The sequence below is a fragment of the Pogona vitticeps genome, chromosome 4 (assembly GCF_051106095.1).
Source record: "Pogona vitticeps strain Pit_001003342236 chromosome 4, PviZW2.1, whole genome shotgun sequence".
Classification (NCBI taxonomy): Eukaryota; Metazoa; Chordata; class Lepidosauria; order Squamata; family Agamidae; genus Pogona; species Pogona vitticeps.
The window spans coordinates 65,415,114-65,537,009 of NC_135786.1; the positions used below are offsets into that span (position 1 = coordinate 65,415,114).

The following is a 121,896-nucleotide window of genomic DNA, read 5'->3' on the forward strand; positions in this document are numbered from 1 at the left end:
AGCCACAGATTTCAAGAAGAACAAAGCAGGCATCAGACCCAGGATTTTGGCTCAACTAGTGTAGGAACAGATGATGTATCAGAGATGAAATGAGCTAAAATCTGTATATTTCATTTTAGATTAATTATATTCACATTGAAGCAAAGGCCAAAAAAGAGATGTTCTATTTTTGCCTACTAATTGCCAATCCAGATCAGCAAGCAATGCATATAATGTATTACAATGGAGCTGTATTAATGATTTGTCATCATTTCCATTTTAAGCCTCTTCTTTTTTTCCTCTACACATACAAACACAGTCATAAAAACTCTTGCTAGGCTAAAACCTGGCAGTTTAGTGTTTGGGTCAATGGACTTGAAATTTACAAGATCAACGTCAATAGTTTAAATGGATTAGTCTCTCCTGTCATTATAGGTAAGGGTAAAGGTTCGCTTTAACATTTAGTCCAGTCATGTCCAACTCTCGGGGGTGGTGCTAATCCCTGTTTCCAAGCCATAGAGCCAGTGTTTGTCCATACACAGTATCCGTGGTCACATGGCCAGCGCGACTAGACACAGAATGCTGTTACCTTCCCACCATGGTGGTACCTATTTATCTACTTGCATTTTTACATGCTTTCAAACTGCAGGAGCTGGGACAAGCGATGGGAGCTCACTCCGTTGCATGGATTTGATCTTACGATTGCTGGTCTTCCGACCTTGCAGTACAGAGGCTTCTGCCATTTAACTTGCAGTGCCATTATAGCAACATCTTATTTTGTATATTTTTTGCACATGTCAATGGCTTTATATAAAACATGTAGTACTGTGAAGGAAATAATAGTTTACAAATAGAGCATCTAGGATTGAAAAAACACAAAAGTTTCCAAAAGCAAGAAAATGCCAAAAGTCTGATCATTCAGGTAACTCTAGCCTCTTATGATTTAGCTTTCAGGTCTGTTTGCAGCACAGAGGAAGGAAAATAGCAGAGATGCATGAACTAGAGTCAATAGACCACATGCAGCTCAGTAGTGGTTGACTAGCCATCCAGACTGTGGTCAGGGAAGGGAAGGGGTCATTTTCAGAGATTAGGCCATTTAAAGGCATGTAAACTTTAAATACCTTGTTATTCAAAAGCATTTAAATTTCAAACATAAGATAAGGGTATTTAAATTTTAAACATAAGATAAGGGTATTTAAACTGGTCACACATGGAGAAAATATGGACTTCAGACATGCTCATTTTAACACAGTGTTTGAAAAATATCACTACCATGTATGGCTGGCTTCTGAATAGACTGGCTTAAAGCTGAGCTGTGCTCTGTATATCTGAAAGGTGTTGCACTGAGTCAGTACACAGAGGGGGGGAAATCCAGTCATCTGGTTGCTTGATGGTCAAAGGTCCACAATGGTAACAAGTATGTGTTTGTATGTGTGTGTGCATGCACATCTGTATATACATACATATTTTACCTTGTGGTTACCCACAGTTAAGAATACAGCATCTCAGAGTCCTCTGTGGTTTGCCTCTAAATTGTAGCGATCCAGCAGAATTCTCTGTAAGCCACTGTGAGGCTCCACCCCACAGACCCAAAGGAGCCCAGGAGAAGGAGAGTCTCCCAGGCCCCTGGCAGGCAGGGAGACATCACCACAGTCGGAGGAAGTAGAAGAGCCTTGACGCAGGGCAGCTAGAGAGGGAAGCTGCAGCAGGGATAAAGGGACTGCAATGGGAAGATTTGGGGAGGCTGTTCTCATCAGAAGACAAGGAGGCCCAGGGGAAAGCAGTTGAAGAGTGGGGGCCCATCTCCTGCATCACCACAGTGGTCCAAGAGGACATTTGGAGTCACCTCCTCCTGCCTAGCCCATTTGGCCATGGAAGGGATCAGAATCCTAAGGACCCTACCTCATCACCCACTGCCAGTCCTGTGCCACCTCAGCCTCAACATCCTCATCACCCCAACTCCAGTGTTGGCAGCACAAAGATCAATGGGACCAGCAAGGGAGGCTCCAGGAGGAACAACACAGCATACATTGGTCCCTCTCACCTGGCCCTATAAGTTCTTCTTAAAAGGACAGCAGCCAGGACAAGGTCTCATTCTCCCCTCCTGCTTTGCTGGACTTGGGCTATCAGGGGCCCCATTGAAGTCATGTGGAGCCCCACTTAGAAAGACTACATATGAGCAGTTAGTGTCTTAACTCCCAAAGGATGTGGGAGAGGGGATAGTTGGCAGAGGTGCTGTTCGGCTAATAAAAGCCACTATGATTTAAAAAAACCCAATCTGAAACCTATGGACTTACTTTCGGGGGTCTCCTTGACTGCTGGACACTACGTTCTATTACAGGCATTGATGTACAGAACAAAATTATGTAAGGTTTCAGTGGCTGTTTCTGAAACTGGCAATTTGACATACGATTGCATTTAGCTTTACAAATACATTGTTATGCAATTGGCATGGTGTTGTACATTATAAAATTACCATCTTAATGTAGATTTATGGCATTTTCAGGGCAGGTAGCTGTGTTGGTCTATCACAGCAAAAACAATAGAGGCTTCTTGTGGCCCCTTCAGGTTTGATTGGTATAAACTTACATGGACTATGTGAGAAGAATTGTGCTGAACTCATTTGTTGACCAATTTATCTATCATTATTACTCAGGAGTACAGATATTTTACAGAAAAATAGATGTTTTTTTTTTTTTTTTTACAACACCAAATTTGTTTCAGAGGCCAATGCAATTGTCAGAGCCCAACACCTACTATTTTCCATTTGAATGAACATTACTGCAGCTTTTGACAAAGGATAAGCATTGCCCAACACCGGTACTTGCCATTTGTGAACCTGAGCTGAATCATATTGAAAGTAAAAATAAAAAAGTTCACACATTCCTTTGAATTAGCAAAGGGTTGGGGACTGAGCATCAAGGTATACAGGGTAGCTTGCCCCTAAGCTCATAAAAGGACACAAAAGAAATTCCTAAGGTTGAAACAGGAATGTCTCTGGTTTGCCAAGAAATTTGTATTTATCCTAGAATATTTTTTTTAAAAAATGCGGCTTAGTCTGAGTTCTATGAATATCTGAAAAAGAAATATATGGAGCAGTGGCAGAAGGAAAGCTAAGTAGAACCATCTATGAGTGCTGTTTCAAGCTTACTAAGAAAATTAAATATTGAAGATAGATTTGAAGGAGAAATATGCCCATGGCAGAGATCAGAGAACTACTCCTAGACATTATTCATTGTATAGCCTTTTATGATGATCTGTGGTTCAGTGGTTAAAGTGCAGTACGGCAGTCAAGCCTCTGCTCAAGATTTGAGTTTAATCCCAACAGGGTCAGGTAGACAGCTCAAAGCTGATTTTACTTACTCTTTTTAATATAATACTTGTTTAATTTTTAAAAATTATTTGTATGCTTACTGTTTTGAGCTTTTAAATATTTTCTTTTTTTAATGATGTAAGCCTCCCTGGGTTTCTTTAAAGAGAAAGTTGGGATAAAATATGATAAATAAATAAATAAATAAATAAATAAATAAATAAATAAATAAATAAATAAATAAAGAAAGAAAGAAAGAAAGAAAGAAAGAAAGAAAGACTGACTGACTGACTCAGCCTTGCATCTTTCCAAGGTCAGTAAAATGAGTACCCAACTCACTGGGAGGGGGGAAATAGTTGTTTGCATAGTTATGTTGTAAACTGCCCAGAGAGTGCTCTAGAGCTATAGAGCGGTATATAAATTGAAGCAGCATCAACAGCAACATGACCTCCTGCCACCACAGTAATTTATTAATGTTGCTGTTACCTTGCATTTATTTGCCTCACTGATTTTAGTGGGACATTCATTCAACTGATTTAATCTGGAAGATGCAACTGACAAGGTCAATTTGTAGGATTCTGAATCTTTTTCCCTTTTTCTCTTCTTCTTCAGGTGGAGCAGGAAAGAGAGACAACCAAAATATTTATGCAGAGATAACCTTAACACTGGGAATTATATGACTGCCTTTACAGAAGAGTTTCTACATGCTGTAAAACATTTTCAAAAACACTGTAAAACACCAATTCCACATAGCTGGTTTTTTTTTTAAAAAATGACTACTGCTCTGCATCCCAGAGGTGATATATAGGCACTATGTGGCATAGGTGTAAGTACTGTTTTTACACTGATTTCTGTAGTAAATAATCACGTAAAAGGTTGAACGAACAGTTCAGTCTGGAGTTACTTTGAAGTTGTTTCCACATGGCTTGTTGTGGCACCTTCCCTTGTGTTCAGTGTAATTCTACTTCACTGAAAAATAAAAAGGCAGAAAACAGTCTCTCCCCTCCCCCCTTTAACATGGCACTCCAGTGGTCGTGTGGTGAAACTAAATTCCACATAAACGGGTAGAAGAGTATATTCAATTCATGACATGTTGACATGTTTTATAATTCAGTTCTGTTTCTGCATCAATTTGTAACATAAAACAAATCAATAACCCTGTTTTAAGTGAAAATTCTAATACATATTTAAACGTGCATTTTCTTCCAAAATAGTGCAAAACCACCACATGAACTCATACATTTAAATTGCCCCAAACTGTCATTGCTTTGGGAAAAGATTAAAACGTGGCAGATAGCTAAGTTCTGAGCAGCCCATTGATCTGAGATTTCTGGACCATGCCATTCTGAATGGAAATTCACAAGGCTATAGTAATTATTCATTCCACCTCTACAACTGGAGCTAAATGCACTCTTAAACAATATAATTCAATAGTTCTGCCGCCACCTACAGGATTATTGAGCAGCCAGAGCTCTTTTGTCAGTGTGTCAAGTTTCCTAGTTTACTGAAGTACAATGAAGTGGAAATAGCAATGCATTTTATGGTGGGGCATTTAAATCATTCCTATCCCATCTCACCTCGGTCCAGCTAAAAGGACATTATGAACTGTAGGGATAGCATGATGTGAAGTTCACCTAGTCCTCAGTCCAGTATGACAGCCTATAGTCAACCAGTGCATCTCAGAACTGCTGGATAGCTTGGTGACTTAGGTACATCTGGCTGCTGAGCTGTGGACTGGCAGTTCAATTTCCCTGTGCCTCCTTGACAGGGACTGGACTCAATGATTCATAGGATCCCATCCAGCTCTATAGTTCTAAGATTATTATGCAAAAATACCAGATACGGTCAATCAAAATGATAAAAACATTGACTAACGTTATGTAACAGATCCCCTTCACAGATTGCTGCCTTGTCGTGGCGAAGGAGCTTGAGTTGATATTTCTTCCGGCAATCTTAATTTTGGCTTGGGATTCCTCCAGTCCTCCAGCTATGCCATGCAGGGACACCCAAGACGGACAGGTCATAGTGGAGAGTTCCAACTAAACGCAATCCACCTGGAGGAGGAACTGGCAATGCCACTCCAGTATCTTTGCCAAGCATACCCCATGATCAGAAACAAAAGGCTAAAAGATATGATGCTGGAAGATGGGCCCCTCGGGTCAGAAGGCGTCCAACATGTTACTGAGGAATTGTGGAAGACAAGTACAAGTAGCTCCAGAGCTAATGAAGTGGTTGGGCCAAAGCCGAAAGGACGCTCAGCTGTGGACGTGCCTGGAAGGGAAGGGAAAGTCCGATGCTGCAAAGAAAAATGCTGCATAGGAACCTGGAATGTAAGATCTATGAACCTTGGTAAGCTGGATGTGGTCAAACAGGAGATGGCAAGAATAAACATTGACATCCTGGGCATCAGTGGACAGGAATTGGCGAATTCAGTTCAGATGATTATCAGATCTAATATTGTGGGCAAGAATCCCGCAGAAGGAATGGAGTAGCCCTCATATCAACAAAAGAGTGGGAAAAACTGTAATGGGATATAATCTCAAAAATGATAGAATGATGTCAATACGAATCCAAGGCAGACCTTTCAACATCACAGTAATCCAAGTTTATGCACCAACCTCCATTGCTGAGGAGACTGAAATTTACCAATTTTATGAAGATTTACAACACCTTCTAGAACTGACACCAAAGAAAGATCTTCTTCTCATTCTAGGGGATTGGAATGCTAAGGTAGGGAGTCAAGAGATAAAAGGAACAACAGGGAAGTTTGGCCTTGGAGTTCAAAATGAAGCAGGGCAAAGGCTAATAGAATTTTGTCAAGAGAACAAGCTGGTCATCACAAACACTCTTTTCCAACAACACAAGAGGCGACTCTACACATGGAAATCACCAGATGGGCAATACCAAAATCAGATTGATTATATCCTCTGCAGCCAAAGATGGAGAAGCTCAATACACTCCGCAAAAAACAAGACCTGGAGCTGACTGTGGCTCTGATCATCAGCTTCTCATTGCAAAATTCAAGCTTAAACTGAAGAGAGTAAGAAAAAACACAGGGCTAGTCAGGTATAATCTAAACCAGTGGAAGTGAAGAACAGATTTAAGGAACTAGATTTGGTGGACAGAGTGCCTGAAGAACTTTGGATAGAGGCTCGTAACATTGTACAGGAGGCAGCAACAAAAACCATCCCAAAGAAAAGGAAATGCAAGAAAGCAAAGTGGCTGTCCAACAAGGCCTTAGAAATAGCAGAGAGAAGGGAAACCAAATGCAAGGGAGATATGGAAAGTTACAGAAAACTGAATGCAGACTTCCAAAGAATAGCAAGGAGAGAAAAGAGGGCCTTCTTAAATGAACAATGTAAAGAAATAGAGAAAAATAATAGAAAAGGAAAAACCTGAGATCTGTTCAGGAAAATTGGAGATATTAGAGGAACATTTTGTGCAAAGATGGACGTGATAAAGGACAAAAATGGGAGGGACCTAACAGAAGCAGAAGAAATCAAGAAGAGGTGTCAAGAATTATACCAGAAAGATTTGGATATCCCGGACAACCCAGATAATATGGCTGCTCACCTTGAGCCAGACATCCTGGAGAGTGAAGTCAAGTGGGCCTTAGAAAGCCTGGCTAACAGCAAGGCCAGTGGAGGTGATGGCATTCCAGTTGAACTATTTAAAATCTTAAAAGATGACGCGGTTAAGGTGCTACATTCAATATGCCAGCAGGTTTGGAAAACTCAACAGTGGTCAGAGGACTGGAAAAGATCAGCCTACATCTCAATCCCAAAGAAGGGCAGTGCCAAAGAATGCTCGAACTACCGTACAATTGCACTCATTTCACATGCTAGCAAGGTTATGCTCAAAATCCTCCAAGGTAGGCTTTAGCAGTATGTGGACCGAGAACTCCCAGAAGTACAAGCTGGATTCCGAAGAGGCAGAGGACCTAGAGACCAAATTGCTAACCTGCGCTGGATTATGGAGAAAGCCAGAGAGTTCCAGAAAAACATCTACTTCTGCTTCATTGACTATGCAAAACCTTTGACTGTGTGGACCACAGCAAACTATGGCAAGTTCTTAAAGAAATGGGAGTGCCTCACCACCTTATTTATCTCCTGAGAAACCTATATGTGGGACAGGAAGCAACAGATAGAACTGGATATGGAACAACTGATTGGTTCAACATTGGGAAAGGAGTACGACAAGGCTGTATATTGTCTCCCTGCTTATTTAACTTATATGCAGAATACATCATGCGGAAGGCTGGAGTGAAGGAATCCCAAGCCAGAATTAAGATTGCCAGAAGAAATATCAACAACCTCTGATATGCAGATGATACCACTCTGACGGCAGAAAGTGAGGAGGAATTAAAGAACCTTGTAATGAGGGTGAAAGAGAAGAATGCAAAAAACGGTCTGAAACTCAACATCAAAAAAACTAAGATCAGGGCCACTGGTCCCATCACCTCCTGGGAAATAGAAGGGGAAGATATGGAGGCAGTGTCAGATTTTATCTTCCTGGGTTCCATGATCACTGCAGATGGAGACAGCAGCCCTGAAATTAAAAGACGCCTGCTTTTTGGGAGGAAAGCGATGACAAATCTTGACAGCATCTTAAAAAGCAGAGACATCACCTTGCCAACGAAAGTCCAAATAGTCAAAGCTATGGTTTTCCCTTTAGCGATGTATGGAAGTGAGAGCTGGACCATAAAGAAAGCAGACCGCCAAAGAATTGATGCTTTTGAATTGTGGTGCTGGAGGAGACTCTTGAGAGTCCCATGGACTGCAAGGAGAACAAACCTATCAATTCTAAAGGAAATCAACCCTGAGTGCTCACTGGAAGGACAGATCGTGAAGCCGAGGCTCCAGTACTTTGGCCATCTCATGAGAAGAGAAGACTCCTTGGAAAAGACCTTGATGTTAGGAAAGTGCAATGGCAAGAGGAGAAGGGGACGACCAAGGATGAGATGGCTGGACAGTGTCTGCGAAGCAACCAACATGAATTTGACACAACTCCAGGAGGCAGTGGAAGACAGGAGGGCCTGGCGTGCTCTGGTCCATGGGGTCATGAAGAGTCGGACATGACTAAACGACTAAACAAATGAAGCAGATAGGGTGATGACGGTGATCAGCGTGTTTTTGTTGTGGATGTATTGTTTTGATAAGGGGGGAGAGATTATCTGTCACTGTGATTGACGGGTGTCTTTAACTGGTGTTTTGTGTGCAATGATCTCTGGTCCTTGTGGCTGGGTAGAATTCGTTGACCTTTTGCAGGCTGTATTTTCCAGTACTGGGAGCCAGGGCTTATTAAGTTTTAGACTTTCCTCTTTTTTGTTGAAGCAGGCCCATAAAGGGAATTGGTCCTTGAGATAATTTGGACCTAAGCCATCTAGGATGTTATAGATTAGAATCAGCACTTTGAATTGTGTCCAGAAATGGATCGACGGCCAGCAAAGCTGATGTAACAGGAGAGTTATGTGATCCCTGTGACTAGCCCCAGTTAGCAATCTGGCTGCCATGTTTTTGACCCACTTTAGTTTCCTGACATTTTCCATAGGGAGCATGTTACAGTAATAGTCCTTCCCATGACAATGGCTGGAGAAGGACTGCAGAAGTGGGATTATCCCTCACCACCACCCCGTCCTTTGTCCATCTAACAAGCTTATTCAGAACAGGAGGCAGTGAAACCAACGTAGAGGATATTTTTTTATTTATTTTATTTATTTAGCTTATATGCCACCCACTCTATCCAAAGGTCTCTGGGCGGCTTACAACAATTAAAATACAATAAAAAGATGAAACAATTAAAATACAATTAAAATATATACTCCAAAAATTGCCATCAGGATATATCAGGGATCTCCTACCAACTCTCCTCAGACTGAAGAACCTACTTGGATAAGTAGCAAAACATTTCAACCTAATAGGAAAGAAGTCCAGTTGCCATGACTCAACTACAGTGGTGCCCCACATAGCGTGATAAATCCATTTCAGATTAATCGTCGCTATCCAGAAACATCGTGAAACGAAATGGAAAACCCCATAGGAACGCATTAAACTCTGTTTTGGCACTTAAAACATCGCAATGCGATCGCATTAGCGATCCCAAAAAATGGATTGCTATGCGGATTCATCGTTAAACGGTGCACTCGTTATGCAAGGCACCACTGTACTCAACTTCCAGACATCTTGGGTGGTTCTCACCATCATCAGATCTTTAGAAAAGAGCCCAAGTCTGGGTTCTGTCAGCAATCCTACTCATGTACTAGTGTATCAGTGATGATAGTTCCCATTTCCATTTAATACAATGGTGTTGAGCGCTGGCATTTTGGGTTATCTTGCATGCCTACAGGATAGAGGGCTGCTATACTTGATTTACCATTCATCTTATTAAGATTGCTTGCAGGCAGTGGAAGTCTCACTACTTTCAGTAAGTGCACACAGAGAATGTCTTCAAGACGTCCTGAAGAGAAACTCTCCTGAGTCATGGAAAGGTGACGCTGATGTGCTGAGAAGATTTTGAAGTAATGAGAATGTTTAGGTGAACAGAAATAAATAAATAAATAGATAGATAGATAGATAGATAGATAGATAGATAGATAGATAGATAGATAGATAGATAGATAGATAGATAGATAGATAGATAGATAGATAGATAGATAGATAGATAGATAGATAGATAGATAGATAGATAGATAGATAGATATGTGCAAATTTAATTCATATACACAGATTGAAAAAAATAAGCTATATACACATATTTATTTTGACAAAATGCATAAGTTTTATATTGGCAAGAATGCATACACAGGGGATACTCCCTTGCAATTCAAAGGGATTATTTTTAAACCATCATTATTAAGTGTAACTGATATGGAACAATAAACCTGTATTTTTTTTTCCTTAGCAATAAAAAAGTCAGCCTTTATCAACCCTTCGAGGATATAGTAGAGCGCAGATACCAATGAACACGTAATAAATAAACCACTGTGCTTTCCCCACAAAGACAGAGTAAAAGATGGGTTTTTAAATTCCACCGTCTGCAGTTTTCAGCTGCTCAAATGAAAAACAGATATGACATTCTGATGGGGACTGCCTGCAACACTCACTGCAGTATAACATTTAGACAGGTATACAGCTGTCCAAATTGGTGTCTTCCCAGCATGCTTTGGTGCAGCCTTCTCCAGGCCCAAGTCCCATTACTCCAGCCAGCATAACCACCACTGGTTGTACAGCCAGAGGATGGTGGGTGTTTTAGCCCAATACATGTGAACAGTGCCAAGCTGGGAAACCCTGCCTAATACATTGTGATGGTGGCCTTGGGAAAACGAGATCAGCAGAAATACTTTGTAGTGAGATATGATTGAGGAGTTTGAACTGGAAAATCAGAGTCTGCAGGGAGCTATCGGGAGGAAGGACATTGAGGACTAGAAATAAGAGAGCAGCCCTGCAGAACAAAATAGCATCCCTGCTATATAACACATAAGACATAAGACATAAGAAATTTATTTGTCATTGCGCTCACAAGTGGGTGCAACGAAATGCGGTGTTCTTCCCCACGGTAAAACTGGACAACACTACAAAAAAAAAAGTTAAAATATACACAACTTTCACCATCCAAATATAGATACCCCGTTTTCTCTCAGCAATTAAAATTCCACCAAAAACCTATGGCCCCGCATTTAAATTCAATACTGCACTTGGGTAAAAACTGTTCTTGAATCTGCTTGTCCTTGCTTTCAATACCCTGAATCTCCTTCTCGATGGTAATAGTTTAAAGAGCTGATATCCCGGATGAGAGGAGTCTTTCAGTATGTTAGATATCTTCCTCTTACATCTGTTCTTATACAATTCTTCCAAAGAGAGGAGTGAACAGCCAATGATGTTTTGGGCCATCTTAATCACCCTTTGAATTGCCTTTTTCTCTCCCACTGTGCAGCTCGTGAACCATACACATACCATACATATGGGGCATGCATTGAATATTTCCTGGAAGTAACAAAAATAAAGAGAAACAGAACAAGTAGAAATAAGTAATATTGTGTTTTATGATGTGGGTTGTAACCCATGAAATCTCATGTGAAAATTAATCTGCCAGGGCTCTTCTAGAAGTATTGTTCCCCTCCAGCCATTTTGCTGTGTTGTGCTGGAGGAGCATAAAGAGTTATTAAGATTTACACCTAAACAAAGCCATTTCTTTCTTTTTTTAGGGACACTCTTCTCTATGAGAGATCTCAACAGATACTTTTTTGTTATTGTTGTTTAGTCATGTTGTCATGTCTGACTCTTTGTGACCCCATGGACCAGAGCACGCCAGGCCCTCCTGTCTTCCACTGCCTCCTGGAGTTGGGTCAAATTCCTGTTGGTAGCTTCGATGACACTGTCCAGCCATCTCATCCTCTGTCGTTCAATTCTCCTCTTGCCATCACACTTTCCCAATATCAGGATCTTTTCCAGGGAGTTTTCTCTTCTCATCAGATGGCCAAAGTATTGGAGCCTCAGCTTCAAGATCTGTCCTTCCAGTGAGCACTCAGGGTTGATTTCCTCTAGAATGGATAGGTTTGTTCTCCTGGCAGTCCAGGGGACTCTCAAGAGTCTCCTCCAGCACCACAGTTCAAAAGCATCAATTCTTCAGCGGTCAGCCTTCTTTATGGTCCAGCTCTCACTTCCATACATCGCTAAAGGGAAAACCATAGCTTTGACTATGCGGACCTTTGTCAGCAAGGTGATGTCTCTGCTTTTTAAGATGCTGTCTAGCTTTGCATTCATGTTCCTCCCAAGAAGCAGGCGTATTTTAATTTCATGGCTACTGTCAACATCTGTAGTGATCATGGAACCCAAGAAAGTAAAATATGTCACTGGCTCCATATCTTCTCCTTCTAGTTCCCAGGAGGTGATGGGACTGTGACAAACCCAGACCTACTGGGATATGTCACACAGTTACTAAGCTGCCACCAACCATTCCCTTTAAGAAGTCACACAGACCAGGGATGGATTTTTCAAACAATAAAAAGAATAAGGTTTATTTAAATACACACAGGGAACATAAAACAATCAGGTGTATAAAATAAAGTAACGTGGCTTATTCTCACTCATACAAGCATACAGTTTGGTTCACCCAGAACCCTTAACTTGAAGCACAGACCCTGAACCTATCAGTTCTGGCTAACCAACAGACACCTGAACCTATCAGGTTGGTACTCTGACACACAGTAGTACCCTGTCTGACACACAGACTCCCACAACAGCTTCTTCTTCCCAGCTGCTGCTTCGTCACAACCCAGTGTCTCCCAGCATCTCATAGTATGTGTCTCAGCATCCCCTAAACTCTCCACACACGCTTCACATATTTATACAGTACAGCCCCTCCTCCTGATGTCCCGCCTTCCACTCTCCATAGGATGGAACTTTCCCTCCAAACCCATGACAGACAGGTAACATCAGTGCTGTATGTAACACCTCCCCTCTTTATAAGTTGTTTTGTAGGGGGAAAGCTAAGGTGCTTTTCACCAAAAAACAACCTGGGTAAAACATACAAAAACATTTATACATACCATATTATACTTACTCATACTTACACTCTAAGTTAACCATAGCAAATAGGTATTTAAACATTTACCATCTACATTACATCAATTTACCTTTATTCATACAAACCAAATTCAAAACCAGGTACATTTAACTTTTTGTCATCATTATATACACATAGTCCATGTTTCTTTCGCCGTCTTCATTCTTCAGGTCTTCTTGATAAGGCGTCAGCAACACAGTTCACTGACCCTCTGACCACTTTCACTTCAAAGTCATAGTCCTGTAGGTTTAAAGCCCACCTCATGAGTTTGCTATTGTGGGTTTTCATTGTCTTTAACCATTGCAATGGTGAATGGTCAGTACACAGAACAAAATGTCTTCCCCAGATGTAAGGCTTGGCCTTCTGGATCGCGTAGACTATGGCCAAACACTCCTTCTCCACGGTTGCCAAATGTCTCTCACCTTTTTGAAGTTTCCTACTCAGGTAGGACACTGGATGCTGGTCACCATTCTCATCCTCCTGGCACAGAACTGCTCCTACCCCGCTGTTAGACGCATCGGTGTAGATGATGAACTCCCTGTCGAAGTCTGGAGCCCGCAGGACAGGATAGTTGATTAACGCCTCCTTCAACCTCTGGAACGCCGCCTCACAGTCGCTGGTCCACGGGATGCGGTCATCAGCCGTCTTCCTCGTCAGATCGGTCAGCGGAGCCGCAATCTCGCTAAACCTCGGGATGAACTTTCTGTAGTAGCCCACCAACCCAAGAAATGATTTGACTTTTTTCTTGGTGTTGGGTCGAGGCCAATCACGAACAGCTTCTATTTTGGCCTCCAGGGGTTTTATCACTCCTCCCCCTACCATGTGACCCAAATATTTTGTTTCTGGGCTACCCAGCTGACACTTGCTGGCCTTTACTGTTAGCCCTGCTGCACTTAACCTCTGCAGCACTAACTCCAGGTGTATCAGGTGATCTTCCCAGGTATTACTGAAGATCCCTATGTCGTCAATGTAGGCCACTGTAAAGTCACTGAGCCCTGCCAAGGTCTGGTCCATCAGCCTTTGGAATGTGGCTGGTGCATTTCTGAGACCAAAGCTCAGGACTCGAAACTCATAGAGACCAAAAGGGCTGCAAAAGGCAGTCTTTTCTTGATCCCTGGGATCAATTCTTAATTGCCAATATCCCTTTACCAGGTCCAATGATGAGATGAACCGACAACCCCCTATGGTTTCAATCAGGTTGTCTAGCCTGGGCATTGGGTAGGCATCAGGAGTGGTTACACGGTTTAATTTCCTGTAATCGACACAAAACCTAATGCTCCCATCAGGCTTGTCCACAAGGACTATCGGAGAGGACCAAGGACTAGAAGAGGGGACGATTATGTTCTCCCTCAGCATCTCGTCCAGCTCCTTCCGCACCTTGTCCCTATAGGGTCCCGTTACTCGGTATGGGGATACTGCCTGCGGGGGTGCATCCCCTGTGTGGATCCGATGCATCACTCCCTTCACTATCCCCGGCTTGTTGGAAAACACCTGTTGATATTTACTAAGCAGCATTTTTAGTTCTTGCTGCTGGTCTTGGGTGAGTGCAGGACTGATCTTTACTTCCTCTGGGTTGTATTTTACTTCCCCTCTACCCTCCCAGAAGGGTAATTCAGCTTCCTCACTCTCAGCTGCTTTTATCGCGAATAAAACCCTCTGTTCCCCTCTGTAGTAGGGTTTTAGGGCATTCACATGAACCACCCTCCTTGCTTGGTTCTCCTCCTGCTCTATAAGGTAGTTCAGGTCTGACATCTTGGAAATGACCCTATATGGTCCTGCCCATTTGAGCTGCAGTTTGTTCTCTCTGCAGGGCCTAAGCCAAAGCACTTCCTCCCCTGGGTCAAAGTGCCTCTCTCTAGCTTTGTGGTCATACCATGTTTTCTGTCTGACCTTCTGAGCTTGCAGGTTTTCTGCTGCCAGCTCTAGATTTCTCCTTAGGTCATTCATCAAGGTGTCTATGTAAGTCACAACGTCTTGTGGGTCATCCTGGGTGATCTGCTCCCAATTATGTTTGATCAAATCAAGGGGCCCTTTCACCCCTAAGTGTGCAGCAGACATGTCAGAGTGACCCCTTTGTAAGATCATGGGGCAATACTTTTCAGGTACCACCAGCTGACTTCTGATCCCATCTCCCCCTTTTGAGATATTCCTCAGGGTCTCTCTATATAAAATCCCCTTTTTCTCCAGAAATCTCACTGGGGTTTCAGGTGTTAGCTGGGCGTCAGTCACCTGTTCAAAGCACTTTTGGAGAGTGGCGTCTGCCTTTTGCTCCTGTCCAAATCTGCTGTCTGTGGTTAAGGTTTCCACCACAGCTTCTGAACTCCCCTCTGCTTCCGTCTCTGGCTCATCATTACCCCCCTGAACTGTCCCTGTGGTGGCTTGTGAGCGTGTAATCACTAGCACCCGTTTCACATGTTCAGCCAGGTCATTTCCCACGAGCACGGCTGCTGGCAGAGTCGATGAAATTGCTAGCCGCCAAACCCCCCTCCAGCCTTGAAAGTTGACAGGTACCTCTGCTACTGGCAGAGAGATTACCTGCCCCTCAATCCCTGCCACCTTCATGCTCTCATTTGGGATTATAAACTCCCTGGGAATAATATCTGGATGGCACAGGGTTACCTGGGAACAAGTGTCCCGCAGCCCCCTATACTGACGGTCAAGTATTCCTACGTCCACCCCTGCTGTCTCAAACAACTGAGAATCTGTTTTCACCAGCAAGCAGCGCTTTACCTCTATAAGAGGACCATTTTCCTCAGCCTGATCAGCAGAGGTAGCTGTTCCAGACTGAGTAGTCATGGCAACAGGCTCCCTCAGTGACACTGAGCCTTGCTCTTTCTGGACACAGAACACAGCTTTTGGCTTGGTCCCACCCGACTCCTGAGGCACCATTCCTTTTAGCTGCTTTAATTTCTCACAATCTGAGATTAGATGATCCTTTCCCTGACAGAAATAACATTTTCTGGTGTATTTTGATTCTCTCTCATCTTGTTTTGGTTTTCCCTCCAAAATCTGAGGTCTTAGTTTCATGTCTGAGGGCTTCCCTTCACCATGGGCCCCTCCCCCTTGCTGGCTTTTCCCTGGTCCCTGAGAGTACTTGCTGTAGGTTTCTTTGGGTTTACCTACAGATTTCCCCTCACCCAAGGGCTTTCTTATTTGGGAAATAAAATCTGCGATCTCTGCGGCTGCTGCCACAGACTTCGGTTTCCTTTCCCTCACCTGGAATTTCAATTCCCCATGCAGGACTGAATAGAACTGTTCCAGTGCTATCAAGTCTTTAAGCTGCTCATAGGTCTCTGTTCCCTCCTGCGATAGCCATTTCTCAAGCAGCCTCACCAATTGGGCCCCCACTTGGGTAAAAGTCTGTTCTGGTTTCTTGGTGAGGGACCTGAATCTTTGTCTCAGCTGCTCCGCATTTATCCCATGTCTGGCAAACACCAGTTTTTTAAACTCTGCAAAATCTTTCATCAGTTCCTCAGGCATCTCGGCATAAACCTCAGCCAGGCTACCACTGATTAAAGATCGCATGATGGTCATCTTCTCAGTTTCCCTCACTGAGAAGTCCACAAACGCTCTTTCCACTAGGGAAAAGAACACCTCAGGACAATCTCCCTTGTGGTACACAGGGAATTTCTTCAGGTCAGCTTTAGACAGTTGGCCTCCCTCAGAATCCCTATTGTTATTATTGTTCTGGTTCATCAGTTCCAGTTTTCTTAATTCAAACGCCATTCTTTCTTTTTCCATTCTTTCTTCTCTCTCCATTCTCGCTCTCTCTAACCTTTCCTCCATTTCAAATTGCCTCATCCTCAGTTCATGCTGTTGGGCTATGAGCAATTTTCTAAGTTCTGGGTTCTGCTCTCCTGTGCTGTCACCCTGCACTGAGCCAAATTCATCCTCAGAACCTTGGTCAATCTGGGGGTCTTTCACTTCACTCATGTCTGCTACTTGGCTTCGAGTCAAGGGCATAATCCCCCCCCCAGAACAGGCTACTTTAAAAGTCAAGCCTCAAAATAAAACGACCACTTTTTTCCTTTTTGCCTCAGAACCAGCTCTCCCTAGAGATTGCTGCTGTTCTTCAGCACTAACTCGCAACAGTATCGAGTCAGAGCCTACCCCCCTCTGCTGGGCCTCTCAGCTGGCAAGCTAGATCACTGTTACTACGCAGTTTTGCCTCAGCTTTTTCCCGCCAAAACTAGGCTGCCTCAGAGCACCTTAATCTAAGTCTCCCCAGTTGGCACGTTCTTCTACTAGTGCACCTCCCCGTGAGGTACACCTAGAAGATTACCTACGCGCCTCAGACTGTCCCTGACTAGACCCCCCTTGCTCTGGGCACACTTGCCAAGGCTTTGCTGGACCACTGGACAACTGGACCAGTCGTATCCCACACGCTGGACACCAATCAATGTGACAAACCCAGACCTACTGGGATATGTCACACAGTTACTAAGCTGCCACCAACCATTCCCTTTAAGAAGTCACACAGACCAGGGATGGATTTTTCAAACAATAAAAAGAATAAGGTTTATTTAAATACACACAGGGAACATAAAACAATCAGGTGTATAAAATAAAGTAACGTGGCTTATTCTCACTCATACAAGCATACAGTTTGGTTCACCCAGAACCCTTAACTTGAAGCACAGACCCTGAACCTATCAGTTCTGGCTAACCAACAGACACCTGAACCTATCAGGTTGGTACTCTGACACACAGTAGTACCCTGTCTGACACACAGACTCCCACAACAGCTTCTTCTTCCCAGCTGCTGCTTCGTCACAACCCAGTGTCTCCCAGCATCTCATAGTATGTGTCTCAGCATCCCCTAAACTCTCCACACACGCTTCACATATTTATACAGTACAGCCCCTCCTCCTGATGTCCCGCCTTCCACTCTCCATAGGATGGAACTTTCCCTCCAAACCCATGACAGACAGGTAACATCAGTGCTGTATGTAACAGGGACCAATGGCCATGATCTTATTTTTTTTTTTTTGATGTTGAGCTTCAGACCATTATTTTCGCTCTCCTCTTTCACCCTCATTAAGAGGTTCGTTAATTCATCCTCACTTTCAGACATCATAGTAGTATCATCTGCATATTTGAGGTTGTTGATATTTCTTCTGGCAATCTTAATTCTGGCTTCGGATTCCTCCAGTCCTGCCTTTCGCATGATGTATTCTGCATATAAGTTAAATAAGCAGGGAGACAATATGCAGCCTTGTCGTACTTCTTTCCCAATTTTGAACCAATCAGTTGTTCCATATCCATCTCTAACTGTTGCTTCCTGCCCCACATATAGATTTCTCAGGAGATAATTAAGGTGGTGAGGCACTCTCATTTCTTTAAGGACTTGCCATAGTTTGCTGTGGCCCACACAGTCAAAGGCTTTTACATAGTCAATGAAGCAGAAGTAGATGTTTTTCTGGAACTCTCTGGCTTTCTCCATGATCCAGTGCATGTTAACAATTTGGTCTCTAGTTCTTCTGCCCCTTCAAGATCCAGCTTGTACTTCTGAGAGTTCTCATTCCACATACTCCTGAGACCTGCCTTGTAGGATTTTGAGCATAACCTTGCTAGCGTGTGAAATAAGTGCAATTGTACGACAGTTGGAGCATTCTTTGGCACTGCCTTGCTTGGGGATTGGGATGTAAACTGAGCTTTTCCAATCCTCTGGCCACTGCTGAGTTTTCCAAACTTACTGGCATATTGAGTGTAGCCCCGTAACAGCATCTTCTTTTAAGATTTCAAATAATTCAACTGGAATGCCATCACCTCCACCGGCCTTGTTGTTAGCCATGCTTTCTAAGGCTCACTTGACTTCGTTCTCCAGGATGTCTGTTCTTCACTTCCACTGTGTATTCACAAGGAATTTGGTTTAGGTTATACCTGACTAGCCCAGTGGTTTTTCCTACTTTCTTCAGTTTAAGCTTGAGTCTTGCTATAAGAAGCTGATGATCAGAGCCACAATCAGCTCCAGGTCTTGTTTTTGCTGACTGTATAGAGCTTCTCCATCTTTGGCTGCAGAGAACATTATTGTAAATTGTCGTTGTTGTAAGCCGCCTAGAGTGGTCCTATGTGATTCAGATAGGCGGGATATAAATTAAATAAATAAATAAAATAAATAAACCAATCTGATTTCAGTATTGCCCATCTGGTGATGTCCACATCTAGAGTCCCCTCTCGTGTTGTTGATAAAGAGTCTTTCTGATGACCAGCTTGTTCTCTTGACAAAACTCTATTACAGCCGCCCTGAGTAGACACTGTCTAGAGGGGCAAGGTAGAAATTGAATACATAAATAAATAAATAAATATTGGCCTTTGCCAAGGCCAAATTTACTAAGCTTGGATTACTGTGATGTTGAAAGGTCTGCCTTGGATTTGTATTGAAATCATTCTATCATTTTTGAGAGTGTATCTCAGTACTGTACAGCTTTTCCCACACTTTTGTTGACTAGGACATTTCTTCTATAGGATTCTTGCACACAATATTAGATATGATAATCGTCCAAATTGAATTCGCTAATTCCTGTCCATTTTAGTTCACTGATGCCCAATGTTTATTTTTATTCTTGCCATCTCCTGTTTGACCACATCCAGCTTACCAAGGTTCATAGATCTTACATTCCAGGTTCCTATGCAGTATTTTTCTTTGCAGCATCAGACTCTCCTTTCACTTCCAGGCGGGTCCACAGCTGAATGTCCTTTCAGCTTTGGCCCAGCCACTTCATTAGCTCTGGAGCTACTTGTACTTGTCCACTGCTCTTCCTCAGTAGCATGTTGGACGCCTTCCGGCCTGAGGGGCTCATCTTCCAGCGTCACATCTTTTAGCCTTTTGTTTCTGTTCATGGGGTTTTCTTGGCAATGGTACTGGAGTGGCTTGCCAGTTCCTGCTCCAGGTGGATCGCACTTAGTCAGAACTCTCCTCTATGACCTGTCCGTCTTGGGTGTCCATGCATGGCATAGCCCATAGCTTCTCTTTATTACTCAAGCCCCTTCACCATAACAAGGCAGCAATACGTGAAGGATTGCTGCCTTGTCAAAGTTTTTTCAGTAGAGAGAACCAATTTCCCTTCTGTAGTTTCACCACTGGAACTGTATTTTTATTACTTTTGAGTGGTGGTCATGAGCCTCTGTTTAGGAAGTTCTCACAGCAGACAGGAACCTCAAAGAGTGTCGATGTGTCAAACTCCAGACCTAGGACAATGTTAGAATAAAATAAATCTAGCTTTTTTTGTGGAGGAGGGGAAAACACACTCAAAATCCTCCCCACAAGTCCTGGGAAAAGCCACTGGGTGAATCAAGACAAACCAAAAAGTACTGGTAACATTAGTGGGAAAATCTCCTACATGAAGCAGATCAAGCATTCCATATAGAAAATCCTTCCATCTTAAAAGTGCCACAAGTCTCTTTTCTTCTTCTTCTTTTCTCTTGTCATGATGAAACAGAAGAAGCAGAGTGAGAGATATTTTCAGCTTAGGTTCCAGTGCCACAGACTTCAGTTTGTCCTTATTTGACTCCATGTGCCTTGAAGAAGTGAATTGTGATCCATGACTGCTCACAGTGAAACAAATCATTCATTTGATGTATTCTCAAAGGCTTTGATGGCCTGGATCTGATGGTTGTTGTGGGTTTTACTGGCTCTTTGGCCGTGTTCTTCAGAACACAGCCAAAGAGCCCCAAAGAACCCACAACAACCAAATCATTCATTTATTTATTTAACAAGGCTATTAGGACTTGTTTTATTTCTTTTTGTTATAATCTCAAACAAACCCTATTTACAACTGACTATGTACTGAACTGAACCTTCACCACAAGAAATCGTCCTTCCCTCCAAGAAGTCAGATTAGTTAAGCCCAGGCGGTCATGTAGAGTAGCAAAACAGTATTGGAAAAGAGTACATGCCGTGTTGCAACAAATATTGCTTTGTAAGGTGCCATTAACCCCAGAACTGTTTTTATTGAGTATGATACCTGATAACATAGATAAGGCAAAGGAACACATAGTTATATACATAGTTACTGCAGCCAGAATTCTCTATGCCAAAAATTGGAAAAGTCCGATGGTACCGAAACAAGAAGATCTTATAGAGAAGACACGGGAAACAGCGGAAATGGACATTTTATCAGAAGTGATGAAGGACTGTCCTTTACAAAAGGCAACAGAATGATTTATTTATTTTATTTATATCCCACCTATCTAGTCGTTTGAGTCCACTCTAGGCGGCTAACAACATAAAAGATGGGACTTATTCTACAAATGGACTGAGTCAACAGGCAGCGTATGAAGAGCATATATTGAAATGAGAACAAAATTTTGGAAGGCACAAAATAGTATAAAGAGTAATTTGGAATTTTGATATGGCAATATATATAGAATGGACGTTAGCACGCTATTTTTTCTCCTCTTCCCATTTAACCTCAATTCCCCTTTTCCCCTTTTGTCACCCCTTGTTAAATAATAATAAAAAAAGATTAGTTAAGCCCAGGAAACTTCTGATTGGATAAAAGCAGTGTTGACTGATACATGACTCATGTATGGGATACTTAGGGCCTCATGTCATAACTCCATCTCCATCTCTTTGAAATAATAATAATGCCTCCACCAAGTCAATTCTGACTTATGGTGACCCTTTTCAGGGTTTTCCCAGTAGAGAGTAATCAGGAGTGGTTTACCATTCCCTTCTTCTGGGGGCATCCTGGCCCAAGGGCACACAGGCTCGCTCGACTCACAGGATACACCATGGGGGATCGAACTACTAACATCTGGCTCCACAGCTAGATACCTAAACCACTGGGTTATCCAGGCAGCATCCATTTAAAACCCTAATAACAACAAACAAACAACACCTTTATTGGCATAGAAAACAGGAGGACATAATCAAAATAGTTTAAGAACCCATATTTACAGAATACAAAAAAAAACACAAAAAGGCAGGAAGCATTCAATAAGGAGCACAACATCACCTCCTAACAACTGATCCAAAAAAATCTGCAACTCTTTCCATTATGCCAACCATCTCCACTGATAACATAAAACAAACTTAGTCCAGATCAAATTTCCCCTCCAACTTTATAAAGCCATATTACAATGGTGCATCTATGGAGTCTCTGAAACTTGACACTGCTTAGGTGTCAGTCCTGGATGAAAATGGCCCATCAAGCCCTAGAATTATTTATTCCTATTGAATAAAAGAAGAGTCGCGAAGAGTCGGATACAACTTAATGACTAAACAACAACAAATTGAATAAAAAATTCTAGGTCCAACAGTTCACTCAAGTGACAATTCATGAAATCTTTGCGATGGGCTCAGCACCTAGGCCTCAGGGTAGCACTGCAAATCACAGGGATCAGGAAGAGAGGGGGGAAATGGAATTCAGTGTTACTAATCACAAAGTAGTCCACATGCCCACCCACCCCCTGCATGTATACCTGCCCACCCACATGCACCCCTGCCTGCCCACCCATGCACAGGCTGAAGGAAATGTGATGGATAAAATGGCAAGGTGGGCTGGATGTGGCTTGTGTACCACAGTTTGGAGACCCTTGGCTTAGAGAAATGCCAGGGACTCATGAAGGTGAATTTGTTCATCCAGGAGATGACCAATGCACACACCAGCATCCTGAGGGAAACCCTTTCTAGGTAGGGGCAGAGTTGGGAGATATGTCTAAACTACTTAAAGGCAGATCTGGACATGGCTGCAATCTGAGAGTCCCAAGGAAGAGCAGAGCCCAGAAGAATGCCCAGATTATGAACTTGATCCCTAAGCGGGAGGGCAGTGCTATCATGCCTAGGGATAATTTCCCCCAGCCTTTTGGTGGGGCCCCCTAAGTGCAGGATCTTTATCTTATCTGGGTTCAGTTTCACCCTTTTAGCTCCGGTCCATTCTAGTACCAAAGCCAGGCATTGCTCAAGTATCTAGATGCCATCCACTGCAAAGGTAGTAGAAAAAGAGAAAGAGTTGTATACCATCAGAGAGAGGTTGGGAGTTCAATTCCCAACTTTGCCTTCCTTGACAAGGGCTGGATTTAATAATCCATAGGGTCCCTTCCAATTCTGCAGTTCAAAGATTATTATTATATCATTATTATCAGCATACTGAGGACACCTTTCTCCTACTCTCCTGATGATTTTTCCCAGCACCTTTACATAGATGTTAAACAGTATATTGACAACCCCTGGAGCACCCCACAGTTGATGGTCCAGGTGGCCATCAACTCATCATTAAGCTGAACTCTCTCAACATGGCCCATGAGGAATGACTAGAGCCAGCTCAATTCTAGACCCCCCCCCAATGCCAATCTCTGAGAGCCTATTCAGGGGGATGCCGTGGTTGATGGTACTAAAAGGTGCTGAGAGATCAAGGAGAACCAGTAAGATAGCTCCTCCTCTGTCAATGTCACTTAAAAGGTCATTGTGCAGCATGAGCAGTGCTGTCTGAATACCCTGCCATGGCCTGGATGCAGATTGGAAGGGGTCAGGGCAGTCCTCCTCCTTCAGGTTTGTCTAGAGCTACTTAACCCCCCCCTGCTTAATCACCTTGCCAATAAATGGTATGTTGGCAGCCAGTTGAAAGTTGCTAAGACTGTCTGTCACCAACTGTGGATGTTTAATAATGGTTGGAAGATGGATTCCTTTCCATGTAAGAGAATTTGTACTTTTTTTTTTTTACAAATGTCCAAATAAATTACACAATACATGGAGTCTATCATCATCATCATCATTACAATCACCACCACCACTGCCACTGGTGCCACAAAGAACTGCCTGGTAATTGATATTGCTATTGCTTCTGCTTTAGCAATTTATGATATTATCTATTTATGATATTGCTATTATTAGTATTATTATCCTTCTAACCCTCATCAAGCTTCATCTAAAGGAGAGGTAACAAATATGGACATTCATGACTAGGATTAACAGCAAGCTGCAATAGAGAGCAAAGGGCCAAAGGCTGAACTGAACTGAATGTAACTCTAAACCTTCACAGCTGTTTTCATTTTCCTCCCTTCAACACAGCCCCTGTGTGGCACTTCTGGGAGAATTATGAAAGTGGTGTGTAATACAGAGAAGAAATCTCCTCCTCAAATCTCCACACACCCCACCCCCACCCGATGCTGCCTTTTCCTGAAACACTGAAAATTGCTGTGATAGATCATTTTCTGTTCAAGGGAAGTTATCAGGTAGTATTAAATATGTATTTGATACAGAGCTTTCTGTCATTTCTAGCTCCTTACTTTATGGATCTGTTAAACCTCCTTCCTCTTCCTTCCTCTCGTAGATCATCCATCCATTCACATATGCAACCTTTTGTGCTTGTTGTTCATGAATGGAAGTAGCACAGTTTATAGCAGCAATGCATCTCACGTCTCCTCGCACTGAGTTACTGGATTTAAGTTCAGACCAGTGCTTCATAAATATATGAAATGGATGGACTGAAATGAATGTGATATTTAATATCCACAGGTCACATCCTGTACAGCTTTCACCACCACCACTACCACCACCACCATTTGCATTAATGACAGCAGATGTAGACCAACACTGCAAATGAGACACAAAAATAATTCTGTTGTTGCAACATGCACAGCCACTATTTTGAGCACAAGGGGACCATGCTTTTCTGAAGTGTGAAGTAAATTATGTTTCTCTGGTAGAGCTTGGCGAGGCTAATTTTTGGGACATCGACTGCCAGAATTACCCTTCTTGTATGGCTGGCAATATCCATATTGGTTGGGGGAATCTGGGAGTTGTAGTCTAGAAAACTACAACTACAACTAAAACTACATCAAGGTCTCCTCCATGCTGGATGAAGTCCAATAATATGTACGATTTAATAATAATGAGTAGCTGAACAGCTATATGGCTGTGGAGACAGAGGTTGGAAGTTTGATCCTGCACCGTCTCTTTTGCAAGCAGAGTCAGCCTCTGTGGCTTTGGGCAAGCTGCATAGTCTCAGGACATCCTCACAAGAAGAGAATGGTAAACCACTTCTGAGTATTCTCTACCTGGAAAACCCTGAAAAAAGTCACCATAAGTGAATTGACCTGTGATGGCACATTATCATCATCATAATCATTTCAATGCTCAAATCACACAAGATGAAAGCAGTGCACATCAGCTACATGAAATGCCCACATTAAGATCAACCTGTTTAAAATGTCTGTTTGCTGTTCAATGTGCTGGTAATTAAATAGGAACATGCTGGCACAAAAAGACATAGGATGTGATTCATCTCCTTCTGCACATGAACATACAGCAGAAAGTGGAAAGTGAATTTCTTAACTTAGCAGTTTCCACATGTGTTGGATTACAAGTCCCACAATCCCTGCACAAACATATTGATAGGTAGAGGGTGGGGATGGGCATGAACTGAACAGTTTGTAGCTGATAGGCATGCACAGAGACAGTCATCCTGGCTCCTGGAAGGGCAGATGGGCTGCACTCTCTAAAGATGATGGCAGAGGAGGGCAAAGAGGAGGAGAAGGCAGGCCCAGGTAGGGGGGGTGATGGGGGGCAGTGGGTGGGAAAGGGTGGGTTGGTGGCAGAGAGGGTGGGGGCATTAGGTTCTCCTCTCCCAGGCATGAACTTGGAGGGGGGGAAGAACCATGAACGGGTTCGTTTTTCCATGGGGTTGCGGTGGTTCATGGGTAGCCATGAACCACAAACCACCCTGATTCATCATTTTTCCAATTCATGCCCATTGTTAGTGGAGGGGAATGTTCAGCTATTGTTCAATGTACTGCATATGGAGGCACAACCCGTCCTTTTTCTATCCTGTACCATAAGATTCCTAGTTAAGTCGTTCTTGCTAATTAACAAATCAGGAGCGTAGTCTGAGAAAGGAGAGAAGATTGAAAAGGGTCTTTGTAAAATCACGCCTATTTTATATTTCTTGTGGAAATGGCTACAGAATACTCATTCAGTGCATGAGTATTCATGCCATCTCTTCATGATGTGGTTATTCTGAAATATCCCAGTCAACACCTACATGTGTATTGAACCACATCAGTTTCACTTTATCTTTAAGAATGTCAACATTTTTGTGGGGGTGGGGTGGTGGGCAGACATTGTTATTACAATCCTGGAGCTTGCCTTCTAGAGCATTTAGTCATAGACCCAGGTGATGATGAATAGCAGCACAAATACTTTAGATGGAGTCCTCTGTTTATTTTTAAAGGAGCTGACAAATGAGATAAGAAAAATGAAAACCTCTAAGAGTAACAAACAAGAAGGCTGTTTGATTAAGAACACAGAGTAAATTAATGCTGATGTTTGACTTTGATGAAGATGCCATTCCAGCCACTATGAATTATTAATAAATAAAATGGCAGCCTCTGGGCAGTTTATTGGCAATTGTGGTACCTTGAGATACCAGTTTTTTTTTTTTAAATCCATATAGATCCTACCTACAAGAAAAGATTATTGCTACTCACCAAAAGCAGTGTGCCCATGCATCTCACCATACAGATAACTGCCCATAAGGTGGAGAACTGCCCCATTTGATTTAAAGATAAAAAGCCAGGTTAAGAGGGTCAGCTGTCTAATTTCCTCTATTTTGCACCAATGTGTACAAAATTGTACTGATACACATACAGTTTAGCACATGCAAATTTTGTACATATTGGTGTTGCATGCACTTTGGGTCTTGAATGGATACTCCTCAGTCTACTTCCAGGCACCACTATCATTGCTATTGATATTATTATTCAAGAGGGTACCAAAATCCTGCCACACCACAGAAAGCCCTACAAACTAACACGACAGAACCTTCTTCTTCTCTTCTTGATATGGAAGGCTCGGAACAACTTCTGTACAACATAGTTTTCTTGAGTGCACAAAATGTGTGCTGGGGAGGGGAAAAGCAGAGGTCATAGAAATGAGCAGGGAAACATGTTGCCTGTACTGACATAAAGCATAAAAGTGGAGGATTTTTTAAAAAATGACACAATTCCTTTCAAGACTTCAAAGTAACATATGCTGTAAGCAGGTACAGGATCCATTGCTAAAAGATACAGCTTTGAAGCCAATGAAGAATCACGAAGTATGATGGGATTAACCATCAGAAAACCTCTATTTTCCCTCTTCTCTTCTTTTTTAGAAGTTGTGATTTATTTTTTAAATACATATAACTGGGTTGCATCCTAAACATGCAGCATGCCATACCTTGTTGACAGTTACTGTTTTACTATGTATTCAAAAGCTCAATGTCAGATAGAGCAGGAATAATAATAATGGAACCAAACCCTTTCAGATGATACAAGGAAGAACCAATGTGAATCCATTGATAACAAAACTGTTTCATCACTACCCAGCTTCCCATGGATGATTTTTCATTGGACAACAAGGCTAGATTCTCACCTCTTAGAAACACTGACACATTGGATTATGCCTGCCTACAGAAAGACTCTGTTGGCTGTATGAGTACCCAGCTCACTGCAGTTCGAGGCAATATGTATCTTGTATCATTAAATGAAAACCATCAAGACAGTGCTTTAAGCACTTTATAAGCTGCATACTTTTTTTTTTTTGCCTTGCTTTGAACACAAGGCTAGATTAATTGTATAGGTCTCAGAATCTCTGTCCCAGCTAGAGAGTGATTCTTTTCTAACAGATAACAGCCACAGAGGTGGAACTGGCATCTATCCTTAGCTTACCTTTTCTGGAGTAATCCCATGAATTGCAGAGGGCCTGCTCCTCAGTAAGTATGAAAGTATTTTTTAAAAAATACAAATCCCTCTGCAAAGCAATCAAGTCCTACTTTCTACGCTGCACTCATTTTTTAAGTATAAAAGCGTTCCTTTTAAAAATATTTTTAGAATGAGTGAAAACAGTTCCATATGACTCTTTGACATAAGTTCTACAACTGTGATGAAGAGTCATATGAAAGTCACTTCAATCAGAATAACAGATGTTCATTTTGCTTAATTCTTTGTCAAATTCAACTACCTAGGAGGTCTCCGGTGGTTAAGGCGGCAGTATGGGCAGTGTGGGAGTCAATATAGTTGGTTCAGCCGATGACGTCATGTTTGTGGAACATAGCTGTAAATGTATTTCTTCTGCTGTGTAACCTACTTTTTAAAGAAAAAAAAAATATGACCACAGTTATGCTTGTGAAACTTAGGCCTTCAGTTATGGTTCCATTTTGTTGCACCAAGAAAGCCAGGGTTACCGCATTTTGTTTTTTAAAATATCAGGCACAAGGAACAAGCTGTTCAGAATGAACACATTTTCTGGGCATGTAAAACTACAGGCTGGCCAAATGCCATCTAGGTGGTAATCCCAAAGAAAGCAGTTTCCTAGGCTAAAGGTCAGTAAATCCATTATCACATATTTTCTCCTTAGCATTGCTGCCCATTGAAGTGTGTGATAATTGGGACTTATAAATCACAAGCAAATTCCTATAAAGGTCTTAAATTGCATCAGAGAGGGTAAAGGTCACTTGTATTTACAAGCATCCCAAGTACCTGTTATGAAAAATAAAATTAAAAAAAGTAGCACCAGGCATTCGCTTATGGTTTTGGCAAGAAAATTATTAATCTAGGTTGCAATCCTAGGAACACTGCAAGCCACGCTAAACCTGGTGGGACTTATTTTTGAGTATGCAGAAATGCAGTGTGTGGCACTGGTCCTGAAGAATTACAAGAAGACAAAGATGGAATTATTCACTGTCTTATGAATAATCGAGATAACAGTCTATCTTAATCACATACCTTCCCTCTAAAAATGCCATAGTGCAAGCTTGTACCCTTCAGGAAAGTGCTGAAGATGGACACTGGGACTGAAACTGAGTTTTTAGATAAATTGTTAAACTACGTTGACATCATAACATTGTTAACATTAATATTGTATGCTCCCTTAGGAGAAAGGTGGGATGTAAATAATTCTGTGAAACAAGTTTATTAAATTTTATTTTGGCAAAATAAATATATATTTATATATTTTGTAAAAGTGAAATGTAATAAATTGATAAGGAAGGCCTTTTTTGGAGGTAGCCCTTTTTGCTCCATGGGCAATACTGTAAAGATACAGTTCTCTAAGTTGGTAAGACCGAGAAGGCTCTTAATATATGTAGATGAATTAGTGACATGTTCAAATGTTCAGCTTCAGAGCAAATGCAAATCAATATTCCTATTTAAAAATGTGGGCCAAATCCCATCCAGCCTTTCTATAGTTAAGTAGATCACATGACTGAGCAAGATCCCTCTTAGGGATCCATTACAGAAAACTCCCAGAAACCACAACTGCTTGTGCAGCCTTCAGCAAGCAAAGGGAACAAAAACAACCCTGCATGAATGTGCTTAGGATACCTTCCTTCCGTGGTGGCTGAGGTGATGTATCTTTTTGCTCCGAGTGTTAAAACACAATAGGATCCTGGCTTTGATAAAAAATAATTGGTGGCATATCCCTGATTCTTTTAAAGAAAAATAACCTTAAAAGAGAAGGATCATTTCATGTGTGAATGGAATGTTTTTATGTTGCAAGCACACACTAAATGTTTGTGGTGTATAAATCAGATAATGACATCATGCGATCATTTTTCAGGATGGAGCCTTAACGGAATGTTTTTTCAAAATGTTGTCTTGCTGGAAGTTTTGATCTCCTGTTTTTGAAAGGTGCCCAGTGAAAAGCCCAAGCTCTCCAGATAATGAACAAGAAGACTATCATTCTGCATCATCTATTTTGGGAAATATTCTGTGGCAATGGTCACAAAAAGAGATCAAGAGGTGATATGCAGGAATAATGAGAAGCTGTCAAGCAGCCCATTTACCTAGGCCAAGTGATGCTACAGAGTAGACACGCTGTTTCAACTCAGAGAATGGAGATCATAAACATAATTGCTCTTCAATTTCAACTGCAATTAGATGGTAACAAACATAATGCTTCCAATTTACATATTTTTTTAATCAGTTAGGCTTGCAAGAGGACTGCATTGGCGCAGGAGTTGAAAGATCAGGCTTGCATCTCTCTCTTGAGAGAGCACTGACTAGAATATTAAGGCTGTCGTCCCTCACACACAGTGTTTCAATCCCAAATGACTTCAACAGCATTTCAGAAACCTAACTGTGTGTAGGATTTCAGGGACCTCAACATGTCTTATTTTAGTCTGTTGTTACCAACGTGGTGGCACTGCAGGTTAAACCACAGAGGCCTCTGTGCTGCAAGATCGGAAGACCAGCAGTCGTAAGATTGAATCCACGTGCCGGAGTGAGCTCCCGTCGCTTGTCCCAGCTCCCGCCAACCTAGCAGTTCGAAAGCATGTAAAAATGCAAGTAGATAAATAGATACCACTACGGTGGAAAGGTAACGGCGTTCCGTGTCTAGTCGCACTGGCCACGTGACCACAGAAACTGTCTTCGGACAAACACTGGCTCTACGGCTTGGAAACAGGGATGAACACCGCCCCCTACAGTCAGACACGACTGGACTAAATGTCAAGGGGAACCTTTACTTTTACTTTACCATGTATTAACTGATCTATCATTTTCATCCATTATTATAGTCTATTATACGAATATAAATTCCTTGGAGAAGTATAGACATGGTTCTAACTATTTCTCTTTTATTTTATATCTCCCCCCCATGTGTGTATTATTTCCTTCTCACCAACTCATTAAAAGTAATGTGGTGGACTTGGGTTGGGAATTTGATTCCTCACTGTATATGCTAAAAAGTGTAATCCTGTGTACCCTTGGGCAAGCTGCACAGTTCAAGAGTGAACTTGAAAGAAGGGATTGGTAAACCACTTGTGAATACTCCATAACTAGAAAACCCTTAAAAGAGTTGTTATAAGTCAGAATTTACTTCACAGTACACAATTATTTTAAAAAGAAAGAAGTGATGATTCTATACCCAGACCAACCAATTGAGCTACAACATTTGTGTGGAATGTGAGTGTGTGTGTGTGGGGGGGGGGACAGAATCCCATGTCTTGTTATAAGGAAGAATACTTTTTCCTGGAGTCTTCCTTCCTGCGTGTGCTTCTCCTTTTTCAAAGAAAAAATGTATATGAGAGAGGCTTATTTCAGCTCATAAAATTGAGCAGAGGCTACATGTATTGCCTGGGGTATATGTTGCTTACCCCATGCGTATCTTTTTTTAAGGAAAGGGGAAAAAAAACAGGGGCACCTTACCTTCAGCATATAGGGTATCAGAAGCAGTCTGTGTTATGCCAGATGTAAACCTGGCAGTGTATCCTGAATTTCCAGAAAGAATAAAGCGGAAACAACCAAAACAATTTTTTTCAAGTAGTAAGATGTTTCAATGCTTTGTTAAGGTTTCTTCTATTTAATTTTGAATTTGCATGCGTGTGTGCATTCAAAAATGTGTACTAAATTTTTCAGATACAAAACCACCCTTTCTAGAAGCAGACAAACTGTATTAAAAGCAACAACTTTGAATTATTCCCAACCCCACGGTCCCTAATAATATGCTTAAAAGTCTTTAAACTGTTCTAAAGCAAACATAATCACCCTTGCTGACAACTCACATACCAACTTCTTCATGCGGTGTTATGTTATTGCATGGCTGGGGTTTAGAAACCTCTAAAGGCTGGGGTTTGTAACAAAAATGCTGACAGATCCTTCCTGCTCCTTCCCATCATAACATTTTGAAGAAGAAGGGGGCGGGGAGTTGAGGGCATGACTGGCCATGTACTTGGGCTTAAAAATGTTCCCTACTATTGATTTAACGGATGTAGCCAGACAAATGGTTTTCCTGTGAATTCATCTTGAGTGTCAAGTCAAGATGGCACAACTCGGACAAGAGAAATATATTAAACATGTGATATGGATTATTTCTATAAGTGGGGTTGGATTTGCTGTGTTTTACATAACTACTATGCATCACATACTTAACTCTCTCTCTCCTCACTGTGGACAGATGCCTGATCTACTGCTTTCCCAGTACGCTGTAGCACTCAGCAGACAGAAATGGAAGGGACCACCAGTGAAACCAGCTGATCCACTCACCGGTCTGTCTGGAGTAGAAGCAAAGTTTCTGCTTTTTAAAACTGTTTAATTGAAACTTCAGGGAAGCCACAAGACATTGACACCATTGCTCTTCCTATGAACTTCCTTGAAATGTTATGTTGGATTATATGTCATGACTCATGACCGACCAGCCACCTGCTTCCATACTACTGTTAGCTTTGCAACCTGTGATAACTTTATTGTAGTTGTTTTCTTTTTCTTCTCTGATTGGAGGCTAAACTTCCTTATGGCTCCCTTGATGTTGGATGTGGCTGCCTCGAGCAATGATGTTGTGTTGCATCAAAATAGTTCTCTCAGGTTCTTCCAGTAATAAAATGTTTTCCCCCCTCTCCTGCACTTTTCTATTTATTGGAGCTTTTAAGGATCAGCTATAACAGTTTGTACTCTTTTTTCTTCTCATTACATCACTGAAATATTCTACATTTCAAATGTTTCTACCTTTTTTTATAGCTGCCGGTGTTAAAGCTGATATTTCTATGCTATACAGCAGAGCTGTGCAACCATATAGCACTACAATGGGCATACTCAAAGCCAATTGTAGGTTCTTGTTTCATGTTTATGTTCTTCATCCAAGGCATTTCTAGTCTCACTTTTATTATATGGCTAATATTGCATTCTTCGTTCAATTAAATTGCAAAGTACTTATATTTGCCAACACATGTCATACTTGCATTTGGGATTTTTAACTGCATTTCTTTAAGTTTTAGTGACTACCATCCATTTAGTTCATCAATGTTCCTTTCTGGACTGTGTTTGTAACTTCATTGACTTTACTGATTAATCTTTCCAGACTTTCTAAATTGCCAGCTAGTAAACTGTCAGTGACCTGCGCATTCTTTAAACAGACATAAAACATATATCTCCCTTATCTGTGTCCTATGAGATGGCCCTTTCTGTTGACTGGAAGAGGCCTCCCCAGTGCTGCCATCAGTACATCACCTATGGCCAAATCCAGGGCATTCTAACTGGATGTTGGAAGAGGCTGTGGATCCACTGTATCATCAAAGTGTTGCTTTGATTTGCCTTAGAAAAGCCATGAGGGCACACCATTCTTGGAAGAAGAAGAAGAAAGGACAAGAAGGCACAAAAAGTACGCAAAAGCACTGTGGCGATCCCCTCTGAAGCCTCTATTCCCCAGGCCATCATGAGGTTCTCACTCTTCTTCCTTCTTCACTGCCACCAGGTATTACTGCTTTAATACCACTTAATCAAGGAGACATGTGTGCTTTCAAAACATAAGTCATTTATTTGATCAGGGAAGTTAACATCTGATTAATATTCAGTTGGTAAATCACAGGTTGCTAATCACTTGTATTTGCATCAGTTCTACTTTGACTTTAAATCTCTAATAACTCTCTGTACCATTCAGCGTTCTTACAGAACTCTAACTCACTCTAAGTTCACTTTAAAGTTTCACACAGTCTTTCACTCACAGACTCTCTCCTCATACTCCATACACCAGCCTTTATATCCAGCCCCCTCCCCCCTTGGCTCCACCTTCCGTCCTCTCATTGGCTCCTACTCCACTGTTCAGCTGTGACGGACAGGTGAGGGCAGGGCTGTTTGCTACAAGCACAAGAATAGAGTATTAGGAGAATATTTTTCATCAGAAAGACATAAAAAATAAGCAAGATGGGAGAAAGAGAAGGGGTGTGTGGGAGGGGAAACAGATGGAGCTTATGTCCTAGTTGTTTGAATATTGCTACAGGTTTAATGCAGGAGGGTTGCTGCAGATAAAGAGTCTCTTTTCTCATCGGCTGTTAATGGACTTAGATTTCACCTCCTCTAGTCCTTGGACTGAAGGCTCCATTACACATGTTTTTAAATCAGGTTTAGCATGTTTGAAATCGATTTTTAACATTTTGACTACACAATGGACAAGGAAGCACCGGGGGGTGTGTGTGTGCCCAGAAGCATGGATTTTTGGTTAGAACACAAGGTATTTTCCTTGGCCGCAAGAAGGTTTATTTTACATCACTTGTGAAACCGATTTATTTTGAATTGTTTTGTCATATGTGGATGCCTAATCAGTGTAAATTGTGTCTGTGGAGTTTCAAGCAATAGATGCCAAGGGAAACCTTGCAGTCTGATCTGAAAAGAGAGCCAGCAGGGAGAGAAAGGTTGGTTGGAGGAAAATGCTCCCTCCTTTGCAACCTGGAAGCTGTCAGTCTTGTCAATATCTCTGGTCAGTTTCTCTTTGCCACTCACTCCTGTGCCTTCTCTCTCACCAGCCCTGGCTGCCAGTTCCCTGGCTCCCTCTCCTTCCCCACCTTGTGTGTGTTTCCGTGTGTGTCTGTGTCCATGCACATATGTCAGGCTACACGGAAAGTTCATAGTCCCACCTTCTCTTTTTTAAAAATTCTATCTTGCATAATTTTTAGAGTATACATTTTTAGTTGCCTTTTAATTATTTTGCCTTTTTATTGTATTTTAAATGTTGTAAGCCACCCAGAGACCTTTGGGTAGTGTGGGCAGCATATAAGTTAAACAAACAAACAAGCAAACAAACAAATATACTGAACTAGAGCAATGTAGATTGCAAGAAATAAAAATATTTATTTAAAAATGACACTACAGCAGTAGCAGCTAATGGCTGTGAGAGGCAGCCAGCACAAGGACAGGTGGGTGCAGGACAATGCCTCACATTCAAAAGTCATATTTAAAAATTGATTAAAATTTTTCCTAAGATGATGTACATACTGACCCAGAAGCTATGTGACTACCACATGACTTTAAACTGATTTTAAAACCCTGATCCATCTTTGTAAGTGTAACTTTGCCCTGAGGTTTCCATTAGATAGCAATAAAGGCATGGGTATGATTGCACTGCAAAGGGTTGCTTTGCATAGAGCAACCATTCTGGCTGCTGGGGAATTGCTTCAGCCCAGCCACCGAACGTTGTAGCCCTACAGCTGGACCAAAAAGGTCCAGCATGGATACAGACCAGGGGTAGGCTAGAGTACAATAGTAGAATTTCCTGTAGCTCATGTGATCACAAGAAAACAGATCACACTGGACCACTCCACAAGCAGCCCAAAATGCTGTCTATTGCCCTGTGTGATCACACCCTCAGTCAGTGCTAGAAAGCTGAAAACATTTGCTGCTCTATCTTAGATTATATATAATCTAAGAATTGAAGAGCTGGAAGAGACCCTATAGATCATCAAGTCCAGCCTCTATCAGGGAATACACTGGGGGATTGAAATCCCATCCTCTGGATCAACAGACAGATACCTAAACCAGAGAGCTTTCAACAGGTTCCCAAGTCCCCACCGTGGATTTAAAGCTGCATTCATCTTGGGAACCACATCGGATCCTTGGTCAGGACCCTATGAGAGACACAAGGCAGTTTTTACATTGTTCAAGCTAGAAATACAGTAGTTGCAAAAGGCGGGTTAAGCAAAGGAAATCAATGTAGACAAGCTGTTTAGCTTTACCTATTTTGCTTGATGAGGCACGGTCTCCAGTCGTGTGCACTTCTTCCATTTGGCTTCCATGGCTTGATGGCCAAATTAAGCGTTCACAAGGGCACAAACTGGGCACAAAACAAATTCCAAACTACATATTCAGGTGATAACCTTTATGAGGCCAACCAAAATGGACAAAATGGCAAAATCACAAACAACTGTCCTCCTGTCCTGCTTATTGTTTACATCTACCAGAGTCAGAGAGTGTGCTCTTGAAAGCCTGTGTGGTTGTTAGTGTTAGAAAGCTCAGTGGTATAGATGTATGGCTGTGGAGCCTGAGGTTGGGAGTTCGAGTCTCCACTGTGCCTCCTTGACAGGACTTGATAATCCATTGGGTCCCTTCCAGCTCTGCAGTTCTAAGATACATACTTCCCTACCCTTTTTGGGTCAGCTAATAAAGGTATCTGGGGGGGGGGTGTGAAAATTAGGCCACCCGTGATATTTTGCAGCAGAAATGCAGCAATAAACGATGAAATCAGGCCTTTTTGGTGATGACCCCCAGTCTTTGCAACAAGTTTCCAGCTGAAAATACACCAGGTTCCTTCCATCCTGATCTTCATGAAATTAGAGAAAACCAAATTATACAAAGCTGCATTCAATAATTTACCCCCCAGATGTTGTTAATATTTTTTTCCTTTTCTCGCTCTCTCATTCTCTCCCCCCCCCCCTTAATTTAGATTTGTGAACTACCATATTAATTGTATTGTTATGTGGGGTTGTGTGGGGTTCTAATCTGTAACCTTTTGATCTGTAATCTGCTCAGAACAGTGCAAGAGGCAGTATATAAAACAAATAAGTGAATGAATGAATGAATATGAAGAAGATAATAAAATGTAGTTATGGGAAAAATCTAACATGGCAAGTGCCATAGACTAGGTGGGGTCCTTTCTATTTGTGGGTGAAGTCCAATATACCTGTTTGCTGGTTGGTTGTGGATGCTTTATAAGAATCTGTCCCCCAAGAGTCTGTGCTTGTATGTGTACATACATGCATACGTATGAATGTTGAACCGTTATCAGAGGACATATGTAGATCTGCATATATATGTGAGCTATACTCTCTCTCTCTCTCTCTCTCTCTCTCACACACACACACACACACACACACACACACACACACACAATTACCTCCAGACTCTTTGCAAAAGCATATGGCTCAATCAGCACCATAAACTGTATATTTTGTGTTGACCGTCTGCAAATTCTTGCACCACTTCTCAGCAGGTATAAGAGCAGCTTGGTTCTTGGCAATTTAAAAGAAGCTAGGTTTGTTTGCAGTACCCACAATTCTAGTCCAGTGCACAGAAAATAAAGTACCTGTAGTCCATGGGTCATATCAGGAATGTGAAACTGGGAATTGAGAACAGACTGCAGTGATTTCTTTAAGGCTTAGTCTCAATAAGTTCCTTATGTTACTCTTTCTTCCTCCTAGCCAGAAAGCTTTCCTAATACAACTCTGTAGGGAAAACATGCTACCCGTTAAGATTTATGCCCTTAGAAGTCAATGTGTTAATTTGCACTGTACAGTGGAGAGGCTGTGTTGCCATATCGTCCTTAAATTAAGACGCACAAGGCCAGATGTGCGATTCTCATTGGGGGCTTTGTTGCACAGCAGGTCTCAACTCTTGATTAGACTACTAGACAAAGCAAGCAGACCTCTACATCTCTTCTCTGTGTTAAAGAGGGCCTATTTGTGTTTCTTCAAATTATCTCAACTTTAGTGTGCCTGATTTACACAATGTGATCCTGTAGTGCCATTTGGTGTTTTGAGTTAAGGGTTGCCAAAGCTTTGCAAAACATATGGACGGGCAATTCCTACTAGCATATCCTGTTTTTAAAAAAGAACTATTGATTATTTTCTTTATAAGTGTTATATGTTTCCTCACATATTTGACATTACTACCTAACTTGTTTCCATTTGTACATCTATCAAGGCACAGTCACTAGTCATTGGAATAAGGAAACAGGATACCCATATGCTGTATTTTGCAGAAGGCACTCTCCTGTTTTGAAGTGGACTACATGAGTCCATTGGCTCAAAGGTACCCCTTCCAGAATTCTTTGGTCCAAGAAATACCCCACTCCAATTATTTATTTATTTAGATAAAAATGAAAAGAATGTATTTGGGGCTCAAGAAGTCCATTGAAGTTCTCTAGAACTGCAGGAGGAAATGCTGCGATGCTTTGAAAGTCCCCCTAGAACACCAGGGTCTCACATAGCTTTTTCAAATTTAATTTTTAGAATTAATTTCTGGGCACTACCAAGCAGGCTTTTCCAGCAACCACCCAATTCTTATAAGAAAAATGGGGGATGGATGTTTCCCACAGAAGTGCAGTCCTCCAAGCTCCATCAATGACCATGTGTGACTATATTTCTATGTATTTATTTATTACATTTTTATACAATCTCACTTAGTGAAAACCCTCTAATCTGGGCAGTTGAACACGCAAAAGCACAACAAACAGCGGACAAAAGCCAAGAAGCACAACCCTTCTCCACTCAAATACAAATAAAAACAGACAATGAACCCCAACTAATACCTAAATAACTAAATAACTGAATATGTAAGGCCAGCTCACCTCTTTGATAAAACTAAGCCATGAGTCCAAACTGAGGAGGCAGACTGTCCCTAAAGGCTTCTTCAGACAATGCTATTTTTAATAATTTCTTGAAAGACTGGAGGGAGGGGGACTCACGTATCTCTGATGGGAGACCATTCCAAAACTTCTAGTAGATACCTTCCCCACCTCTCTTGGTGTGTCCACCTGCAACAACACATCCTAGGAGTAGCCAGGTGGTAGAAGCAGTAGAGCAGCAGGAGACACAATACAACATCTGCAGACCACCAATCCCTGCTGCATCTGAAGCAGCATTTGGAGAAGTTTCTTTGGGCAAAAAAGTAACTTTTCCAAGCTCTGCTAATACTAAAGAACCACAAGAAAAGAGACCTGGCTACCCAGCGTGGTTTAATGCAGTGGTCCCCAACCTTGGGCCTCCAGATGTTCTTGCACTACAACTCCCAGAAGCCTTCACCACCACCTCTGCTGGCCAGGATTTCTGGGAGTTGAAGTCCAAGAACATCTGGAGGCCCAAGGTTGGGGACTACTGGTTTAATGGACTAGGAGTTAGTAGACCTGGTCTTGAATCCCCACTCAGCAATCGAAACTTTAAATGTCTCACTATTAGGGCTTTATAAATTATAAATTTATTATTATAAATTAGTCCTGGTTTAAGAGTATGTGGCACAAACATTGTCTTTATGCCTAAATTACTCCAGATATTTCTAAATGTTTGTCTAATCATGGGGCTCATAAATAAGAACAATGAGTCTGCTTATAGAAAGGAAGTACAAAGGTTGATACTTTGGTGTAAAGAAAATCATCTCACACTTAACATCAAAAAAACCTAAAGAACTCATAATTGATTTTAGGAGGAAGAGAAATGTACATTTACCACTGTACATAAACGGTGAGGAAGTGGAGAGAGTTGGTAGTTTTAAATTTCTGGGTACTTACATCTCAGAGGACCTCTCATGGACTATAAATGCCAACATGCTAATGAAGAAGGCACAGAAGAGGCTGTATTTCCTGAGAATGCTCGGCAAGTTAAATTTATCTCAGCATTTACTTCTGTCATACTATCGTAGCACCATTGAGAGTGTCCTAACCTATGGCATTTTGGCATGGTTTGGGAGTAGCTCTGTAGCAGACAAAAAAGCTCTACAGAGAACCATTAAAATTGCCCAGAATATCATCAGGCTCCAGCTACCAACCCTGGATGACATCTTCACATCCCACTGTCTAAGGAAATCACATAGCATCCTGAGAGACTCTTCCCATCCTGCTTATAACTTTTTTGAACTGTTACCATCTGGCAGAAGATATACGTAGAACAATTAAGACTCGGACCACACGTTTTCTCAATAGTTTTTATCCCAGAGCTATAATTGCAATTAATAATGAGCTTAAAGACCACCAGCAGTGAATAATTAGTTGGACTGTGTTACTTGGCCTGCGGTGTAGATGTTTGTATTTTTAGTGGGGGACTTTTAGTTGGTGGGGAGTGTTTGGGGAATTTTATGTGTGTGCATGTGTCTGGTCTCTGGGTGTCTGTGAATTTCGTTGTATGTGTATATACTTACAATGACAATAAATTATTATTATATTATATTATTATTATTAAATTAACACATGCAAATCTCAATCTCTCTCTCTTCCCCCTATAATTTGCTGAAGAATTTCCTCTTTTCTGGGAATATATAAACCATCTGACACTCCATACATGAGATATATTTCTTCCAACTCATGACTGGGACCAACTTTCAGAGCTCCCCCATTCAAGATTTATTGATGCTCTATATCTAACTGGATAAGTGCAAGTCTTTGCAATTAAATCTACAATCACTGAACACACACTTTCAGTGTAATAAAAAAAAGACAAGGAAGACACATGAGTTATTCTTACCAATACAAAAACAGAATTAATAGGGCATGATAGCCATTACTCCATCACAGCAGTGGCAGAGTCAAGAGGTGTAAGAAGAAATGTGAAGGATCAATTCACACAACACACATCTAATCCTTGATACGCAGCAAGCTAGTTGTCTTTCTCCTCCTTCTTGACATCTGTTCAGTACTGATAGTATGCAAGATACTGTACACAGAAGTGACACACAGTCCTTCTATGATAATAGGACTTAGAGTTTTGTTCTTAGACCAAGTAATCTGATTCCTATGTCACATTCCCAGATTGCTAAATGTGTAGTGAGGTGAGAAGATTTTGTTTTCAACTACCTTATTGGTTACCAAACTTTCAAACACATAATGTCTCCAAATGACTGCATTGCTAGGCAGCCATTTCTAACATGCACTAGACTCCTCTGAAGTTATCACATGGTGAAGATGAACGTTAAATTATGAGAACTGGCTTTATTTCATATGCCAGTGGCCACACTGGCTGGAGATTCTGGTAGCTGTAGTCAAGCTCTAGGTAGAAACAAAGTCAGTGCAACAAATTTAGTTCATGCTTAGATGTAACTAGATTATGGCTTGGAATAGACTTGCAGCTGGAGTAACTTTGGTTTGGCTTTTGTTAAACTGCTCATAAAGAAAAACATAGTACTTGTGTTCTTGGAAGTAAAAAAAGATAATAGCAAACTATTACTGTAATTCCTCATTCCTTCTCCTTTCGAACCATGTTCATTATGTTATGAGCCTTCAGGCACTCCATGCATGAGATATACTTGTTCCAACTCATGAACAATTCCTTAATATTTTAATCTTGGTGTATAAAAGCAATGGAAGTGACAATTACAAAAGAATATGTGGCAACCATGTGCTTATAATTAAAACAGATCCATGCATCTAGTTTGGTCTGCAGTCCATTCACTCATTTCATCCTCAGGATAAAATAGCTGCCTAGAGTGGTCGAAATGACTAGATAGGCGGGGTATAAATACAATAAATAAATAAATATAAATAAATAAATAAAGATAAGTAAAGTTATTCCAAATGAAGAGTTCATTGGGAGAGGCCACCACAAAGTAATAGAACACATGCTTTACATGCAGAAGGCCTCAGGTTCGATTCCTGCAATCTCCAGCAACAGCAGGAAAAAATTATGCCTGAAATCCTGTAGCAGTGACGGTTGCCAGTAGAGTAGGCTAGCTGGACTAGCAATCTGTTGCAGTATTACACGGCAGTCCCTTTTTATTTATTTATTTATTTATTTATTTATTTATTTATTTATTTATTTATTTATTTATTTATAGCCCGCCCATCTAGTCCTATAGACTACTCTGGGCGGGTGACAACATAACATGTAACAATTTAACATTTTAAAATCATAACAGTATATTACTAAAGAAACAATGATCCAAGATGGGAGAAAACACAAGATAACCAAATTCAGATGGTGGGTGGAGGGAAGGCTTGCTTAAACAGCCAGGTTTTCAATTGGCATTAAAAAATGCTCAGTGAAGGGGCCATGTGAATCTCAGGAGGGAGGCTATTCCAAAGATGAGGAGCCACTGCCGAGAAGGCCCGGTTTCTTGTTTATTTCCTTCCGGGCCTCCCTCAATGTTAGGCTCCTCAGCCTCACCTCCTGGCAAGATCAGGTGATATTGGTAAATCTAGGTGGGAGAAGGTGTTCCATCAGGTAACGAGACCCTAAACCATTTAGGGCTTTATATGTAAGCGTTAAGACTGAAATCTATGCGGAACCGAGCGGGCAGCCAATGCAAGGGGGGCAGAGTGGGAGTAATATGTTGATGTTTCCTTACACCACTGAGAAGTCTGTCCGCCACATTCTGCACCATCTACAATTTCCGTATATATCTCAAAGGCAGCCCCACTTAGAGAGCATTACAGTGGTCTAATCTCAAGATTACGAGTGCATGGACCAAAGTGGTGAGCGACCCAACATATAGATAGGGACGTAGCTGGACTATCCACCAAAGATGGAAATAAGCAGTGCGGACCACTGACACTACCTGGGATTCCATGGCAAGTGACTGGTCCAGATGGATCCCCAAGCTGTGCACCTCACTCTTCACAGTGAGAGTCACCCCCCCAAAGAAAGAGAGGGAGTTTCCCAAACCACTGATGGTAGGCCCACCAACAATCAGGACCTTCGTCTTGTCTGGGTTCAGCCTCAGCCCATTTTCCTGCATCCATTGCAATACAGACCCCAGGTAGCGCTTCAGGGACAGAATGGGACACAATAGTTGGCAAAAAGGAGATGTAGAGCTGCGTGTCATTGGCATATTGATGGCACGATGCTCCACACCTGCTGATGACCTCACCCAGCAGCCTCATATAGAAGTTAAACACCATTGGGGAGATTATCGAACCCTGCAGAACCCCACAATTGAGGCTCCATGGGGCCAACTCATGCTCCCCAAGCTGAACTCTCTGAGGACGGCCCCCCAGGAACGACCGGAGCCAGGCCAACACCTGATCACTGATTCCCAACTCGGAGACCCTCCTCAGGAGGATATCGTGGTCGACGGTATCAAAGGCAGCTGAGATATCGAGGAGGACCAGCAGAGAAGTTTATCCCCTGTCGGCCTCCCTCAAGAGGTCATCTAACAGGGCGACCAATGCTGTTTCTGTACCATGGCACGGCCTGAAGCCCAACTGGAATGGATCCAGGGCATTTGTTTCATCCAAGTGTGCCTGAAGCTGATCGGCCACCACCCTCTTGACCACTTTATTCATGAAAGAAACATTGGCAACAGGCCTATAATTGCCAATATCGTCCGCTGCCATATTAAGTTTCTTTCAAATGGGCCTAATGAGTGTCTCCTTGAGGACAGGGGAAAACCTGCCCTCCTGGAGAAACCCATTAATTATCGCTGTAGCCCATTCAGTTGTTATAGGCCTGGCTGCTTTGATTAGCCAGGCCGGGCAAGGGTCAAGGGAGGAGGAGGTGGCCCGACAGCAAGCTAGCGCCTTGTCCACAACGTCAGGCGTCACAGGTTGAAAGTGGTCAAAACTCAGGTGGAGCGCCGGACATCTCTGCTCGATCCACTGTAACAAAAAATGGAAAAAGCTCCCGGCGGATGGCCTCTACTTTAGATTTTAAAAATGCAGTTATGAAAGATATAACATTATGTATCACAAATACTCTGTTGAACTGGTCCCATCAATTACACTAACAGAGATTTTTCTTAAAGGCTGTGCGTGACAGAGAATTTGTATTCCATTAAGTTACCCATTAGACGCAGAACATAATGGAAAATGCCCCACCACCCAGATGATGTGTACCTTAATTCACTCCATGTAACTGAATTTTCTGGACCTTTTTCTGCCTCACCCAACCCCTGTTAATATTTTTCATACGTCTTTGTTCTGAGGGATGACTTAGCTAGATGCTGCTTTGTTCACAGACCATGGCTTTTTGCTGGTTTCCCTTGCCTTTTAAATAACAGTCTTTCTCATGAACCTCCTTGCTATTTGTAAAGGGGGTTTTAGTGCTTTGGTGCTTTCCAAATCTACAGAAAATAAACAAATATTTTTTTTATTTTATTTTATTTATTTATATGCCAGTTTTTTCCCCATAATAATGAAACCAAACCAAACAGACAGGTTCATGGACCCCATTAAATCCTACACTTTTCCACAACAAAGCAGAACAGGAGTAATGGTGGTGGTATACAAAATAAGCAGTACCTTATTCTGGAAGAGTATCTGGAAAAGGACAAAGACATACATTTACGCTTAGGAAGACTTTTAGCATGTGTGTTTCTATTTCTTGCATCATCTGCATGGGAGGTGGGCAAACTTCTGTGGGGCCACAGAATCTCAGGTGCCTCCATTTGATTTTTCCTCTTCAGTGTGTGTGTTGGGGGGTTATGTGTGTGGGGATCTACGGGCCACAAAAATGGACAGAGTGCCATGTCCTTTTTGAGCTACCTGTATTTTCCACACCTGCCTTACATCATTATCATCATGACTATCAGATACATGCTCTTAATGATTTTAATTACTCTGTAGTGCTGTTTGGTTTTCAGCAGTATTTTGAACAGAGGATTGTTTCCTCAGTTCTGAACAGTCATGCTGTACCAGCTATGTTTTCTCAAAATTATTGTGAATGTATTAGGATATTAAATGGAATGAAGTGAGTATGTAAAATGTAATGCCTCCCTTCCTTGAGCTGACAGGTACTTCTAGAAAAAAGATTACCAGCTGGAAAACATAATGGCAAACTAAGACGTTCCAAATAGCAGGACATATTTTTATTGCCATTTTCTTATTTTCAGAGAAAATAAATAGAAATCATGCTTTCTGTAAAATTTCCTGTGTCGTTAAGGAAAATATTTCACAGTGGAAATATTTATTTTTTATGAATTAAATCACTATGCAGTTTTTAAAATTTTCTTTTCTGTTCTCTCTCTCTCTCTCTCTCTCTCTCTCTCTGTGTGTGTGTGTGTGTGTGTGTGTGTGTGTGTGTGTGTGTGTGTGTGTGTGTGTGTGTGTGAGAGAGAGAGAGAGAGAGAGAGAGAGAGAGAGAGAGAGGGCCCGGTAGGGAGAGGGCAGCAAATGAAGCACCCTTCCTAGGCCTCTGAAAAACAACTTCCCAATCTGTTTGCCCAGTTGGCTCCTGCTCTGGACCTGTCATATTGTTCAACGGTACTGCCCCCCCCATACACATAGAAGAATTTTTAGAGGCCGGGGGTGAGCTGTGTACATCTCTCACCCACTTGACTCATAACTCCCCTGAGTAACCTGGGGTGGACCGGAGAGGAAGACAGAGACAGAGAAGGAGAGAAAGAGAACACAAAGGAGAAAGAACAAAAGAACAAAAGGTTAAGAGGGAGATGGTAAGGGAGAAGAAATAAGTCGTCCATTCAGTGTGGAAATGCATTTTCTGGTGAAATACTCAACATAATGTTTCCATCCACCTTTCCTCTTTGCTCTTACTGCTCTCCTTGCTGTCTGGCACAGTGAAAAGAATTCAACACTTGAATTTGAATTTGAATCTCAGCTGAAGGCTATTCACTTTTTCTTCACAAGCAAAGCAAGAAAAAGTAAAGTGTGCTGCTTATATACCACCCCATAGTGCTTAAAACACTCTCTGGGTGGTTTACAAGTTAATTATGCAAGCTACACATTCCCCCCCCCCCTCCAGCAAGTTAGGTATTTATTTTACCGATGTTGGAAGGATAGAAGGCTGAGTCAACCTTGAGCCGGCTACCTGGGATTGAACCCCAGTTCGTGAACACAGTTTTGGCTGCAGTACAGCGGTTTAACCACTGCACCACGAAGCTCAAGGAGGTATAACTGATCTTTGAAGAGACACACAATGCAACTAGGTCCATATACTCGGGGAGAGGTACTGGTTGTGTGAATGGTACCTTCACAAGAAACAGAGATATATTCTGCCTGAACTATCCCTATTCAGAATTTCCAAAGGAAATGTTGGTGGGAACTAATACACCAGTGCCCTCTATGGATAGGTTATTCTATCTCAACGTCTCCCACAGCTGTTTAAATGATTTCTGTTCAGCTACCAAGAGCCTTGCAACAGTACAGAAGTTAAACTGCAGTATTGCAGCCAAACCCCTGCTCATGACCTGAGTTCAATCCCAGGTAGCTGAAGTGGTGGTGGTGGAATGTGTAGCCTGCATAAATACATTGTAAACCACCCAGAGATTGTTTTATGCACTAAGCAATGGTATATAAGCAGCACAGTTTGCTTTTTGCTTTGTTTACCAACCCAAAAAATGTGGCCCCATCCTTTGAGTTTAGAAGCCTGCTGCAAAACACTGATTAGCTTACTGGCTTCAAAAGAACCAGCAAAACCAAAACCCACCCCACTCTAAGGTGTATGAGAAAGAACTGGTGCTTTATGAGAGTTGATTTTCTTTTCTCAAAAATATAGTGTTACAATACGGTTTTGCCTTCTAATGCAGATTATAGCAAAATATGTTTTGAATTTGTCCCCAAATAGCACTAAACCCTCAAGGACCTACCACAGAGGTGGGAGATGCAACTTTTCTTTTCTTGCTTCCCTTCCCACAGGATATGAGTAACTCTTATTCAAATCAAGAGGAAGTTACTCATGTCTTTTGGTAGAAGACTGCATACCTTCCCATTCCACATTATATAAAAGGAGATACAAAATCTGCACAGCTGTTTATTTCCCTCTGTGTCAAAACATTTGTGTGTGCTTACATGCATAATAGTTCTCCAAGCTGTGAGAAGTTCCAAAGGCACAATGTTTGCTTGGGTTTGGTTCCCCTCAGAAGGGGATCACTCAATACTTTGGGTGTTCTGTAAACATTGATTTTATTTACAAACATAAAGACTGAGCTTAGATGTGGACACAAGCTTAACATTCCAACAAACAAACCACTAAATCCATTCTACCACATAAGAATTCCAGCTAACCCATACTCAATGCACTGACCAGTACTGCCACTTGGGAAGATGGAAGCCATCATCTCCAACCATCATCTAACCTGATTTGGCTATCCTTGTAATTACCCTAATAGAAGTTGCTTGGCAACTCTATGACTGATTTCTGATGAGTGTGTGTGGGGAGGGGAGAAAATTAGAGCATGTACGTGACAGACAACCTTGACAATCTTATGTTCAGGAGACTTTCTTTCTTTCTTTCTTTCTTTCTTTCTTTCTTTCTTTCTTTCTTTCTTTCTTTCTTTCTTTCTTTCTTTCTTTCTTTCTTTCTTTCTTTCTTTCTCTTTCTTTGCTTAACTAATTGTCCAGCTCATAGCAAAACAGCTTCCAACGTTTTGCCAAAAACATTTTTTTTCACCTTTAGCTTAGGCACTTAGTCACATCATTCTAAATACCCGTAAAATGTTCTTGTTCTTAAGCCTACCTTGCACCCTGTGTTCTTTCTACTGCACCCAGTGCAAAATACCTAGTCTAAGGGCCCAGTTGGCCAGTGATGGCATATTCTAATGCAGCCATTCCCAATGAGAGCCATGGCACATTTGAAGGGGGCCACAGACTGGAAACAATTCTTCACACACCACCTTATACAATCCTGAGGCTATATTTATTTCATATTGTGTTTATGGCCATGGTCAAAAAAAGGTTGACAATGGCTATACTAATGAGCATAATTGTAACTTTCTGTTCCCAGAAGTATTCAGATTCTCCTTTTACACCTGAGATCAACTGCTCCTTTTGTATGCCTCTTGATATTTACACTATGGAATCTGTCAGCGAATATGAGAGTAATAATCACAGCATTGAATTCTTCTAGTTCAGTGGTTGTGCAATTTGATGGTTGTGTATTTGGCCTTCCTTTTCATAGCCATGGTCAAAGCCATCAATGCTCAATATTTCTTCATAACCTAGCCCCCAGTTCTGTAATATTCAAGTGGGTTGAACTGGACAACTTCTTGGGAGTTCTACCTAAGGAGAGACAAAAGAATGGTGTGGAAATACTCATGAGGAAACTGATGCTCAGCTTTTCTTTGAGGATATTACTGAGAAATTCACTCATTCATTTCAATGCAAATGGTCTCCACATCTTGGCTATATCAATCACAAACATATGGTGCCCCTTACCCCTTCATGGCCTCTTTGTAATTTTGGGCCATTTCTTTCAGTTGTGCATTCTTGCTCTCTGCTCTCACACAGAGTTTCCATCACCCAGCAAGCACTGATTTCATTGCAAGAACATTTTTTTAAAAAAACCTGATTGCCACCGTCATCCTCACCATGTTCAGAACAGTAGTAATGTCCACTTGAAGCTGTTTCTGACACCTCCTGAATACACAAAGGACATTGGCTAGAAAAGCCATAAGGTCCAGTGTTTCATCTGTAACAAGCTAAATAAAGAATCTTTTGCTGCTTTCTTCCTTTGATAATTCAGAGAGAGTACATCGCTCATGTCAGTCATGAAAAATTGCAACTGTGGAGACTAAGGACTATACCTCAAAGATAACTGGGAGCAATGGCAAACAAAGTTCTCTTGCTTCTGCCAAGTCCTTTGGCTGTCTTGTTGGGAAAAGGAGCAGATTGCATCTAGCTTCTGGAAAATGAGGTTCATCATAGTGACAGTTGCACTTTTTTTTCCTGTGGCAGGATGGATTCATGGAAGGATCTTCAGCTCCTGATCACTTGGATGATTTTGCTAGCATAACACATATACTATACTTCCAAACTACGTAAGTGAATTCTACTTCCTTTCCAGTGTTAAATGATGCTCCATTAATTAGAATAGAAAAGGGCATTTCCATGCAGCCCTCTTCATCTGCAGACATGAGGTCCTTCAAGATATCAGCAGCCTTTGAGCTCAAAAAGTATTGCTCTTCTCTTGGTAGATTTTTAAATGAAATTGTCAACATATGAAAATGTGTATACGTCTATCCTACTGACTGATCCACCACAGCACAGTGACTGCGCTAGCATGTCCTCACATAACATCTGTCAAAGATGTTCCTGGGACACAAGCATTCTGCTTCCCTTTCCATTTGGGCTTTACAAATGTTGACAGTCCTGTATGCAAAACAGTGATGGTTAAGGACTGTGGTTGGTCGATGTTGCTGTTACTGTTGGAAACCTCTGTATTTCCTTAGTTCCTCAAAATCCATTCCCAAGCTGACTGAATGGGAAGGGAAGGAAAAGGCAGACATCCAGAGATCAGCCCCACTTTTCTTCTTCCACAGCTCATACAATGCAAATATGGCAGCAGCAGCTGCCACAGCTTTCCTATTACCGGGGAAAGACCTAGCTTCTAGTTTCTGGCATAGCCTTTCAAAAGATCTGGTGGACATCCTCGTTAATAGTATTTAAACAAGAAGCTAAGACCCGTCCACAGAAATTCAGCATGCTTTTATCATTCTAACATTTCAACATCTTATCATCATTTGGCTGCTCAGTCTTCATTGTAAAACTTGGTATTTTGTTAACTTTTTTTAAATTTTTGAATTTCTGAACTGTTTTGAAGGCTTTTTTAGTTGAGTGATACATGCACATGTTAAATAACTAAATCAACCCATTGCTCTAGGAGTATCCTCACTTAGCTCAACAGGACTGGCTGTACATATTGTGCAACCAGGTGATCTTTTCTCAAATGTAAGCTTTGGGAGAATGCTACAAATTTAACAAAACCATGCACAGTTGTAATTTCTGAATCAGCAGAAATGAAACCTATTTAGTTCACTGTAAAGTGCATCACAATTGTATTGTTGATACAAAAAAAAAAGGTCTCTGACCAAGCTCTGAAAAGAAAGCTGTTCTCGTCATTTATCAATTCTTTTCTCTCTTGGAGAGCTTTTTATTAAAGCCAAGCAGATAATGTTTAAACTAATACTAATTGATTCCATTCCTGGAGTTCATAGTTGGGGCAAGGAAAATCGCTCGTTGATCCTACCAGTAAATGCAGTGTAATGATTGTTTAAGGCATCTGTGTTCTCTTCTCATATAGAAGCTATATAAAGAACCATACAAGAAGAAAACCCAGCAGAGATGAAATAACACTGTATAAGCTGTCAGCAAATGTAAGAGACAGACTTCAGACTGTTTCCTGAGAATTCGACTCTAGAATTTTAGAACTCAGCATAATACTGAATTTACCCATTTGTTAGTTTTGTGCCAGGATCATTTAGAAGAGAGTCAAGCATCCTATAAGAACTTGCCTATAAACCTGCTCATATGGAAAAGAGAGGAGGAAGTGGCGTCAGAACTCGGCAATGAATTAGAGGGGCATAAGAATACTGAAAATTGTCTAAGGGGATCTATTATGCAGTCTGAGGAAGTAGATTTTCCATGAAAGCTCACATTGAAATATAGCAGCTAGTCTTTCATGGTGCCACAATGTTTTTGTCTTCTTATTTTTTAAAATTTTTCTTTTGTTTTTGCCTGATGTGTTAGTACAGTCTAACACAGCTACCTTTTCTAAAACTAACAATAACCAGTGTTCTTGTATCTTCTCTGGCAACTATTTTCACTGGTGAAGGAGGAAAAAATATCCAACAAGGCAATAAGGAGAATAGGGTACATACTACTATTTAATACTGATCAACTGGATTTTAATCTGTTTGGACTGGCTACTGGTATATGACTTGCATTTCAATGAACACAGTCCTGCATACCTAGTAAAGATCTACTTTGTCTTTACTCAAAGGCAGTGGTTCTCAACTTCGGAGATTCCAGATCTTGTGTACTTGCAACTCTCTGACCATTGGCCACGGTAGCTGGAGGTTCTGGGACTTGTGGTCCAGAAGGGTAATCTTTGAGAAACACTGTTTTAAGGAAATTGGTAAAGCTAAAACTAGTGGAAAATACTACTGAGTCCTCGAGCCTCTTTTTTAAAAAAATATTCTTCTGGATTGAGGTCATTTAAGGAGAAAAGATTTGCTCAGTAAAAGCTCATCTTGCAAATGGGGACCTCATATTACACCCTTCTATACCCTATAGTTGGAATTATAATTGAGAAAAAGGTAAAGATTTTCCTTTAAAAAACTAAAACTGCTCTTTTCAGTGTCATCTACAACTTGAATAAGCATATATATCCAACTGTAAGCCGCCCAGAGACCTCTGGGTAGAGTGGGCAGCATATAAATAAAATAAAATAAAATAAATAAACAAACAAACAAACTAATTTTGGCATATATAATTTGAAAACATAAATAGATAGCATAACTAAGTTATATTTTCAAGACTTTATTCTTTGTAACATTGTGGGGTCCTGCCTCAGCAATGTTAGCATTTTTAAAATCAGATATTTGGGTAATAACAATGAAGTGACTGAACAAATCTCTCAGAAAATTTCACCTTTCCTCTATATCTAGAAACATTAACTGCAGTCATTTTCTAAACAAGAAAAGCTATAGAATATCATGATTGTATGGCATGGTTTGCAATGTATTCATCCAGAGCTCACTAGGACCTCTGATTAGAGCAGGACAGTGTGGACAGGCAGAAGATATAGGTACATCTGAATAAAAATTCAAAATTGCACATTTGAAAACTTACTATAGAGTATAATCCATAGATAGTAACCCTTCATATATCTCACTTAATTTATAGCCCAGCCAGGAAAGCATTCCTTTAAATAAAGGTCATTTGCACTTTAACGTGGAAATGTTTGCCTTTTAAGTATAGTTTCATTACTCTTACAAACCTTTGCTTGATATACACATTTTGTGCATTTTTCTATTGTCTAAAATGTGTTAATGTGAATTTTTATATACGTATTTTTAGTCATGTGTATTTATTTGCATATAATTACAAAAATGGCAGGGGAAAAAAAGAATCTGATGCTCATGGTTTCTTTCTACTAGCAGGGACCACTGTCTTCTTGCAGACCACCAGTTGAATTTCTAATATGAATTTCTTTTCCATTCCTGCTCCAAGGTGAGCGTGTACAGAATTGCACCTTGCAAACTGATACTTCTCTCAGAGAAATTGTCTCATTCAACAACATTCATGTAAGGCAAAACACATTTTTAAAAGCATTTTGTGATTCACAGGTAATCATTGGCTACTGTAATACTCCATCCACTCCACCGTTTTAATAGGGACAACGGAAGAACTGTGCCCTCTCCAGCCACGCTATTTGCATATCTGAAACCAAAATGTTGTTTGGTTGAACCTGTCAATAAATCCCCTGAGAGACCTGGACCATTAAAAATTATCTCAAAATGAGAGATCATTATAAGCAGCACTAAAAGGTGCTGCTTTGGCCGTCCTCGGTGTAATAAAAATTCACATTTTCAATCAAGAGAAAACAGAGAGGTTGCCAGCAAATACTTCAACTTATCAAAATGCAAAGTGTAGTATAAATATTCATACCCACCTCTCTTTCAAAACAGATGAAAAGAACATTCTTGAATACTGTATTGCATTGTGGCACTAAGCCAAAACAGGCACTTGTTGTTACTATGGGAATGAGCGAAAACAGGTCTGAAAAAGCAGCCTGCCATAAATATGGATGGATAATTTTTTATGTTTAGGAGACCCTGCAATTTGCTGAGCCTACGCGATCTAACTGAGGGCAGTCATTGTGATGGAGAACCAAAATATACTAGACTTCCATTTTTTGTATTAAAATGCCATGCCTTAGTTTAACATCTCCAAGTGGTTATTTTAGTCCTATTTGAAAAAACAAAAGCTTGTTCAGGATAGGGTTACTCTGTTGACCAGTATATTATTAAACTTGCTTGTCTCAGGGAAATGGGACCACCCGATCTCAATAGGTTTTTTTGTTTGTTTTTTTTTTGCTACTTGCTCGAAACATTTCACAATTAAAGCAGAAAATGCTTGTCCTGTCATTCTCACCTTTTGTGGCCGTGGCACTGAATAGCCTCAGAAACAGAGGGACACTCCACCTCTTCCCATTGAAGTCTGGTGTAATTTTCCTTAGAAAGGGCTCTCAGGATAAGCACAAGGGGGAGAAGGGGGTTACTAGATGGGGTAGGATGCAATAAAGCTTGTGATTACACAGTTCTTCTCCACCGCAAAACAGGCCCCAAACCCTTGTCTTTATGATCGCACAATTGGCCAGCACAATGAATTGGGGAGAAAGCTAGAGAAACACAGAAAAGGGGGGATGGATATTAGTTAGCTGATTGTCCCTCTCGGTATGTTTCAAGTACTGAAATGTACAAGTGGCTGAGAACAGGGTGCCCAAACATTAGACTGAAAAGCGGTAAATGAGGAGGAAAGGATGCTCGTAATGGATCAATCATACCTATAGAATGCACCTTTGTGGCCCAATGTATAAGATAATATATAGCAGCTGTGTTATAAGCTGGCTAAAAGGAATTGAATGTACAAAGCACAGTGTGTTCTCAATAGATTTTGTTGTGGGAACACCAAAAGTTTAAGAGCCAAAGCAGGGCTTCCCCATGAGGAGAACCTTTGCTTCATAATAGTGGTTTTGTCTGTGGCTGAGCACAGTTTCAGCCCAAATTCATTCTTATTTTATCCAAAGTGTTGCCTCCATCAGACTAGTCTTCGTTAATTTTACCATATTTCTTTAGGACTGCTTCAGCATCCAGATAACATAAGAAAAGATAATAGGAATACTGTTTGTTCTTGTTCTTAGAAAACCCAAGGAGGGTCATATGGGAGCTGAATATGATCTCCTCGGACCAAGAGCACAGATTTCAATTGCTATAACAAGCAAATATTATGGAGCAATTATTTACAGGGAAAACAGCTGCAAGGGAAGGTCAGTGCTTAGTAGTTGTTCTACATAGAAGCATGGCATTGTTCACACCAGACCTGAAGCCATGCATCCTAAAACTACACTGAGTCAGACAGGTGGCTGCAGGAGGGCAGCATCTTTCCTCCTGCAATTTTTTCAGAAGTCCTTCTTCAGTCAGTGTAGGTAGATGCCAACATGCAAATAGGCCATATGAGATATGTGGGTAATTCAGGATCGATGTGATAGGCAATTTATGAGTTGCTGTAGGTATTAAATTGTTGGGCTTTTCCCTCTCTTGTTCTAGATATAAAGGAGATATTATTGAAGGAAACCGTCCATTCCAATTGGAGCGATGAGACATGACCCTTCTAATAATCAATTCAACCCCACAAACTCTTACAAACAGTTCAGAGATGTTCTTTAGTGTAAGATAATTTATGTTGTTGCTGTGTGCCATCAAATCAAGATTAACTTATAGTGACCCTAATAGGACTTTCAAGGTAAGTGAGATATTTAAGGAGTGGTTTTACCAGTTCCACTCCCCCAGGTAGTTTCCATGGCTTAGCAGGGATTTGAACCTTGGTTTCCAGAGTCCTAGTTCATCACTTTGGCCACTACACCACACTGAGTATCCACAAGATAATTATACTGGTACAGTGGTGCCCCGCATAATGGGCACCCCGTTTAATGAAGAATCCGCATAGCAATGGCTTTTTTGTGATCGCAAAAGCGATCACATTGTGATGTTTCAAATGGTAAAACATGGTTTTGCGATGATCAGTAAGCTGTTTCGCTTACCGATTTTCGCATAGCAATGTTTTTTCTAACAGCTGATCAGTGGTTCCAAAATAGCCGCCCGCAGTGCTCTCGCTCCCTTTCCTCGCTTACTGGGCAGTGAAAATGGCAGCTGTATGGAGGGTTTTCACATAACTGTGAGTTTTTTGCCCATAGGAATGCATTAAACGTTTTGTTCTGCATAGCGATGAATCCGTATAGCGACGATTTTTCCGGAATGGATTATTGTCGCTATGCGGGGCACCACTGTACTTTATTGTGTCTTTTAATAAGCGTTGTAGTTGAGCTCTGGAACGTTAAGTGACTTTGGAATCTGAGGCCCAGTGAACTGGGGTTTTTCTGTCATTGATATTGTGGTTATAAGGACACAAAACTCTGGAAATATCACTATGTATTCATCTTAGATATGAACACACACGGCTATATCTAACAATGAATGTCTACCTACACAACAGTGGAACCTATCATGGGGGGGGGGGCAGTGTCTTCGCTTTCACTGTAGCCCCCTGGCAGTCCTCTGCTCCCAAATAGCTTCAGAAAGTTGCAAACCCATTAACTATTTTTGTGAGCAATTCTTAAGGCTGAAGGTGAGACAGGAAGAGAAAGTAGTTTTGTGATGTTCACAAGTGTTTTGTGGGCAGATATAGCTCACAAAAACGAAAAGTAGAGATGGAAAAAACAGGCTATTTGTCTTATAATAAGAACACAAGTCTGTCTAAGAGCTCAGTTACACATAAACCTGTTTTTGAAACAGGTTTATCATGCTTTAAACCAAATTTTAAAATTCCAACTAAACGATGCAAATGGAAGTGTGGGTTATTATTTTTTTGCTTGTGAAGTGTGTGTTTTTTGTTGGAAAGCAAGGTATTTTACTTGGCTGTGAGAGGGTGATTTCTTTTAAATTGCTTGTGAAATTGATTTATTTTGAATTGTTTGGGCATATGGGGATGCCTCTGTCAGTGTAAATTGTGTCTGTGGGGTTTGTCAAGTAATGGATGCCGTGATCAGGCTGCAGGAAAACCTTGCAGTCTAATCTGAAAAAAGAGCCAGCAGGGAGAAAGGTTCATCGTTGTTTAGTCGTGTCTGACTCTTCATGACCCCATGGACCAGAGAATGCCACGCCCTCCTATCTTCCACTGCCTCCCGGAGTTGTGTCAAATTCATGTTGGTTGCTTCGATGACACTGTCCAACTATCTCATCCTCTGTCGTCCCCTTCTCCTCTTGCCTTCACACTTTCCCAACCTCAGGGTCTTTTCCAAGGAGTCTTCTCTTCTCATGAGATGGCCAAAGTAGTGGAGCCTCAGCTTCAGGATCTATCCTTCCAGTGAGCACTCAGGGTTGATTTCCTTTAGAATTGATAGGTTTGTTCTCCTTGCAGTCTGGGGGACACTCAAGAGCCTCCTCCAGCACCACAATTCAAAGGCATCAATTCTTCGGCGGTCTGCTTTCTTTATGGTCCAGCTCTCACTTCCATACATCACTACAGGAAAAACCATAGTTTTGACTATGCGGACTTTTCTTGGCAAGGTGATGTCTCTGTATTTTAAGATGCTGTTGTTAGCAGAGAAAGGTTGGGTGGGGGTAAGTGCTCCCTCCTTCATTTGCCTAAAAGCTACCAATCTTGTCAACGTCTCTGATCAGATATTAAAGCAAAACCTTGTATTAAAAATAGACGCTATTTAGGCAGATAGAAGAAATGGGTTGGCATTTGCATGAAATAAATATTTTAAATCATAGAACACAGAATGCCCCAAATGAGATCTACTAAATTTATTTATTTGTTTATTTATTTGATTTATACCCCAATGATTTATACCTCATTGATGTCAGTCAGCAAAATATACGCCGACTGACATCAATGAGACTTCTAGAGATGAACCTGAACATAGACAATTTATATCTATTGTGGAATAGACCGGTTTGAAAAAGAAAATATGGAACATAGTGTAAAAGGAACAGGGGACAACTCATATTACAACCATCAGCTGTGAGTGTGGAGTTCTGCCAATGAGACCACACAGCTGGCCAGGAATCATCTTAAATAGATTATTCAAACAAATATTAATATTATAAGTTGCTAGGATGGAATATCTTGCTTAACTGTTAAAACTCACTGCATTTAATGTGAAAGCTGATGATTAATAACAAATGTATGTTCACAAAGCAGAATAGAAACCAGAGGAATGTTGTAGGAGACATAAGTTTGCAAGGCTAGTCTTTCATTTTTACTTGAATTTGCTCTGTGGCCACATGTTCTGAAATCAGAATATCCTTCCTTGGTGGCCGTCCCATATTACAGTTTAATTAAATGAAAAAGGGAAGATTTCTCTCTTTCTCTCTCTCTCTCTTTCTGTGTGCACATGTATGTGTTTCTTTCTCAAACCTATTGCCATGCTATCAAAGTTCTCCAAAGGAACCCTCATTAGGATTATGGTAATGGCAGGAAGTTAGACTACTAAGGAATTTCTCATGTGTTTTTTTAAATTCCAATGTCTCAACTATGTTAATAACTAAGCTGCAATTCTGCTAACAGTTGTGCTATTCTGCTAACAGCTGCATGTATATTATACCTCACTGATTATTCTACCGGCATATTTGTAGGTTCAAGAAATATTAGTCAAAAGGCATAACTCAGAAATTGACTCAACACATTGAATGAGACTTTCCCCCTTAAAAAATCAGCCACATTAGGTCATATTACTAAGAAATGGTTTAGCCTTTCGCTTCCTCTTTCTCCAACATTCCAATTCTTTAAATCTCAAGTTCTTTCTGTCCTGTTTATGAAGTTTGTAAATTTGTGAAGATATCAAGCTGCAAGGCTGAAGGCACAGAACCTCAAAAGTGGTAAAAAAATGTTGCACCAGCTGCCAATAACTCATTTTGCACAGACATACCAAATCTCTCTTACATTTCTCACTGCTGCTACTATGTCCAGCCTTGTGTGCCATCAGTCCTAGAAGCACAGATGAAAATGCTCAACATGTTTTTAGAAGAGGTGCTCACTCGACTGATTAAAGTTTTGATATCCAAAAACCCTTGTCTTTATGATCGCACAATTGGCCAGCACAATGAACTGGGGAGAAAGCTAGAGAAACACAGAAAAGGGGGGAATGGATATTAGTTAGCTGATTGTCCCTCTCGGTATGTTTCAAGTACTGAAATGTACAAGTGGCTGAGAACAGGGTGCCCAAACATTAGACTGAAAAGCGGTGAATGAGGAGGAAAGGATGCTCATAATGGATCAATCATACCTATAGAATGCACCTTTGTGGCCCAATGTATAAGATAATATATAGCAGCTGTGTTATAAGCTGGCTAAAAGGAATTGAATGTACAAAGCACAGTGTGTTCTCAATAGATTTTGTTGTGGGACACCAAAAGTTTAAGAGCCAAAGCAGGGCTTCCCCATGAGGAGAACCTTTGCTTCATAATAGTGGTTTTGTCTGTGGCTGAGCACAGTTTCAGCCTGAATTCATTCTTATTTTATTCAAAGTGTTGCCTCCATCAGACTAGTCTTCTGTTAATTTTACCATATTTCTTTAGGACTGCTTCAGCATCCAGATAACATAAGAAAAGATAATAGGAATACTGTTTGTTCTTGTTCTAAGAAAACTGTGATATCCCAGGATCAGATTTTTGAATTTCAAGGACTTTCAGTCTCAGAATTCACCTAGAACCTCCTGGGCAGAATTGTGGGACTGAGAGAGGAAAAGAGATGTTTTTCTACCTCCATCTTGTGCTTCTCCTTCTTTCTTTCTTTCTTTCTTTCTTTCTTTCTTTCTTTCTTTCTTTCTTTCTTTATTCATTCATTCATTCATTCATTCATTCATTCATTTATCCATTTATTTATTTAATATCCTGCCTATCTGGGCTTGCAACCACTCTAGGCGGCTTACAAACACATAAGACAACAATAAATATAAAAAAGAATTATTACATTAAATAGCCAATTCTTCAAGATGGGGAAGAAAAAATAAACCACAAAAGAAAAAGAGAAAAAAAAAGAATCAGATATTAACTGGAGGGAAGGCCTGCCTGAACATTCATGTTTTTAATTGTTTTTTTAAAAAATATCCAGTGAAGGGGCTGCGTGAATCTCCGGGGGCAGATTGTTCCAGAGGCGAGGAGCTACTGCCGAGAAGGCCCGGTATCTTGTTTTTTCCTTCCGGGCCTCCGTCGGCATCAGGCTCCTCAGCCTCACCTCCTGACTCGCTCGAGTGACACGAGTAGAGCTTGGTGGGAGTAGGCGTTCCACCAAGTATCGAGGCCCTAAACTGTTTAGGGCTTTATACATAAGCATCAAAACTTTGAAGTCAATGCGGAACCGAAAGGGCAGCCAGTGCAATGCAGCCAGAATAGGAGAAATATGATGTTATTTTCATGCTCCATTAAGAAGTCTGGCTGCCGCATTCTGCACCACTTGGAGTTTCCGCGTCACTTTCAAAGGTAGCCCCACATAGAGTGTATTACAGTGGTCTAATCTTGAGATTACAAGCGCCTGGACCAAGGTAGTGAGCACCCCCATATCGAGATAGGGTCACAGCCGAGCTATCCACCAAAGATGGAAAAAGGCAGTGCAGACCACCGACGCCACCTGTATCTCCATGGTGAGCGCCGGGTCCAGATGGATCCCCAAGCTGTGAACCGCACTCTTTGCGGCAAGGGTCACCCCCCCCAAATGAAAGAGAGTCACCCAAACTGCCAACAGTGGGGGCACCCACCCTCAGGACCTCCTTCTTGTCTCGGTTCAGCCTCAGCCCATTTTCCTGCATCCTGCAGCGCTGAAGGAACAGAATGGCATCTACTGCAGTTGGTGAAAAGGAGATGTAGAGCTGGGTGTCATACGCATACTGATGACACGATGCCCCACACTCCCTGATGACCCCACCCAGTGGTCTTATATAGATATTAAACAGCATTGGGGAGATAATCTTCATTGGGGAGATAACTCTTCACATGTATTGGCTGTAAAGCAGAAGGGAACACCCTCTTTGTGTTATGTGGATAGGGTAGTTTAGTGAGAAGCTACACCTACACAGCTGATTGACATGGAGAAAAGCATAATATGGAAATAAAAACACATTACGTTTCCTTCTGGATTCTCCTCTTCCAGGCCTAGAATTCTGCCTGGGGGATTCTAGGCAAATTCTGTAGTTGGAAGTCCTTGAAATCCAAAATCCTATCCCTATTGATGTCTGTTTGTCACAGCATACGATTGCCCTCACCTATGTATCTAGCTTTTGAGGTGCTTTGTTTTCTGATTGGTTATGGGACAGTGGACATGGGCTTAATTTGCAAATCTAATTGCTGATGCATGTATTCTGAAGAAATGCCATTGTGGGAAGGAAAACATGATAATCAGAAGAATTATGTCTTCTCCTTAATATCTACAGTATATTTTTCCTAATTACTAGTGACAAACAGACCAGGAAGACAGCTAGCATGTATTCAAATAAGCTCCTTTTTCAATGCATTCAGTGATGCCATCACTGCTCTTGTACATGCTATCACATGATAAACCTCACCCTGGCCTACCAGTCACCTGTAAGATCAGAAAAGGAAGTTGAAATCCAGAGTTAGGTGTGTTTATTTCCATTAAATGAAATGGCTTAAGTATACCTGAGGTCCTGGGATTGTCGTTATACCATTATTCTTTTGTTCACATGTTTTTCCAACATAATGCATATTTATTTTAGTTTTTCCTATGTTTTAATTCTGTCTGTTTCATCCCCCAAATCTCTGATCAAGGCAAATAATTTTCTCAGAAGTTTGACCCTTCTTGTTACTATTCCCGAGTGCAGTTTTTCTTCCCACTGCTATTGTTTTGATTGTTAGTACTGTAATAACTGGTACTGTAATGATTTTGAACTATATTTTAAACTCAAATAAATTAATATACTGTAGTTCAATGACTTTGCTTGGACGTTATCATCCTGGCATAGGACAAACATAGACATAGTTTGGTCAGTGTGAGAACAGCAAAGTTCATGTGTTCTTTTGGCACCCATCTCCCATGGGCTGTTAAATTAATTATCCTAAATTCATTTCATGTCACTGAAGTATGAAGGGAAATAGCCAACTCATTAGCAAAATCCCCCAAACATCAAGTCACTATGAACTGTGTGATTAATTTTGGTTTAACGTCTCTATTTTTAACATTGCAGTCCTGTGTTTTCCTTAAATCCTAAATTTGACATTTTTCAGTCAGCACACTATTACGTAGCTGGAGGATAGGGTGAAAGTGTAACTGCCTCATTTAAACACAGAGGGCCCTGCAATTCATTTTTTAAAATTTACCTCAGCCTCCTGTGCTATTTGTTACACAGAACTCATGAAGTGTTAATGTTATGCTCAACTAACCTTTCCACTTGAGAAAGAATGAACAGAAAAATAAACAAATATGGAAAGTCATGGAAAGCCATATCATAAATCTATATCAGCAAACTATGAGATGGGCACAGAGAGATTATTCAAATGTTTTCTTTCTGTCATAAAGTAGGAGCCAGCTGTTTTTTGCCTCACTGATTGACATCCGAATTAGTGGAATCACCCTCACTAATCAAATTATCACAGTTCTGACTGAATAAGCCAGAAACAGAAGATCGTCTCATAGAACCATCTTGCTGCATTTCTGCTGCAGGGGGACAATCGCTAAGCAAAACGATCCTCACTCCTTTTGGTATTCATCCATTTACTAATGCAAAACCGTGATGAAATGGAAATAATGATAAATAATAATGGGACTGTTGTTATTCATGCCTAAGATACTTGCAGGGCAACTCCTGTTTGGCAGCTATACAGAAATACAGAAAGGAAATTCTTACAAATTGTGCAGTGTATCTTTTACATTGTGTACAGAAAGGATTCACAAACACATGTCAGTGCGCAGGCACATTCCTAGTCAAGGGTTAAATGCACTGCTCAAATCTGATTCCTTGTATTGTCTGTAAAGGAGGAGAGGTGACTTTTGAGGATTAATCAGGGCCCAGTAAAAATACAACAGGGACATTCACAGTGTGCTTGCAGGATACAGGAGAATGGAATCATACCATACCTAGATATTGTACATTCTGTGGTTGAACTATATAGGACAGACTATCTCCTTTTTAAAAAAATCTTCTTGACTCACAAGGTCATTTACCTGTGCCTTGATATGTAGCTGAGATTGTACATGCAGAAGGAAAGATCTGTATGCCGATGCATGTTACACCAGTACTTGGAGGGCAGGGCATTATAAGCTTTGACAATTGACCAAGTCCCTCATCCTTCCTTCTTTATGTTTCTCAGGTCTCACTCTTCTTCCTTGCCTTCAGTGCAGTAACTGCAGGATCAGTAGGAACCTCTGACCTCACTCTGCCTTGTCTTTTTTTTCTTCTCAACACTGAACTCATGAAGATGGAGTCAATGTTAGGTTGTTGCCTAGCTACCTTACCACTTATTGGCTGAAGCTGCACTAGCATAGGCCCACTTGAATCAATGGAATATACAGAGGAGTTGACTCACCAAATCCCTACTGCTTCAGTAGGCTTACTCCTGTGTGACATACTACACTAAACAACAGGATTTCAGCCTTCGCGGTACATAAAGAATACGTTAAGTGAATGAGATGTAAAGTTTTGTTTTCTTGGCCTTGCAGAGAGGAACAAGTAATTGCAAGATGTTCCTTTTTGCTTTGCAAGGCAGTAAAATATTTCTAGTGCTATCAGGTGAGCAGTTTTGTGCAAATCTGTGCATAACTGTGGAAATTCTGCAAACTACAAGGGAAAAAGTGCTCCATGTTTCACTCTCACAGTAGACATAGGAAATCTCACAGCACTTGGAAATTTTTGATTTGTTCATTAAAATATTTTGAGCTTTCTGAATCAACACAAACAAAGGATTTAGTGAGTAACTGAGACTTATCAATAAGAATAGGATTATAGAATGAGTTAAATTGGAGCACCTTGTACTTCCTCAGTCACATAGGTGCTTCTGAAAAGTTTAGCCCTCATGCACTTGGAGAATGAATAGTGCATGGTGAATTCTGGGATATTTCCCAAATTCATTAGAATTCCAGTGTCAGAATATTACATTGAATATAGATGACAGAGTGTTTAGAGTTACAGTTTGAGCTACCCAATGGGACTAATCTATTGACAACCAGAGTAGATAACTTTGCTTCTTTGCATCATAATTCACTGACAACTGGTATAGGATATTTTTGTCCCTACATGTTTCTTTGGCTGGGGGTAGGGAGCACCCCAATGGCTTAAAACAATAGATGTATTGGGACAGTATCTGTCCCAGCCATTTTTTTGTCTATAAGCAAGCAAGCAAGCAAACAAGCAAACAAACATTTTGCATATTGCAAGTGGCTGAAAAATGGGAAAATGTCTTAAACTCTTCAACTGACATTGTAGAATGTCTACATTGTAGACCTAGTTCTGTGTGAGTTCTGCAGTACAGGAAATATTATGGTGTAACACAGCGTAGATTACTGGGCAACATGACAGCTCCAGGATTTATTCAATAGAAAGGTTAAAGTTGAAGGGGGTGGAAGAGGAGACTTATTTTAATATAGTTTCTGGAACAAAGAAGGGTCTGTTGGAGAAGGCATACTATTATTGATTTTGTACAGGTTTAACAGTAGGAATAGTTACACGTGAATGCATAGTACATCCATGTTTACATTGCTGTCACTTCAACCATAAATATACAGTATATTGTGTAATTAAAGCTCTGAAGGTTCACATGAATGAAATGTTTCCCATTATTTTTCATAGTCAAAGAATTCTTTCTGTGGCACAGGTCCGTTACACCTCTGGTGCATTTATACGGTAACTGGGGACATGTGGTTATATGGCTCTTTCTCTGCTATCATGATTCTTTCCACTGTAACATATTAATGCTTCCACAAACTATTAAAAGCAGAATCAAAATGGTGGTTCCACACTGTGATTAATACAGTGCAATTACTTGGCAAGTCCCCTTCCTGTGGCCAAGGAACGCCTGTTCATTAGTAATGCTGCTGCCATGCTCAGCAGGAAGCAATGTCAGGGGTAGAATCTGGAAGCACAAGACTTCTAATTAGAAGTGAAGTAGCCTTCAAAAAGCTTTTATACTGCTTTGCTTGAATAGGGTGAATGTAGGCTTTGACTGTGCTTTAGTCTCAAGAAACAATTGCCACAAAACTGGTGTGGGGAGAAAACAAGATAGGATGACACAGAGAAACAGGGAAACAACATGACTGGCAAAGCCATCCTCTGAATTTGCTACAGGATATGAATGACAAAGAATAGCCATTTCAAACAACAATGCAGGCATAAAAGCAACTTACATTGCATCGGAGCTGCTAGACTGGGACTGTGTAGATATCGTTTTGTTGAAAGTCGCTGTGCTTATGACAATATTCCACTGGTGTAAGAATTCAGGATTGTATATAAGGACTCATTGCCAAACAGTTCTATCTGAATTTTAATGTACATGAATCTAAGGTTACATAAAGTGCTGGAATGCTTTGTGTTTCCCCTCTTCATAAAATCTAAAAGACCTTGTCCTGCTGCATCCTGCTTTCCTTCTTTTGTGCTTCATTCACTGTCTTAGAATCAAATGAAGGACATCCCAGTCAGCCAGCATCCCACATTTATGCATATATATTGTTAACCTCGTCTGTTTCTCATACCTCTCACATTTGTACATAAGCACTTCTGGGGGCCCCACTTGAAGGTTCTTTGAATTACTTGGCAAGCTATCAAATATGTTCTCTGCTCCCATTCCCATTGTACATGAATCACGGTGTATAATCCCCATTTATTTATTTATTTGATATTTTCTTCATCTGTGTTGGAGCCTTTAGTATCATTGTGTTATAAAAGAGATTCAGGGTGAAATAGAGCACTACTTAATAGGTCTTCATATATGCAAGAGCAGAAAGAAAATTCCTGTTTCTGCAACCAGGGAAGTTTGTGTTCTGCAAGTGGAATAACAGGGGTGGGTGTGGGGAATGACACTACTGCCTCTAGCCTGAAGTGCTACTGGCTCTTTGGTCAACTCACAGCTTTTCTAGTGGTGTTTGGTTCACTTCATTAGTATCTTTAAGGGATGTCTAAACCTGGTCTTTATTTTTCCAAGATGAGCACAGCAGAGAGAGAGAGAGATCTGCAAATAGACTGTAATCACAGTACGAAATGTGTGCCACTAGAGGTAACAGGAAGATTTGCCTTTCCTACCATGGAAGCTAGTGATAGGCTTCACATGCCAAACCTTGAAAGGGGGCAGTAATCACTCTCCCTCACTCCGCCTCCATTTTTTTTTCTGTTCCAAATGGAGTTATGTGTTAACTAGTAGCCCAAATAATGTTTGCAACACTGAGCAGTTGTGTTTTTAAATTGCTGTCAGGTGGCAGGATAGAAATGTAAATAAATAAATAAATAAATAAATAAATAAATAAATAAATAAATAAATAAATAAATAAATAAATAAATAAATACATACATACATACATACATACATACATACATACATACATACATACATACATACATACATACATACATACATACATACATACATACGTTTTAAACTGGAGAGTCTACTGGATGCCCCTTAAAACACAAGGCAGGTTTTTTTCATATCCCATCGAGAGTGTATGGGGACTTTTAAAACAAATATATTATCCTAATTTAATCTAGCTGAAATAGTTCACAGAACATCTGCTGTAGCGAGTAGGTGGCCAGGTCAACAACATTCCGTTGTCTAAAATTCGAACACAACATAAGGGCAACAAACTTGCTCTAGATTCATCCCTATGTTTACACAACTAAAAATTACTTCAGTTTATCCCACAAGAATTGAAAATTCTGAAATGTTGTCTTTTCTATAGCATGCCTTAAACAAAATATAATTCTGGAACACTTGCATAATTAGCTTGTGTTCAAAGTGGGTAAATGTAGATCCTTTGTTTTCCTTCACTTCTTTACATAAACAGCAGCTATTTCTTTGTAATTTTTTCCATTTATCTACCTATGTACAAATCTCTTTATACTTTGAAATGTTCAAATATTGTATGCCAAAAACCGGTTATTGTGTATCAAAGCCAGTTAAACTTTCTCCACAGAGCTGGGATTTCCTTGGGCACATATATGTTGCCTGTCAAAAATGCTCACATTTTCAAATACTTCAGTTCAGTAAACACTTCTTACTGAACTTGAGTTAAAAAGCCAAAATGCCGTATTATATTCTGAAAAGATGTTCATTTTGCAATAGATTGAAAATGGAACAAGGTTGCTAACTAGACTTATTTTGAGAAGAAAAATAATGAACCTAACGAGTATAGATGCAGTGATTTAGTGGGAAGTTTTACACTGAAAGGAAAATATCTGTGACTGTGACCCATACCAATGATCTGAGAACACAGACAGATGCCCATTAGGGATTTAACCAAGATCTGGGAGTGTGTTTTATTTTATTTGTTTTTATTTTATTTTCATGCTTATACATCTGGCTCTTTTGCCATATTAATGATTTAAGGAATGATTATTGTAAGGTTGAATTTCCTTTTAAAAACGTCAGAGTTCCATCCTAGAATTTGTTCCAGATGGTGGTAACCAATGCTGAAGCAACAGGCTTTAGAAAGATAGTCCGTTCTGAATCAGGATGACAGCAAAAAATGTGTGCTGACCAATGGGCTTCCTAGCCGCTTCATTCTTTATAGGCTATCTGATTCCCCTGCAGTTTGTTTAAAAATTTTACCATGCAGATGTTCCTCTGGGTGACCAATTTTTATAGTTTTGAAAAGATTATATCAGTTTTCCATGGTATTGTGTTACTGTATTTCTTGGATTTTTAAAATAGCACTTGAAAGGCTAAATTTCTTAATCAGACATTACTAGTGGAATGTAGAAAGAGAGGTTAAAAAGCCAACCTGGCACTGAGAATTAAACACAGGTTCGTAATAATATGAAAAGAAAACAAAACACATCAACCAAAGGATGTTGTTATTGAATGAAAGTGGCTAGGAACATGCATTTTTTATTATTATCAAAGGTGTTAAAATATATACATAGCATATGTTTGGCACAAGTTGGTTGTTATACAGTTCTGCAATATTCAGCTGTCTTGGTTTAAAAAAACATCTAGCACTTTGATACTGGAAAATTATTATGAAAATGTTAGTTTTGGGCATAACAGTAAAAAACATAGGCTATCTTGCATGCTGACAAAGTTTGAGTATAGGGTTTGCACTGATTCCAAAAACAAGTATTGGCAATTGTCAAATTTCACCCATACCAACAAGCTTGAGTAGCAACTTTGTGTTCTCTTTTATCATACACTGAGCTGACCAGGAGACAACAATACAAAAGGCAAACCTGGAGACAAAAACAGCAAGAAGACAAAAGATTCAAAGCCTGGAAAACATGAAATCCACATACAGGTCTCCAGCAGTACACTACTGTGGCTACAGCATAATCTAAATGACAACATTTTGAACTATTTATGGATTTGTGTTTAGGGGCTAGTTCAAGAACATTTTTTATTCCCTTGCTCATAGAGGGTGTGCTTTAGACACTTGAGAGCTCTTTCAAAGGCTTCATCTGTATTATAAAGGTAAAACAAATGATTTTAACTTACTCTGCCATTAACTATACTGTCTCCATACTGTGTACCTTCTACTGTCTACAGTCTAACCCACCACTGACAGACTTACTATCTACCATGTTATCCATCACAGTTTTATCTACTCTACTACCCACTCTCATACCTAACCTCTTCTTAACTGTTTTAATGGTTATAGCTTACTCTCCTGTCCCACCATTCTATGACTGATAGAGGAAAAAACCTTATGTGTTCCTCCTAAGGCCACAGCTCATTCATCATTCCCACCATTATCACCTCCCTGAAAATATTCCTAGCTAGAACATCTGCCTACATAGACATTTAGAAGAAGGGATGTGCAAACCATCCCAGCTTCACCTCTTACTGGTTTTGCTTTAGATGCAAACTTTAGAGCTACTTCTCAAAGCACAGTATCCATGGGAGGTTGCATACCAGTAGCTTCCAGTTATGTAAAAGCCTTATGGATGTATCATAGGATTTAGTTGCAGTGGCCTTTATTGATGGCATGATAGTAAGGGATCTGGGCAGCTTTTTGTTAAGACTATACTTTCAGGCAAAGTTTCTACAGTGCTATGCTTTTAAAAAGTGTATTTGAATATGGTCAGAGAATAGTTGGTCTTTTGTAAATCAGTGGTTACTAGTTGTTGGGCCCCTACTGTTGTTGTGATATATCTCCCAGAAGTCCTGTCTCTTAGCTGTGCTGTTTAGGGCTTTTGAAAGTTGTGGTCCAGAAATGATAAAATGTCAAAGTTAGAAATCATTTGTGTATAGAGAAAGATGTTAACAGGGGATTTATAGGGAACAAAGTTAGCATTCATCCCTGGTGGCTACTTGCAGAAACGGTGTGGCACATTTTTATGTTCCTGATATTCATATAGAAGCAATTGCACAAAATGTACTGGAAAACAGCAGGTTCAAAAACAGTCATATTTGGAGAAACATCAATGTTCTGCTTTGCTAGTGACTTCATAAGAAGAAACAAACCAGTGATTGGAGGGGTGCAGTTAGCCAGAATTGCTACTCCAAGGACCCAAACAGATAACTACTTGCCATACCAACTATATTTTTCAGAAGTAAAGCCTTGCATGACTTTTAAAAAAAACTATATTGTTGAGTTAATTGTATTTGTTTACTTCCCAAAAACAATAAGAATGCCACAGATGTTGGCCTGTAGTATAAAACATATTTAAGTATACATTTAATTAATAATTTTAATTAAAAGTAACGTATAAACACTTACCTTGCAAACAGTGTGAGATTTTCCCTTATTATACTACAAGAATGAAATGGCTTATTTATGACTTTGTTACTGTAAAAAGGAATTAATTACAAGTAACTCTAATTAATTACAAGTAGCACCAAGTTCTGATGATACTTTTACTTCCTTTTCCCAAAGCCCAAAAGTGGTTATTTGAAAATATTTGAACTGCATTGGCTAAGGCTTTAATAACTGGTGATTATTTTAGTAGAATTATATAACACTTAATATGCAATTATTCAATTTTCTCCAGTATTACATACATATTGTCTGAGCGCGGATTTTCACATTATGTCTTGCAGTTGCTTCATTCACTGTAGGCGATCCTGTCACAATTCGGTCATGGAAGATCTTTCCTCAAACCATAGAGAAATAAATTCAAGTCTGTTAATATGAAGGTCTATGTTTCACAACTGTAAGTATACTTTTAACACAAGCTATGTTATTTGTTTTAGCCACAGATCACTCATCTGAATGAGAAAAAAGAACGGTTGTTGTTTTTTCTAAATCACACACAAGGACCTCTTAATGCAAGCCCACCCTGGAATTAAGGAGACCTAACATAACTGATTCCCTGCCAGCTAACACATTACAGGTGTACACCACATGAGCAGGTGAAAATGCAGCTACGGAGGCGTGATGACAGTTCTCTGCCCGCAGTCTGTTTGTGCATCTGTTACACATTTAAAGAGGTTTCTTTTTACTGGGTTATTTTAAAGATATTTAAGGCTTTGCAGTTAAAAAATTTAAAGAGAACATATGCTGTAGAGGTGCATCTGTGGGTGGGCAGGAGTGGTATGCTTACTACAGGGCCTAAAGACATAAGCCCTTCAGGGGCGGCATAGACTAGTGATCTGTCTTCCTCACTCAAAGACCTCTGTGGCTGTCAAGATATTCTGAGGAGGTTTGGGCAGTTCTGATAAACAATTTAAAACTAAACTGCATATCCACTGGTTTGTATGATTCAAATGGCTTAACTCTGCCCACAGATTTGACCTAATGGCTTGCTCACAGGCTTCTCGCTTGCTGGGAGAATCTGGGAGCTACAGCCCAACACAGTAACTTTTCCAAATGATTAGACCCCATCTACTACATGAGTGAATGGATTTGTGGGATCTACTCTGATCCATCAACTACAGTCATGTGCAAAAGACATACACTTAAAATTAACGAATTCCAGGTCTAGGAAATTATTGGTGTGGAACATCAAGAACTAAATAGAATTCACCGTTCTTTCAGATGAAAATCCACTACATTTTCATACACTTTCATAACTTCAGTAATAAAATCTAGTATGGAATGAACAGTCTTTTTGCTTCTGTTTTTCTGCTGGGGTAAAGAATCCTTGACTAGCTACTGAAAATTCTTACAGCATTACAGTATATTTATGCCTACCTTTTGCTCATGCCTCATTGATGGTGCACAGGATTGCTACTTGCCCATTTTCATAGAATCATTAAAAAAAATGGAGTTGGACAGATCTGATCCTATAAAGCCATCAAGTCCAACCCTCTGCTCAGTGAAGGAATCCAAATCAAAGTATATCTGACATGTGATCGCCCAATTTTCCCAGGAATGGCTCCAGCATTGGAGAGCTCACTACTTCCCAAGGTAATTGGTTCCACTGCTGTACTGTTCTAACAGTTAGAAAGTTTTTCTTGATACTCAACCACAACCTGGTTTTCTATAACTTGAGGCCATTATTATATATCTTGCATATTTCTTTTCTCTGCCTTTTGCTACACATGTACCTGAAGAATGCTTTTTTGTTGCTTTCAGTGTCTCTTGCTATCCTTGGCTTATTCTCAGCTTTTGCTGTCCTAACACATCCCTGCAATTCTTTGCTACCTGTCTGTATCTTTCCTTTGAGGCCCGACCTTCTTTCCATTTCCTATATGTGTCCTTTCAAAAATTTTCAGGTCCTTTCTGAACTTTTTGTGAAGTCCCATTGGTCTTTTTTGATGTCGTACACCTTTTCTTCTTGTTGGAATTGTTCACAGTTGTGCCCTTAGAATCCCCTTTTTAAGAAGAGTCCACCCATCTTGGAAATCTTTTCTCGTTAGGATCTCCTACTATTAGATCTTAGCTATCACTGTTTTGAGTTTATTAAAAATGGCTTTCCTAAAATATATGTGCAGCTACACTCTTCTTTTGCTTCCTTTAAAATGGAGAACTCAAGTAGAAAATGGTCACTTTCCCCTCTGGCAGGTAGTACAGATTTGGCCTAGAAGGAGAAATAAAGAAATATACATTCCCCACCCCCCCCAATACATCATGTTGGCAAGTTCCTTCTGGGAAACAGAAAAATTATGTACCCCATCAAGTCCCCACTCTGACTGAGGCCCTATTCTGCCATATACTTAAAGCAATAATTCATTTCATTCTTAGCCTATGTGGCACGTCTTAGAATTTCAAAAATCTAAGTAGGAGGAACACGAGCTATATGATCCAAACGTGTAAGCAAGACCTATGTTCATACATTTTAAAAAGTTTTTCAAACCAAATAATCTGATAAAACAGTTCAAAAGTACGAGTTTTACTGAAGACTCAAAAAAAAATCTTCAACTGGTTCTGTTCTAATGTAAACCAAATGGCAGTCCTCTCAAATATTGTGAATTTGCTCTGCATGTTTTGATAATCTAAGCAACACATGTGGCACCTAGCTTGGTAGTTCCAAAAACTGTAACCTAAACCATTGTCTTGGCTTTGAGATCTCAGACTGGGCAATGGACAGAAGGTTATGTTCCTCTTCACCTTGCCCTTAGATAAACACAGAGGCCAGGAAGACGAGGCAGTGTGGAGGGAAGCTTTAAGTCTCTACTGCCATCTTGGTATCAGAAGGGAGTCTTAACAAAATGCTCACTAGTTCTGTATCTAATGAAAAATTGTCACACACTAGTCAAAACATTGCAGCTATTATTTTTCTTTCATCATGCATGAACACTAAGGATATGACTTTATCCTTGAGCCCTACACAAATACTACACTATTTCTCCATATTCAGATTTTGTTTCCAGTTTGTACAAAGCACCTCATGATACAGGATTGTTAAGGTGTCCTTAAATGATTACACTTAATGCCTTGACAAAATAGGGTTCTTTAGTGGGAGAGGAAATATAAACATTTTGAATAAAATGAAAAGAATTATTTGTGAATTCCTAAAGATGCACTTCAATGATGTTGTTAAAGATCTTGCTCATTATTATTGATTTTCTCTTCTGGGAATCCCAGATAAGCTTTTGAAAAACCACAGAAGTTCCTGTGACACAATTGGAAAATGGATGAATTAGAGAAGAAAAAATGTCCATTTTCTGTTGAGTGAAGAAAGAAAGTATCATGGCATCTTCACATTTATTTCAACATGAGCTTTCATGAATGAGAGTCCCACCGAAATTCACATTGGAATAGATCTATTAGTTTTAAATACAGCCGTGCCCCACTTAACAATTACCCCACATTATGATGAATCCGCTTCACGGCGATGTTTTTGCGATCGCAACTACGATTGCAAAACGATGTTTTAAATGGTTTGTTTGGTTTTTTGCTTTGTGAAGATCGGTTCCCTGCTTTAGAAACTGATTCTTCGCATTACGATGATCAAAACAGGTTTTCAAAATGGCCACCGGGTGCTCAAAATGGCTCCCCGCTGTGCTTAGGAACGGATTCCTCGCTATACAGGCACCGAAAATGGCTTCCATATGGAGGATCTTTGCTGGACAGTGTTAGCCCATTGGAACACATTAACTGGGTTTTGATGCGTTTCAATGGGTTTTTTTATTTTCGCTTTACAGCGTTTTCACTCTACAGCGATTTCGCTGGAACAAATTAATGTCATTAAGCAAGACACCACTTGTATCCCACAATACTTTTGCTTTGACAGAAACAGACCAATATGTGTACCTCTCCATAAACCTTGCTATTTTGAGACCTCTTGCTCTCTTCCTCTCCACTCAGAGATGGCCATTCCTTCAAGTAAGACATATTCAAAAGGGCAAACTATCATGTTTACTGATCAGAAGAACCATATAAATGGGAATGCTTTTCAAGGTAAAGAGCTAATTTTGGCAATATACGCATGGAAATATATTGACATTGTCACAGGGGATGAATGTAATATCTCTCAATGAAAATTAATTGGAGATTAACGTAAGTTTCTTTCATGTCAAAGGTAATTGGTACTGAAAGGTTTATAAGGGTTGAGAAAATGAACATTTCCTGTTGTGGTTTCTGTAACGTATCTCCAGTTGCAGCTGGGTCAGCACCTGAGGCACACATATGTACCTAGAACAGAGAGTTCTTAATACTTGTTGCTATTTCAAATGTACAGCTTTGAACTAGGCAGTGTTGTCTCTCTTTGATCAGGGTTTGCACAAGATCATTGTCTTTATGCTTTCTGTAACTCAGCAGCTGTACATAACAGGTTTAGAATAAAGGGTTTAAGTACAATCCAGCTTTCTTCCTTCCATGTGTGCTTTAGTCACATATGGTGATTTGTGAAAAGAGATGAGAATGTCAGGTATTCAGTATGAATAGCCTCATGCAAGCAAATTGATGGAAAGTGTGTGTTGTCCTGTATTATTTCATGATGGAAATCCCCTTCCCCCAACACACACACAGGCATTTCAGTCAGCAAAACATCTAGATTGTTAGCCGCCTAGAGTGGTCCTCACCCGACTAGATAGGCGGGATATAAATAAAATAAATAATAAATAATAATAATAATAATAGAAACCCTCCAAAGTCCATCCTATTGTAGGTCAAAGACTGGAGATAAAATAAGAGGCTTTCTCTTCATGTTGAACTTAATTAGTTTTGGGAATGTTAAAGATGCTTTGGATTCTTCCTTACTCTGCACTGGAGCATTGGTGTCCCTTTTTGCGTGGTAATGTGACCTTGAGGTATATCACCATTATGAAAAAAAAGACAACACAAAGGATGTTGGTGGACACCTTGAGGTGAAGGGGGATCTTTCCTAGAAGTATTGCTAGAAATACTTTGAGAGCAAAGCTGGCCCTATCATACAATAAGGTAAAGACCACTGTTGCAATGAGATTTAGGGGAATGAGTGAAGATAGCAGATGTCAGAGAGGTACAGTGAGACAGGTGTGTTTTCTCTCACTGTTATACCACTAGATTGCCTTCTGTGGTCATGTTATCAACAGCAGGCTGTTTTCTCTCAGTCTGCTTCACTGAATCTCTACTACGTTTTATTTTTATGTGTGGAAGACATGATACTGACTTCCATAATAATGACATTTTGATGAGTATTCCTCCTATAAGTTTGAAAAAGAGAAACATACATTGAGTTCAGACAACTGATGGTGATATGGGTCAGTTTCCCTTTCTTCCCTATTAAAAAAAACATAAACCTCAGGTTCTTGTCCTGTATATGACAATTTTGGTACATCCTTGAAAAACAAACTGAAATGAATCTTTCACTTATTTGCACTGGTCAAATTCAGTACGCATAGCTATCACCACCATGAAGAGGACTATATTGTCCTTGCCTGCCATACATGTATTAAAGATGAGGAACCTCTTGGAAAAAAGACATGGAAACTTTAATTTACGTAGTGCTTACTGTGACCATCAACGTACCCAAAATTTGGTATGGATGAAGCAGTCAAAGTCTGATTGGGCAAATTTTCAGTTTTCATTTTCCATTCATTTTTGTATATTTGTCAGTTTCATTCCACTCTGAACCTGAAGAAAATTACTGACTTTGGAAATTTCTTAAAATATACTAAAATAATATTCAGCATTCAGACTTCCAAGATTGGTCAGTGGCATATCGGCTATTCCATATGCTTAAGAAATCCTGCCATTAATTGAAAAACACCAGAACCCAGAACAGATGTTCCCCTGATGGATGTGGGTGAAGCCACCCCTACCTTCACAGCTTCCTGCATCACTTTTCTTGTTGTTCTAGAAACTTCTCAGTTATTCTAGAAACTTCCCACCATACAAGATTTTCAGAAGTAACAGACTGTGTAGCAGGCCACTCTGATGTCACTGCCAGTTCAGGCCTTCCAGAGTGCCCACTACTCCTCTTCACACTGCTGCCACCAAATAATTACTGCTTAAGGAGGACAAAGGTTTCTTTCAAAACAACACAGGTTTATTGGTTGAACAAAATAAAAGTATGTAAATCACTGGTTGATAATCAAGATGGAAATCACTTTCTTATTTAATCAATTACACAGACTTTCCCTCACTGACAGCTCAGGCTCACAGGCCTTTAAACCAGCTATCTCAAGCTCATCCTTATCCAGTCCTTATCTGTTCCTTATCTGTTCACACAACCTTATATAATTCAGCTCCTCCCCCTTCAGCACCACCCTCCGTCCCCTCATTGGCTGATGATCCACTATCCAGCTGTGATGGACAGATGAGGTCAGGGCTGCCTGTTACAGACTGTAAGATGGTGACATGTAAAATAAAGGCAGTAGGTTAAGGGCTCCAGTACAGAACACTTGCAGCCCTAGATGCCCAATCATTTTTATTTTTGTGGGTTTTGTGGGCTGTTTGGTTGTGTTCTTAAGAGCCAAAAAGCCCGGAAAACCCACAACAACCATCCGATCCTGGCCATGAAAGCCTTTGAGAATACATTTTTATTTTTATAAAATGCTCACAAAATTTCTTTGTGTCATCTAGGAGAACTTGGGAAGCATTTCTGCCATGTTTTGACTCCCTAGCATCCCTGCTCTGCCCTGCCCTCATCCCAATCTTTATTTTTATTTATTTTTTAATTGTCTACTCCAGAGTGCAAGGAGTCTTTTTTGATGAAAAAAAAATCTGTAATATGAGTAACGGTTTCTAGAAGTTAATCATTTCTAGAAGGTTTTATTTAGTTGGACTATGCTTCTGGAAATCTAATTTCCTTGCTTGTTCATTGGACATTATTCATTCTTTTTATGGCATATCTCATCCACAGAAGGCTGTTAGACATCAGAAAAATCATGCAACAGCAAGCCTCTGGAGTTGCTCCTGCTGTTGAACACTGTCTTATTAAACTAAGTACACGAGATCTGAATAGCACTAATGCATAGAGAAATCCATCTTAACATTAGTGCATCAGTTTTATCTAATGAATTGTTCTGGAGTAATGAATTTGACTTTTACAGGATGACTGAAATCCAGTTGTGTCTATGTGTGCAAAAATGGGGATGTCATCATTGGCAGAAAATTGCTGCTGATTAAATGCAAATGACCACTAATTAAAGTCAATTTTAAGGTGGAGTAAGTTTGTATGCAATGTTATGAAGTCACATGTACCCTGAAATCTCCAAAGGAAGGCTTTAATTGGACTGATTTCCTGCTGTTGTGTCATCGCTGATGTGCATGCTGGGCATCAAATTAGTAATATTCTATGTTTTTTAAAAATTTGAAAAATTAAAATCTTGTATTTATGAGATCTTAAGTAGGTGTGCTTATGGTGCAGCTGAAGAAGTTTGTATCCATTTTATTTAAGGAAATAAATAATTAACACCATTATTTAATAAACAGGTACATAAATAAAACTTAACTGCAGGCAACTTACCTCCAATAGTTATTCCAAAAGTGTTATGCTGACATAACTATGGAAGATGAGTTTGGTCATTACATTCCAACGTGGCATTATGAGTTGGCATCTGGCAGCAACAAGTTCTTCTTTTTGCTTTTTGTCTAAAAATGGGCAAAAAAAATGCTCAACTGTAACATTAGCAAGAATAACAGCAAAACAATGTCACCTTAAAGACTAATCGACGAATTTCATTGCAAGCTTCCTTGGAGTACAATCTACTTTCTCAGACACAAGTGTATTGTAATCTACCAAAATAAATCTGCTAGCCTTTAAGGGGCCACGATTCTTTGGTTTTTGACATACCTGCTGAATCAGACTAAAGCAACTCTCTGTTCAAAACTGCAACTTCATAATTGGGCTTGTGAGTTGCAAACCAGGGCGGCAAGGCAGGCTTTATGCTCCTCGGCTGCCACCAAGCAATTCGTCTTCATTTCTGGATCCACCATCATGAAGGACCTGACCCAAATCACATTAATAAATTAAACATTATTACCATAGTAACATAAAGGAAAGAATTTTATCACACCTTTAAGACGAACAAGTTTTATTTGGCAAAAGCTTTCAGTGGACTGTTCTCCATGTGGACTGTAACATATGTCAATAGAAGTGGACCCCAGTCAACAACGTCAGATACCATATATATCTTGTTAGTGAAAGGACTGTTTTGAACAGACGAATTGGGAAGTTTTTGACCATCCTGATTTGGAAGAACATACAGCTGCAGTGTTAAGGTATATGGCACACTGTATTGACACTGTCACAGTGGATAAACGTATCCGGGTTTATCCCAATCAAAAACCTTGGATGACCAGGAAGGTTAGACGCCTGTTGTATGCTAGAAATAAGGCTTTTAAGTCTGGGGATGATCTAGACTACAGTGCAGCAAGAACGAACTTGAGGAGAGGCATTAAGCAAGCTAACGCCGAATACAAGAGGAGAATTGAGGACTGCTTTCTCAGCAATAACATGAGGCAAGTTTGGCAGGGGGTTCAACAACTAACAAACTACAAAGCAAAAAAGGTTTCCTCGGGCGGAGGCGTGGAGGTGGCTGAGGAGTTGAACAACTTTTTTGCTCGATTTGAGATCGATCAAACTGAAACTGTTCGTTTGCCATCATTTACTCAGCAGAGTCCCCCCTTCATTGTGAATGAGCAGGATGTGAGACAGACTATGAAGGTGGTTAATTCCAGAAAAGCAGCTGGACCCGACTTAATTCCTGGTCGGGTGGTAAAAGGCTGTGCTGATCAGCTAGCCGGGATATGGACTGTAATTTTTAATCGATCCCTGACACTATGTGCAGTTCCTGTCTGTCTCAAGGCTTCCATCATCGTTCCACTGCCTAAAAAGTTGCCTACAAACAGTCCGAATTACTATAGGCCGGTGGCACTAACTGCAATCTTAATGAAGTGCTTTGAGCAGTTAGTTCGGAAATATATTATCTCCTGCCTTCCTGAATCCTTTGATGGGCTTCAGTTTGCTTATAAAGAAAATAGATCAACTGAGGATGCGATTAATACAGTGCTTTATATGGTTTTATCCCACTTGGAAACACAAGGGAATTATGTAAGAATGCTGTTTGCAGACTTTAGCTCTGCTTTTAATACCATTATACCCCACAGATTAATTGTCAAACTTAAAGATCTAGATTTTCCAGATTCTATCTGTCTGTGGATTTTGGATTTTTTAACAAATCATCCACAAAGGGTTAAACTGAATGATTACATCTCTACTGACAAGATACTCAGCACTGGCACTCCACAAGGTTGTGTCCTCAGTCCACTACTGTTCTCCATTTATTCATCGGATTGCACCAATAACCATCCCAGTAATAGGATTATCAAATTTGCAGATGACACTACACTAGTAGGACTTATTTCCGGGGATGATGAGTCTGCGTATCGGGATGAGGTATTACAGCTATCCCGTTGGTGCAAAAAAAACAGTCTTCTATTTAATATCCAAAAACCCAAGGAATTTATAGTGGACTATAGGGAAAAAAGAGCAGACATTCAGCCACTGTATATAGATGGAGTTTGTGTGGAACAGGTGGTTGAATGTAAGTTTCTTGGGACCATCATAAAAAATGACCTGAGTTGGAGTGCAAACACCGCTGCGTAATCAGGAAGGAGCAACAACGGTTGTATTTTCTAAGGATTCTTGGAAAACAACAATTGACTGAGAGTTTGTTAACCACCTTCTATCGGAGTTCGATTGAGAGTATATTATCCTACTGTCTCTGTGTATTGTTCACGAGCTGCACAGTGGCAGAGAAAAAGGCAATTCAAAGGGTGATTAAGACGGCCCAAAACATCATTGGCTGTCCACTCCTCTCTTTGGAAGAATTGTATAAGAACAGATGTAAGAGGAAGATATCTAACATACTGAAAGACTCCTCTCATCCGGGACATCAGCTCTTTAAACTATTACCATCGAGAAGGAGATTCAGGGTATTGAAAGCAAGGACAAGCAGATTCAAGAACAGCTTCTACCCAAGTGCAGTATTGAGTTTAAATGCGGGGTCATAAGTTTTTGGTGGAATTTTAATTGCTGGGAGAAACGGGGTATCTATATTTGTATGGTGAGTGTTGTGTATATTTTAACTTTTTTTGTAGTGGTGTTGTCCAGTTTTACCTTGGGGAAGAGCACCTCATTTCGTTGCACCCACTTGTGAGTGCAATGACAAATAAATTTCTTATGTCTTATGTCTTATGTTAGTCTGTCTTTGCTGCAACAGACTGCCAGGGCTGCTCTCCCTTAGGATGCATAGCTCTTCCTTGGCTCCACGTTTGGAACTTAACTCCCTGACTTGTCCAAGTACAAAAGGATGGACATCAGCCTTTCATAAAACATTCTAACATGTAGTAACAAAAATATCCTAGGAGAAGATATATTTTTATTCAAAGGTTTGGGATTTAACGTAGCAGTTTGGCTAGAAAAGGAGGCAGGTTAGCACACTTAGTGATTAAATATTCCTTTCAGATCAAGAATGAAGATTATTTTTCTACATCTTGGCAGAAACTATGTTTTCTTAAGGTTTTACTGGTATATAATCAAGCTCAAATTGACCAGCTCTGTAATTTCCGTAGGATCCTCAGCGCATAACCCAGAAGTTATTGAGGATTTTGTGATCCGAAAAGTAGTCAAAGCGGTTAATTAAAAATGAAGGTGCACTGGTCCTAGGTTTATGTTTTAATTAACCTAAAACATGGAGCCTTCACCAGGGGTTGGGGCCAGCAGAGAATGCTTGTCCTTGTGCCATTTTTGATAGCATCTAAATCTGTTTCTACCATGGTTTTCCATGCCGGGGGCACAAGAAATCCTTGAACATTTATTGAGAAAACAGCCTATTTACAGCCAATGAGACAGCCAGTCAAGACACTGCTGACACCATGAGACTTTTCTCAATCTCCAGAAGCTTCACAATTTGTACAAAATATTTCTTTGTTTTCCCTTTGTGGAACAAAATGCCTACATGGAAGCAAATAAGCACTGACTGATTGGTCAGACAGATTGGTCTAATACCACTTACATTTTTAAAGGTCATGGAATAAAGCGGTGGCTATTATAGTTTTGCATAACTTATGCAGAACCCATTCTTGCAAATGTGAGACTTGTGCAGAATATTTGCAGATATTATCTCTGCTTCCCACAGGCAAGGAGAAGCATTTTTGTAGTTACTGGTTCTTGTGTACAAGAATAACAAAAGCAAGGATTTAGATTGCTAGCACATATTCCAATCTTCCTTGTCATTATGAGAAGAATCATACAAGATGTTTGGTTCACATTAATTTCCCAATGAATATGCAAATCAAAATAATGCCATACTTGGAGATACTCCTCTGTTTTTGTTTTTTGATGCACTGCTCCAGTTTAAGAAATTATACATTAGAGAGAAATTACACATTAAAATATTTATTTTAATGAAATGAAAATGGTACACTGTGCAAAATTGTCTCTAAAATGCATATATCAAGAGAAACATGCATGGAAACATGAAATAATTTTCATATGGACATACAAATCCTCATTTATTTATTTATTTATTTATTTATTTATTTTATTTCTATCCCGCCTATCTGGTCTTATTAGACCACTCTAGGCGGCTTACAATCACACAACAATACAGTTTTAAAAACATTACAACTAAACAAAAACGAATCAAGAAAGAGGTATAAAAGAAAAAAAAAAGAAGTCATCAGGGGTTGTCTGTTGGGAAGGCCTGTCTGAACATCAGTGTTTTTAGTTGTTTCTTAAAAGTACCCAGCGAGGGAGCCGCGCGGATCTCAGGAGGTAAGTTGTTCCAGAGGCGAGGAGCCACCGCCGAGAAGGCCCGATTTCTAGTCTTTTCCTTCCGGGCCTCTCTCGGCGTTAGGCTCCTCAACCTCACCTCCTGGCTCGCACGAGTGACACGGGTAGATCTTGGTGGGAGAAGGCGTTCCGCCAAGTATCGAGGTCCTAAACCGTTAAGGGCTTTATAAGTGAGCATCAGCACTTTGAAGTCAATGCGGTAACGGATGGGCAGCCAATGCAGTGCGGCCAGAGTGGGGGAGATATGTTGGTATCTTCTCACACCACTGAGTAATCTGGCCGCAGCATTCTGCACCACCTGTAGTCTCCGCAGCAGCCTCAAAGGTAGCCCCACGTAGAGCGCATTACAGTGGTCTAATCTTGAGATTACAAGCGCATGCACCAAAGTGGTGAGAGCCCCAACATTAAGGTAGGGTCGCAACTGGGCTATCCGCCTTAGGTGAAAAAATGTGGTACGGACCACGGACGCCACCTGGGTTTCCATAGTGAGCGCCGGGTCCAGATGGATCCCCAAGCTGCGAACCCCACCCCTGGCAGACAGGGTCGCTCCCCCAAAAATGAGGGAGTTCCCCAAATCTCCAGCTGTTGGAGCTCCCACCCTCGGTACCTCCGTCTTGTCCGGGTTCAGCCTCAGCCCGTTCTCCTGCATCCATTCCCGTACGGTCTCCAGGCAACGCTGAAGGGACAGAACGGCATCTCCTGTGGTTGGAAAAAAGGAGATGTAGAGCTGCGTGTCATCCGCATACTGATGGCACAGTGCTCCACACCCCCTGATGACCCCCCCCCCCAGCGGCCTCATATAGATGTTAAACAGCATTGGGGAGATAATCGACCCCTGTGGAACCCCACAATTGAGGCTCCACGGGGCCGAGACATTCTCCCCAAGCTGCACTCTCTGGGGACGGTCCTCCAAGAAGGAACGGAGCCAGGCGAGTGCCCGGCCACCTATTGAACAACTACATTTGAAAACTGATATGGAAATGTGTTGAAGGAAACTTAAAACTGGAAAAAATGAAATTAAAAATGGCAACTTCATCCCTCCCTTGTTACCTCATGTTACAATATTCTGCTTTCCCTTTTCATATGAACCCATTTTTCCAAGTGCATTTTTTTCATACTGAAGAAGTTTATGGGAACTTAATTACACTGCTTAAAGACAGCAAAGTACATACTGATTACAAGGAGCTAAAGCATGAGATATGTGGAAGAGAGAAACATGCCTGTTCTATGGCTATGGAAGGAACTACACAGATGCCTTGGTAAACAACTTATTAGGGAGTGTATCCAGAGTAATAATGTAAATCTTTCCTTACTTCATTCTTGCTTGTGAAAAAAAAAAAAGAAGAGGCTTTCTTCCTGCTGGTCAAGATATCAAGTCATTACTCTTCTGCAGGCATAACTTACACAACGAGATTTCAGCTAATAGGTTCACTCTGGTTGCGACTAACTACTGGACAGAACCCACAGCAACTGTTTTTCCATAGGTGCTCAAATCTTGGTTTCATGAACTGATAGTAGAAATCTTCATAAAAGATTATTATTTTTAAATTCCTAAAAACTCCACACAAATTAGTCTTCTTTGAGCTTTCTTTGACTGCAGTCAAAAGGGGAGACCTTTAATCCTACATATGTGGATGTGATATTCCTTATTGTCCATGTTAATTGTCTTCTGAAACCATATACTTCAGATCAGGTTGACAACTAGATTCGAAACTGTGTTGTAAATATGTATAAAACTATGGAGAAATGGAGGCTAGGACATGAAGTGAAATTATTTTAAAAGTGGGCAAGCTGCTTGAAGTTTTGTTTCTAACATAAACACTCTAAGCACTTGGAAGTAAGTTCTACTGAAAAATAAGCACAATTCTTTCCTCACTGAATGTGTTTAGGAAGAATGGTCTAACAATATCCTTAAGAATCTATCATCACTAGAAGTTGGTGCCCCTATTTTCAGTCCCAGTTCTGCTGAACCTGCAACCTCCTGAGAAAGATCACTTCCAGAAACACACACTGCAATGTAGCTCCTCAAAGCTCTTGAGGCTCGAACAAAATCACTTTGTAGACGGTGAATGAGGATTAATATTGCAAGGTTCAGTGGCAGCAGGCCTTGTAAACTATAATTGATTCCTTTTTGGAAACAAGTCATATCCCAGAAGACCATAAGAAAAGGACTACATAAGGAAACAGGGAGCTACCTATTCTATAACCTTTGCAGCATGTGTTCATCTTCAGAGACAGGTTCCTTGTTCCATGGGGGTGTCTATAAATTATATGCAGGAGTTTGTGTGGACGTGTATGGAGACATATGGAGACCTTGTGTTGCCAGATCACTCTTTCACTCCCCCTCCCCCTGCAATTCCCCGTAATTTACAGTGATTCCCTTGTTGCTGTCTTGTCTGGCCATTAAATTACCAGGGGGATTTTCCTCTTGATTTATTTGTTATGAAACCCAAATAGGAGCAGATTGGTAAGAAGGGTGATATTCATTTGAAAGTGGAGGAATGTTATTTTAAAGACTTTAACACACCTCTAAGCCATCCACCTTCCTCTGTTACAAATAAACTGGCTTTATGATAAGCACGTACGTATGCCCACTAGAAGTGGAGTGCAGGAAAGTCCCTTAACTACTACCTTGATATGTGATAAATGTAGATACCTAGCTAGGAGTGATAGAAGTTGCAGTTCAGCATATCTAGAAGGCACCAAGTTAAGAAAGCTTCTTTACAAATTTGACATTCTGCAGGCAGAAGTTTATATATGCTTAGTCAGAACTAAAACTGCATACATCCTACATAATTACAACAATTTAACACCACTTTAATTGCCACGGGTCCATTCTGAGAAATCCTGGAATTTGCAGTTTGACACCTATGTAGCAGCTGTTTTGTGTAAAATGATTTCAGGTTCCTTCCTGTATGCTCTTTTTTCTCTGTCACCTAGCAGAAAGTCAATACGTACTTCAGATCACTTCCTTCGCCACCAAGCCCCTCTAGAAACAATACTCAGCAATACCTGTTGAAACAGAAGCCCTTCCTCTCATAACCACTGATGTCAAGACATTCTGTAGTTGTTCAGAATCACTCTGCATTCCCCATGGGTGCACACACACACACACAAAGCTATACTTACAATTCACTGAAATGGTGGGGACAACCCAGTGTGCAAACCTACAAATTCAAATCGACAATAACCATTATCTGTCTGCTCGACTGTGGTGAGCAGTCACTGCAGGCTCTTTCATTGTTCACTCTACTCTGAAGAGTAGCAACACCACTGTTATGTATGTGAAAAACTGAAGGACTAGAATCTCACATTTATAAATGCATCGTATATATACAGTATCACAACAGCACTGATGAAACTGCCTAGTGACCTTTTAACGGTTACTGTCACACTTGGACCACAACCATATTTAACACCCAAAATCCTGTTACCCAGCATAAATCACACTAGAGTAGACCCATTTAATCAATGAGGATTTCATGAGTTAACACCTCCATTAATTCTAAACGGCCTAGTCTAACTGCAAATTACTTTAGCCATTGTCTGACACCCCTCTCCCGAATAACAACAGCTGAGGGGACCATCAAAACCAGCACAGGAGCTTTTGTTTCATATTGCGCCATTAATTTCAATTTCAATTAATTTTCAAAATAAGTCTCCCTCCCGCCCCACTTTCAGTTAGCCCACCAGATAACTGCTTATGCAAACAGTTGTTGCTGTTACATTTTTAGAAAAGCAGATAAATGGCAGTAAATTATGGACAGATGGAATGAGGCTAGGATAAGAAGAGAATAAGGATATTACACAATAGAATAAAGACGTCCAGCGTCCCTTAAAGCCATGAATGTATGATGTTGTTTCTTTTACTAGATTGGCTGTTTTTAAAAGGAGCAGAAGTAGTAGGAAGGATTTTTTTCCCCGAAAGCCAACAACCCTGAGTTTGGGGATTAGAAGCCAAGTAAATCAATTAGTCATTACTGACATAAATTTCCCTTTCTTGGGGACGTTCAAACTTCTCATATCCCGTGGATGAACTCTGAAGCACCTGCAGTAGATTTCTTTTCAGTAAAGGGATGATAACTACTGTAGATGTTTCTCCAACAAAAATACAATGTTGACAGAATAATGTGTGGAAGAAAAGGGGCTACTTCTGTGACTGCTATAAATTGCTTGGTTTGTATTCCCCCTTGAAAGAATGCCTCGCACTACAGGATGTGCATTTGCTGAAGCTCTCCATATGGTTTCGGGTGAATGTCACTCCCTCCCGAACATGATGAAAACTAAACATGTGGCATCAGAGTTGAGGATCACATATTTCACCCTGCCACCCACGATAAACACTAATTCGCCTGAGGTATTTTGGAAAAGACTTTAGCACCGTGTCACAAGCCACTTCTTCCTGTAGGAAAACATTAGTGGTTCACCCCTTCTAAAGCGGCAAAATGGAATCATTTACAAAGGTGCTCTGTTTCTACATGTTGGGGTGTATACACCAAGGCACCACTTTATAGAAAAACTTGTGTATCCATCTTACCATATTTTAGGGTATCCAAATAAATGTCTGTGTATGCAGGTAGTTAGAGTGTAAGATGAAAAAAGGAAAACCTACATTTAAACTCACTTATACATTAAACTCAGTGAGAATCCTGAGATTTGTAGTTTAATGGAATAATCGAAATTCCCAGTTGCAGTTCTGTGGAGTGCATTAGAGTTTTCCAACTGGGAATTCTAGGTAATTCATCCCAGTGCACAACTTAGGAGGGCAAAAGATGCAATTATGGTAGATAAACGGTATACAATTCCTCTAATTGTGTGATGCAGATACACTCTTGTGTTACTTTGTGTCAACCATTCTCATTTAGCTATCCAAACGGAACAAAACATGCATGCCACCAGAAATGCCTTCAGGAAAGGGGCAGATGAAAAGGTAATACATTAATTGCACAAAGACTCCTCCCATCTACAGTATATTTTTTTTAAAAAAGATAAAAAGTCACAGTGTGACTGGTGTGCATATTTGTATGCAAAAATCAGACATAATACATACAATTGAAAATGTCTGAAGCCTGAGACGTGCCCCCTTGTCACAGGGTAGCTGTATATTTCTACAAGTCCATCTTGTCCTCACTCCAGAGCAAGGGTGGCCAACTTCTTCGGAGACTGGATTCCAGTTTCCCATTTGCTTGAAGGCTACATACACAACCAAATGGCTGGCAGGACAGATTAGTGACTTGGAGTTACAGGAGCTCAACTCCCCACTGTGACTCCTTCAAAAAGAACTAGCCTATGTAGCCTTGCTCCCAAGGTTTACTTTTTCCATTAGCACTGGCAACACTTGTAAGTAATCACTGTCGTTAACCACTGAAGTCAATAGCCAGCTTTGCTCACTGCTGCCAAATTTTGGTGCCAAACCATAGTGCTGAAAAGAAATGAATACATTCTGGGAAGCAACGAGGTGTATGTGGATGCAGTCCACAGATCTTTACCCAGACTGGGACTGGAATAAATGGGAGCAATGAATATGGAGATACCAGTCTTCTGAATTAGTTCAAGAAGATGACTGGAAGGAAGGGGATTTTTTGTGCAAGCAGAAACTATATTTATCCACCTAGCTTTGCTGGAATTGGGTGGGGAATCTTGATATCCATCTCCCATAGAGGACTGACACTTTATCCATCCCCTGGTGTACTCACTGTGCTGATTAGCCCTCTGCCCATACCAGGACTGGAAGGAGAGGGTCCACCCCTTCCTCCTCATTACCACTACTGGTGCTTATTTACTTATTACATTTATACTAGTTTAGAAATTACCAAATTCAAGAGTACTGAAATTACCTATGGATCCTTGAATGCAGGACAAGGAGGAACCTTGTCCTCCTGACTCGTTTTATTTGGGCCATGTCAAATTCTTAGGGTTTTTTTTTTTTACAAGTTTTGCTTCTGAGTCTGTAATCTTTGGCCTCTTTTTCGCTCTGGAGAAGCTGGGAAAACAAACATGGCTTTGGTTCAAGAGAGTGGTAAAGCATTATTACCAAACTTGCAAGGCTGGGTGGGGTGTACACACACACATGTAGCGGCTGGAGGGGAATCACTTTTTAAAATGCAAATTCATAGACTTTTAACCATAAAAAAAACCCAATACATCACCAGCTTGCACTGCAACCACACAGTTTTCCCTCAGTCGTTTGCTGCCCTTCTTCTGCATTCAAACTGTTCCCAGTTAGCACTTGCCGTACAGGTCTCTGACCTTTTTTTCGAAACTTTTCCTTTACGAGTTTATTTTGGCTGCTCCTAGGCATTCATAAAATTCCAAGGGAACTGGAGGTTTTAAGCAAGGCTTGTAAAAGCAATGAAAGGGAGGTGGGAGAATGAGTCGGAGAGGAGAGTTTTCCATTACCATGTCACAGCCTCCCTAATGGGAGTCTTACACCTTTCAAATCCTTTCTGAGGCAGAAAGCTTCTGAAAAGGAGAGGGGAGGAGAATAACCCTCTTGCAATGGCCTCTTATTTCTCACTTGGTGTGGCAGGTCCGACCCTAGTCAGACAGTGTGTGCTCTCGCTCTCTCCCCTCTTTTCTCTCTCTTTCCCTTGTCAGTCATTCTTCTGGAGCTTTTGGTCTTCTCAGCAGGTCAGCAGAGTTGGTGAACAGCTCAGAAAGCACAGGGCATCTGAAACAAATTAGATCTGTTATAGCCACCCAGAGACCGATGATGGATGGAGGTCTGTATTTACAGCAAAACTAATTGGCAACATACACAGACATTCCCCACCCACCCCAAAAAGTATATTATTTTGCCAGACTTCAGAATCACTGGGACAGTTTTATAATTGTAGAACATTACACTCTTTGGGATTAAAAAAAGGAAGAAAAAAAATAACAGTGAAAGTTTTCAATCTAATAAAAGTGTTTGACTGCAGCACAGTTAAAAATAACAGGGAACCAGAAATTTCAATTGGAACTGATTTTTATTCATTGACTTTTCTTGGCAAAAATGTTTCCAATTATAAAACAATTCAGAAAGTGCTGCATTAATACATGCCCTCCCATCTTTTTCAGTTAAAGGAGGCAGAGATTCCACCCCACCCCCAACCTAAAGCCAAAGAGGATACAGGGCTGGGGAAGCAATGGATCATTATTAAAATGTAATTTAATATAATCAATATATATCTTAGAGGATATTATCTGTTGTCCAGGTCTAAAACAGTATGCAAATATTGACTTTGTAGCTGCACTTCAAGCTTCTGAAATTTAGATGCAAGTCTTCAGATCAGTAACATTTTAGGTGCAACAAAGAGCAAATGAAAACAGGGCCCTCTGATTTCTGTGCTGTGGGGTTGTAGAAGCTCATTAAAAAGGAGCTGGTGAGAAGTTACAATAAACTGACTTCAATCAGAGTTTGCTAGTGACATAATTGTGTACAATAAACAAAAAGGTACCAGAAAATGGAATTATGGGATAGAGAAAATTTTTCATACCCAATTCTGAGTTTGAAGACAATTTGCTCTTTTTAACCAAGGGGTGAGGTGTGCTTCGTCTACTGCAAATAAAAATGGAAAACGACACTTCTTGTTCCTGGTTGGTTCCGCCCATAACTGCGTTCCTATTCCTATTCTTAGAGATGACAACAAGGATGTACTAATCTAGTAAAATCACTCTCATATCCTTTACACACTCTACCAAAACAAGTTACCTACAAAATTCTGGGTTTTAAAAAAATCATGTAAAATGTACAGTATCCCTTATTAGGCTCAAAGCATACATGTAGGAGGTATTATTCTTACTGAAGTCAGTGGTTTAGATCACTTATCTACAAGTACCTTTTTAGAAAAAAAAAATAAGAATTTAATTTTGCAAAGAGGAGCCTGCCTGCTTGCAAGATCCTTTACCAGAAAAGCCTAAAAGTACACTGACTTGGAATAAATAGAACAAGACTTGTGCCAGTACTCTACTGTAAAAGATAAAATATTACTATATATGGCCATAGGCTTTGCTTTAAGATGTCTACACTCTGAATTGCACATGACAGTTTTACAATTCTCTTTTATTCTCGTGAGATTACATGATTAGTTACAAAAGTTTGACTTTTCCTTTAATTTTCGGATTATTTTCTAAGGATGTTTTAAAGATGCCAGCCAAATTCTTCCGAATAATAAAATCTGTTGACTCATCTCTGGCAAAGTGAATGGCCTCACCAAATCACCCATGCTGAGTTTAGAGTTATTTTGTGTTGGTGAGTCTAGATCTAGCTAATTCCTGCAGAAATTAGAGAGCAGATTTTCATCCAAAGGGGGATTCCTGAATCTGTATTATGGTTAATGCTGTCCTTATATCTTGGTTAAGCTCTCTCTCTCTCTCTGTTCTGAATCTGGGAAGCTGTCCTTATATAAACAACTATAAGAAAGCACTGGGGTATGTGAACACTTAGTTCTGCTGAAAACACAATCATTGTGTTATTCCAACTTGATGAAAACACCCTCTGCAGTTTTCCCTCACAAGGTCCACATGCCAATCAGCGTTTGTCAGTGATATAATTTTCTCCCACAAACACAACCTTTGTACAACTTCCACTCAGAGTAAATAGACATAATTCCCAAACCAAATAACGCACATTGAAGGGAAATGGAGATTATATGGGGGGTGCAGGGGGGGGAGGAGGGAAGTTACACGAGAATAGCTCTAATTGCAATTGTATGTGCATAAGGAGAGGGAGAAACCCCTTCTTTAGATCTGGGAAATAGAAAGGGGAACTGGTTTATTTCTTCACACTGCAAAGAAACTGGTTAAGGCAAATATTTGGGGGAAAATGTTTTTATGCTTGTTGATGGTTTGAGACCACCAGGAATTGCTGAAAGAGGGATTCAGCCTGTTTATGAGACAAGGAAAACATTTGTGTTGCTGACCTATTTTGAAGGAAATTGACAACGTGCATTGTTAAGGGAATGTTGTTTCCTCTTCCTTACACTTTTGCCTGAGGGACTAAATGGGGCCCATTTCCCCCCTTTATGGAAGAAGAATGTAGGTCTTCGTCAGCAGTTCTACCAAATGCAAGTGCACCTCCAAAACTTAAGTGTAGGCCAGGTCATTCTCAGGCAGGATGGGATCTAGAGCATCTGAAAATGAGCTGGCAGCCCCCCGGTTAGGGAAGGGGGGTAGGTACAGGCAGATACATGGGTCTCAGTTGGTTGTACTAGTCCCACATCCTCTAGTTTACAATGGCTTTTCTCATTCAATTTAGACTTCACAAAATTAGCCAAACTGAAAAAAATAGTACAGTGGGGTCTTGACTTGAGAACTTAATCCGTATTGGAAGGCGGTTCTCAAGTCAAAAAGTTCTCAGGTCAAATCTGCGTTTCCCATAGGAATGCATTGAAAACCATTTGATCCGTATCTGCTCTTTCCCGTCCATAGAAACTAATGGGAAGCTGCTATTCCGCCTTCGACCACTGGAGGGGGATATTTTGTTTCTTTTTTTCTTAGGTCAAGAAAGGTTCAGGGAAGGCAGGGAAAATACAGTCCAGGCAGTACCAGGCAGTCTGAAGACTCCCAATCCACTCTCTAAACGCTGGGAGGAGTGAGGAAGCAGACAGGCACCCTTTTCACTGGCCAACAGTTAACTGAAAGTTCAAATTTTGCACTTTCCCTGCCTCCCACGTGGTTTTTTTCAGTTCTTAACTCAAATCTAAGTATGTAAGTCAAGTCAATATTTTCCTATGAGAGTGGTTCTTAAGTCAAAATGTTCTTAACTCAAGCCGTTCTTAAGTCAAGACCCCACTGTAATCTGATAAAATAATATTGTTCTTTGAAATTTTCAGAAGTTGGAGGCATTACAGTGTCATTTTGCACACAGTCAAATGTGAACATTTTGTAATAAATATATAAGTGCATGAAAGGAAGATTCTGGGTTTAGTTCAAACTTAGTCATGACTAGGCTTGCTAGATACATGTGTACGAAAAGGAGGACATGGAAAGCCAAAAGGGGTGGGGTGGGGTGGGCGGCATGGCATTAGGTATTGGGAAGAATAGCTCTTTGATCATGGGGCAACACATTCAACCTACTCAGTTTTGAAAGGTCAAGATTGGGAAAGTTACATTTTTGGACTACAAAACTCAGAATCCACTGGCCATTGCGTTTTCTTGTTTTAAAAATGTTTTTTAAAAAACAAATCTACATATACACTTACTGGGCTCCCAGGATCAATGGAGACAATCTATTCCTTCCTTTAATGGAGACCCATCCCCCTTGTTTTATTTATTGATATTTTTATTTTAATAAAGGCATAATAAAGTGAAATAAAAAGTTTTAAAAGTTGTGTGACAGATTTGAAACACTTTATAAAAATCAGGAAAAAAAACAGAAGGTGTGGATTTCTCTCAGCTTGAGAAATGTAAAGGGTTGAGAAAATGGATTTGCAGGCAGACACACACACACACACACACACACACACACACACAAAGCCATTTTCTCCACCCTTTGCAATTTCTCAAGCTGAGAGAAATCCACTTGTGTGTGTGTGTGTGTGTGTGTGTGTGTGTGTGTGTGTGTGTGTGTGTGTGTGTGTGTGTGTGTGTGTGTGTGTGTGTGTGTGTGTGTGTGTGTGTGTGTGTGTGTGTGTGTCAGCTCCCACAAGCATGGGGGATAACTCTGCACATCTCTTTCCTGGACCTGGAAACATACTCTGCACATGCCCCAGAGTCAGGGGAGGGGGTCAGGGCATGAGGGGGGGATAAAAGTGCCTCTTCTTCCCTGGCTTTAGGAGGAAGGAGGGACCGGACTGGCCCCTATTTCCTGTCTGGCCCGTGGACAATTTTGAACATCAAAACCATTTATAGCTTTTTGTCTAAAGTTGATCAGTTGCTTATCTTTTACATACCAGAAAAAACCTCTTTAGTATTTGTAAAGATTAACAAGTTTAAAATAAAAACAATCATAACATCACTGTATCATTTTATTTTTATGTAAAGTTGGTTCGGGCCCCGAACACAGTTCAGATTTTTCATGCGGCCCCCCAATAGAAATTAATTGCCCACCCCTGAAATAGAGACATGTCTCATCAAGTTTATCATGGTAGCTGTCCTCAAGATATAACAATCACCTTTAAAAGGCCATGTTGGATGTTAATTGATGCAGATTTTTATAAAAGCATATGTAGAGTTACTACTGTATGCTCATTGAAAGAAAAGGGACACACAGAACATCCTACTGCTTCATTTGAGTTGGTTCCAGAGCAGAGATTTTTGGCACCAAACTGTGTGGGTAGCAGCATGTTCTGGATCATGCCCTAATTTCAGATGATTTTTTTCCAGGTTACTGCATTCTGTGTTCTCCCAAAAGGGGATCGCAACAGGCTCAAAACATGATCCAAAGTACATAGCATAAAACCTATAATATGTCAGAATACTAAAAATACAACTGAACTAATCATCATGACAAATATAGACTACTGACTTTTATAATAAATTATAAGCAAGTCATTTAGTTTCCCTTGGAAGGAGGTCCCAGAGTCTACAGACTGTAGTCTACAGATCTGGTTCAAAGACTACAAGTCATATTCTTACATTTGCAATAGTGCAGAATTTCCCACTCATATATGATTCCCGAATTTTCCCTGCTGACCCTATGTATTATATGGCTTGGAAATGTTACTTTTTTCCACTGCACTTTCCAGAATTCTGCAGCTGGAGTATTCGGAGAATTCCTGACTAAAAAGCAAGTTTCCAAACCTGTGGACATAACTACAACTCTCAGAATACCCCAGCCTAAATGGCTATCCCATCTCCGGCTCTCACCAACTGTAGTCTCTTGCTCCTGCCACAAAGCTGATCCGGAGTGTTGACAGACCCTCCAGAAGAGTTCAGGATATGATGTTCAGAACTACCAGTGTGGGTCTGCATGTGTGTGGGAAGGAGTGTTCAGTAAAAGTTGGATGATTGATCTTGTGCATCTGGAAGTGTGTCCTGAACGTGTGCAAAATTACCACTGAGTTCTACCCAAAAGGAACTCATGATAACTTTATTTCTACATGTTTTGCCTCATAAAATGTGTGTAAGTGCAAATATGGCAAACCCCTGTGATCTGGTTGCAAGGAACCCACACACACTGGTTTGGTGCATATGTGTACACACCCCTCCATGAATCATTGCAGGGAATCTGTTTACTGTGGAGAAATGGACCAAATGTTCTGATTTGTTTTAACTTACTGTTACCCATCATGTGGCAGCGTATCCATGGAGATATTTGCCTCAGTAATCAACACTTGCCAATTAGGCCCCTATTTTCCTTCCAGTGACCAATCATGAAACTAAATACAAGATAAGCAGATGATGACAATGGCACACCATGATAAACATCCTTCATTGAATGGGGCAGCACAACTCCAAAAATGCATGAGAGAGAGTGAAGGGTTAATCTCAGGGAATACTATTAATTTGCTACAGGAAAAATGTTAGACCCTCCATAATTAGGATGCTGCAGTAAAGAAAACCTTCTCCTGCACCTCCACATTGGACATGAAGAGAAGCACACAAACACACCAGCGGCTCTTTATGATCTGACAGGTACAAAAGTGATCTTTACTTTGTTTTCAAGTGAATAGAAGCCATTTAACAGGCAACCCCACATGATTTTTAGGAACACAGAAACGTTAACAGTCCCATTCTTAGTCCCTCACAGCTTCATTTGTTTTTCATGCCAATACTGTTTAAAAAAAAAAAAAACAATGGTTATATAGAAAATTGCATTGTTAAGATGGTGGCTGCCCATCTGAAAGCCATTAGCTGTTCAAAATAACTGCCATCTGATCCCATAAGATAAAAGAATGCCAACTTCCGTAAAGGACAAAAATCAGAATGCAAAGGACTTGACAGATGTTTGCAAACTGTAGTACATTCTGAAGTGAGCCCTTAGACTCTGACTTAGTTTGACATAACACACAACCCAATCTTTTGCATATTTACTCAAAAAAGTAAACCCATAAGAATGCATAAGACTGTAACATTTGTCCAGTGCAACTGAAGCAAGATATTCTTATTTTAAATTTTTTTCATGTGTTTTAACAAATATGTAAGTATATAATAAATATTATTTTGTTTATTTACATATGAGTTGCCTCCAGATCTCTTTATTCTCTTCTAAATTATTCTTTCCCGTTCTATAAAGTCACTAGCAGCCTTATCCTTATATTATTTTAATAATCTACCAAATACTGCTGAAGCACAACCCTATATCCTGTTTATTCATAATTTTTGAGTAGCTATAACAAAAAGAGACTAGGTCTGGTTCATGATTAACATATTAGTCTAAATGAAGTTTTATCTCCCTCGAGGCAGTTACGTGTGTGGGCTTTCACCATGCAAACTAGCAGCAAGTTGATCCTGTTGCAAACACGTGCTACATATTACCATATTTACATTTTCCTGTTTGGAAAGATGGGAAGCTTGCAGAGGTCCCAGGTTAGGTGAGCCGAGAGCTGAAACCCTAAACCGTTTCATGCTTATTTATTTTATGATCCTATTGGGTCCAGTGTTTATTCAGATTGTTCAACCATCTGGATTAGATAATTTGTTGGAAATTAACAGTGTTTGATGGTTATCAGCCTCTGAGTGATTAAAATGGGTTGAAAATTTATGGAGGCAGGCAGATGTACCCTAGAATTGAAAACTATTTATTCTTGCCAAATACTGGTGGAGGATCAGTGAAAATCCATGATGCCTTGATGGAGATACAAGCTACTACTACACTCACTCAATACAACAATTATCTATTTATTAATTATGTTTGTTTCTTGCCTTTACTCCCATGTGTCCAAAGCAGCATAACATGGTTCTCTTCTGCTCCAAACTATTCTGTCAGGTATGTGAGGCTCAGAAAATATGAATGGCATCAGGTTACCCAGGGAGTATCATGGCTTAGTGAGGATAATAACCTAAAATTCCCAAGTCCTCATCAACACTCTAACCACTAAATCATACTGGCTCCAGCTAATTAAACAACAAAGAATTCTAAGATTAAATTTTGAATGTCCTCGATAGCACTGTAGACCAGAGGTCCCCAACCCCCGGTCCGTAGCCCAGTGCCGGTCAGTGGCCTGAGCCAGACTGGGCCACCGAGACAGACCTCCCACGCCACCCCCCGCATGCACTCACCCCCGCAGTCTGTTTGTGCCTGCGTGCTCCAGCATGCCCATGTGAGTACCACATCACCGCTTGTGCATGCATTCAAGCGTGAGTGCCCCCATGCAAGTGCTGTACCACCACTTGTGCATGAGCAAACAGCGTGCTCATGTGCATGTGCAAACAGAAGTATGCCGCTTGCCCAGGCACTTGTGCACCTGGTCGAGAGAGAGCACTTGTTCATGCATGCGCATGAGCATGGGGTGCCCCGCCTTCCCCAGCCTGTCCGCGGACCAAAAACGGTTGGAGACCACTGCTGTAGACCATGGCCTGCTGTCTACCTTATGTTAATAATCTAGTTAGAAAAATAAAGACATGCTGGAACAAACTGTACGAGCAATGAAGATGCACCTCTACCATCCACGTTTGTCCAGTATTTCCCTCCAAGAACTGTGAATGTTTAGAGAAAATTTAAATATAAATTATGGAGACAATGATCTTGAAACTGCAATAATGTAAACCTGCATAAAATAAATAGGACCCCATACAGTAGCTATCAAGAAAGAGGACTAATACTTCTGCATTTGGGGAAAAGGGCAATTTTAATGCTTGATTTTCATTATTTTCATACACAAGCCCCATACAGGTGTATATGGTGAACCTACAAGCTAGAGATGCTGTCCAGATATTCTAATGAACACATACATTGGGGAAGGTGATTGCCATCTTACTGATGCTTCTTTCTCTGTACCTAATTAATTAAGTGTATCTTGAATAAAGGCTATACTTATTGAAGTATACTTATAGCAGCAATAGGTAAATATGTGAAAGATGATGTATAGAAATTCATGTGGATCTCTTTCCTTCTCTTCTCTCTTGGACTACATATGCCGGAACTCTCATTCCTGGGAGTCCCACCAGACAGACAAACACCTATAGATGCATAAACGTCACTCACCTGGGAGAAAGGCCTTAGCTGAAAGGTTTTGAGGCCTATTTCCACATAGCTTTCTGTTAAAAAGAGAAGCTTCCAACAAGCACCAGGATAGCTTCCTTCTGGAATAGGAAGCTAGACAGCGCTAGGTCCATGCTAAGCCATGAAACCTTATCTTTTCCATTGTTGTGCCAGCTAATCTGGTTCATATGAACAAGTCTGTTTAAGGAACTATTAAACACAAGTAGCTTGCAAGATAGAACTATTAAACATACCTAGGTTGCAAGCCAGTTTTCATTTAGGGTGTTTTGTTTTCCTCTAGCGGCATTCCATGTTACAATGTACAAACAAGAATTTTTGTTAAGACTATCTGAATCACACTGGGAGAGTACTACAATTTTGACGTAAACAAATCAATCTTCTGAAGCTTAAAATTCATCCAGATCCATTGCTATTTATAAAGATAAATAACCCATGACTCAAACCATTAGCATTTCTATTATGAATATGAATGAAGAAATTAGCATGCATTAAAATATGTGGAAAAACTGCAAATATACATACTAATTAGTTTTTTCTATATATCATAATAAAAATGGCAATGGCACTTTGCTGGGCTTTCAGTTCCGTTCTTTCCTGTACTTTGAAACAGCTACTAGTAAACCAATCAACAGAGATTTTTGCTAAGAGCATACCATTAAGTCAACCCTTCCCAGCAGAGTCTTTAGTAAATATATATCCAGCAGCTATTCTGCAGTCATTGACATTTGACAGTGTACTTATATTTCCTCCCATTAGCATGTTTTTTTCTTGAAGAGCACTTGACCTAAGAGCCAAAAATATCCCACAACTTTCATCATTATTTGCTGAGTGGCTGTAGCACTAAAAAAGAAATTCAGGGTTTCATACGTTGTTAAAAGTTTCGTGGAAACAAGAGGTCCATTTCTAGCAGTTAAGTATCTTGTTGGCAAAAAATAAATATGGTGTTGGATTTAATTATGAGATGTGGTATCACTATGCAGGCATTACCATAAGGATGTGGAAGCTAAGAGTGCACTCTGTACTGAAAATAAAGCTTTCTTTTTCAGAGAGATAGCAAATGGTGGAACCAATTTCTTTTCTTATTAACCCATCAGACTGTTTTACCTTCATTAAAAACAAATTTTAAAACCTCGTATTTTAAAAAAGAGATGTACCTAACCTTTTAAAATTCTGTTTTGAAAATGCAATCCAAAAGATATATGTTAGAGCCATATAATTTACTCTGGGTTTCCTTTTTTTTTAAGGGCAAAAAAAATAATATTTAAAAAGATCATATATTGGTTAAGAACAATAATCACAGCCATTCCACCAGACTGATGAACTAATGGAGAGAAAGTCCTAAGTCTATGCCACTGAAAATTTCCCTACGGGAGTTTCCTTTCCTTACCAGCAAATGAATAAGAACATAAGAAGAGCCCTGCTAGATCAGGCCAAAAGCTCATCTAGTCCAGCTTCCTGTATCTCATAGTGGCCATCACCAATCCTGTGGCAAGGGGTTCCATAGACTAACTTTACGGTGGGTAAAGAAGTATTTTCTTTTATCGGTTCTCACTCTCCCAACACTCAATTTGAGTAGATGTCCCCTGGTTCTGGCATTGTATGAAAGGGAAAAGAGCTTCCCTCTATCCACTTTATCTACCCCCTGCATAATTTTATATGTCTCAGTCATGTCCCCCCTCAGGCGCCTTTTCTCTAGACTAAAGAGCCCCAAACGCTGTAGCCTTTCCTCATAAGGGAGATGCCCCAGCCCAGTCATCATTTTAGTTGCTCTTTTCTGCACTTTTCCCAATTCCACTATGTCTTTTTTGAGGTGCGGCAACCAGAACTGTACGCAATACTCCAGGTGCAGCCTTACCAGCATTTTGTACAATGGCATTATAATGTCAGCCCTGGAAGGCAGCCCATCTAGGAGAAGGAAAACTCCAAATTTAAACCTCCACTGCCTTGTGGCTATATCCACCTATGGAAAGGGCTTCAGGAGATAACCTCGAGGCAAAATCCGGAGCTGGAGTCCCGGAGGCATTTTCTTTCATTCTGCCAACTCCTGTGATGTTGCTGGAACCAGTTGTATTGGCTCTTGCCTTTCCACTGGACCATTTCAGCGATGTCGAGAGGGGGGATTTGCTGCTTGGGTAACAGCCTATCCTCCATACTATTTTACCCAGGCTTCGTGCTCTGGAGAGGACACTCCAGCTTCGCATACAGCGTCGAAATAACATGGGAAGTAGCAGTTACCGGTTATAAGTCTCTGCTCAATTGGCGTAGAGCAGGACGCCAGGGGCTACTTCTGACGGTGGGAGAGGTCATTGCACCTCACTAGGTAGATACCGCCTGCCTTAAGCTGGGCAGCCCCCAGCCAGTAAGGTGCTACCTCGCCACGGTCTGTTAACCTCACGGGGTGCGTGGGGTTTAGGGTGAAACCCGACAAGCAGATCGACAACCGTGCACCATGCAACAATCATAAGAAAACTTCTGCCCTAAAGCTGGGCACCTGGAATGTACGGACAATGACCCCTGGCTTTCCTGACTACGGCTTTCCTAACGACCTGCAAGAAATAGACGATGTGCGCAAGACAGCTGTCATTGACATGGAACTGAGTAGACTGCAGATGGACATTGTTGCCCTCCAAGAGACAAGACTGCCAGACTCGGGATCTGTCAAAGAAAAAAACTTCTCATTCTTCTGGCAGGGAAAACCATCGAATGAGACCAGGGAATATGGTGTTGGCTTTGCAGTCAGAAACACTCTCCTGAGATACATTGTTCCACCCACTGTGGGGAGTGAAAGAATCCTGTCTCTGCAGCTCCACTCATCAGCAGGACCAGTAACCCTCATTAGTGCATATGCACCAACACTGTCATCCACTACAGAAGTGAAAGACAAATTCTAAGACGATCTGGCAGCTACTATCAAAAAAGTCCCTGAAAGAGAGTCACTGTTCATTCTTGGAGACTTTAATGCTAGAGTTGGTGCTGATCACAATTCTTGGCCCACTTGTCTAGGCCGTTTTGGCATTGGAAAGATGAACGAAAATGGCCAACGCTTACTGGAGTTTTGCTGTTACTATGGTCTCTGTGTCAGCAACACATTCTTTAATACGAAGCTGCAACACAGAGTTTCCTGGAGACATCCAAGATCCAAACATTGGCATCAGCTCGATTTGATCCTCACTAGACGTTCTAGCCTTCCTAGTGTTACGATCACACGCAGCTACCAGAGTGCTGATTGCGATACTGATCACTCCCTGGTGTGTAGTAGAGTAAAACTGCGAACAAAGAAATTGTATCACATGAAAAAGGAAGGAAGACCACGTATTGACATCAACAAGACTCACGATCAAAGAAAAGTGAAGGAATTTGCCCAAGCACTCAAGGAAACCCTTCCAGGTCCAGCTAATGTAAATGCACCTGAACGATGGGAACACTTCAAGAACACTGTCTACAACACCGCCTTGTCCACCTTCAGCAAGAAGACCAGAAAGATGGCTGACTGGTTCGAAGCCCATTCGGAGGAGTTAATGCCAGCCATTGAGGATAAGAGAAGAGCTCTAGCAGCATACAAAGCCTGTCCTAGCGAGTACAACCTGCAAGCTCTTCGAGCCGCTCGTAGCCAAGTCCAACAGGCTGCCAGGAGATGCTCCAATGACTATTGGCTTCAGCTTTGCTCTCAGATACAGATAGCAGCGGACACAGGTAACATCAAAGGAATGTATGATGGTATCAAGCAGGCCTTAGGTCCATTACAGAAGAAATCTGCTCCCTTGAAGTCTACTACAGGTGTGATCATCCAGGACCGAGCACAGCAGATGGAACGCTGGGTGCAGCACTACTCCGAGCTATATTCCAGAAAGAATGTAGTAACCGAAGAAGCATTAAATAACATTGAGTGCCTGCCTGTCTTGGAAGAGCTGGACAGCGAACCAACCCTAGCAGAAATAAATGCGGCCTTGGATTCCCTCACCTCTGGCAAGGCACCTGGAAGGGACAACATCCCTGTTGAAGTGCTGAAATGCGGTAAGGAGATCATCATCACCGAACTGTATGAAATCTTTTGTCTCTGCTGGAGGGAAGGTGGAGTACCACAGGACATGAAGGATGCAAACATTGTCACGTTGTACAAGAACAAAGGTGACAGGGGTGACTGCAATAACTACCGTGGTATCTCTCTTCTTAGTGTTGTAGGGAAGCTGCTTGCCCGTGTTGTGCTGAAGAGGCTCCAGGTGCTTGCAGACAGAGTCTACCTGGAATCACAGTGTGGATTTTGAGCAAATAGATCCACCACTGACATGGTATTCTCCCTCCGACAGTTGCAGGAGAAATGCAGGGAACAACAGCAGCCACTCTTAGTGGCCTTCATAGACCTTACAAAAGCATTTGACTTGGTTAGCAGGGATGGCCTTTTCAAAATACTTCCCAAGATTGGATGTCCACCTCATCTCCTTAACATCATCAGGTCCTTCCACGATGGAATGAAAGGCACTGTAGTTTTTGACGCCTCAACATCAGATCCCTTTGACATCCGAAGCGGAGTGAAACAGGGCTGTGTCCTCGCACCAACACTTTTTGGGATCTTTTTTGCTGTCATGCTGAAGCATGCCTTTGGAACTGCAACAGAAGGTGTCTATCTCCGGACTAGATCAGATGGAAAGCTCTTTAATCTCTCTAGATTGAGAGCGAAGACCAAAGTCCAACTGAAATGCATGCGGGACTTCCTCTTTGCAGACGATGCAGCCATTGTTGCCCACTCTGCTGAAGACCTCCAACAACTCATGAATCGTTTCAGCAAGGCCTGCCAAGACTTTGGACTAACAATCAGCCTGAAGAAAACACAAGTCATGGGCCAGGGTGTGGACTCACCTCCCTCTATTACCATCTCCACACAAGAATTGGAGGTTGTTCATGACTTTGTGTACCTTGGCTCAACCATCTCTGACACCCTCTCTCTAGATGTCGAGCTGGATAAACGCATTGGGAAAGCAGCCACCATGTTCTCTAGACTCACAAAGAGAGTATGGCTCAATAAGAAACTGACAACACATACCAAGATCCAGGTCTATAGAGCCTGTGTCCTGAGCACACTCCTGTACTGCAGCGAGTCCTGGACCCTTTGTGCCCGGCAGGAGAGGAAGCTGAACACCTTCCATATGCGTTCCCTATGACGGATTTTTGGTATCACCTGGCAGGACAGAGTTCCAAATAGAGTAGTCCTAGAACGAGCTGGAATTTTCAGCATGCATACATTACTGAAACAGCGACGTCTACGCTGGCTTGGGCATGTTGTGAGAATGGCTGATGGTCGGATTCCAAAGGATCTCCTATATGGAGAATTAGTGCAGGGAAATCGCCCCAGAGGGAGACCACAGCTGCGATACAAGGATATCTGCAAGCGGGATCTGAAGGCCTTAGGAATAGACCTCAACAGATGGGAAACTCTGACATCTGATCGTTCAGCCTGGAGGCAGGCAGTACATCACGGCCTCTCCCAATTTGAAGAGACCCTTGTCCAGCAGGCTGAGGCAAAGAGGAAGCCACAAAGGAAGCAAAACCAGGGAGCTGGACAGGGGACAGATTGGATTTGTCTCCAGTGTGGAAGGGATTGTCACTCTCGAATTGGCCTCCTCAGCCACACTAGACGCTGTTCCAAGTCCTCCATACAGAGCACGATACCATGGTCTTTCGAGACTGAAGGATGCCTACACTATATTTTCAATCCCCCTTTTAATGATACCTAGCATGGAACTGGGTCCCCCTCCTTCCCTTTTTAAAGATTTGTGCAACATGTGCACGTAACAGTGACCTGGACTTGTTCCTTTTCCTCACCACTCCAACCTGTTTGTTTATCTGCCTTTTATCCTAGCCCAGACAAACAGTGGGGATGTGAAGCAGGAACAATAGACCCCACTGCCTTCTTGCCTACTGTTATTCTGCATTAGATTAGATGGTCCAAGCATCTGAATAAAGAAACCTATTCACAGAAATGAGGGAATTGCATTGCCCAGACCACTCAATTTTTGAATAAGGGATTGGAACTCAAGCCACTGTGTGCCCTTTTGGAGAGGAGCCTTATGGCACAGTGACTAAACTGCAGTCAAAGACTCTGCTCGCAACCTGAGTTCAGTCCCAATAAGCTCAGGTAGCTGCTTCAAGCTGACACAGCCCTCCACCCTTCTGAGGTTGGTAAATTGATTATCCAGCTTGCTGGTGGGGAGGGTGGATGTGTAGCCAGCATAATGTAATTGTAAACTGCTCACAGCGTGTTTTAAGCACTATAAGGCAGTATATAAGCAACATATTTCGCTTTCCTTTTGACACTTTGGCATGATCCTTGTCTGGGGTTGTGCCAGTATTTCCGCGCTGGAAAATCCAATCCTGTTAATGAAGAAAATGGAAACAACAAGGCTAGGTCACAGACTCAATGGTGCAGGCTTCTGTCCTTGCAGTATCTGCCTTCAGAGCTGCTTTGCTTTATTTTTTATTTTCTGCCTTTCCCCCCAATTGTATAGAGAAAGCCCCCATTGGCTTCTTGTGGCAACCTCGGTAAAGGGACTGAGAGATAGTAAAACGGGAAGGGGTAGGGCAATTTTTTGATTGTATCCTAAAAAGAAAATTCAGGAAGCATGCACTTTTCTACACTTCATGTCCTTTCTCTTTCCCTCTCTCTTCTTTTCTTTGGTGCTGAAATTAGTGGCATTGCTGTTACAGTATGGACTTTGATGATTTAATTAATCATTTTGCAACAGGACAAGTAAAGGAAGTTCATTTCTAAAGGAAAGAACATAATTTCCTCCTTTGACACCACCCAAGTATCTTACTAATTTTTTCTCTCTGTTTCTCATCTTCCAATTGTGAGGCATTTTTGCTGGGTTCAGCTCAAGGAATCCACAGGTGTGCTGCTCCACCCCTCTCATGCCTCTGTGTTCTTTGCTCTACCCTATGGTTGGTCTGGAAACACAGAGATATCCTTAAGTCAGTTCCTTTTTACACATTTATCTAAAGAAAGTCCGCAGCCTAAAAACAAACAAACAAAAACCTTCCCCATTGTTAATACGTGATTCAAAATTCAACACTTTAAACATCCGTTGCTTATTCCATGTTCCACATGAAAACAATGTGCTATTTTTGCCAATTATCTTTTGACATTTAGAATGTTTAACATATTTATTACCTAGAATCCAAACATTATCTAAATTACTGAAAAGGCAGCATTGTTATAAGAGCTTTTTTTCAGGGTATGTATTCCATGAAATATATTAAGAATAGGATATGGCAATTTTAATTTACAATGGCTGTTATGCAGTTATGCAAATATTGTAACATTTAGAAGTGAATTGCTGTAAGTTAAGAAACCTCTGTAGACATCACCTGTGGCATTCTGAATTGCATGATGCCAATTAATGTCTAAAAGTCATTGTATTTGAATAACTGTGCATCAGTATCTCAGCCAATGAATTCATTTACCATGACTTCATTGCAATAATAAATCATTCCTACATTCACACACAGATACAGAGTACATGGGAAGTTGGAGCTTATTATTAATTTAAAACTTGGCCTACAATACAGAGTCCCCCACAGCATGCTCTGTGACTTTCCCCCATTTGATACCATCTTGTATTGCCACTTCTAAAGAACTCTTGAGTGGCGTGACTTGTCAAAGACTAAGGAGGAAACGGAAACACAGGCCACACACAGAATTCTCACGCATGATTGTATCACTCAGAACACACTGTATCTAGAATACCTGTACCAACATCTGATGTAAACATTTTGCTCTATAGGGACGTCACATGGGATGTCTGCCTAAAGCAGGTTAGCTTCAAATGTTTAGGAGTGTACAAGTCCTTTCATTTATAAGTGGTGGTGATGGACAGGGGCATATAGGAACTCTAGTCCAAAGCTTCCTGGCCCTGGCCGAAAGAATTGAAATAAGCTATGCAATAGTGCTATATCACTACAGGGAGCAATTAACAGTCACAAGAATATCATACTTGGGGGAAATGCAGGATCATTTCTACAGAGAAGCCTTATTGATGAATTTAATAATTCCCAAGTTAGTTGATCACATTTTTGAAAGGGACTGATCAGGAAGCCATTTGGTAATTATCCGGATTTCTGCACTGCAATCACCAACAGCAGGGAACCATAACCCAAAAGAGCAGAGCACACAGGATTCATTTGTTTGACATTTTCATTGAAAGAATCAGATAGTAATACAAATCTTTACTTGTCTTGTCCTTACAGGCAAAAGTGAGGCATTATAACATTCTTCTCCTCATCGGCAGGAAAGTGAGGAATTCCCTGGCACTTTCAACAGAGCTTGTGCATTGGAAGAAGCAATAAATAATTAAATACAAAATTTAAAAATGCACAAAAATCACACAAATGACAAAAATGCACAAATTGCCATAAAGTGTGCTAACTGTTGCTTCATTTAAGAATATGAACGATGAGATGGGTTGTTTGCAGCTTTCCAGGCAGAGCGGGGCCATGCCTGCTTTGCTTCTCAAAGGGAAAAGATATGTGAGACATATTGTCCAAATTCCAGAAACGAGGCAAGGATAAGTGTTGCTCTCTGTTTTTGAAGCTTTAGATTTCCTTGTTGAGATTCCTTGTCATGTCAAGTTGGCTTGGGAGTTGTAGTCCAAAAAACAAACTGTTCAAACCTCTGGTTGACAGTGAAGGCATCCTGAAAAACTGTGATCTATTGAATGTGCTGCCATCCACAAATGCTTGTTACTCCAGCAAGGAAATATTATTCTTGATTTCCATCTTATATTTAATAATGCCACTACAAAGAGTGCAAATAAAATGGATGACACTCAGATTGAAATAACTGCTCCCTAGCCAACATAACTAGATTATTTAGGGCAGAATCCTCGTTTGTTATTATGGAGCACAATGTGTCTGTGTGCATTGTGCTCCACACAATCTCTCACTTGGAGTTGTGTATCGCAAGCATCACCTTATTTGATGGAAGAGAACTTTATGCTTTTGCAAGGGATTAGTGAATACCCCCAGGTGCAAGAAGTGCAAACGTTTAACGAATTACCTCTTGTGCAAAATGGAGCATTCCACCTGTGGTTAAAAATAAACAGGATCTGGGGCATGACTACAAAACCAGCAACTAATCTTAAAACAATAATTTAGGGCTCTTCTGACAGATGCAAGGAAGAGTACAAGATTCATGAAAACAAGGAACTCGAGAAAACAGACTTTCAGATAAGTATGTGGAGTAATGGTATATTTAGTTTCTCAGCTCTTTCACTGCAGCAAAATTGTACCTGGTTTGCTTCCATTTTTAATTGTTAGGTACTTTTGGAAGAAAACATGTATTTAATTTATAACTTCTGTAACACACTTAAATCTCAAATCAATCTATTAGAAGTGTAAGATCACAATTACTTTTTGTAGTCCGGGTGCTTTTGTTCTTTTCTCATTTACTTTCAATTATCCTACGTATAAGTAGGTACAGCAGGTATTACCTCTTGTGTATTTGGGAAGCAAACAATTTTGTTCCCAAGGTAAGTTTCGCATCCTCATAGTGGTGGATAACAATGTTTTGTACTTCAACTGTTCTCAAATGATATAAAATACTGGAGTAGCTTTAGAAGGTAAATTTGTAGCACAGAACAACTGGAAGATATTTGCCTGCTAGAGGAAGTTAATCAAAATGTAGGCTAGATAGGTTTTCTAGAAAAGGAGTTCTAAGGCCTGAGCTTTGCTTACAGAATACATAGAATTTATTTATTTTTTTATTTATTTATTTTATTTCTATCCCGCCTATCTGGACATATTAGCCCACTCTAGGCGGCTTACAATAAAAGAAACAATATAATTTTAAAACATTGCACCTAGACTAAGATAGAAATCAAAGAAAGATATAAGAAAGGAAAAATCATCAGGAGTTTTCTGTTGGGAAAGCCTGCCTATACATCAATGTTTTTAGTTGTTTCTTAAAAATGTCCAGCGAGGGAGCCGCGCGAATCTCAGGAGGTAAGTTGTTCCAGAGACGAGGAGCCACCGCCGAGAAGGCCCGATTTCTGGTCTTCTCCTTCCGGGCCTCTCTCGGCGTTAGGCTCCTCAGCCTCACCTCCTGGGTCGCACGAGTGACACGGGTAGATCTTGGTGGGAGAAGGCGTTCCACCAAGTATCGAGGTCCTAAACCGTTTAGGGCTTTATAGGTAAGCATCAACACTTTGAAGTCGATGCGGAATCGGATGGGCAGCCAATGCAGTGCGGCCAGAGTGGGCGAGATATGTTGGAATCTTCTCACTCCACTAAGTAATCTGGCCGCAGCATTCTGCACCACCTGTAGTTTCCGCAGCAACCTCAAAGGTAGCCCCACGTAGAGCGCATTACAGTGGTCTAATCTTGAGATTACGAGCGCATGCACCAAGGTAGTAAGCGCCCCCACATCAAGGTAGGGTCGCAGCTGGGCTATCCGCCTGAGATGGAAAAAAGCGGTACAGACCACAGACGCCACCTGAGATTCCATAGTGAGCGCCGGGTCCAGATGGATCCCCAAGCTGCGGACCCCATCCCTGGCGGGCAGAGTCACACCCCCAAAAGTGAGGGAGTTTCCCAAGTCCCCAACTGTGGGAGCGCCTACCCTCAGTACCTCCGTCTTGTCCGGGTTCAGCCTCAGCCCGTTCTCCTGCATCCATTCCAATACGGTCCCCAGGCAACGCTGAAGGGACAGAACGGCATCTCCTGCAGTTGGAAAAAAGGAGATGTAGAGCTGCGTGTCATCCGCATATTGATGGCACATTGCTCCACACCCCCTGATGACCCGCCCCAGCGGCCTCATATAGATGTTAAACAGCATTGGGGAGATGATCGACCCCTGTGGGACCCCACAATTGAGGCTCCACGGGGCCGAGACATTCTCCCCAAGCTGTACTCTCTGGGGGCGGTCCTCCAAGAAGGAACGGAGCCAGGCAAAAGCCTGGCCACCTATTCCCAACTCAGTGAGCCTCCCCAGGAGGATACCGTGGTCAATGGTATCAAAGGCCGCTGAGATATCGAGGAGGACCAGCAGAGACATTTTGCCCCTGTCGGCCTCCCTCAATAGGTCATCACACCTCCTTGATTTCCCTTTCTCACTTCTCCATTAGGTGTTTCTCTGATATAGGTGGAACACAGAAGCTCTCCCACACAGATGTCTGTGCTTGACATGATAATATTAGAAAAGACTGTCCTTCAGATAGCCAAGTCTCAAACCATTTAGTACTTTATACTTTGCTATGCTATGAAATGGACCAACTCAAGTACATTTTTGGAAATTCAAGATAAGATCTTTTTAGAAGTTGATCCCAGCTTCTGGAAATCATGGCTGAAGGAGATCTATTCTACCCGCTTTGAAGTCCTACCACAAGCTCTTTTCAGAAAGTCAAACTTCAGAAGCCAACTTAGTATGAGCACTGTAAATATTCTATTTATTCAGCTATTTTATTGGCTTCCTTTTGTGTTTTATCTGCTTCATCTTTACGTTTTTGACTTGTTGTTAGCTTCCTTGAATCCCATTTGGAAAAAGCTGAATACAAACTTAATAAACATACAAATACTGTAAATGCAGCATACAGTTTCCTTCCTGCAACCAAATATGCTACAAACCAGGAACAAATAGATCACATGGGAGTGTAGAGTCTGTGATTTGCCTCCTAAGTCACATAAGCAGAAATACAATCTACCAGGCAGATCTAATTATCTACTTGATCTACAATCAAAACTGCTTAATTTCTTTCTCTTATCTTGAAGTTGTAACATGTATTACACCAACTAAATTTATAAGTAACATGGTAGTAATTGTAGCACATGCTCAACACATGTTTAATGGTATTTGTTACAACAGGGAAGTGTGTCACAGAATGATAATTACTATAAGAAATATGCTTGTGCTTAAAGCACGGTTATTTTTCACAGGTTTTTTTTTCCACGTTTTAGCATTTCAGTATCTAAATGCTAATATTTGGGCAGATACAGTCAGTCTCTCAGAGAGTCTTCTATTATAAATGGTATGCTATTCCTTACAAAAAGAAGTGCCAGAATTAACAGGCCATATTGAGAGCTCAGACTCTGAGAATGTGAATACATTTAAAAGAATCCAAGTCCGTAGAATCACTTCAGATTTATTTTTATACTAACATTGACTCAAACCCAATCAGTGTCATGAACATACTATTAACTGAGACATGTTTCCAGCAGATATGTTGAGAATGACTGCCATGTTGCAAAAGCCTAGAAGGTTAACCAGAAAACATAAACCTATGGGCAAAGGCCATCACACTTCCAGGTCAGGAACTGGAATCAAATGATTCAGAACCAGTAGGGATGGGTCTTTTGTGATGGATGGAAAGACCCAAAACATGAAACAGGCCGTTTCATGTAATTCGTGTTCCTTCAGCAGTTGCCAAAAGAGAGCCTCTTAAATACAAATGATTCATTTTTACAAAAGAGAGGTGCACATGGGTTTAATGTTCTTTTGTGTTCTTTCTTTCACTAAACTTTTTGGTGCCCTTTGTAGGCCACCTAAGACATTTTTCAGACAATAGCAGCACAACGGCTGCTACCTATAGCCAATCAAAATGGCCAGCGAGAGTGGAGATTCTGAATTTATAAAATGGCTCCGGAACCAATGAAGAGTGTGCTTTGCTTTGTCATTCCTCATGGGATTACTCTGTGCTCAACTCCTGACGCCCTCCATCTTGGATTGCTGTCTGTCTGTCTGCCTGCCTGCCTGCTCCTCCATCTTGGAACCTTTATTTTTTGACCTTCTTTTACTTTGGGGAGGATTCTCTCCTCCATTTCTCTGGAACATTTTTGATTGTGTTAGGCAGCCTATCTATGTCAGTATGCCTGCCTGAAATTATTTCTTGAACCCTACCCCCAGTCCAATTTCTTTGGAGATTTTTCTTTCTTTCTTTAATTTTTTTTGGTCCTTTCTTGGATTATTTCTGCTGATGTCTGTTGGACTCAAAGAGACTCCTCACATATGTGTGTGTGGGTATTTTGCCTTTCCATGATTTTTGTAAATTATTATTTAATTTACTGTGCATGCATAGTTAATGGTATATATTTGGGGCAGTGTTGGTTGCAACTCTACTGTTTGCTTCTGTAAGGGGGCAGAGGGGCAAGGGTGGTGAACTTTGTGATTGTACCAATGTGACTCTCGGCTGCATTGGTGCCTCCATAGGTTTTATGACGATTTTCCTCTCTCCTCTATTGTTGCTTGGTTTTGGAGGAGATGGATTCTCTGTTCCGTTACCTCTGGTTTTTGGATTGGTTTTTAAAGGTTTTTTTTTTTTTTTTTTTTAGGGCTTCTGGAATACTAGAAAATACAGATGGGGAAACACGAAACAGACGAACTGGAAGAGGATTTTCCTTTTCTTATTAAACAAAATGACCAGTACATTAAAAAAATGAAAGCTGTGTCCCTCAAATGAATCTGAAATAAAAAAAAAAATATGAAAATGTTAGCCACACACATCTCTGGAACTAAGGCAAAATTCCATCAAAGAATTGTCTTGGGGACCACTGTTTTAACCACTGCCCATTATATATGATGCAAACATACTGCATTTAAACTTATATTTGGGAGGGAGGGGAGAGACACACAAGTGTAAAAAAAAAACATTTTAAGCACCACCACCTGCAAATGTACGATTCTACAGTAATGGCTATCCAATGTCCTATTCAATGTACTTTAAGGCCTAATAATGTTCACTGGTTTTGTTGCAACCGATTTGGTAATTTTGTAAAGTTTTCACAGTTCATGAAATTTAACATTCTGAAAAAAAAGAACTCCTTTCTCACAAAAAAGCATTCTTAATTAATACATCCACCATTCAAAATTTGAAACTGCATATTTCATTTTTTAAAAAATTTAAATATGGAAGCATTTGAAAATATTTTAATAAAATTTTAATTACAGTTGATTTACGTTCTCAGCCCAGATAATTAGCATTCGTCTCCGAGGGCTTGGAGGAATAAACAAATATAGTTGGATCCAGACTTAATCACATTTAGAGTAGTCTCACTATTTTTATTTTATTTATTTATTTATTTATTTGATTTTTACCCCGCCCCTCTAGACCATGTCTACTCGGGGCGGCTTACAAAATAAAACAAAACAGTATAAAAATATATAAAATCATAAAAATTACAACTACAGTTTCACTAAAATCTGATTTGTCATTATTCACATAAGGTTTACTCTCACTATGTTCAAGTCTGGGTCCAACCCCACTGTGAAATGTTTGCACAACAGAAATAACAATGTTTCAGAACTGCACTATGTATTTTCCCTCCAGACTGCAATTTACTCATGTTCTGGACTGTAGGTAACTTGCCAAGAGGGAAAGCTAGCATGGGATACAGGAGGTGCATTTAGCTTCCCATCCATCTTAATGCTTCCTTATGCTGCAAGCACATTTCCCATGTAGATGTCAAGGAAAACCAAGCTCTCTTGAGACAATAGGAATCATATGTAGCCACTGTGTTGGCAGAGGATTAGATGGCTGCCAATTTTTTTTTTTAAAAAAAATGTTGTTTTCTTTTAAAAAAAACCCAACCCTTCATCTATTTTTAATATTATTCCTAATTAAGAAATACCGGCCCAGGTCAAGGTCACGTTTTACAAAACAGTCCCCCCAAAAGGTGGCTCCTGAATTCACTATCACCTCTTTTTGTATGCTTCTAATGGTATCACCAAAATGGCACCCTTTGCTAAAACAGTATTATAATGTAAAATGAAGAAGGGATTGTTTCTTTGCTCATGCTGGGCCCAATTCCTCTTAAGTGACTTCAGTATCCTCCTACTTCAAAGCATCAAGGAGTCTCTGTTCATGTTATCTTGATATGTCAGCTGTAACTGCTTAAGCGTGCTCTCCTAATTTTAGCTCTGGTGTACAATGAGAAAGGAGGGGAATCCACTCAGTGAGCACACAGTATCTTGTTCAGAAAGACTTTCACTCACTCCATGTGCACAATGAGATTTTTATCCACCAAAGGGTAAAGTTTAGTGACAAAACTGACTGCATCCAGCCCTTGATAGCAGTGTGTTTCCTTGACCACTGCCACTAGTTGTTATGACTCAAACTGGACAAGACAGCCATCTGCTCTGGACTGGACCTGAATGCAGCCACTTAACCCATACTTCTCCTTTCCTTCTTCACTTCAGCCTCTGCTTGCCCCCTTCTGTTTTCTTCAGGTGCTTATGGCATCTCTTTCTGTGCCCTAATCCTCTCTACTGTGCCTCCCTTTTTTGGCCTAGACACAAAAGTTTGGGATGCTGCCTGTTTATGTGTGGTCTCAAGGGGTGCCAGAGCAATAGATGATTTTTGGCTGTGGGGGCTGCAATGTTGGAACTGCAAACAAGTTCAATTAGCAGTTCAGAGCAGAGACCCCACACACCGGGTCTAAGGGGTGGGAGGGGGAGCTGCCATTCTTCCATCCCCACTCCCCCAGGGTGAGTGCGCCGACCCCTGGCACAAGGGTCATGCCACACCGCAGACAGAGCGGGAGCTCAGGAAAATCCACAGATCAGAGATTCAATCTGTAGCCCCATTCAAGCCCCCCCCTGCACAACTCAGGGGGTCGAAGCAGAATCATTTGGAAAGCATTTGCTAACATATGGGTTTCCTTTAAGCTGCAATGTTTTAATTCACTGCATCTCCCAGTTCCATTTTTTAATTGTGGCTTGCGCTTCTCTTACTCTTGCTTCCTGTGCCACAGAAAGCATCACTACAAATAGGTGAGCTCTATGTCCTCATCCAAACAGACCATGACAAACTCTTCTCTGTCATGTCACTTCACAAAGGCAGACAGTGAAAGGACAAATGTTCTCAACCTCCCATGGAGCAACCTCCTTGCCAACAGCCAATTATAGCAAATGGTCTGTTATTTATTGTATAGGACAGTGTTAAAATATTTAATTAAAAAGCAGCAAACAGGATATTTCCTTTCAAAATGTAACTATTTAGGGAACTTCTATTCCTGGATTGATGTCCTTAGTAGTAAAGAAGGAATCAACCCAAGAAAACATCCCAAATCGAAGCCAAGGGCCACCTGGACAGACTTCTCCCCATTGCCTTCCTGTATGCCTTTCTGCGCCACATAAAAGATTGCCAGGATTCGGCGCCAGTTTTATTCCATTTGTCAGGACTGGGAGCTCAGTGTGTCTATCACATTGTCCCTGATGCAGATCCGTCCTGAGGACAAAAATATACAAAAATATATTATGAGCTTTGGAGGAACAGGATGGGCTGTGTGCAGTTATCTGACGATGAATATAAAATGATATATCAGCAAAATAAATTATCTTGTGGGAGAATATTGGTGAAAACACGATGACTATCTATTTGATTGAATAGTGCCACCCATGTGCAAAATTAGGTTCATATATAGACAGTAATCTGGCTATATATGAAATAATTTCTTCTTCCAAGAATGCTTCTATATCCAGAAGATGCCTGGACAAATGGCATAAGTTTGAGGTATCTTGCAAGGGTAATGCAACACAGATGCCACCCACTGTCATTTCTTCTTTTGGCAATTGTTTCTTGCTACTATTTTTAGCAAGGCTCTTTCATCAACCTACTTTTAATAAGTCTGGCAACTAATTCAGGTTCGGTTTTGCTGATTACTTACTTTGATTAGCTCTGGCTGGAACAGTAGCAATTATTACCCAGGAAGTATAACCTTGTATTTTTGACAAAAAAAATTTTTTTTGCTCAAAATGAAAAACTATTTAGAATATTATCTTTCTCATTTAAAATTATACCAACATGTTAACTATAAGAAATGTGAAGAAGTATACTCTTAGCTTTATAAATTGACTAAATGACCCTGCAGTCCTATACTGGAGAGTAAGTCCAACTAAATTCAGTGAGACTTACTTCTGAGTAGGGGTGATTATAGTCATGCCCATGATCCCTCCATACAAGAATATACTGTATTTCAAAAAACTTACTGCTTCTCCTAACATCCTCCAAAACGGAGTCAGTCCAAAATTTGATATTTTGAAGCTTTGAGCCCTAGGTATTAAAATCAGTGTTAAGTCTTGGTTAAAGCATCTGTTGAATTCATCACTGATACTGGCTGTGCTTGGGCTGAGTAACAAGAACACAGAAAGGTAATTGACACAGGAGTTCTAGTACAGAACGCTGTGCTATCACCTTTTGCCCTTGTCTAAAAGAACACAAGACAAACATCTCTCCATGGTGGGAGCACTGGACGTGTGCTGATCCAAAACGTCTAACTGGCATTATATTCTGTTAATCCTATTTTCCAAGATCCACTGTAGGCGAGTTAGAAACAATGGAAGTAAAACTATGCCTTGGCTCAGGTTTCTACAGCATAAGGAAGACATCTGGAACAATCTTCTGTCATTTTCTTTTCTAACACATGGCTCTGGAGCTGTAAAAACATTTAGTCACAGCAACTAACTACAGTACTGAGTGAAAGGAAGTGTATAAAATCTCACATCTTCACATTGTTTGTCCTTGTATTTATATGCCTCTACCTTTCCATATTTCCACACTGAGGATATTTTTTTCCATTAAAGAGTTGCTCCAGGTTCATCTTGCCTCTAAATATGAATCCCCAGCTCATCATCAACCTTTCATAAAGCAGAACACACAGTTCCTGTCAGCTTGGACATCCCCAGACACAGATGTACCCTATATGAGAACCCAACTTGTTGTGTCATTTCCTAAAGAAAACTTGAGGTAGGCAATGGTAGAGTGAACCTTGTGCAAGCCTGGCATGAGTAACAGGATTTCTTTCAAGGTTCAAAATGAATAGAAAATCAGCAGTCAAACTTAAAACATGCTTGGTTCATATATGTACATGTAAAGTCAAGCCAACCAGATTTCCATAAGCAGAACTACCATGTTTCCCCGAAAAGATGACAGGGTCTTACATTAATTTTTGCTCCAAAAATGCATTAGGACTTATTTTCAGGGGATTTTTTTTTCATGTACAGCAATCTGCATTCATTCAAATACAGTCATGTCATCTTCTGGTTGGAGGGCGGGCTTTCACTTAACTAGGGCTTATTTTTGAGGTAGGGCTAATATTACAAGCATCCTGAAAAACCATACTAGGGCTTATCTTCAGGTTACGTCTTATTTTTAGGGAAATAGGGTAGTAAAGGATCTACATCCAAATGTGTATCGGGGTCAAATCATTACTTCTTTGCTTTTAAAATGGATTTTTTACTCTGGTTTTATAAATATGTGATTGGATTTAATTGGATTTACTAATTAGTAAGCATCTGCAGGGTTGAAATTTGATTAAAGGGAACTAATATGGGTTAAATTCAGTAATTTTGACTCATCTAAGTTGTATATCACTCTTTCTTTGCGTTTACTGTGTTTCTGTTTACAAGCATTATTCATTTCAACATAAATAAATATGAAAGCATATTAATATGACCAACTTAATACAATTACTGAACAAAATGAGAAACAAAACTGCACTCAACAGATAATCTGTGTACAACTTCTGGTCAAAATCTATTGATACTAAAATCTGTCTGGTCATTTTGAACTATTTGGACACTTTAAACTGCTAGCGGCTTCGTTTACCTCAAGCATTAAGAGCATGTTCATGTTTTATGTATGAGTGGTGGGAAAGCTTGAAGTTTTTAAACTTTGTTTTCATCCAAATCGGTTGCTCCATTCTTTTTCCAGCTGAAAACCATTTCACCTCTCCTAATAGAGATTCAACTCCCATGTTCTCCCCATCTGCACCTTATTTGTATAAATGTTCCTGTGTCTTTAGAAACCATCTTCAAACAATTTTTTTGAAAGGAAAAAATACCCGCACACCCAGCCCCATCCATATTGTGCCTTAAACATTTGTGCAGAGCTTGCCTCTCTCGCAGTATGGAACAAGGGAGGGAGAGCTAGACGTTTAAAGGGGGGGGGCTGTGCAGGGAATCTCCTGGCAAAGTAGGTTATTCACTTTCTTGAGCTCCCTCTTTCAAGCTGCTTGGCAGGGCTCTTTAATGTTGGGCAAACTGAAAAGAAAAACAATAATTAGAGATAATTGCTTGTGTCCAAACACAGGCATCAAAGCCTTTGGGACTCATTTGTCGTGGGTCCTGGTGTGTGATCCAGAAAAGTGACCCTTATTTTACTTAGAGTGGGGGGACACATAGAAAGTGGCAGATGGAGGGACCTCTTTGCACTCTCCATCGGCTCAGCTGTGTCTGCCAAGGAGAATAGGCTCAGAGGCTGGGATAAAAGGGAGAGAAAGAAGGGTCACAAGAGGTTGAATAATTACCAGGGTAAAGGGTAAGGGAGTGGGAACAGTGGAGGGTACTTCACCACCACCTTGGAGTTAGCTCTATGCATGTGGCAGGCTGTCTGGGGGGGGCTGATGGGATGGGCATCCGCTCTCATTAACTCCATGTTTGGGGGAATCATGCACATTAAAGGAGGAGGAACCTCATTAGGACAACTAAGATCTCAACTAAAGCCCTCAGTAGTGACTTCAATGGAGGTGGTGAATCACCACCCCAGCTGATGAATGGGGATGACCTAAGAGCAAATGAACACTTGATTCTAAAGGATGTTCGGTGCATCAGTCGAGACGGAAGAGATGAAATACTGTATGCATAAAATTATTATCTCTCCATTTGAACAAGGGTGTTCTCTCTCACACACATTCACATAGGAATGTGTGTGCGCGCACACACATGCACACGCACGCACACGCACACACACACACACACCTTACTATGGGCCTGTGAAAGTTTCAAAATAGTGCAATTTCTTGAAAGGAGGCTAGCAAATTTAAAGAAGGATTCCATTCTAATTTTTTCCAGGAACAGGGGAGGATTTTTAATTAAGGAACAAATGGACAACATAATGATTTTAAACATTCTGATTTTAAACACACTGAAGAGGCAGAATTCTTCAAAATATTTGAAATGTCTGCTGTTGCCATGAGAGTTGAAACCAAGTCTTCCCCATGAAAACTCCCTGTATCGGGAAGGAATATAATACTCTATTGCTCCATCTTTCTCTTTTCTTTTTCTTCTTTTAATATAGCTAAGTGGAAACTTTTAAAGCGACACTGTTTTTTTTTCCCCAGCTGTTGGTATTCCTGACTCCCATAGTTTCTTTGAAGGATAAAATCCTTCAGAAGAAACAACCCTTTTCTCTCGATTTTGCAAGTTTGATAAAGATACACTTTGCAACAAGAAATCTCTAATGAATAGCACAAGCTTTGTAATGGCACCGCTCCAGAAAATGTTGCATGCCTGCCGTCTTTGCAACTCATTGGTCTGTATGATAAGTTAAAGGGAAGGTTTCTAGCTGCCTCGCCTGCCTTTCTGTAATGAGACTGTAATGACCTAAACGATCTGTTGATTAGGGACAATAAATCTGTCCTTTTCATCCTGTCATTTCATAGGGCTTTGAATAAGGTTATGGGGTTAAAATAAACTTAGTCAATGTTTAAAAGACTTGAAGCAGTAGGCGGGTGGGTGTGAAAAGTTCCTCAGTGGTAATGTATGCAAAATAGAGGAAAGCTCTGCAGCAAAACAATGGTAGATGGATTGTGCTCTCTTTGTGTATTGCATTGTGATTTAATTCAACATTTACAGTTGAATTGGATACAAGCTAGGGGCAGAATATCTGAGATCCATATTCTCTACATTAACCTTTGTGTTTCATACTTTATGTGCATAAGTGAACTCTTTCTACTGTACAAAATCAAAATACAAATTAATAAAAAGGAAGATATTACACCTGTAATCTGTAAAGTTTAACTAGAGAGAAGCCTCTTTAGCATTGACATTTCAATACAGTACAACTACTCAATGGGTTACGCTACTTAATAACCATGTATGCTTCTTTTGATGTTGGAAAGGCTGCTACATCTACTAATTCTATCAGTGGTATCATATTTACAATTTACAGAACACCTGTGCAAAATCCAGATTCACACTTGTAAAAAAGCAGGAGGGGAAAAAAATCTCTAGAACATTTTGCTGGATTGCATCCAGTAAGAACTGTAGAATCAAAGCAGTATTGCAAATTAAGCATTCATTAGGAAACTGAATATCCAAAGCATAGTTCCAGCAAGAATTGGACATATTCCTGCACAGAAGTATACAGAGGTACACTCCAACACAATGAGGGGAAAATTGAATTTAACTGACAAGAGTGATGGTTACATCCTCTGTGCTGAGGTTTTTAAATCAACATATCTGTTTAATATAGCTGATCATATTATTAATCAGCGGTTGATTGGTCAGTAAATCTAATTGGCCTTGAAATAAGCCTACATTCTCACATGTAGCTAAAAATAAAAAAGGAACCCTCCCCCAGGACATCAAGGAAATTTTAATACAGTGTGAGACAGCCAAAGAGCTAAAACTTGTCATTTCAACCAAGTGAAGTCAGTCAGAGTCAAAGACCAATATCCAACCAGCGGTTTGTACATGTGACATAGCCGTCATAAGTCACTATATTTCCATTTTACCTTTCCTCCTCTCAAAGGCAGGCTAGATATAGTATAGAGAAAAATGCCAACGTATGAAGCCCTGAAAAATGGAATTAATTAATGTCCTGACTAATTATAATTTCAAAATATAAGTTTTCATTCTGATTTATTTGAATTCATCCACTAAGGATATATTCTCTGTCCACAAATACGCAGTAAATGTGTGTGTATCTAATTTTAAAATTTTTTGAAAGATCTGTTCTCTTATGTTAAAAAGTGCACCTATGACATTATTAGCAACTTGATCTTCATCACATTTTTATTAATCATTTTAAATAGCCGACTAGCTAAAACTGTAAAGTATTTTGGCTCAGTAGTGTGCCTTAATATATTCAAAGTCTATACTCTTCATTAAGTATTTTTAATGTTGCATCCTAATCTTATACTAATTTAATATTATATATTAATTTAATAGCATGCACTGAAATCCTGCATTAATTATAATCATGGTTAATTAAAATATATATGAAAGAGGAGTACGAATTTTACACTTCTCTTTATAATATAACATCCAGTAGTTTAGGCTTCAATCCTAAACAAATTCACGAGGGAAATAATCTCCACAGAACACAGTGCAAATTACTTCTTAATAAACCAGCCCAGACAACACTGCACTATTTACAAGATAATAGTAATGACTTTTCCAACGCAGTTGCCTCTTTTTAATACTACCCTGTGTTTTCATATCCAATATATAACAAAATGCAGCCACGATTTAATTTGCTCAACCAAATTACTTTGCATAATTACATTTCCAAAGCGTTAGCAATGCACAACTTGAACACGGCAGCTATATATATTTAAAACTTCGCCTGAAATGCACGTGGATGAGCCTACGTTTGTGAGACACATATTTTGTGTTACCTACGCGATACCAGTTACCCTTTCTTGTCTCACACATGCTTAGTGAAGATGCACGCGGTCTGACATCTGATCCAGTCATGAATAAAATAACGAAAATTCGTTACGTTTGCGAACCGTTCTCAAGAGATTGCCCGCCCACCCCCCGGTCTCCTAATCCATCAGGCGAACACCGCGGCTCCAGAGACACAACTCAAAACATGACGATTGCGTAGAGCCGCCGCACGTTTACCTTTTTTTTTTTTTTTCCGAACGAAGGGTGGTCCATGGAAAACCCGTTCCGCGAAAAACGCCGATCATTTGACCTCGCCATAGCTCCCTTTAAAAACCCCTTGCCTTCAGTATCTCCATCGTTTGCCTTCGCAGATTTAGAAGCGGGGCGGGTGGGGGGGGGGGAGAGAGAAGGGTTTCTCTGACGGCAAACTCGCCAACATCGCCTGCTGGAATAATCCCACTGCGCCCCCTAGGCGTAGAAACAGAAAAGTGCCCTAACTGTTTTTTAAATCTCTCCACCACAGAAGCAAAATTAACAAAAAAATAAAACATCCTCACCTTCACACATCCCCAGATGCAATTGCAAGGGCTTTTATGGCAGGAACTGATTTATAGCTTCACACCAAACAATCATGTTGTTTTCTTAAGCAGACCTTAAGGAAATGCTTTGTTCCGAACATATCTAAAGCGGAACAGAAGAAACCTCAAAAACCCAGTTTTTTTAAAAAAGTTTTTTTAAAGTTTAAGTTTAAGGGTTTTTTTTAAAAAAAAAACGTACATGAAAATCATAAAATTTACGGCCAGAAGTGGGCCTCTTCCTCTATAAATATCGCCACCGCGGTAAGTACAAAGATAATCGTCACGTTTTGGAAAACGTCCCTCCCCCCACTCCGTTTCAGTTGCTGAGGGAAAACACTAGAATTTCTTAAAACTACTAAGGGTTTCCTCACCTGTATTTCAGATTAGAAAGGATAAGATTCACTATGATACTATTTCTTGTAAATATGTTTGTGTGTGTTGTCTTTATGCCCAAAGCAGCTCAAACAGAACATATCAAATGAAAAGGAAAAATGACAAATTAGCATAGTATCAATAACACATAATAAAAATATCTTGTCCCTTCATCCAATAGTTTTTAAATATAATATTTGTTTAGTTCTTTTTTAAACAGTTGCACACTTACTGTTTTTAGCTTTTAAATACTGTCTTTATAGTGAATGTAAGAAAACAACCTGATGATTTGTGTCCCTGTCTTATTGAAATATTTAGTGTGTAAGGAAGGACAGTTACACCGCAAAAGCCTTGTATAACTGCACCTTGGTCTCTTGCTGCAAAGCACTGTTTCCAGTATCATCTTGAAGACTGCAAATTTTATTGTGTGGGATCCGTGGGGGGGAATGCCCGGCCTTGCTAAACAACTCTCCCCTAGTATAACGGTTCTCACATAACAATATAGCACACTCTACATGAATACTGTATCAGTATGGTAAGAAAGTTTAGTATGAAAACTGACTGATCATGTAACCAGGAAAATGGGTTACATGAAAAGCAGATAAGATTATTTCTGACCTACCTGAGTAGCTTTTCTCACACAAAAGACTAGTTTCCCTTGAAAGGGGTTGTCAAGGGTAACCTGTGCTATGCACCTATCCTACAATGGCTGTCTGGAAAGAATTGTTCATTACCGGGTTTACTTGCAAGGTATGTAGAGTTTCCATTGGAAATATGAGGACAATATTGGTTCCTCAGGTGGTATATTGAACACAATGATCTTCTGTGACTGTAGCGCACGTATCATGGAGCACTTCTCACATAAAAGCCTACCTCCACATGGAGGGTTATGGCATAGAGGCTGCCCCCTGAGATTTACAGAGACCTAGACAAAGGGGTCTAGTCTAGAAAAAGGTAGCTCCTTTTTGTCCCAGTCATCTGTCACACCGTTCATTCAGTATGTATGTGGGAGGGAAAGTCCACGATTGCAATGATAAGTCATGTGTGCTTCATGTTCACATATAGCGTAGAATTTCTGTAAGTTGCATATTGTACATGGGATGTGATCTGCTACCACCTTCCCAGCTTCAATGTACAGAGAGAAAAAAGCTGCGCAAAGTTATTCTTTTAAGCCAATCTAAAAATTAATTACTCTAAAATAGTTTTATTTTGGAGCAACTCTCTTTATTTGGACAAAAGGCTTCATACTCAATTTGTATATTGTGGCCCTCAAAAATACAGAGAATTGAGATATGTGTAGAACTCAAGATGTTTTTAGGAGGGTATTGAAACTGCCAGAATTCCAGAATAGGATTTGGAATCAGTTAGATCAGTGGTTCTTAACCTTTTTGAAAGAAACGCCCCCTTGAGCCATTGAGGAAGTTATCATCGCCCCCCTCCCCGCGGTGATGATATCTTTATTTATTTATTTATTTATTTATTTATTTATTTATTTATTTATTTATTTATTTATTTATTTATTTATTTATTTATTTATTTATTTATTTATTTATTTAAGACACTTAAATCCAATGACCCCTGAAAACAAAATTAAATTCCAAGAAAATGAAATGCCCCCCAAAAAGTAACATTTAATGATTTAGTTGCAAGTGAATTTTAAGACGCAAAAAGAAATATAAAAAGGGCATAAAAACAAATGCAGGAACTAAAAATTTCAAGACAAAAAGTCTGAAACTAAATTAAAATTGTAGGAAAATATATATTCATGCACACTGTAAAAAGGCTGCAGCCATCTTCACAGGTTTGGCTTGCTCCAGTGCCCCCCTACCGCCCCCCCTTCTGCTCCAGCGCCCCCACGTCGCCCCTTTTTGTTCTACCGCCCCCCTGAAAAATGAAATCGCCCCCTGGGGGGCATTATCGCCCACGTTAAGAACCACTGAGTTAGATTATGGAATGATTGCTTTTGACCTGGCCTGTGGTAAATCTTAACAACAGCTTTTCTGTGATTAAATACCATGGTAGAGCACCCACATCTGCAGTCCAATGTGGGGTTTGAATTTCAGCCATGCTTCTTCATGTGGCAGCTATTAGGCCCTGTTTAACGTTTCACAGGCATAAACTCACCAGAGCAATTTTGCCATAATGCTACTAATACCCAATATACATACCATCTATGTTGTTATGTGCTGTCAAGCTGTATGACTTATAGTGACTGTAATAGGGTTTCAAGGTAAATGAGATATTTAAGGAGTTGTTTTGTGAGTTCCACTTCCCCGTCAGTTTCCATGGCAGAGGGAGAATTCGCACCCTTTTCTTCAGAGTCCTAATCCATCACTCTGTCCAATACACCATACTGCATACTATATGTTGTATACCACATATAGACGCATATTTAAAAAATTGTTTTCAGGAGTTGAGGGGCAGCTAGTGGTCCAGGGGTGGAATTGTAGAGTGAAGCACCCCTCCTGCTCGGACCAGAAATTACTTATGTCCCACTATGCCTTTCACAAATATCAAATTTAAATGCATTGTTTAAAAGTTGTCATTTGCTTCCAAAACAGGTATTCACGCTTCCATTTGTCACTACCTTCCCCCCCCCCACGTGCCTGTCTTGCTAGTATTCTCCCCCCCCCCCTCTGGGAAGCTAGGTGAGGTCACCCTTTCCTGTTCATTAACTGGGCTACAGACGGAAGCAGCTAAGGTCAAGCAGGATCTGGCAAAAGATGGGGATTATTTTAAGAAAGGAGAGTTACTTGCAAACATACTAAGGCAGGAACCAATGGCACAATTACTTGTGTCAATATGGGTTTATGATCCCACTATAATTTCCTTCGGGTGGCGTGTTTTTTTTAATGGTAGGGGATGACCTTGAAGTTACTTATTAGATACACCTGAACCAGGCAATAAACTCAAACTGACTAGCCGGAGTCCTTCGTGCTCCCTGCCCCAATAGACAACAGTCGCTGCTGCAGTAAAACTTTCAAGGAAGATGGGCGAGCAGAGGACGCCAAAGTGTTTACATGCCTGTCAGAACTGTGTTTTTCTCTCCCCAAGGCCTCTGTTCTGGGTGTTGCTTGTTATTCCAAACCACAGGGAACAGAATAACAGAGACTCATGTAATTATGGCCGTCAACATTTTTCAGCTTGTTTGCCAGGAATAAATTGACTAGGTGCAACATCTTCTCCAACTGAGTTAAATTGGGTAGAAAATTTATGTTTCTTAACTGCCTTTAAATGTCCTCCTCTAGATTTGTTTCTTAGCATTTTTTTCCTATTAAGACTTTGTACCTACTGTGCACCAATCAGGACCCAATTATTGTATGCTTCCCATATCTCCAGTCTCTTGCTTGGTGTGGGGGGGGGGAGCAGAGAACACATTGTGGCTGAGAACTCTGCTTTCTTGTCCCTAGTGGTTGTGGTAAAGGAACAGTTGTGTCCTCTAGTATAGGGTGGCGGCAAGCTTCCCCTAGTAACCCTGAAGCTGCTGCCCAAACAGGTTTTTACTAGGACAAATGACTATAAATTTTATGCAGATAGCTATTGACTCAGGGCAGGAGGATCGATTTCCCCTTTAGGACTATAGAGATTAAATCCAATTCTTCAAAAATAGTATTCATTGTATAGGATAAGTTTTAAGGAGCACATATGGGGCAATAGATCTGCTCTGTGTGTGTGCCTGCACACACACAAACACACATATGTGCGTGCATATGTGCAGGGGTGGGAGTTGTAAAAGACATGTGTCTGCTAACATTGGGGAGGGAAAGCTTTCCTTCCCATCCTTGTTATTTTTATTACATTTCCAGTTACTTATAAATTGAATTACAGCTTGACTCAAAGGCAAAACAATAGAATTAACAATATAAAAAACAACTCACAATACCTTGCACAGTTGCAACCCATCTCTAAGTCATAAACATATAACATTCCAGTTTGGGCAATAGGAGACAGATGCCAATTAACAGGAAACATACTTAACATATTATCCTGGGAGACATTTCTTTAAAAGCAGACATTTGTTTAAATGG

The 121,896-nt window shown here is 40.5% G+C and overlaps 1 long non-coding RNA gene across 3 annotated transcripts; it reads right to left on the reverse strand.

The window, feature by feature from the left end:
* Positions 1-65,704: 65,704 nt before the first annotated feature.
* On the reverse strand, positions 65,705-119,813 carry LOC140706630 (uncharacterized). Of its 3 annotated transcripts, none has more exons than XR_013544908.1 (6): positions 117,156-119,813; positions 85,976-86,128; positions 75,454-75,606; positions 75,127-75,251; positions 67,850-67,937; positions 65,705-66,081 (listed from the first exon to the last, which is right to left on the reverse strand). It is a non-coding gene; the product is annotated as an uncharacterized LOC140706630 (long non-coding RNA). The 3 variants fall into 3 exon arrangements; XR_013544907.1 differs by having other exon boundaries at positions 67,850-67,942; XR_013544909.1 differs by lacking the exon at positions 85,976-86,128 and having other exon boundaries at positions 67,850-67,942.
* Positions 119,814-121,896: the final 2,083 nt, after the last annotated feature.